The 116,123-nt window shown below is 34.3% G+C and overlaps 4 protein-coding genes, 1 long non-coding RNA gene and 1 other non-coding gene across 9 annotated transcripts; 3 read left to right on the top strand and 3 right to left on the bottom strand.

Moving 5' to 3' along the window:
- Window positions 1–14,987: 14,987 nt before the first annotated feature.
- Window positions 14,988–23,450, bottom strand: LOC132068663 (uncharacterized). Of its 2 annotated transcripts, XM_059462327.1 has the most exons (6): window positions 23,011–23,444; window positions 19,403–19,595; window positions 19,192–19,264; window positions 18,190–18,239; window positions 16,513–16,626; window positions 14,988–15,566 (listed from the first exon to the last, which is right to left on the bottom strand). In XM_059462327.1, exons 1-6 carry the CDS (start codon window positions 23,312–23,314, stop codon window positions 15,440–15,442), a joined length of 861 nt encoding a protein of 286 aa, XP_059318310.1. In that variant the 5' UTR covers window positions 23,315–23,444; the 3' UTR covers window positions 14,988–15,439. The 2 variants fall into 2 exon arrangements, with proteins under 2 accessions (XP_059318310.1, XP_059318311.1); XM_059462328.1 differs by lacking the exon at window positions 16,513–16,626 and having other exon boundaries at window positions 23,011–23,450.
- A 25,354-nt stretch (window positions 23,451–48,804) lies between these two features.
- On the top strand, window positions 48,805–56,448 carry LOC132068664 (E3 ubiquitin-protein ligase RGLG4). 3 transcript variants are annotated; one of them, XM_059462329.1, is made up of 11 exons: window positions 48,824–49,366; window positions 51,502–51,586; window positions 52,070–52,210; window positions 52,352–52,465; window positions 52,580–52,677; window positions 52,810–52,889; window positions 54,527–54,632; window positions 54,719–54,846; window positions 55,570–55,693; window positions 55,882–55,938; window positions 56,038–56,448. In XM_059462329.1, exons 1-11 carry the CDS (start codon window positions 49,076–49,078, stop codon window positions 56,119–56,121), a joined length of 1,308 nt encoding a protein of 435 aa, XP_059318312.1. In that variant the 5' UTR covers window positions 48,824–49,075; the 3' UTR covers window positions 56,122–56,448. The 3 variants fall into 3 exon arrangements, with proteins under 3 accessions (XP_059318314.1, XP_059318313.1, XP_059318312.1); XM_059462330.1 differs by lacking the exon at window positions 52,070–52,210 and having other exon boundaries at window positions 48,822–49,366; XM_059462331.1 differs by lacking the exons at window positions 54,527–54,632; window positions 54,719–54,846; window positions 55,570–55,693; window positions 55,882–55,938; window positions 56,038–56,448 and adding an exon at window positions 52,967–54,486 and having other exon boundaries at window positions 48,805–49,366.
- A 6,162-nt stretch (window positions 56,449–62,610) lies between these two features.
- Window positions 62,611–64,728, top strand: LOC132066433 (uncharacterized). Its single transcript, XM_059459746.1, has one exon. It carries the CDS (start codon window positions 62,611–62,613, stop codon window positions 64,726–64,728), a length of 2,118 nt encoding a protein of 705 aa, XP_059315729.1.
- A 1,431-nt stretch (window positions 64,729–66,159) lies between these two features.
- Window positions 66,160–66,231, bottom strand: TRNAK-UUU (transfer RNA lysine (anticodon UUU)). The gene has a single exon. It is a non-coding gene; the product is annotated as a tRNA-Lys (tRNA).
- A 591-nt stretch (window positions 66,232–66,822) lies between these two features.
- Window positions 66,823–69,062, bottom strand: LOC132068665 (organic cation/carnitine transporter 3-like). The gene is made up of 2 exons (XM_059462332.1): window positions 68,201–69,062; window positions 66,823–67,534 (listed from the first exon to the last, which is right to left on the bottom strand). Exons 1-2 carry the CDS (start codon window positions 68,981–68,983, stop codon window positions 66,884–66,886), a joined length of 1,434 nt encoding a protein of 477 aa, XP_059318315.1. The 5' UTR covers window positions 68,984–69,062; the 3' UTR covers window positions 66,823–66,883.
- Window positions 69,063–78,520: 9,458 nt separating this feature from the next.
- LOC132067018 (uncharacterized) lies at window positions 78,521–91,650 on the top strand. Its single transcript, XR_009416986.1, has 2 exons — window positions 78,521–79,368; window positions 91,443–91,650. It is a non-coding gene; the product is annotated as an uncharacterized LOC132067018 (long non-coding RNA).
- The last annotated feature ends 24,473 nt before the right edge of the window (window positions 91,651–116,123 follow it).

Below are 116,123 nucleotides of genomic sequence, written 5' to 3' on the forward strand. Positions count from 1 at the left end.
AATGGGTTGGGTTTTTCAATTTTTTTTTTAATTATTTAAATAGATTTTAAAATAGAGTTTTTGTTAAAATTAATTTTTAATGATTAAAAATTTTAAAAGAAAGCGGCGAGGAGACAATGCAAGAATGCAGCGGCAGCGGCGAGGTGGGCTATCGGAGAGGATGGGTTGGGTTTTTCAATTTTTTTTAATTATTTAAATAGATTTTTTGTTAAAATTAATTATTTTTGTTGACATGGCTTATGTTTTAAAAAAAAAAAAAAAAAAAAAAAAACAGGTAACATGACATGGCTCCATGTCATTCGTCTATTTTTTCATGTCACACGAATCAAAGATCTATGGGGCCCACCTGATCACATTCTTTGAATAAGGAAGTGTAGTACTTCGAGTCCGCGACTTAAGTAGTACAAAAAATAAAAAGTTGAACCAAACTAGTGCAAAAAAAAAAAAAATACATTAGTAGTATTCACGCACGAAATTCGTGCGTGAAAGGACCAAATCGCAAAAATACAGCTTGATTTCCTTTCACGCATCGAATTTCGTGCGTGAATGTTCGAATCGCTTTTTTTTTTTTTTTTTGGGTTACCTTTCCAAAAACGTTTTTTTCCATAATTTGGGCAAAGATTAGTCATATTTAAAAATTACAAAAAATAAATATTTTATATAAAACTTAAAATCTTTTTTTGCGTACAACAATGTCGGCTCATTACATCAAGTCCACCTAAACGTTTGATCGTCGTTTTAGGGGTTCTAAAGTGCCCAAGCAAGTTTTGAAACTTGTAATATTTATAGGGTTTTGATTTAAGTGTTTTAATAATAATTCATCCAATACGAGAGGTTTATACTAATTAAAAAATAATTCATTCCATTTAATTACAATACTAATTCAAAGCAATACAATAATAAATTACAATAACAATACAATCTTCAAGTTCTAGAGGCTCTATTACCGAGACGTGCTTGTACTACCACGACCTTGTTGCCCACACGAACGCTTGTCGTGGCCATATTGCTTACATATAGAGCACTTGCGAGAGTAAGTTCTTTCACTAACATCCATTTGATTGGGTCTACGACTCCGTGAGTTAATGCCCAATTTTCTAATGTAATCCTTGTTAGCAACCATCGAAAACGGCTCGTTTGGCCAATAAGCTTCATTACCGGGGTGGAATTGGCCTAATATGCTCTAAGGTAACTTTGGACCTTGTATTCCCCCCGCCACATAATTTGTTACCGTTTTTTCTCATTCTCTCGAAGCACTTGACAAAGATGAGAACACGGTACGTGGTACGTTTGCCACTTACCACAAGTGCATATTCTTGTTGCCCCATAAACTTCGTACGCACGTTTCCACCCTTACCGTTATAATAACCCGTCCTAACTTCATACACATGTTGAATTGGGTCATACTCTGGTCATTTGGTGACGCTCACATTTTTGTCTATAATGCTCCATAGTTTTGAAGGGCTTTGGCATCCATGTCCCGCCGTCGGCTAATATCGCCCGGCTCGCTTTGTCCTAACAACAAATCGCTCCACCACTCGTTTGAAAGTCATTCTCACCATTGCGGTGTGTAGTCCTCGAGCAGATTTCAAAGCAAGCCATTGAAAGACTCCGAGTCGTTTGTTGTAAGCATGCCCCATCTTTTTCCTCCATCGCACGAAGCGTCCATTTTTCAACATCGAGCTTCATCAACCAAACGTATGCGGGTTCACTCACCGACCCGATCGATCCATTTTTGCGACCTCATTTTCGTTGTTGATGCTCCATCGCAGCCCCCCACATCAATTTTTTTAGAGTGCCATTGTGAAACGTTGATTGCAAATTCGCCTTCAAGTGCCTTAAACAATATCGATGGTAAACAAAGGGAGGTCGCCCCCCGTAAATTATCCATATTGTGTAATATGCCTTTATGACGATCGACAAAGACGCATGCCGGTACGATCCTTAATAACATGAGTTTTCAAATGGGTCAAAAAATCCTGTGTGTCATTGCTCTCGTTAGCGGCAATTGCGAAAGCAAGAGGAAATATTGACCCATTGGCATCCATTCCTATTGCAATTAGAGCTTGATGTCGTAGGCACCATATACACGCGTATCATCTATGGATATCACCGGGCCGGTTTCAGCAAAACCATCAATGCATGGTTTGAATGTCCAAAATACGAAGTTGAAGATTTTACCTCTATAAGTCGCCACTCTACAACTATCGTGATTAAAATGTTGTAGAGCCGCCATATACCTTGCGTCGATCGAAAAAGTATGTCAATTTCCAAAGACCATCTCAAAAGCGCGTCTACGCCCGAGAAATCCCTTTTTGTTGCTTATAGTTTTACTATATACGGCTTGAACGTTTCGAATACAATATTTAATGGGGAACCTGCACAAGTTTAAACAAACAACTTTTAGTAATAATCTTTCAATTGATATAAGACATATAATGTACTAGGTAGGATAAGTTACCTTGGCGTTTCGGCAATGTCTTTAAGTAACACTTGAGCAATCATGTTTGTATCTAAATTATAATGATCTCGCTCGATTTTCTTCCATATCACAAGTGTGTCTTTCGCAAATTTTGGATAGCCCACATACCATCGTGCTTAACAATTCCCGAAGCAACCACTCAGCCTTGATACCGTCGTCTACAAACTAGCCTCCATATCTTTGAGGTTGGACCGATCAACCTTAAACTCTCTCATGTCCTTAAAACAATAAATTTTGACGGCTCGTTGCAAAGCTTTTTTGATGCGAACAACATTCCCTTTGCAAGGTAGCATCGATCTTTGTTGAGATCCTTAGGTTCAATCCGTGTTTTTAAGCGACTATCATAATCTTCTCTTGTGAAGACAAATGCATCATCACGACCCGTTGTTTATCAAGATAAGGGATATTGTTAGAATGCCACCGAATTGGCTTTCGGTGTTCGGGTTTTCAACCATCGTGGTGGTACGTGGTGGTGCATTGGTTGTTGTTGGTTTTGGCTTTGAGGAATATTGTTGGTCATACCAACTTGAACATCATCATCGTCTTCATCATCGGTTACCTCCCGCATTATTAGTTATTTCATCGTCATCATGATGATGACTCATAATAATTAGGAAAATCTTCATTATTAAGTGCATTCATCCTCCTACATGAAAAGTAACATATTTTAAATACCAACATCATACATATATATAGATAATTTAATATCAAGGTGATGAACATCGTTGTTCATAAGCACTTCGTCATGGTGTGGAGAATGATCAACTCCACCGAACCGAGAAGATTGACCAACATCCATATTTGGTACCCTTTGGTGAGTTTTGAGAATAGTTCCTATAAAGATTTGAAAAGCGGTTATTTACCAATTCATACAACAAACACATGCTACTACATATAATAATAATATAACAAAACCATATTTACCAATTTTCATTGCGAGCTTGATTAAATTGTTTAGATTTTCCAAACAAGACTGACCACTCAAAATGTCTCCATAAGAACTAAAGTCCCCAAGTTGTTACCATGAATAGGCTGGACTTCGAGGGGACTTGTTCCCGAGGTATCTTTTCAACATACATCTCAAGAACATTAATGAATACTAAATCACGATATTCTTCCGGCGATCCCAAATAATCACTCAAAGATTCATCATCGTTGATATTGTGCATGCCATAACGCACTACACCGTTTGATATTGTTTGTGGATATCCGCGCTATCGAGATTCCAAACTCGGTGGGTGTAGTTTTCATTCTTTCGTGCAAGTAATCGACTAGTGTTTCATAACTTAAAGTTGTTGGAAATTTAACATGGGCTTTTGGTTTGATACTATAACGAATGGAGTAATTATCCTCGACGATATCTCCATCCCAAAATAGTGAAACCTTAACACGCGAAGCATTTCGAGACATTTTTTGAATGAAGTTTGATTTTTTTTTATGACTTGTAAGACTTAGGCCTATGCAATTGATGAGTTTTTCACTCGTCAAGCCTTCAAGTTAAATAAATTCCCGAAATTGTCATGGGTTGTCAACTCAATGCTTATAGTGCGCATTAAAATGGTGCGCAATACAAAACGCGCAAATAATGCAGCAACGTATTGTCAAATCAAGCCTTTATGTGTCATAGATTCCTAAAATTGTCATGCGTGGTGTGTTATCAAATCATTACTTATAGTGCGCATTAAATTGGTGCGCAATACAAAACGGTCAAAAAATACAGCAACGTATTGTCAAATCAAGCATTTATGTGTCATAGATTCCTGAAATTGTCATGGGTAATGTATTGTCAAATCAATACTTATAGTGCGCATTAAATTGGTGCGCAATACAAAACGCGCAACTAATGTACCTCGAAGGGTTGAGATTGCCGCACTTCCACGCACAGATTTTGTGCGTGAAAGTGCAAAAATAGTATTGTACACTTTCACGCACAAAATCTGTGCGTGAAAGTGGAACAACTTCAACCTAAACCCTAAAATCTGTACGTGAAAGTGAAAAAAAAAAATTATACTTTCACGCACGGAATTTGTGCGTGAAAGGGTAAAACAATACACTTTCACGCACAAATTTCCGTGCGTGAAAGGTTAGATATGTTTTTCCACCTCACGCACAAATTTCGTGCGTGAAAGTTCAAAAAACTTACACCCAAACCCCGAAACCGCGCGAAAGCCCTACCACCTCAAAAACTCATCACCGCGCCACCCCTACCACCTCGCGACGGCCACCGGCTCCTACACCACGGCCACCGTCGCCCTGTGTGCGGGGCACCGGAACACGCTCACGGAGACGCTCAAAGTCATGTGCCCGTTCTATACCGGGGCCTTCGGCAAGCTCAATCATCCGTGCCGCATACTCCGCCGTTCCCGGGACTCCGCACGGCGTTGCTCTCATAGCGCATCGTCCGAACGGTCCGTACCTGCATATGTTTGCAAATATTAACAATTTAATAAATTTGTAAAGTAGTACATAAGACGATGGTTTAAGTTTAGGACTAATAAAACTTACTGGGCCGCCTCGTACGCTCCGCGAGAGCTACATATCCCAAGCCATCCGGACGACGCCAGAGGGGTTGCCAATAATGATTCGAGTGATCCGTATGTACCACTCCATGTACACACATGGATGGGAGTGTCATGTCCGACCACCGCTAGGCTCGCCATCCTCACATCCCAACCATGGACCCGTCGTCGCATATGGAGTCGCCACGCATCATCGATGCCCGCGCGCTCGTCCCTCGTATAGCGCTGGTCATGCTCCCAAACCGTAGCCGCGGCATATTCCCGTACATACCCAATTGCCGTAACACGCGGTCGGGCGCGTGATACTCAACGATATCCATATGTATCAATGGACACCGCGACATCCATACGTGCCGACCGATCGCCCCTACAAAACGCCGGCACTCATCCAAAATATGATCATACTATGTCCATATAAAAGCCTCGTAAAAAGAATTGAACTAGTTAACAACATAAGACTAAAATAGTAGTTATGTGGTCTAGCGTGTGAATCCAAAATATGAACATACCGTCTGCGCCGTCATGCGGTCTAGCTGATCCCTAAATGGGAGAAGGCTGTGGTGCGTCTCCACACGTCGGCGTACGCCTCGCGACCATCTCCGCGCGTATGGCATCGGGACAGTAAGATAGTCAGCGGGAGGGTCAGCTGGTATGGGCTGAAAAGGTCTCAACCTAGTCCACACCCATATCTGATATAGTCAATTAAAAAAAAATTATCAGTCGTCGTTTTAAAAAAATATATTTTGTGTATAATTACACACACTTAAATATATAACCGAAGGAGCGAGCAAAATGCGGGGGACCTCTACCCTCGTGCCCATAGAACATCGGCGAGTATCCTTGATACATGTAGCCCAAAGCACGGCGCCCAACTATAACATCCTATCTCGGCGAGATCGTCGATATACCGAAGATACCTCAAGCTCATATGCGAACCCGAAGTGTTCGGGAATAGGATGGCCCCGAATATGATGAGTAGGTATAGACGCGCACGTCGATCAACATCGCCCCCGAGGCGTGTCCTCTCCAATCGGATGATGATGTCCGCGAGGCGAAGCGAGCGTAAAGGGCCGACAACAAAAGCCGACTACGGCCGAAAATATGACCATCCGAGCGCAAACCGGTGAGCCTAATCAACTCATCCGGTAAGGCGGCAAACATACGAGGCTCCTCAATATACAATGGGCGTCCATCAACCCTTTGTCAGCCCATAAATGACCTCCACATCCCGAAGTGGTAATGGTAGCCTCGCGGTGCGGAGATGAAATGTGTGCGTCTCCGGTCGCCACCTCTTAATCAAGGCCGTCACTAGCGACCTATCGTGCTGTATCCGACCAACTTCGACGCACCGGTAGATACCGCTCCGACGTAGTATATCCAGGATACGAGGATGTGGGGGCGGCGACTAAGATCTCCCATGTTGAGTCCCCCAACCGGGTACGGACCGAGACTCGGGGCCTGTGTCGGATGTCCATATATGTTGCGACCATGCTCGGGTGAAGATACGTAATCTCGGTCGAAGGGCCGGATCAAGAGGGTGGTGATCCATCTATTTTACGCATTTTAAATAAATCATTAACAAGTAGTATTAGTATTAGTTATGTAATCTTTTATTGAAAATTTTATTAAAGATTGTGGTGACCCATCTGTTTTACGTATTTTAAATAAATCATTAACAAGTAATATTAGTTACGTAATCTTTTATAGAAAATTATATTAAGGGTTTTCAATCCTAAGCTACGGGTTATGAATCCTAAACTAAGGGTTTTCATTCCTAAAATATAAAGATGAGTCAAATAATTAACAATTAGTTAGGATACAATTAGTATAAATAATTAATAAATAAACAAATAACTAACAAATCAAATAATTAACAAGTTATTATCATATATTTAATAAATAAACAATTAAGTAACTAATCAAAAAATTAATAAATTATTATCGTATATTTAACAAATAAACAATTAATTAACTAATGAAACAATTAAGAAACTATTAACAAATAAACAATTGGCTTAACAAAAACAAAATAAATAATTAGCCAGTCTAACAATTGAAATAGCTAGTCTAACAATTAATAAATACTTAAGTCGCTAATCCAATAATTAACAAATACTAAATAAACAAGCAATAAATAATTAACTAATTAACAATAGATAAACAAATAAAAAAAAATGGGCAGTCCCAACAGTGCACGGACTGCCCAAAAACGCAAAAAAAAAAAAAAAAAAAAAAAAAAAAGCAAAACGAGTAATCCACCACAGTTATACAATGACCATGCTTAGGGTAATAATATATTTAACAATGTAATATAAAATTCAAGTGAAATACCTAGATTGAAGCTTTTTTTGAGTTTTTGAAATGTGTTATACGCCGCTCTATTCGAAATCCAACCTTAGAAACTTGTTCCTACACTTCAATATACCAAGAATATTGAGTTTTGGATTGAAAAATAACACGAAATTATAGTTTTAAGGGGGTGGGACCACCGAAAAAATGGGGTTAATGGCGGGTGGGGAGGGAGACGTCGCGATCTGGTGGGGAAGAGGGGTGATTTATGGTTCCTCATTCACGCACGAAATTCGTGCGTGAATACTACTAATGTATTTTTTTTTTTGCACTAGTTTGATTCAACTTTTTATTTTTTGTGCTACTTAAGTCGCGGATTCATAGTACTTCTCTATGTATTTTGTCTCACGTGTTGTTTCAGATAACATGGTCACATAAGTTTACATGGATTTTTTTCAATAGGACAAAGTCATCAAAGGAGAAATCCTTATTAACATTGTGCATGGGAACGTAAATCCTCCGCAACAAAATAATGATATTATATTTTTCATGATACTTCAAGTCTAATCATGAGAATTTAATAATTTCATTTCATGATAAGTCTTGAAGTAAGGGGCATTTGTAGACATTTAAATCTTATTGGATATAAATCCATAAATTAATTTGGATTATATTAAATTCAAGAAAATAGTTCAAATAATGTAGCTAATATGATTGGGTTATTCATCTAATCCTAAATACATTGGGTTAGTCTATTTAGTTGGGCTCCAAATAATGAGCTCACTTTGATAGCCCAAGGTCCAAGCCCATCTTAAAATTCAGGCTCATGCCACATGTCAAGTGAGGTGGCAATCCAAGTCAAATTAATGGGCCAATGAAATCATGCCAAGTGTACGGATGACATGTTTTGGCCAATCAAATCACAAAACTACACCTTCCCTTAAATAGGGGCCCTCATAACTCACAAAGGAGGAGGAATTAAGAATAAGAAGCAAGAAGAGAGCTCGTGGATCAAAGTCTACATATTTCTCTACAAGCTACAAGTTCAAGCATCCAAGCGATCAAGTTCAAGTTCAAGCTCAAGTTCAAGTTCAAGTTCAAGTTCAAGATTAAGAACGAAGACAAATATTAAGGCGTTCAAGATCAAGTTACTTGTTCGTGGCAAATAATCTAAGTCCAAATTCAAATACGAAGATTCAAGATTAAGCTGCTGAAGCCCTTGAATCTAAATCAAATTCAAGTTTCAACATAGTTTACATTATTGTTGGAGAATCAGAGGATTATATAGAGATTGTAACACTCAACATTCATGAAATCAAAATACTACATTTTGTTACTCAATTTTCCTGTCTTGATTATTTTTTTTCTAAGACCCGGAAATTTGTTGGTTACATCCCCTTTTAGTTCAGGACATAATATTCCGGGAAAAAAAAGCCTCTTAAGCATGAGGAGTCAACCAGAACTTTTTATTCAAAAAATTGCACGGATTGTCCTTAATATGGACTGGTCTTTAATTTTTGTCCCTCGGTCTTTACTTTCTGTTCCTAGTTCTCATTGAATGAAATTTATGTGCCAAAGTATCCTTATTTGCTGGTCTATGAAACCATAAATTCTGCCATTCTGGGTTAGAACCCCCTCAGAGTAAAAAAATAATAATTTTGCAAGTCAAGATTTTCATTGAAACTATGCCTATTCGGGACAAAGTTATGCCTTAAGACATAGTTCTGTAGGATAATTTAATTTCTAAAAATTATGCCGGACAAGGCATAGTTTGTATGAACTTAATTTCTACAAAACTATGCCGGACAAGGCATAGTTTCTATGAAAATCTTGCCTTGGGAACTTTTTTTTTTTTTTTAACTCTGTTAGTGTTCGAACCCAGAATGTCTGGGATATTCTCGGCCACTTTTTTCTTACTTAAAGTGCCGAAGGGTAAAAATTGAAGACCAACAATTCGAGGGACAAAAATTAAATATCACTCCCGAAATAGGGCATTTGTGCGAATGACCCCTTTTCATTTTGTTTTTCGATTTTTTTTTTTTTTTTTTTTTTTTTTTTTTTGCATAGATACGCACTGCTATTAAAGGGGAGAAATGGACAAACAACCACTTCTTGGACCGCATGAAAAATTCGTAGAGGTTGAATTGTCTCTTTCTCGAACTCCATCCTCTGGAGTGGACCACTTGCAACATGCTATTTAATGGCAGTGTACTGATAGCATCTACCACATATGACTTGAAAAACAAAATCGGATAGCCTTTTTCAGGGGAAACAGAAATATGCTAGTATTGTTTTAATCAAGTTGATTATTAGAGTACGATCTGCCTACACTCTACCCTCCTCAGACTCACCTGATTGGACTATACTGGATATGTTATTGTTGTTGTATCTAAACTTGTCAACCGGACCGATTGTAACCGGTGAACGGAACCGGCTAAACCGCCCCCGTAATTGGACCCGAATTTCCGGTTACCAGTTGACTGTCACCCATTATAGACGGGCTAGTTACGGTTTGAAAATTTTGGGACCGGTTAACCGGCCTGACCTGTTGGCCAACCGGTTAACCGGTCAAAAAAAAAATTAATTTCTACCCAAACTAGCCGTTAGCAATTTGCAGAATTGGCCGTTGGCAACGGCCAAAAATCAGATTTTTGGCCCCCCACCACCTCCTAACCCCCAAACTTTTATTTTTAACACTTTAACCCCTCTCCCACTCCTATATAAACCCCTCTCCGTTTTATTTTCATCCACACCAATTCTCTTTACACTTTCTCTCAATTTATAGCTATTTTGCAACAACTAGCCACTTTAAAATTACAATTTTTCTCAATTATACACTATAAAGTTTTCTTCAAGTTTCAATTTTATATTTTGCAATTATATAAATAAAGTGTTGGTGGAGTTGGAGATTTTGCAACAATCCGAAATAGCTTCAAAGCTTTGGTGGATTTGCAATTCTAGCCGCCTTCAATTCAACGTTTGTATTGTCGGAATTTATTCCGGCAATTTGGTACCTTCGTTCCAACTCTATCTTTAATTTCCGCAATTTAATTTTCGCAATTTAATTCTTGCAATTTAATTTTCACAATTTAATTTCTTGCAATTTAATTTCTTGCGATTTATTTGCTTGCGATTTAATTATGAAGAAGAGACGGGGCTTCTTTGGTGGTAGTAGTAGTAGTGGTAGGGGGAGGGAAAATATGGATGAAACATTTGTGGGTGGAACACCTAATATAGGTTATGACATTAGTGAAAATAATTCAATTTTAGATAGCGAAGTAATGGAACACGGATTTGGCCCAACCTTTCATCAAGTTGATGATGATAAAACACAATCACCGGAACATCTGATAGGAGATACACAAGCACAACAATCACAAACACAAGATGCACTGCCAAAACCCGCTCGTAAGCCAACCTCTAAAGTTTGGAATTATATGACTAAAGATAGGGAGAAAGAAATAGTCACATGTAATATATGCGAAAAAACATTTGTGTTCAAGTGTAGGATTAATAAGGATGGCAGAACGGGTTCACTATCGAGTCATTTAGCGTTCAAAACATAAGGATGTTTGGGAAGAGGGAACGGGTTCCAGGGGTATTCAAAAAATAATAAACCCACATACCGAAAAAACTTTTAGCTACAACAAAGAAAGTCCGTGTAGAGATAGCTAAAATGGTAGCTTATCATTTTCCTTCCCTTCGAGGCCGGGCTTTGTTACTTATATTCAACGTAGTTATAATCTAATGTTTGAGGGTATTCCTAGAAGTACTTGTAGAGCGGATCTTATTAATTTATATAAAAGGTATAGATTTTATTTGCGTCATGTACTTAATTGTTTAAATTGTAATGTTTCCCTTACTGCCGATCTTGGTCTTAGTGTTAATAAGTTAGATTTTTTTGCTATTACATGTCTTTGGATAGATGATAGTTGGGTGATGCAAAAAAGAATTATAGCTTATATATATGATGAAGGAAAGGGTCGTCATGACGGCAAATTTTTAGCGAAGGGAATAACAACTACTATGAACTTTTTTAACATTTACCAAAAAACACTTTGTATTGCTTTAGATAATGCTTCTAACAATACATCGGCGGTTGGCCTTATAAAAAAGGAATTAAACCCTCCACTCGAAAATATTTTCCATGTGAGATGTAGCTGTCACAGTTTAAACTTGTAGTTTAGGAATTTGGAGTAAAATAACTACTCCTTCTAGTAATAGTGCAAACTTTGATGAACTTCACTTTTATTTGACGCAGCCAATGGTGGAAATGAGTGATGAAGTGGACGTCTTAGCATGGTGGAAGAAATACAAGGCGAGTTATCCGGTACTTGCAAGAATGGCTCGGGATATCTTTAATGTTCAAATATCAATCGTGGCCTCGAAAAGTGCATTTAGCCAAGGAAGACAACAAATTGGAGACCATAGACACTCCTTATCCGGATTTAGCTTGCAAGTGCTAGTTTGCATTCGCCATTGAATTAGATCGGAGCGGCGCAACAAAGGTTAGCGGAGGTGGAAAGCGAAGAGGAAGAGATTGAAGTTTTAATAGCAAGTGAAGAAGACCAAATTGAAGACATGGAAGATATCCCAATGGATGAATATGATATGGCCGATGTTACCGAAATGTTTGCAACAATGTGATTTTATTCTTGTACTACTTAGTTGGAACTCATGTATTATTTGCAAGTTAAAAAAAATTACAACTTGCAAATAAAAGTTATCCATTAATGAATAAAATATATGGCTCATTGAGCTTTCTTCTATTTATTTGTGTTCATATTCTTACAAGTATTCAAGTTAATATTACTCATATTAAGTTAGGAATATACCTACAATATACTTAGAATATACATCTACTTAAATTCTAAAATAAAAAATTAGAACTAAACTATATATATTTATAAATATATAATCTTGAATTTTATAATACTCATGAGTTATTAGTAAATATAAAATTTAAGTTACAATACATATAACTTAAACATATAGACCTACAATATATTTAGAATATACTTATAATATACATATACTTAAGTTATAAAATAGAAAGTTATATACTTAGAAAAAAAAAAATCTTGAATTTTATAATACTCATAAGTTGTTAGTAAATATATAAACTTAAGTTATAATACATATAACTTAAACATGTATATATATATATATATATATATATATATATATATATATATATATATATATGGGAAAAGTACGTATATATACATGTTAAGGAGAAATATTTATGAAACGTGACGATAGGTTTCCTTATTTACAAAACATAACGATATATTACGAAATATGACGGATTTTCATAGATTTTTCTTTTTTTTTTATTTTTTTTTCAGAATATATATATTTTTTAAAAAATTAAAAAAAAATTATATATTTTAAAAAAAATTAATTTTATACTTTTTAAAAAATAAAAATTAATTATTTTTTTTTTTTTTTGCTCAAAGGCTTAAAAAATTACCTCAAATTTTTGTGTATGAAATGTGTATGTATGAGTAAAATTTTTAGTATAATTTTCATACACAAAATTATGAGCAAAAACTTTAAGCCTTGAATATTGTATGAAAGTTGTTACAATGTTTTTGTAGTTGTATTAATTTTTTAGAAACCTAATAAGAACTTTATATACGAAAAATGTGAATGAAATTATAAGTCTTGAGTGAGATATACACATTTCATACCATTCTCATGCATAAAATTTTGAGCGTAATGTTTAAGCCTTGATCGAGATATACACATTTCATACATTCTTCATACATAATATTTGAGCGAACTTTTTAAGCCTTGAGCAAGATATACACATTTTATATCCAAAAATTTAAGTGATTATTTTAAGTCTTGAATGTTGTATCAAAGTTGTATACAATGTTGTAGTTGTATTAATTTTACAGAAATCTAACATGACCTTTATATACGAAAAAGTGAGCGAAATTTTAAGACTGAGAGAGATACAAATTTCATATTGTTTTCATACACACAATTTTGAGCGGATTTTTTAAGCCTTGAACGAGATATACACATTTTATACATTTTTCATACCGTTTTCATACACTAAATTTTGAGCGAACTTTTTAAGACTTGAGCGAGATATACACATTTCATACAACTTTCATACATAAATTTTTTAGCGAAAAAAAAATTAAAAGCAAATAAAAATATATTTTTAAAAAATTAAAAAAATTTAAAACTACTTTTTTTTAAAAATAAAAAAATAATTTTTTATACAAAAATAATTTTGTATATGGTTTGTAATGTTATGTTTTGTAAATATAAAACTATCGTCACGTTTCGTAAATATTTCTCCTTAAAATGTATATATCCGTAGTTGTCCCTGTATATAAAGTATACAATCTATGTTACATATACTACACTTATAATATACAATCTTGAGTTTCTTAATATTTATAACCATATATATATATATACTTAAGTTAAAAAGATACTTGAAAATAAAAAGTATACAATCTATATTACATATACTACACTTAATAATATACAATCTTGAGTTTCTTAATACTTATAACCATTGATATATATAAAACTTATATATAATATAGATTGTATACTTTTTATTTTCAAGTATATTTTTAACTTATATATATATATATATATATATACAAATTAATAAACTATAGCGTTAATTTATGTGTAAAATCCAGATTTAAGCAAAAAATTTAAAAAATATATATATATTTACACTGTGGAGCACCGTGCTCCACAGTTTAATGATTTAATAAAATAAAATAAAATATAGCCGTTGAACCGGCTAACCGGTTTTTTGAAAAAAAACCCGAGCCAGTTACGGGTTTAAAAAACCCAAAACCGGCTAACCGGCCCCGGTTAACCCATAACCGTTGGCCATTGCTGGTTTTTTACCCGACAACCGGTCGGTTGGCCAAACCGGTGCCAGTTCCAGGCCGGTTTGAACCGGTTGACAGGCTTAGTTGTATCCAAGACATTTCCAACAAAGGCAGAATGAAGGTCAAGATAAGAAGATGCTTACAAAGTTTGGACTTTTATCCTTAGCTAAGACAGTTTAGAATACATGTTGATTAGCTTGTTTATTGAGGTACTGTGGTGAGGTGATAACTGATGTTGGGACTTGTTGTCCAACTTTCAGCTGTGATATGATGTACAGATTTCAGGCTTGATAATAAAATTTTCAATTTCCAAAAGAAAATATAAGTCATTTTGGCAAATTAAATTTGTCTTGAAATATTTGACGTGTTAGAAAAATAACAAGTAACTTTTTTTAGACCTACTCTCTAATTAGCAAAGTGCTGATTAAGTGAGGCTAAGATAGATAAACAATAGTTTAGACAAATATTTTTATGATTAAAATTATTAAATGTAGTTTTAAAAGAAGTACAAAACCCTCAAAAGAAAGATAAGATGGATCAAATTGAATACTCATCTTTGAAAACATAACTGAGAATTGAAGTTCCGGAGTACATTATTTAGTTGGAAAAAGTTCCCCCATCTGAGTCAAAGTCTTAACTTACCTCAAAATGAAGCCTTTCAACCATCTCGAACGGCTGATGTAACTACTGAGAATTATGGTAATTGATAAAGCAGATATCAAACAAGAAAAGATGTATAAGCAACTGATGCTTAAAGTCGACGCCAAAGACAATTATCTTGGAGGAGAGGATACCACTTTAAAAAAGATGTATAAACAAGAGGTATAATGGAGGTAGATACCTTTTCTAAAAGTGTGAAAGTAAAATATCAATCTTGTACCGCTATAGATGCATTAAGAGATACTTCGGGGCAAAAACCTATACTACTAAGCACTCTGTAACTTGGCAACAGAACAAAGTTTAGGCATTGATTTTCAACTCACAATCACATTCCATGAAAATTGACTAACTTAATTGAGTACACTTGTTTCCTTCTACAGAAATATCTCACCAAAAAAATGAACTTCCGTCATAGATCTCTCGAAAAGACATCCACTTGAACGCAGAATTCCTTTTTTACCTGATAGGCTTACCTAGCTAAACAACCACATCCTACAGAGGTTCCTAAATAGTTGCTGCTTATGTATATCCTCTACCACAAAATTGTGATACATTTTGATGTCAAAACTGGCTGGATGACGACGATAGTACAGAATCCTCATATAGTCCTGAAGAGCCTACTCATCTTTGTCACTCTTCTTTCTCTTAATATTAGCTGGTATTTCGTCATAAAGGCATATTTGCAATGCACCTTCCATTATCCGCTGGTGAAAGTAGTTCTTATACAAGTCCCAGAACTCATCTCTGCAAAATGGCATGTATAGCACGAGATCTCATAAATTGGTGACATGAAATTTAGATACATAGGTTAAGCGAGATAGACTGCTGATTCTGCTATTTATTTATAGAAATAATTTAACATTTGGTCCTTAAATTATTGACAAACTTTTAGTCCTTCTGATATATGACTCAGCATATTTAACCTTCCATTAATTAAAATGTCTGTTTGTAGTCCTTTCATATAGAAAATATGTCGTATTAGACTATTTATAGAACAATATTACATCAAATATGGAGTAATGGTACTAACTTAACATAACAAATAACACAAGTCATTAATCGAGTGATGGAACAGTTAATATTATGGTATATCTGTAAGTAAATACCCACTAGCAAAGGGATTAAAAGTGCACAATTTTATTAATTGAAGGTTTAATATACTTAGTCAGATATCATAGAAAGTAAAATCAGAACTTATCAATAAATGAGGGACCAAAAGTGCTACTTCTCCGTACCAATTTATGTGGTACTTTTCACTTTTCGAGAGTCAACTTGACTAAACTTTGAAGCTAATTGGATTAGAATAACTTCATATTTTAATATTAAAATTTATATATTTGAAAACTACAAGAAAAGTACTACTATAAGTTGCAACTTCTCTCATATGAATTTGGTGAAAAAATGCATCTTAAAATGTTGTCAAAGTTCATGCAGCTTGAACCTCGGGAAGCGAAAAGTACCACATAAATTGAGAGAGAGTGAGTATTAACAATTTATATTATCAGGACTATAAAGTGCATAAACACATTCTATGGCAATTGGCAAACAATGGGAAATGAGCTAGTGACGGATGAAGAGAAACAGTCAGGTTGATCCAACACTTTGAGACGCCATATATGCGTTTTAGTATTACTAGTAACTTTAGATCGGGACAAATGTGTAACGAATTCATAGGTAAACAGAATCTAACCTGACTTGAGCCAGTGTCAACAGCGAATAGCCCTTCGCGTCAGTTTTCATATCCAGCACAATCACAGCTAATCGAGATAGGCCAAGTGCCTCCATGTCTATCAACTTCTTAATCCTGTCACCAGTATGAAGGAATCAGCAAACCAAATTTTTAATGGTAAATGAAATGAGCAAAAAGTGCAATCAGATTCTGGTTTGTTTTGCAGGAATTTGATTTGCTTTCAACTATAATTTGACCATTTTATACGTGTACAAAATCAATCAATCAATTATGCCTTGATCCAAAACTAATTGAGTTCGCCTATATCAATTCAACTTTTACGGGTCAATTTCATTCCGATACGAAATAATTTTTATTTTATTTTTGATAAGTAATACGAAATAATTTTATTTTTTACAGCAAATTAGTTTTACTAGAGGATATCTATTACTCATACTTAATTCACTTATCTACAAGTTTCTATTCAACCTAGAAAGATTCCTACTGATCACCATTGTTGATTTGTTGATGTAAATAACAATAACAATAACAATAAAATTTTAATCCAACAAGTTGGTATCGCTGATATAGATCATTTACTACCATCCAATAGCATTCTTAGCCAGGTATACATGATTCTGAGAAATTGCAGGGTTGAGAAAATTTTCCTCCATGTATTTTTAGGTTTACCTAGGGGTGTCAAATAGGCGAGCTTGGCTGAATTTAGGCAGATCAAAATGGGATAAATCAATAAACGGGCGGGTTAATAGTTAATTGGGCTGAAATGAGCTGGGTTAAATATATGGTTCATCGCCCAATCTGCTCAATTCTAACCAAGTTTTAAATCTTTTGTTTGCTTTCTTATAAATAATTAATTGCCAAACAAAACTAACCAAAAAAAAAATATATTCTTTATTATGATTATATCTAACATATCAAACCAAAAAAAGTATTTCTTTTTTTTTTTGATCAAGTATAAGTATTTTCATTCATAATCATGGTCAAAAAGAAAACGGCCATATATAACTGATATACCAAAAGATAAAGAATCTACAAAATATGATTCTCTACAAACTCCACCCAATCCTCTATACAACTAGGAACTTTCTGATTACACCAAAAGAAAATAAGGGAGCGGAGACTACTCCTTGGGTCAAGTAGTCCCCAAACCACAATAGTATCAAATCTAAAATTGGTGCATTTGGAGATCCACCTAGGACATTGCCAAGTCATTTCAAGTGACATCTAATTATATCTTCTGTATATGTTGCTTGCACCCTCTCATTAATGTGATCATTTTCAATATTATCTACTCTTGTTTACATCCATATGAACATCTTCACTTTTGTAATACACGTCATGCGGCTACTAAACAAGTTACTAAATACCTTGAATGGAATAAAAACAATTTTGAAGCACCATTGTGCATGAAATAATTATTCCAAAGTTCATGAGGCTTCAACACTTTCAGGTAATGTCTTCACTGGAGTTTACAGAAAAAGACACTTATCCGTCAACTGAGTTTGCGTGTGAATGGTCATTTGTGTTTCATCTAAATGTCTCATTGCATTGTAGTTTCAAAAACAAACATAACAAATGCCAATAGAAAAATATTTCAAAACCACTGTTCATAAATAGTACTCCATTTCTTGAAGTTAGACAAAATGGGTTAAACTAACAAGGAAATACTACACATACCTGCTTGGTGTCCCACTTGCAATATTAATGCGATTCTTGAGAGAAGAAGCCTGTGAGGAAAATAAGAAAATCATCCCCATCATTTGACATCAAAAGTAAACAAAAGAGATTAACCAGAGGAGGGGAGAAGAGAGAAAAATAGAATTGTTTCCACGCAAACTCTGGTAGTGTTTGCATGTTTGTCTTATGTATGTATAGCTTGACTACTACCCTTTTACTGCAATGCTAGCAATATGTGCTTTTAAATAAATTCTCTTTAGCTTTTGATGTGTTAGCATGTTGAATTTATTGAATGGAATGGAAATATGAGCTGCACTGTAGTAAGAATCTTTTTTCTCTGTTACACGTTAGCATGATTAATTAATTGAATGAGAAAGAAAAGTGTGCAATAATAGAGAGCTAAGTTGCGTGGACTCTCCGATTTTTGGTGCCGATCCCGTCTCGACATGGGTCGGGAGCGGGAGCTGGAGCGGGATACGTCCGGGATACGGTCAACCAAGTTTGGATACTTTGACCCGAGTCCATCGACAAATTTGGGGGAAAATTGAGATTTTGATTCTCAATATTAAAGATAAAACAGATTTAAGATGAGGGAGATGACATACCTTCAATATTATAGTACTACTGTCTCATTTTTGCTGCTTCGTGTTTCAAAGAAACCAAGAATTCAACATTTATATATCTACTTTTTATAATTTTGAATTTTCTTAGCCTAATCCCTACACCCGTAACCATACCCAGATCCGGGGCCCCGAATCTTAAAATTTAGATTTTGCCGAATCCGACACTCGAATCAGTACCCTATCGGATACCAGCACTTGAGTCCGAGCAACTTAGCTAGAGAGACATATATTTAATAATTAATTTTGTTTATGATGTGTTAAGAAGATGAACTTTATTGAACATGAATGAAAGGATGCACGAAGAGAGCTTTTCTGTCAATGATTCAAAATTGTACTACTATCTAAAGTTGCTCAATCTTGCAAGTCGTATATGGGATACCTGCTCCTCAATCTTCATATGCTTTGAGAAAAGCTTTGCAGCACGGCATTCACTTGTCAAAGGCCGCAATTCTCTGCCAAAGAAAAATTTATTTATAGGAAGAGAAGAACTATGTAACTCTAAATCAGAATTTTTGGTGGAGGATAAAGTTATACATGCAGAACTACTCAAAAAAAAAAAATAAGCTCCCACCCTAACAAAAGAGACCAACCTGAGAAGGTCCAACGAACGCAAGGCGGATAAGCTAATAACCAGAAGTGCAGGTTGCCCTGGATCAATTTTCCCATCAAGCTCTTTTTCACACAGAATTTCTTTCCATGATGATCCAAAAGCAACCTTCATATGGTCAGCCAATGCACTATTACTTTGAGCTTGTTCAGGATTTAGCTCAAGCATGCATGTCTCTGCATCATTAAGATACAAAGTAATATTCATACCATAGTCAGAAAGCTATTCATGCGTAGAAAAAGAATGAACGTATGAGATAAAATGCATCAAGTACTTGTCCTCCAAATTGTACTTCTCTGTCCGGTCAGTAAAAATTCTCTCTTCTTTTTTTGATTTTCGTTGTCTTTACCTGTTCTAACAAACTGCTGAAAACCAGCAGCAGCAAAATCCTTCTCAAAAAAAAAAAACAATCCTTCTCAAAAAAAAAAAAAAAAAAAAAAAAAAACTGCTGAAAACCTTTTTTTAGCCGAGAAGACAAATAGTAAACCAACTACTACTATTCTCAATCTCAAGCAAGTTGGGTTGGCTGTATGAATCCTGAATATCATAAATGTTATGTTTGGGTCCATAATAATTCAATACTCCGAGCTTAGGGATTATCTAACTCTAGGGATTCTCTAATATACTCTACTGCTTATTTCTAAAATACTAAGAGTCTTCTGGTAAGTACCAGTTTTCTAGTTGGATCACTTATACGGATTTTCAACTTCCATTATTTTCTATCTTTTGCTAGATCTGCCTTGATTCCGAGATGCTCTAAATCTTTTGAGATGACTTCTTTCCATTGGGATTTGAAACTTGATGCCTCATGGGTCTCAATCCACTTCATTGACCTCTAAGCCACGTCCTTGGGTGCTTGAGAATTGTTTGTTATTGTGTTATATTATGCTATATAAGAAATTGTATATATGCCCTAATCGACTTAATCCGCTCGATGTTCAATTTTTTGTATTTTCATGTCCATCCCCTACTAGAGTTGATGTCAATGCTACTCGGTATTACAAATGGACAAACTTAACTAATCTTCTCATCATTATGAAAATTATCACTTATCAGCAACCTCTCAAGCTGTTCTGTAAACCAAAGAGAAGCTTTCTCCCACCTTTGAGGTTCATATAGTCTTCTGATGGAAGCCAATGGTCATCAAAACCCCTTAAATAAGATAGTATACTGATTACTTACCCGAACCAGAGACTAGAGCAATTCCACTCTATCTGTTTTATAGCATACAAACTTATAGCATCAAGACAGCCTCCCTGAATATTAGGTACTATAGCATTGAGGTGCAACAATTGCTTAATCCTATCTAGATCTTTTCTATTAGATTTGAAAATACTAACTTTTAGATTTAGGTGAGCCAGCTTTCTCCATTTTTCTTTCTCAGAGCCTTGAGTTGAGACCTAGGAAAGCTCCAGTCTTAACATAATAAACCACTAAACCTGCACTCACCTTTACCTGTTGAGAGGATATGTCAATGCTGGTGCTCAGCAAGAGACGTTTCGGGATGTTCACTAAGCTTTTATGTCGTTTGACCACTCAGAATAGTCATAAGAGAGCAAAGTCAGGGTTCAATATCTTTACCCTCGGTAGTCTAGGAATCAGACATTTTTTTGAAATTGGTAACATAGTCTAGGAATCAGACATCTAGACCTTTAATCAAGATGTTAGAGCAAACTTCACCACAGGCAAGCTTGCTTCTAGTTCTTCTACACCAAGCAAAAGAAGGCAAGCATTCCACTATCAAAGCATAGATGATGAGATAAAACAAAGCCAATTCAACTGGCTTGTTAGACTAAAAGAAACTTGTTAGTAATAGTTTAGGTCCTCAATAATTAACCATCATACCATCCCTACTAGAGCCTTCCTATTTCTATTATTCGTCTTTATTTTAATAACCGTTGTGTCTGAGTAACCTTTTCTAAGCGTAAACTATTTTACAGGTACTTATAATTTCATACAGTACAGGTACCAGCTAACGTTACAACCTATTGGGGCAAATGGGACGAAATCACCCAGAGTTTTTTGCCTCTGCTATCACTACTTGAGATTTCCTATTATTCGCGAAAGACCAAGTTACCCAAAACCCCACTCTATGACCAACTACTTCAGTAGTTACAGCCTATGTTGCTCGGACTCGGATGCGGTTGTCGGATACGGGTACGGATCTAGGGATCGTATTCGTCATGATCTAAATTTAAGATTCGTGGGTACGGATCCAGGCACCGATACGGGTGTGGGGATTCAGCAAAAAATATATCAAAGTTCTAAAAATAGAGTTATAAAACCTAAATTATGAGACATTTTGTGGAAAACTTGAGGAGAAAATATTGATCAGGAGGAAAATCTTGGAAGGAGATAAAAGGAAAAGGAGTGACATAGAAATTTTTATATACAAGCTATTCCATTTTCTTCAATTTCACCATAGCTTTTGTTTTGATTACATAAATCATTGAATCTGTCGGGAATTTCTCCCTCGATCTTGGTCAAAGTACCCAAAATTGATTGACCAGATCAGGTACAGATCCCAAACCCACACCCACATCGTGTTGACATGGGTGCGGCACCGAAAGTGAAGAGTCCGAGCAACATAGGTTACAGCAAGCCATTACTACCCTCCAATGTGATAGAAACATAACTAAGCTCCAAACAGGTACCACCAACTTTTACTCTTCCACTTAAAATTCAAACTTCCAGAAACTTTTTGTATCACCAACTCAAACTCGGAGATTTCATCAATATCCTACACAAAAATTCTAACTTGTGAAACATATACACATAATTTCCTCCTGTAACCTAGTAGCTATTGAAATAATCATAATAAAGAAAAACCAACAGCATATACTTAGTGAGTAGTGCGGAGCCATCATTTTAGCTACTTCCATACCCAGTAGCTTTGGCTCAAACTTTATAATTATGTTACAAAATTCATTTGATATGTATAAATAATCTATCTAGAACCAAATAAACAAAAGAGATTGTGGTTCAGAACCCTTGAACTAAAAATTCTGGCTTAGCCTCTGGTACTAAGAGAACGGGGGTCGTGTGGTAGGAGGTATTAGAGAATATAATACATGTATTAGCTTTGGTATTATTTGATCCCTTATTTGGTAGTGTTTTCAACTTAAGTATAACTAATACAGTTATACACCCTATTCAGTACTATTCTTACAAATAGTAACAATACCAATATAATTCTTATTCTAATACACCCTATTTAGTACTATCTCTATTCTAATACACCATATTTAGTACTCCCTCCACTTCAATTTGTTTGTCTTACTTTCCTTTTTAATCCGTTTAAAAACTTTTAGCAACTCTTTAATTCCAACTTTTCACATGGCATGTTTAAGACCACAAGAATAAAAGACATTTTGGTACATTCTACGTATTTTTCAAAAATCTTCTTTACTTCCTTAAAGTTCATGCTAAGTCAAAACCAGACAAACAAATTGAAACAGAGGGACTAAACCCTGCATAACTAATCCCCTCATAAAATACTATATACATTCACTCATAACTAATTTATGTATTACTAAAAGCTGCATAACTTTAACCAGCTACTTAGGGTATATGAGGGTTTAAGGAAAAAACCTGTAAAGGATTCGAGCTCGAGGGAAGAAAGCTGAACCCTATTGGCGGATTCATACTCTTCATGGAAATACTTCAACTGTTGTGCTGCTGTGGGGAAACGAATGACATCGTTTAACTCCTTATCTTTTACTACTTTGCTTTTGCTTTTGGCTTTGGCATTTTCAGTAGATTTGACATTGCTTTGCTTCACTTTTTCCTTCTTCTTCTTCTTCTTCTTCTTCCTCTTTGTGTTGTTTACTTTTTTGGGTCCTAAAGATGGCAATGGTTTATTCTTGTGCTTCTTCCTCTCCATACTGCTACCCATTTTTTGGTGTTTATGTTAGTGCCGCAACTCTTCTCTTCTGTCCGTTGGTGGCCTTTGTTAGGACTTTAGGTTTTTTTCTGCGTTTGATTCGATTTGATAATTTTTTGTGTTTACACTACTCATAATTAAACTTGTTATCTTTCCTTTCCATGGGAATTAGTGAATTTTAGAAATATTCCTTTTTGTTAATTCAGTAGCCCTAATAGAAATAATAAAATTATCATGTCTATGCATACAAAATCTGATTTAATTTATATTTTGATGAAATCACAAAATATATATATTAAAAAAATCTCTGACTTTGAGCTAAGATGAATTGCATTCTTTTTTATCATATATTTTTTTAAATGAAAAAAGAAAAAAAAACTGACGAAAAGTTTAAGAAAAAGATCTCGAGGGACATTCACTTTTCTATTATATATAAGTGTGGAAGAGGGACCAACACAGCATTGACTGTTTGTACTAAAAGTTTTATAAATTATACACGCAATGAATGCTTGTACCAAAAGCTATATAACTTGTACACTTTAACCAACTACTTTTTTATCCCACGTGGACATATGTCATAATACTTAATATTTATTCTCTTCTCATGTATAGACATATGCACTTCAATTTTAATTCTCTGACACATTTATTTCCTCCGTACACTTTTACTTGCTCACTTTTGACTTTTCACGCTCTTACTGAATATTTATTCTCTTCTCATGTATAGATGTATGCAGTTCAATTTAATTCTCCTATACAAATTTATTTTTTCCGTGCACTTTCACTTGTTCACTTTTGACTTTTCACTTTCTTTAAGAATAATCCACATGGACATATGTCATAGACGAATATTTATTCTCTTCTCACGTATACACGTATGCACTTCAATTTTAATTCTTCGACACATATTTATTTCCCTATATATGCACTTTTACTTGTTCACTATTGACTTTTCACGTTCTCGCCGAATATTTATTCTCTTTCATGTATAGATGTACGCACTTCAATTTTAATTCTCCAACACATATTTATTCCTCCGACTTGTTCACTTTTGATTTTTCACGTTTTTTAAGAATTAATAAATGAAGTACTCCCTCCGTCCCATATTACTTGGCCACATTACTTGACTTTTCACGTTCTTTAAGAATTAATAAATGAAGTACTCCTTTCGTCCCATATTACTTGGCCACATTACTATACTTGACTTTTCACGTTCTTTAAGAATTAATAAATGAAGTACTCCTTTCGTCCCATATTATTTGGCCACATTACTAAAAATATGTGTCTATTTTTCTATTCTATATTTTTCTTATTGTATATAAACGCCCAAGGTGGACAAACACAACAACAATAAGTTGTACAAAAAATAATTGAAATTGTACTCTAAGCAGGGACTAACATATGTATATTTCACCTCTTGTGTGTTTACTTTTAAGTCCCCACAGGTCAGCAGTACCTTAATTGTCCTTTCATTCGGCATATGCTCCCTCTGTCTCAATTCAAGTGTCTTCGTTTGATTAGACATGAAGTTTAAGAAATAAAGATAGACTTTCAAATCTTGTGGTTCTAAATTAAAAATGTGTATAATATAATAAAATATCATTTGAATCTTGTGATTATAAACTTGACATGTAGGATATTTGAATTGTCAACTTACTAAATATAAAAAAATGCGGACATGACCAAAATAAGACAAATATTTTTTATTTAACAACAAATGCCCAAGGGTGGACGAACACAACAACAATAAGTTGTATAAAAAGCAACTGAAATTGTACTCTAAGCCGAGACTAACATATGTACATTCCAGAAATTTAACATTAATACTACCTCTTGTGTGTTTACTTTTTAAGTCCCCACGTGTCCGCAGTGTCTCAATTTCCTTTCATTTGGCATATACTCCCTCTGTCTCAATTTAAGTGTCTACGTTTGACTAGACACGGAGTTTAAGAAATAAAGATAGACTTTTGAATCTTGTGGTTCTAAATTAAAATTGTGTATAATTTAATAAAATATCCTTTGAATCTTGTGATTATAAACTTGACATGTAGGATATTTGAATTGTCAACTTACTAAATATAAAAAGAGGCGAAAATAACCAAAATAAGATAAATTTTAACAACAATTGACAAATTAAGGGAAAAAATAAGAGGAAAAGAAAAAAATATGAAGACTCACTAAGGAGAATCGCAATATCCTTCCGTAAAATATACAAACCATAAAGACTAACTAAATTGAGTAACCAAATTAATCATGCTGGGCCCCATGCATCGCACAGGCATAGTTTGCTAGTCTCAATATATGTGTCTAAGGTTTTAAAATATAGTAAATATATGTAATCACTTTGATTTCAAACACTATGGCCACTCAACGGTAAGACTTCCTTCCAACCCAGATTTCGAGAGCCAAACAATTAAATTTTAAACATAAATTTGGGCATGAAATTTATAAGTTTTTACAATAAAATTTACATATTTGGAAACTATAGAATAAGTATTATAAGTCACAATAATTGATAATTCAAAGTATTTAAAAGATATATGAAAAAAATAAGATCAAAGAAAAACTTATTTGAATCTCAAAATTCGAAAAATGCATGTTGAACTAAAGAACTGACGACCTAAATATCTTTATGAAAAATGACGAAGAAAGCTAAAGATTTGTGCGGGTAGACTGCGCACTAACCGCGCTGGTCAATAATTTCCAATACCTCGCAGGCCATGCATATTTGAGTTTTGACCACACTATGATATGCTTCCATAAGGTACAAAATCATGTGAATCAAAATAAATGAAACAACAAACAATATGTAAGGGTCAACCAGTCATTAGAACAATATGGCATAAAGATTGATGCTAAATATAGGTAGATAGTTTTATTGAAATAGATGGTCACAAATAAGGCATACATAATCAACTAAATACTTGAGTGTAATAATAACAAAAAGCATACTCCGATATGTATTTGAGATACATCATATGTATGATGCATTTAGAAAGAAAGAGTAGCCCAAAAGACCCAGCTATTAAATATAGCTATATGACCGTAAATATATTTGAACACAATATATTGAAACGAAATATATATATTAACAGAGGCGGGCCCGGGATTTCAAGCTTATGGGTTCGAGACTCTAATTTTTTTGAATTATTGGTTTTATATTAATAATTCGCACATGTTTAAAGAATTTTCTTAAGACAAATATAGGTTTGATGAGTTACTGGGTTCGGCCGAACCCATAACCAATACACTAGCTCCGCCCCTGCTTAATATATATATATATATATATATATATATGTAATGCGAGATTGAGTTAGAAAATATATATTCAAACTCAAATATATGTAAGATTGAGTTGTAGCTATATGATCAATAGTATAATCTTTAGCAATTGTTTAAAACTCGTTAGTGCCCATCCCCTGTTAAAAGAGAAAAATTACATGCAAAAAAGAATACAAATAGTATCAAGTGCGAGAATTATAAAAACAAAGGTTGCTGCCTGCAAACAAAGTATAAAGGTACTCAATAGTCTCATTCCCGAGGAACGAAAATTTCTCTGCAAACTTTGAGTCAAATAGATGGGCCTTTCATCTCTAGGCTTGTGTAACAACTCAAAATTCATAATGTCCCAGTGAATATGTTCGCGCTTCGCGCAGTAAAAAAAGACACGATGATAATTGAATTTTCATTAGTCTTTTCCTAATATTGAATATTAAAAATAATAAAAAAGTAGATTCATGTAAATAGATATTAAGAATATTTCAATGTGAATTAAACAATAGGACCGTGACACCAAATGGTGAGAAATTAGGGTAAGATGAAAATTTATTTCCATTTAAAAGTGAAACTAATAGGATGTAATATATAAATTTATGTTTTGAGTTATAAAATTTGGCATTATCAATCATTATTTTAGATAATAATATAAGCTTTACATAATAATATAGATTATAATGCGAAATTACATATATAGAACACCTAATTTACAGGAAAAGATTTGTACCGCTTATAAATTTCAAGGTTCATTAATTAAAGAATTCCTGTTTAATAGATATATTTGAGGTGTAACCTTGAAAATTACCTCATTCGGCACAACTCAACTTTTAATGGATTACTGAATTGTTTCTTTTCCAATACTGTCTGTGGAGGTTAATTCATAGCAGCATGTAATCATATAACTTAGAAAGCAATCACTATTACATAGAGAGCAGGCATACTCATAAAATGTTTTCTCCTGTTGTGACGCAAAAAAAAAAAGTGTAATTTAATTGGGTGTTGTCAAAGGGCAATATCACTTCTGCAAAGAGGTGGTACAGTTGAGCATAAAAGTTGCAAAGCAGAAAGAAGATAATACCACACCCCACATACCTTGTGTGTTTATTTGAAGTCTCTGTAGACTAACCTCCCTTTCCACAACTTCCTCTCGTTTTTCAATAACATATATTGCTAAAAATAAACGAATAGTAAATTAGAGCATACGAACACAAATTAGAGTATGCACAAGATTCATTCCAATCCTATATAGTGCATAAGAAATATTAAGAGGCATATATAAGAATTAATAATCAGCTTAATTGTGAGGAATGAATGCACATTAAATACAATTGTAAGTAGAGGTTACAAAAATGAAAAAACTGCTACACGATTCATTAGAAAAAAATGTTACGGAATATGAAATATCTTATTGCAAATGCTATTAAATATGGTGAGTGAGTCATTATTGTGGGTAGAGGGATGGAATCTTTAACAATTTATTTAGTAAAATAGAGAAATGAGAGGAAAATGTCAAAAAATTGAGAAAAAAAGATAAATAAAATCTTAATATGTAGATATCACATCACCTGCGTCTATGCCTTTTTATATTATATATAGATTATAAAGAGATTTTCGTTTCCTCATTATACATTGTAGTTATATTACTACTATTTATTTATGAAGATGTTTAATTCTCAGGTATTATTATTTACAGACGTGATTAGTTGTTACTAACTTTTGGCATTCTTCAATTAAATAAACGGTGGATATTGTTTTTCTTTTAAGTTAATGTAGAGTAATAACTTTGCAGTTTTTTACATAGCACATTTAATATAATTAAGAGGCTTAAATGAGTGACTTTTAAAATAGCTCCACATCAATTATCATCTTTAATTTTACCACTGCTCTCATTTCAACCTATTAAATCCAATAATTAAGATATAATTAGAGTTTTTTCATTTTAAAATTAGACAAACAGCCAAAAAAAAAAAAAAAAAGATAAATAAGAATGGTGGTCATAGAGATGTGCCACATCACCTTGTCTAGCCTAGCTTTCTATTATACTAGGTAATTTACCTGCGCTTCGCGCGGTCATGATTATGAATAATTCTATCCTAATATCCGAATATTAAAACTAACAAAAAGATAATTTATTTTATACGATTTAGAAACATTAAGGACATTGCAACAAAACTTAGAAGATTGGACACTATCTGTATCTCAAGAACCTATTGATAGCAAAAGTCTTTCCACTTTGGATCAATTTTGTATACAACATTTTTTTTCCATTGTAACCGAGATAATAGTCAAAATACTCCCCAACGTTTGACCAAAATGCCAACTAAACACCGAACCTTGCTTTGGTCCTATTACCCCCTTGGACAATTTTTTTCAATATTGGTGATGTAAGCGATTCAATATGACAACCTCAAATTATTTACATATGCTTGTCACACACACGCCGGCCCACGTGCCACATCTTTAATTTCCCTCATTTTTTATTAATTTTCCCCCTTCCTCCATCCATTTACTCTTCTTCAAAAAAAAAAAAAAATCTCTCAATTTTCCACACTCCATTTTCAGTATGAGGATCCAAAAACCCATACCCAATTCTCCTTCATCTTCATCAACATCATCATCATCATCATCTTCATTAGGAGTTGAAAAAAAAAAAAATCACACCAACTTCCTCAAATTTGATCCAAAAAAACCCAAATGTGAAAGAAAGCTTCCTAATACCAAGTAGAACAAAGTTCATCCATTAATTTGATCAAACAATTAAGAATTTAAAGAAACCCACTTGTGTTCTTCATAGTTTTCTCCAAATTCCTAACAATGGAGTTTAATTTTCTCCCCCAAATCAACCTAAAGAATTAGTGCTTAGCTTAAACAACTCCAACCAAGCAACAAGTAGTAACTCCAAACAAGCAACTTTCAATCATTTTCTTTAATAAGATTAGATTTTCAACCTTTTTTTTTTTTCATCATTTTTGCTTTTTTTTCAGATTTTTTTTTTTTGAATTTGATTTGGGAAAAAAATTCAAATGTGAAAGGAAGCTTCCTAACACCAAGTAGAACAAATTTCATCCATTAATTTGATCAAACAATCAAGAATACATAAAGTTTAAGTTCGAACCCCGCTCGCATAAAATAAAAAAAATTTTGGCAGGCAGATCGGGGAGAGTATTGATCCGGCATACAATCTTTAAGGAAAAACTAAAGTTAGCATAATTCAAAATTAAGAGAATTTTTAGTTTTTGCCCCATAAGGCAAGAACTTTTCAATATAGACTTTGCCTTTATTAAAAAATTAGCATACTTTTAGTTATGTCTTTGGGCATACTTTTTAGTTAAGGCATAACTAAAAGTTTACCTTGAAAAGTAAATATATATATATATATATATATATATATATATATATATATATATATATATATATATATATAAGGCAAAGTAACTAAAGTACGCCCTCCGGCGTACTTTTAGTTGAACACAACTAAAACGAGGGGGTGAACTTTTCCTTGAAGCATATATATATTTTTTTTTAACTTTTCAAGGGAAACTTTTAGTAATGCCTTAATTAAAAGTGTGTCCCATAAAACATAACTAAAAGATGCCCCATAAGGCGTAAGCTTTTCCTTAAGGTATAACAAAAGTTTGCCTTATAAGGCAAAATTTAATGAGGAAATACTAGGTAACTTTGTGAAGGAATTATCAAAGTTATCTCGGACCCGCATACTTATGCCAAGTCCGTCATAAGGCATAAGTATGCCGGGTCCGGCATAACTTAAGTGTTGCCTCGGGGGTATAGCGACCCTAATCCGCCTTGCGAATTTTTTTTTCAAAGTTCGTGTGGGTTCGAAACGGAACCTATGGGTTTTAGCCGAAGGGCAAAATTTAAAGATTTCAAACGAGGGCAAAAATTTAAAGACCACCCCAAAAATTCGCGAATTGCCCTTTAAAGAAACCCACTTGGTGTTCTTCATAGCTTTTTAACAATGGATTTAGTTTTCTCCTAAATCAAAGAATTAGTGCTTAAACAACTCCAACCAAGCAACAAGTAGCAACTCCAAACAAGCAACTTTCAATCAGATTTTCTTTAACAAGATTAGATTTTCAACCTTTTTTTTTTTTCCCAGATTTTTTTTTTTTTTGTGAATTTGATTTGGGAAAACAAATAGATTATAAGAATAATCACTATCCTAGCTCTAAATTTATAATGGGTATTATTTTGACCAAAAAAATGGAGATGGGTGTTAAATAGGGTGAAGAAGAAGATGAAAGCCTAAAAATGGAGGGAATTTAAATTTATCTATGTGGGTGTGGCGTCATTGGCATTTTAAAACACAGTATGTTTTTTTAAAGGCTATAACGCGCCACCGAGCGGTGTAGTCACGCTCTTGTCCACATCAGCAAAAAAGGGCATTTTCAAAAAAAAATTATCCGGGGGTAATAGGTCCAACCAGTGTTAGGTGTGTAGTTGGCATTTTGGTCAAACGTTGGGGGTATTTTGACTATTATCTCATTGTAACCTTTGTTCCCTGATATATTGCTTCTCAATTTTGAGTGATCTTAAAATCAAACCTTAATTAACATGAAAAGTATAAAATATTCAATACCATGACTCGCTTGTGTACTCTCTTTCTCAAGATCTTCATGTTGTAAGGTTTCCAAAAATCATCAACATAAACATCAAGGGTTATAATTTAAATAAGTTGGACTTGTTCATAAGCAGCACAAAAAATTTATGAACTAAAATTAAGTCAACAATCATCTTACTTGGAAATTGCCGAGCACTATGTTCTTCCAATAGAGTTGACCCTTCACTTCATCTTTGGAATCTTAGTATTAGTTCTCGCTAACGAATAATTCACTGAACAACCGTGATGTATTCGTTCAATTAATTTTTAAATCTCATCAATATATTCAACAAAGAAAAATACAGTTGAACATGTAAAGTACTTAAAACAGGTTAAATACATAATGAAAAATAGAAAACAAAAGAATAATATTTTTAATTAAAAGGACATAAGATTCGGCAAAAATTCCATTTACTGTCATCTTTCAAAATGATAAGACTTAAGTGACTTGATGTACAAAAGTTCTTCACATCATTTTTTGTATCCACTCGACAGATGATCTGGTAAACCAAAGAGATTCCACTCACCTTTAATATTGCAACTTCCCTTTTCCTTTGCATCTAGTATTTTCTTGCAAGAGTGGGTTGCGTCATTGTTCAAAAGTCCTCTTTATTTGGACCTTTCTATACACTATCAAACGTATGACTTCACGAACATAACTAAAACAGTATCACATTAAAAACATATGCATTCATGAGAATAAATTATGGTGGAAAAAAGTCATTCTAAGCTAAGATCTAGCATCAAAAGAAATAATTGACTTGCTAAATCACCAAACCGAGGAGGGTAAAAAGATCCAGTGGAGAATATAGCCGAAGAGAGTAGCTCCTTAAGAGGACAATAAGATACAAAATATTATATGCCCTATCACCACTCAAATGTTGCTTGCAATATAAAATAGTAAGTAGTTGATCTCTTTATACATATTAGAAAGAGCTGACTCTACATTAATCTGCTTAGCATCATACGGTCCATATACTTTGCTGACACAAGTGCACTTGTAGCGGTTGTCACTTTGCCGTAAATGACAACAACGAAAAGACATCAAAAGTTAGCAAACTAACTGATTTATGTGTCAGATTCCATTCTCCTCCTGTCGTTACATCAGGTTATGACTTGCAAACTTTATTATGATCTTCCCTCATTATATTGGTTGTCCCTGGATTCCATTGTCAAGAAGTTATCCACGGCCTCTTACACTAATTTCTCTGATAACCATTGCACGAACCTTTCACATTCTTAACGACATTGTTGACTCTTCTTTCCCATTCATCACGGTAAATATACGGCTTTTATTTCAACCTTTTGGCAAGAAAGAGAAATAGAAATTTTCGAACAATATCATCATATAAACAGGGAATAGGTAAAGTGGAAAAGGCAGAAGGAGGATGAATGACGTAAAAGACCAAAAATATTTGCAGAGCATTGCATCATATGCGCCTAAATTAATTAGAGTCACTAACATAACAATTGGACCATAGAAGATAAGGCCTGACCATCGGGGCTGATAATTGGATAGAATCTCCAACAATAAAGAAAGGGGGCGTATAAATTGGGTTTTTGGCTCGCAATAAAGCGTCAGTCCTGATCGAGCAACTAGTAGTCCTATCTATCCACCTCTCCAGACACAATATCTTGAGTACCTATGATGGTGACCACATCTGCTGGCATGTGATGTTTGGACACCTTCATAGTGAAAACTTGCAACGAAATCCCAAAGATGCTAAGAATACCTGTAATTATCCGTTAAATCTGTACAAATTCATGTTCCAGTAATGGAAGGTTTAAAAATCCTATACTGCAAAATTAAGATAATTTCATAAACGGATTTTCCAACAATGAAAGTCTTAAAATTTAACGCTATATTCAAGATATGGCTCGCTGTCGACAACGAACTTACTTAAGAGGTGGACTCCTTTAAGAAAGCTATAGTCAAGGATGAATAAAGAATTAGCGTTTTAACCGACAAAATAGAAGAAAAAGAAGTATAATATAGTTTATACCTTGATTTTAGTAGAGTGCAAAAATATGATACCGTCAGAATTTAATGGTGAAACAGTGAAAGGCAGATTGAGGAAGACGCATTGGAGTGGAAGCATTATTTATTAGATTCAGTGGAGGGGCTAATCATTTATATTCCTAATTTCACACTAAAGCCTCGGCCATTTGGGTCAGTTTATTGGATCAAGGCGCTTTAAATCAGTTATTCTGATTCTAGTTTAGTGAAGTGGAGGAAGAATACTGAGAGAGGAGTTATTTGAGCAGGGAAACTGAAAATAAATGGAAGAATACGTGAGAGAGAGGAATGGATTGGATTAGAAAGAGGGTGAAAAGGTTTGGGTTGCCGAAGCGGCACTTCTGTGTGCATAGGTTTTTTTTTTTTTTTAATCAGAAAATGTCAAAAAATTCTATACAATCCTTGTATTTTTGTGGCGCCACGTTAGCGGGCCTTTGCCTGCTTTTATATATCTATGCCTAACTTTATATTATATATAGATTAAATCACCCTTAACCTTAATTTTAGGGTTATAATATCCTGCTTGTGCCTATCACGATCCCAATAGCCCTTAAGTTAATTTTGGGTTAAAATCAGGGATATTTTCAAGAATATACAGCTTTTGGAAATATTTATGTCACATAACCTAATATACAATATTAATACAACATTATATCTGGGGGAGAAAGCGTTATACACAATGTATCATATAAAGTGTATAAGTGTATAATAGTGTATAAAAGATGTAATAGTGTATAAAAGGTGTTTATACACAAATATGTTGAAAATCTGGTGTTTACACACAAAGTATGGCTATGCGGCATAAATATTTTCAAAAAGAAATAGAGCGTAATTTTTTCTATCTCTTCTGTTAACAAAGTTATGAGATAGACATGTGGGATTCATTGGTCCAACTATAAATCACACGACCTGTCTAAGTTAACCCAAAACGACTAGAAATTCTTTGTCCGTACACGGTTTCTTCAGTGCTTCACAGTTTGCGAATTCATTGGATTAAAAAAAATAGTTTCTTCTACGTCTGAAGCTGCGATTTTTTGTTGTAAAACAGTGCAAACAAGTTCCAACATATTGTAGATTTATGTTCAACTAAACTTCTTCATTCTTTGACAACGATGGACTCTTAGAAATTATGTCCCAATAAATCCTAATAAATAAATTTGAATGGGTTGGATTATTTATAAGTTTGATCTAATATCTTCGTGGATAAAAACTATTATACCCTGTACTTCTGCACGGTGTTGTATCGCGATATAGACCTCCCAATATGAGTAAAGGTAAGCCCTCCCAATGATCCATGAGGTGTAAAGTGGCTAAAGGAAGAATTTAGCCTGACTCGGCAAGTTTGGAAGTTGTTCGGGCTATCGGAAAAGAAGTTCGTCAAGGTTTGTACGCCACTACTTTAAGTTGTGTTCGGAATAGAAGACCTTAGACCCGAAGCATAAGACCTTTTTTAAGTATATTTAGTAGTTAAGGGCATGTATGAGAAGTATCGGAAGGATTGGAGGTCGAACAGATGAAAAACAAGCATTTCGGTGCAACTGGCCAAAATGGCCTTTGCCTTCGCGACTGAGCCCTCGTGTTCGCGAAGGCCAGAGTCTGGCAAGCCTTTGCGTTCGTGAGCCAAGCCCTCACGTTCGCGAAGGCCAAATGGTAAGTCGGTGGACAACCAACCTTCCACCCTATAAATACCAACCACTCATTTTACCTCACTCTTACACCCAAAAAGGTCCAGAAACTTCAGGGGTCACCTCTCCCAATTTTTATTATCATTAAAACCAAGAAATCATAAGGAGGTTATGTAATCTAGACTCGGGAAGCTCGTGGCAACACCGTATTATCTTGATTATTGTGAAACAAGGTGAAAGATGGCGGGATCTTGGGTTTGCAGCCATTGAGTATCAATTGTAAGTTAATAAGGTAAGATCCTCTCTTTATATCCATGGAATTATATTGATTCGAAATTATATTCATTAGATTATAACGTATTTAGTGAATTGAGCGAAAGACGATAAACCTTGTCTTGAATTATGGTTGATTGGATGAATTAGTGGTTGAAATTGAATTTGATGTAGTTGATATTGGGTTGGTTGTTGTTGTTGTAAACTTGGGATGTAGTAGAAATAGAGGAAATGCTGCCCGAATTTTCATAACCCAAATCATCCTTCGATATACAACTTATGTAAGTTGATGTATGAACATGATGAAATATTGTTGCTCCCAAACGCACACGCAAGTATATGCGGTCGTACATATAATATAGGAATAAAGTCCAGATATCATTTCCACAGGAACTTATGATTAACTATTTACTAAATTAGACTAATGCTAATTATCTAAACAAGAAATAAAATCCAAATTTATATTTATGAACTAAATAAAAATAAAAGAAAACAAATAAGGAACTTCAACCAAGAAAGAGCGGATTTTTATTGGAGAAGAGATAGATCTAGGGCTATGACAACTAACAATCCAGTTGAGTCTTCAAATCGCTCTAACTATGGGTTACTAGTTGACGGGTTAATTGTAACTTTATGATATTCTCTCAAACTACTCACAAGCCTGTAGATGCTACTATAACGCCTATATCTCTATGGTCATCAGAGGTAATAAGAATGCATTTATTTTTCGTTCAACTAAGTAGGGCTAAAGGGTATATCTCTATCCTCAGTATCGAAATGATTAAATCGAACAAACTCTATTTATTCTTATTACGTACGTGAATTCCGTCTTTCAAGTCCAATTCATGCACCACAGATAGTGTTCAATTAGTGATCAAGTAATTAAACAATTAAGCACAAGAATAAATAAGCAACCCAAAAATATGGAAATTTACTAGATAGAAACGATAATCAAACGTCAACTTTTATATTTGAGCCAATGCCTTAGAACTAAAGAGTTTAGCTTCACATAGACATGGAAGAAAAACAACAAATCATCCAAATAAAAAGGTCAAAATAAGTATTACAGAGAAGATAAAACCTTGTAACTATGACCTCCACGAAGGCTCCAAGCTCTCCTTAGGTTCCAAGTTCTGAACTAAAGGTTTTCAGCTATTCAAAATTATGTAAAACTCTGTCTTATGGACTATTTATAAGTGTAGAAAAAGCCCAAACGAAATATCCTAGTCCACAACGAAAAGGGAAATATTTTGATTCCGAAATACGACTCTGTGCGTCGCACGAGGCATATTTTCCAGTGACTAATTTTACTTGGACAATGTAATGTCTTCACTTGCCACCACGGATGTAACTCTTCCATTTTGATTCAACTTTGACTGCCAAAAAAATCTCTTATGCTTTCCACGTATACAAATTCCTTGCTCACTCCCTTCAGATGGCCAATTCGTTCCAACTTCCAGGTAGTACGTTTTTCCTTTATTTTCTTCTTTTGCAATTTTGCTAAACGAGTTTTTTTTTTTTTTTTTTTTTTTTTGCTTTCTTTTAATTCAACCAACTTTTCATCCAATTTTGGTCCAAATTTCTTTATCTTCACATGGCTTTGTTCCTACACAATAAAATATAACATTAAGCACAAATCAATATAATAACACTTAAAAGACAATTAAAAGTACTAAAATGTGAGGCAACAATGACTAAATATATGCATTTTTGGCCGAACATCAAATATGATTAAGGATATATCTTTCAATATAGGTTCGGGTGAAGGGCAAGCATCGGTGGGATTCTTTCGAGTGGCGGCTTGACAAATAAGGCATGTAAAGTGTTGCTATCTTCATTTCCTTAGGATGTAAGATGTTGCTATCTTCATTTCCTTAGGATGTAAGGTGTTGCTATCTTCATTTCCTTAGGCACGAATCCTAGAAGTCCACTAGCGTGCATAGCGTAATGACTCCACTCTATTCTTGTTCCAATGCATACTTGGATATGCTTCATAAATGATTCTCATAATATCACTATGATTATTCTTACTTAGTTATTTCTTGGCTTCGATATGAGTTCCATAATATATCAGAGGTTACGACCTTACGTCACTCCGAAAGGCCGATGTTATTTCATTGGCTCCTCATGCATTGTGTGTGTGTGTGTGTGTGTGTGTGTATATATATATATATATATATATATATATATATATATGCACTATTTTACTACACCGAGCCGCACTATAGTCGGTCGGGTACGACACCTATTGTGCAACCACTGATCAGTTGGGAATTTCACACCGAGTCCCATTAAGGCTGGGTACGTTTCACACCGAGTCCCTTAAGGGCCGGGACCGAGTCCCTTAAGGGCTGGGTACGTTACACACCGAGTCCTAAAAATGCCGGGTACGTTATGTTGATGATACTATATATATATATATAAATACTTGCATATGATTTTCAAACTCATGCATTGCATATTGTACGTCCTCAGATGGCTCAGGTTACTTCTATCCTTCTATATTTATGTCTTCCTTATGATGTTGTTTCCTGCCTTACATACTCAGTACTTTTATCCGTACTGACGTCCCATTGCACGGGACGCTGCATTTCGTCTTTGCAGGTCTTGACAGACAGAGCGGAGGACCTTTTCAGTAGGGTTGACAGCTCGACAGCTTCAGCAAGTACTTTTCCTCCGGACTTGTTTATTATGGTATATGTTATGTTCACATGTTATGCATATGTATCTTTGGATACAACAGGTCCATGTCCAGTCTAGTATGTCATGTATACGTACTCTTAGAGGCTTATAGACACAGTGGGGTATATAGATGTTATGTCTAGCCTGGTTGGACATGTTTTGGGTTTTGATATTCTCTTGATAGCCTTGCCGGCTTTAGGACACTCATGATGATGTAGCAGCTGATACGCTCAAATTACACCTATTAATGGTATAACGCGGACGTTGTCAAATATAGTAACCCAACAAGGTTGGGGTCGAATCCCACAGAGAACAATATGTAGGCAATTTAATACATTAGGAATTATCACTAACAATAGCTAGACCGAACGCATCAATGGTGGTTTTTGATAAGGTTTTGATAAAATACGGAAATATAAATTCTAATCTAAAAAGTAAGTAAATTGATCAATGGCCACAAGAATGGAATAAAGGAAAATACTTCTCAAGTAACGATCCAATATATTTCACGAATTATAAATAATATCAAGTTTATTTTATTTAGCCTCGGATAATGACTCTAAATTAACTTCTCCCGAAGATTAACTAGACTACCCAATTGAAGATCCCTCAAGCAATTAGGAGCATTAAGAACACCCGAATATGGCTACAAGTGGCATTGCCTATTCCTAGGTCAATTTTCATTAGATGAGGGTTAACGCCCCAAATTCATGTTAATTATTCTATCCCAACCCCGTTCTTCCTCTTTCAAGTTTCAAACAAAGTAAATGGGCAAGTCTAGGGTTAGCTACTCCTTGAGAAACATTGAAGAACAAGAATAATTAAAATAACAATAACTTACTTGATTAAAAATAATGTCGATCAATAAATAAGCACAACAAGAGTATCAATCTTAATTGTCACCAAGAAATTCCCATAAACAAGGATTAAATAAAAGAAAGAATATTTACGTAGGAACCCTAACCTCCAAACTTGTGTTTTATGCCAAAGATGTCTAAAAATTGTGGCTTATGAAATATTTATAGGTATAGAAAAAAGCTCAAACAAAATAACTGAGTCCAAAATAAAATAGGAAGAAGTGAGATCCGGAAATTGCACTGTGCGTCGCCGAACTGTTGCACACGTCACTGAAGCCGCATCTTTTCATTCTCAAATTTGTTTCAATTCTACCGTATCTCTTTGCTTTCCATATATTACTTTTTTTTTTTTCAACATTAGGCAATCATTATGTCTCCCACTTGTCTCCTTTTCTTTTTTCCTTTCTTTTTCTTTCACGTTTTATTCAATTTTGCTCCAAATCTTTTCATCTTCACACCGCTTTATTCCTACATTATAAAAATATAATATTAGTACAAATCATTATAATTAATACTCAAAAGATAATTAAAAGTACTAAAATGTGAGACAACAATGGCTAAATATAAGCAATTTTGGCCGAACATTAATTGATAAATCTGAAGAAAAAGGATGGTCAAGTGAAAAAATTGTGACCAATGATAGCTGCAAAGTGATGGAAAGGCCCTCTTAGAAAGAAGGTGAAAAAAAAATTGGAGAAAAAGTGATTGATTTTTTTTTTTTTGAAGCGTTCTTGATATGATGAGAATTACTAGTGAAAATAATTGATGAAGAGAGGGCTGAAAAATAAAATAAGGTGGAGAAAATAGTGGGTGATGAAGTCTAAAATTGCAAAGTGCTTAGGGAAGTGTAAGTCACTATTATATAGTTTTCCTACCCGTCCCCAGCTAACATTACAACCCGTTAAAGTCTATTTGATTCTATTCGAACACACTTAATTAGTGGAGATGTACATAATGGGCAAGCCTATGGTTCTTTGTGCATACACATGAATTTCTTTGTGAGTGTGAGAGTGTGCTTTGATGCTAAGTCCTTAATGTACATTCGATTCTTTGATTTGAGTGTGTGGCTATTTCTTCTTGTGAGGGCACTTGTTTCATGACAGATAGGTAATGTTATTAGCTTCTTTGACAGAATAGGGGAGCGAGCTTAAATTTGATGAGTTAGAGTCTATCTTTGAGATTAGGAGGTTAGAAGTTTGTTATTTATTTGTTAACTTGTATATCTTGCATGATGATCAAGAAGTGTATATTTGATGAGTTGGTTACAATAGGCCCTAATTGTTAGTATCAACCAAAATGGTGGTGTTCCTAAGCTTGATTTATTGAGAGTGGATTTAGTGCTTACTCGAGGACGAGCAAGAGTTTAAGTGTGGGGTGTTGATGTTCGCAAAATTGCTTATATTTAGCCATTATTGTCTCACATTTTAGTACTTTTAATTATCTTTTGAGTATTAATTATAGTGATTTGTACTAATATTATATTTTTATAATGTAGGAATAAAGCGGTGTGAAGATGAAAAGATTTGGAGCAAAATTAAATAAAACGTGAAGAAAAAGAAAGGAAAAAAGAAAAGGAGACAAGTGGGAGACATAATGATTGCCTAATGTTGAAAAAAAAAAAAAGTAATATATGGAAAGCAAAGAGATACGGTAGAATTGAAACAAATTTGAGAATGAAAAGATGGGGCTTCAGTGACGTGTGCAACAGTTCGGCGACGCACAGTGCAATTTCCGGATCTCACTTCTTCCTATTTTATTTTGGACTCAGTTATTTTATTTGGGCTTTTTTTTATACCTATAAATATTTCATAAGCCACAATTTTTAGACATCTTTGGCATAAAACATAAGTTTGGAGGTTAGGGTTCCTACGTAAATATTCTTTCTTTTATTTAATCCTTGTTTATGGGAATTTCTTGGTGACAATTAAGATTGATACTCTTGTTGTGCTTATTTATTGATCGACATTATTTTTAATCAAGTAAGTTATTGTTATTTTAATTATTCTTGTTCTTCAACGTTTCTCAAGGGAGTAGCTAACCCTAGGACTTGCCCATTTACTTTGTTTGAAACTTAGAAGAGGAAGAACGGGGTTGAGATAGAATAATTAACATGAATTTGGGGCGTTAACCCTCATCTAATGGAAATTGACCTAGGAATAGGCAATGCCACTTGTAGCCATATTCGGGTGTTCTTAATGCTCCTAATTGCTTGAGGGATCTTCAATTGGGTAGTCTAGTTAATCTTCGGGAGAAGTTAATTTAGAGTCATCATCCGAGGCTAAATAAAATAAACTTGCTATTATTTATAATTCGTGAAATATATTGGATCGTTACTTGAGAAGTATTTTCCTTTATTCCATTCTTGTGGCCATTGATCAATTTACTTGCTTTTTAGATTAGAATTTATATTTCCTTATTTTATCAAAACCTTATCAAAAACCACCATTGATGCGTTCGGTCTAGCTATTGTTAGTGATAATTCCTAATCTCGCTTAAATTACCTACATATTGTTCTGTGGGATTCGACCCCAACCTTGTTGGGTTACTATATTTGACAACGTCCGCGTTATACCATTAATAGGTGTAATTTGAGCGTATCAAATTTTGGCCGAACATCAGCGGCCTTGTCGGCTCGCTTATGTATATATATATGTTGGATTACTGTATATTTCTGTATTTGGGCCTTTTCTGCATGCAGGTGTCCTTCGAGTCATGCTTGAGTCCTATTATATGATAATCATGGTAACAGTTACGCCAGCTGGTATCCGGCCTATAGGTCGGTGCCCGTTATGCCCCTCGTCGGGGTGTGACAAAAAAAATCAGTATTACCTATTTGATTAAAGCCCCACATATATCATCTCATAACTCTATTAGAAGAAGGAAAATTTTTAATTGTAAAGTTAAATGATGTCCAAAATGTGGAAGGAGGGTCATTTTCAACCTGAAAATTACTATTAAGAGCAATTGAAACCAATAATTAAAAAGAGGACAAATTTAATCCAAATTTTAATACATTAAGGATATTGTTGACCCTCTCTCATTTTCACTTAGGAAATTAGGAGAAAGGATTAGCATTTTTCTTAATAGTTAAAAAAAAAAAAAGGATTTTGGGATTTTCGCGCATGAATTTCTTGGGAAAATTACACCTAAACTAGCACATGTTTTTCCCACAACTTGAAGGATTTTGGATTGTCCGGCATGAATTTCTTGGTTGTGCATAATTTAGGAAATATCAAATGACCAAATTGAAATTAAAATTTTTTGTATGTGGTGCTCAGTATTTTGGTGTTGGTATTTGGTTTAAGTTTATGAAAATTTGATTTTTGATATGGTATTTGGTATTTTTTTTTTAAACGAAATATTGATATCACACCGAAATACATAATCAATCCAAGGGGGGAGGGAACTTAAATTCATACATGAAAAAAAAAAAATTAATCCAAGATTATCCAAGAGAAGTGCTGAGTTAAGAGATAAAGGAATCCACCACTAATGACCAAGTATTAACCTAAGCTTCATAAGGGAGAAACCACACTCATTAGAGTTTCATCAATCTCAAAACTAACTAAGGCAAGTATATATAGTTCTGCCTTTACATGCTTAGCCACAATTATTTAACAACTAGCACATTTGGCATTTAGCTACCAAGCTTGCAATTGTAGCCACATATCAAACGTTTGAGCTTCTTTAAGAGGCAAGCTTTGGGCCTTGGGCTCTTGCGATCTTCCTCCATGCTATCTTTCATAGCTTGAAGGCCCTCAATGGTGAGGAAATTATGTATATATTAAGTCTTCTTTGGTAATGCAAGGTTAAAGTTTTTTGTGGGTTCTTTTTCCCTCACTTGTCTTTTGTCTCATGAATGGAAAATGTCCTTCATATGTGGTGAAAAGTCTTTCTTTTCACTTTATCATGAGAAGTCCTTTATAGGGTTGATAAATGGGCTACAATGAGAGAGTCACTTCGCGCACATGAGAATTGAGCTTCGTAGGCAAAACGGGTCATTCAAGTCCAATTTCTGTTGGCTATGCATAAGCATAGTAGAGCATCTTTCCTTTGCATTTTTTGTACAATATACCAACTGTAACGATCAATGAAAAAGTTGTTAATCAAGTTTGTTCTTATTCTTACTTAGCTCAAATTCCTCACACGAATAATTAGTTTCATATAAGTAATTAATTCAATTATGATCAGGTAATAGTTGTCTCCCTTTTTTGTTTACTGCCGCAAGTCTACTTTCCAAGTTCTTGCACTAATACATACGATACCGTATGCTTGTTTTTCTTCCCGACTTGATTTTTTGTTTACTTTTACAGTAGTCTACAGTCGTCAGTACAATTGTGATAGAATGATTGTTTAGTTTTTTTAATTTTATTAGCTCTTTAGTCTTATGATAGGTTTTTGTTATCTTTGTATGAGCTGATATTTCCTTTTTTTTTTTGTAATTATGCATTTCTTTGATACCGTTGTGGTTATAAAACAACTTACTTCATAAAAAAATATAATTAATTATATTTTATTCGTCAAGTTGATGACACTATAAAATTTTATATCTTATTTAAAGTAAAGATGAACTTATCCTCTTAAAATCCTGGATTCGTCTTTGCCACTCATCTTTATGACTCTAACTTAAGGTCTCATCATTGGTTGTTATCCTTTAATGACCATCACACTGTTATGCAAAACCCTTTAGTTACTTGGACTCTCTTCTTTCCCTTTGCTTTGTGGCACATTTGGAAAAATAGATATCATAATATTTTTCACAATTCTACCAACCAGGTTAATAGCCAGGAGGTGACAAGCAGAGTTTTGGAGTTCACCTACATCATTAACGCTATCCCCAAAAAGAAAATAATGCACAACATTTTTGTTAAGTGGGACCCTCCGGAAATGGGTTATTACAAACTTAATATTGATGGAGCTTTTTTGGATTAAAATCAATTCGGTGGTTTTGGTGGTGTTATTCGTGATTCCAACAGTACGTGGAAAATGGGATTTATGTGCATCACATCGGAGGAGAACCACATGGAAATGGATATCCAAGTTCCACTACTTGGTCTAAAAATGGCTTAGAACCATCACATGATTCCTTTGGAAGTCCACAGTGACTCCACCGAGGTAAGAAACCTCCTTCACACCCCTTCCTCCCCTTTTAATGACTTGATTTTTCATTGCAGGTTATGGCTGAGGCAATTGCAGAATCCAATGGTCCGCCACAACTTTAAGGAAGGAAATCAAGTGGCACATGTCCCGGCGCAACAAGTGAAGTTGGGACCCCAAGTTTCTTTTCAGTCTATGTTAATGTCTACTCCTCCTGTATTTGTAATGCAAGAACTAAATAATGATGTGTTAAGTACTTAAGGGGTCGTTTGGTTGCTGGTTAGGATTATGCGGGTATTAGCAATGTAAGTATCAGTAATATAGGTATTAGTTATGCATATATTAGTAATGCAGGTACTAGTTATGCAGGGTTTAGTTATGCATAAATTATTTCTTTGAATGTTGATTTGTTATATTAAAAGTTAATAAATATAATATACTTTTCAAAATAAAGATATTTGTTTACAATTAAAATTAAAATATTTTTTTACGAAATATTAAAATATTATACTAAAATATATAAAGAATTTAAGTTGCGGGAGGGGGGGGGGTGATAAGGGTAATATTGTCATTTCAACCTTTTATTTATGTATTAGTTATTCCATCTTCTACCTCGCATAAAATAATACATAGATTCCCTCATAACTTATACATGTATTAGTTATGCGGGTTTCTAAATTGCAAACCAAACGTCGGACTAATTTTATACATGAATAACTTACTTCCTAACTAGCTATCAAACGATGTATAAGTATGCAGAAATTAATACATGAATAAGGTGTCTCTTTATTAGCTACCAAATATGATATAAGTTAATGCAGAAACTAATACATGAATAACTTGACTCTTATCCAGCTACCAAACGACCCCTTATGTTACTAGGAAAGTATCTACTACTACTTGTCGTCATCTAGCTAAGTTAGGAAATCGTAGTGCTATAAACTCCGATGTAATGGTGAATACGGCAGTTATGCCGTAATTATAAATAATTAAAGTCTTCATTATCAAAAAAAAAAAAAAAAAACTTTTAACTTTTAAAACTTAATTTTTCAAAATTTAACGTAATCTATATCCAAACGCCTACTAAAAGTTTAATGTAGGACAAAAGTAAGCGATTTGAATAAGTAGTATTTTCCTCTCCAAAATAAGGGAAAGAACAAGAAAGCTTTTTCCCAATTTAAAGACCAGTAGGACCTAATGAGGCAGCAGCCTTTATCACACTTTTAGGCAGAGTAGTTTCTAGGCAATTGTCTTGGAGTGATTGGGGAATCACTTTCTCTGATTGGGACCTTATTAACATTAACAATGCCTATGAGAAAGGACGTCATGTATTTTAAGTGATTAATTCGTCTAAATAATGGATGCTTAAAAATATGCGTAAAACTTTGCTAAAATTTGAGTTGACGTGTCTAATAAGAACATTTTAAATGTGTTCGGGAGGAAAATATTATTTGGAAACAATTTTTGGTCAAAATATTTAAAAAATAATTTTTCTAGAAAGAAAACAAATTTCTTAAAAATGAGAAAAATAATTTTTCTAGTGGAAGTAGAAAAAAAGTTAGTTCCACAAAGTGATACTCCATATTGATTGTGTCCTGTCATCCTCCAACAATATAAAATTATTCTCATGTCATTGCTCGACGAATTTTGGATGAGAAATTATTGTGATGAAAAATTAAATTCTCTACAAGTTAAAACCATATATTCAAGCATTTCTATAAAAGTTCAAGCATTTCAAGATCAAGAATAAACAGATTTACTGACTGGCAAGGATCTAATGGATCTAAGTGCTGAATCCATGTCAAAAATAAATCGTAATATTCTAAGTGGCAAGGATGTGATGGATCTAAGTGCAATATAACCATCAAGGATATGATGATTGTATACTTGTAATACAAATGCTTGATCAAATGCTACTCTTCAAAAATACTTTTTCAAAAATCATTTCTGCAATTTTTTTTTTAAAAAAATAAGCAAATTTTTAAAGTTTGACCAAACGAGCTACACGTGAAGTTCCCAATTGTAAGTTGAAGCTCCTTTAATGACAAGAGAAAATATAAAGGATATTACTATCACTACTATATATAAGGGAGTATACCCATTTTGTATAGTCCTCGCATGAATTTTTAGGTCTCATTTTACTCCTACTTAAAGTTTTTATTACTTTTTAAATCCTCAAATATTTTTGTAAATTTTGAGAACTTTAAGGGCTTTTTTCATGCCGCTAAAATGATGATGTCATGGAAAAGATTATAGAGGCTCCACAAATCATACTCATACATATTTGAGTCATTATGTTGAAATATTATTAATTTTTTCCTTAAAATTTATTATAGACATGTAAAGAATTATACTGTCATTCAAAATTCTATCTTAATATAGGCTTAATTATTGAAATTCTTATAATATTATTATTGATGTTAATTATCATTTATCATTTGCTATTTTAAAATTTTAGTCGTCCGATTAAACGTAGTGTATTTATTTTCTCCGATAATTTTGTGTCGTATATGCTGACAAACATACTTAACTAACAAAGATCTCACTTCAAGAAGGATTAAGCTTTAAACTAAAAGAATAAACACAAATAATTTATATCATTGTTATATACTTTAAAATTTTATCAAAAATGTAAATTATTATTCTTCCGTCTTAATCAAAAAATGAATTTCAAAGTACGGTAGTTATTTAATCAAATTTTACATGCGCACACTTTAACATAAAATTTATCTAATAAATTACTATATTAAAAGAGGAACTATAAATATTATAATTAAATATATTCTGAAAATATTTGAAGATATACTGTAGTTAAAGAAAATATAATTCAATCTCCAAACAGTAATAATACTAGACAAATGCAAGAAGTATATTTTTTACTTTTTTTTTTAATATTAAAGTATTTTACAAAATATTAGATAATCAATATTTTTAATTTAAGACAAAATAGTTAAGTTTAATATGAAAAAGTTATTACAATGTAGATTTCATAAATTAGTTCATTAAATTAAGAAAAAGGAAATATTGTTATTTTTTTAACATGTATCTTTTGGAAGGAAAATGAAAGCTTAAAGTAAGAACAACTTGATTTTATTACAATTCAGTTTTTTTTTTTGTGGTTTAATTTGAAAGGAACATCTACAAATGTATCTTGCAGTATTAAGGTTTTTTAATTATTTAGATTCATTTATAAGTTAACTTTATTGATATCATCATACAACTATATTTTCGCATTAATTACTTTTTGACATTAATTGGATACTATAATATCTTTTAGTAAAAAATAAGTTAGCCAATATGGGTTCCATTCGAAAAAAAAAAGAGATTAATTTAACATATAAAAAGCTCGATTTAGATCATTAGAGATTTTACTCTTAAAAAAATTCAGTAAAATAGAAATTAGAAAGAGCTTTAAATTGTTTGATTTATTTTAAAAAAAAGAAGTTATATGCAAATTAAGAAAATATTTTCTTTTAACTTTCAGGAACGTTTTTGTACTTTAATAATTGAGAAGTCTTTCAAAGTGTCAAACTGGTGTTACAAAAAACAAAGAAGCAAGAGCAGAAAAAATAAAAAAAGTAACAATTTAATTTAACGTCAGCATGGGCCAAATGACACTAGTACTAATTATAAGGATATGAATATACCTAGCCGTGTTATGAAATAGAAATCATTTTGTTTTTGTCAAAATATTTTTTGGTTATACTGGAATGATTGTTTGATTAATTTTTGAAGATAGACTTTTTCAAATTTGAAAAATTAACTTTACAAATTTTCAAGTCATTTTTTTCTCACCCGCAATTATTATTTTTTCCAAATGAAATAGGAGTATTGGTTCAAACAAAACTTCAACTTCAACTTTAAAAACTTATTTTTTCAAAATTTAATTAAATCTATATCCAAACGCCTACTAAAAGTTTAATGAGAGGACAAAAGCAAGCGATTTGAATAAGTAGTGTTTTCCTCTCCAAAATAGGGAAAGAACAGGAAAGCTTTTTCCCAATTTAAAAACCAGTGGGACACTTATGATATGAGACAGGAGCCTTTATCACACTTTAAAGTAGAGTAGTTTCGAGGAAAATGTCTTGGAGTGATTGGGAATCACTTTCTCTGATTGGACTTTATTAATTAAGATTAATGCCTGTACGAAAGAGCGTCATATATTTAAGTTATCTCATTATATAATGTACGCTTGAAAATATACGTAAAAATTTATTCAAAATTTGAGTTTAATGCGTCTAATAGGAATAGTTTCGGTGTGATGGAGATTTTTTAAATTTGTCATGTTTGATTGGTCAAATTTTTTGAAATATATTCTTTCTAGAAAAGCAAGTTTCTTAAACACAAGGAAAATAATTTCTTTAGTGAAAGTAGGAAAAATAAATTCCTCAAAATGACAATTCTGTATTGATTGTGTCTTCTCATCCTCCAACAAATCTCATCTTCACGCCCTAGCCTCGTAAACCCCACCACCCCACACCCCTAAGGAGAAAATGTATTAAGTGGGGACTGTCCGTATTACTCTATGTAAATAACTCAACCTTTAACCAATGCACCATTTAGCCTTTTGGAGCATGGTTTCCAGCAAATAATATTATACCAATATTAGAAAATATATACATAAAATATCAAGTTTTATGGAGAGATCATGAGTTCACGTGCCCAAAAATTAGGACACAAATTAGCCCCTGCTACCCGCCCCCACGCCAATATTATTTCTTTAGATTATATACAAATGTTTTTAGGATAATATATTTTTGCTTACATACCGAACACATGAAAATAAGTAAGAAACTCACTTATTTTTTCATAAAAAATATTTTCCATCATTAACAAACACACCCTTTATCATGTATTCAGGGGCTCTAATGAAATATATCATAATTTGAATGTCTAAATGAAATTTATTAATAATAATTTTAAGGGGCAGGGCCTATTATAAATGATAAAATTGAACATTTTAGAATATTATACGACAAATTTGTATAACTTCCCCCCTCCCAAAACAAAGAGTCTTTTTCAGCAATATAAATACCACTAGAAAAGTATGTGACGACAGGAGCATTTATGACACTTTAAAGCAGAGCTGTTTCCTGGAAAATATGGTGGGGGTGTTTGGAATCACTTTTCCTGACGACAATTCTTAAAGCATTTTATGGTTGTACCAACCCAATCCAATGGCTTTCACTTTGTGGTATCCAAAGAATCAGATACCTTCCTTTCTTTCCTCATCTCCTTTAACCACTTAGAAGACCAAGACTTGTGAGTGGTAGTAACATTTTAAATGGCCTCCAAAATTCACTAAAATGAAGAAAAATTTAACATAAAATGGGTAGCATATTCAGTTTTCCATTTCGTAAACAGAGTAGTCGTAATGATAACTGCACTTCTACTTCTTCCAGGAGAACAAGAAATCGATCACTATCTTCTTTGTCCTCCTATGAGTCCTCTATAATTAATGATAATTTTAGTTCTAGAACGGTGAGAGACTCGCCGGATTCGGGCTCTGTTAATGCGAAGAGAGCTTCAAGTAACAGCAAAATGGAAGTGGACAAGATGAAGCAGGATAAGAAGAGCAAGTATTACTATATTCCTGATAATTTCTCATCCCTTGATCAGGTTTGTTCTGCCTTTTACATTTTCTGCTACGCATGGTTGTTTGGTTCGCGGACTAAGTTATCCCGGAGACTATAATTCTTGGATTAATTTATGTTACTTGGGAGGTGAGATAAAATAATAGTACCAAGTTTGATGGGCTAAGGTGAAATATGCAGGACACATCTGGGGTTAAATTTGTACGGTTGAAGGTATAAATTTATATCTAAGCAAATAGATTATAAATTTAATCTCAAATTTAATTCTGGGAATCTCACCTTATCCCACGTACCAAACGACCTCTTAGTTTGTTATCTATCAGTGCATTGGAGGCCCTTAAGTTACTACTGACTCCATTTATTTGGTAGGTAACGGAATTTAAGGAAGAAAGACCGGCTTGTAACACGTAGCAGAGATGCCCTTCGAAAGTTGTGGTAATAAAAGCTAGGCATCATACATAAACAAGCCCTTAAACTAATTGGCCTCAGCTGCCAAGTAAACAAGCCCTTAAACTAATTGGTCTCAGCTGCCAAGTATGCCCTCCAACTTTGGGTGTGCACAAGTAGGCACCTCAACTTGTATAAAGTTGAACACGTAAACACAAATGCTGACGTGGCACATAAATTTTGGAGGTGTCTAGATGATCATTTTGTAAGTTGGAGTGTTCAACTGACAAAGTGGAGACAAGTTGAGGTGCCTACTTGTGCACACCCAAAGTTGGAGGGCATACTTGCCAGCTGAGGGCTTGTTTATGTATTATGCCTTTAATTAATTATGTCTTCTATATGCCCTTCATGTGCGGGCAAAGCACGTGGAAATTCTTTTGGATAACAAAGAGCGGTGAGACTCAAACTAAGGACCTTTGCCTGCTCTTGTACTATGTTAAAGTGTTTCATCATCTCATTTAAAAGGTTATGTATGTTAGAGGGTAAATTTTATTTAGTTAATTATGTTTTCAACTCTCTAAACTCATATTTTTCAGCAGTAGAAGAATCACATGCTGTGAATGTTAAAAAGTTTGCATAAATAGAATTTTTTTATACATATAATTTTTTTGAATCCCCTTAACACGAGAAATACGTGTTCAGATTTCAGGTGTGGTAATTATGTATTTTTTTGAATCACCTGGTCATAATTCTCTTTATAGGTTTCTTACTACCAGGAAAATCACCAGTCTACATCTTAAATGCCTCTCAGCCATATTTCCGTTGGAGGTTTTGCATTTACCTTACGTCACACAAGTTGATGAGAAGTTTGATTTGGTTATCGTCGTGATGAATTTAGTAACCTAAGGTCTGTTGTTGAAAGATGTTCAAGTTCTCTTATTAGTACACCTGCAATACTTTTCGCTGGAAGAGTAGATCGTTCTGGAATAACCCTGTTGGAGGAGTATGTCTGTTGAGACATCGTTAATAACACACCTGAAACTGTTATATAATTGCTTCCTAGCTCGATTGCATGATGGAATATAGTTCTTATCCCCAGATAGAAATAAATTACACCTCTTTTGTTGTCGTGATAAGTACAATTCTACGTTTACTTAAGAAAAAATTCAGAGATAGCTCTACACCTCTGAAGCAAAATTATCTGCATACTAGGAAGAGGATATGACAAAGGCTATAGAGTAATTAGGAGGACAAAAATCACATTATAGACAAATTTTGGATCAAGTGCCCACTTTTGTTCTACAAGGACGTGTATCGTTTATTGATCCATGTGCTTCTAATAAGGGAGACTATAATAAGGTAAATGAAGCCTCTGAGTCTCAATTGATCACTGGTCAAACTGAAAAGTTATGTATGAAGATAACGTATTCATTTGCATAGGAGATATTCCAAATGCTGTACATACTACTATTCTTTTTTGGTATGTGTGTTGGGAGGGGGGTGATGGCACAAAAAGAACATTCTAAGGAGTCAAATAATCCAATTCTCTATTAAACAGGCAGCTGTTTACTTTGGTAACTGGTAGGTATAAGTGTCCATTCATTAATATGCTGTTGCTTGTCGTAAATCTAACTTTTCATTTATTATAGAAACAACTTTCTAATAACGTCCTACAGGTGAGGATGATCCATAATCTGCCCTAAAACCAGAAGGTAGCATGTCTTTGAAGCTTTTTTTTCCTTACATGTATCTGAATGACCACTTCATTTTCAGGTTACTGTAGCCCTGAGAGAATCAGGACTGGAGTCATCAAATTTAATTATTGGGATAGATTTCACGAAAAGTAACGAATGGACAGGTTAGTAGAGCAGTTGTATTACCTTGTCTGTTGAGTATAAATCCTCATGTCGTAACATATGATGCTCTGTACAAGTTAGAAGTGGAACTCTGGAGCATTTGCAATATCAATACATGTCTGAAAATTACTATCTATGACATCTACTCTCAAACGTGGCCTCTCCATCACTAAGTATTTTCTTTAGGTTTGAGCATGTTCCATTTAGTTTATTTTAATTGACATGATATTGGTATAAGGTAGTTTGTGAATTTATTGGGACCATTGCATTTTAGCTTTTCCTGATGCTTATTTTAATGGAAAACAGCCAACAGCTTGTGCCACAAGTTTAATACCCGTGTATAAATACAATGAAAATTGACACTTCTCCAGCTTTCATCATAGTTTTGCTAGTTTTCTACTTTACCGTTTTCAACTTTTCTTGTGATTAGATGTTCTTCAGATTTTTTTACTCTGAAGGTAAAAGTATCTGTTTTCTTTCTGAAGGTAAAGTTTCCTTCAACAATAGGAGCTTGCATGCAATAGGCGATTCACAAAATCCATACGAGAAAGCCATATCTATCATTGGAAAGACGTTGTCTCCATTTGATGAAGATAATTTAATTCCTTGTTTTGGGTTTGGTGATGGTAGGTTCCATTCCCCAAAATTTCTGCTTGTAAACAATCCTTCTCTGCTGTTTTGGCATTCACTATCATGTTGGTCTTTTTAATCTTCTGTTGGCTTTGCATTTTGCCATTGAACTCAATTTTTTTATTTTTTGGTTCTAGTGACCACGCATGATCAAGACGTGTTTAGCTTTCACAGTGATCACTCTCCTTGCCATGGCTTTGAAGAAGTCCTAGCTTGCTACAGGAAAATAGTTCCAAATCTGCAATTATCTGGTATCTTTCTGTTTTATGCTTGCTTTATTTCTCCTTTTCTTACTAATCTAGCAACCTTCGTTTAAAAGAATTTTCTAAACCATATCGTCCTGATTATGTCCTTTTGTGTTCAAGGACCAACATCGTATGGGCCAGTAGTAGATGCTGCAGTAGATATAGTGGAGAGAACTGGTGGACAATACCATGTGTTGGTTATCATCGCTGATGGACAGGTTCTTAAATGCTACCACCCCCCCTCACACCAAATCAATCCGCATGCATAAGCACATATATATGGGGAACCTCGTTAATTATAGTCTTGCACTTCCTGCTGTAAATTGTTGACACTTTCTCTTGTCCTGTAGGTTACCCGGAGTGTCGATACGAGTGACATGGAACTCAGCCCACAAGAAGAAAAGACAATTAATTCTTTTGTTACTGCAAGGTATAATGACATAGATGCATTTTTTAATTGGAATAGAACCCTATCTGTCGCTGTAATTCATTAACCACTCAATGCAGATCAGTCCGGTTGCCTTGGCTGTCAAAATATTCAGCTTTATATAATATAAGGTCTTATAAAAAAAAAAAATACAATATAAGGTTATCATGGACGTGGATAAATAGTTGGCGTTGCATGTTCTGGAGCAAAGTAGTATATTTGATCTTGGCAAAGAGACATCGTATAAGCACTGGTGGCAAATTGTTTTGTGGACACTATCCACAAATGTTTTCTGATAACTCAGATTCTAACTTCAGCTTGTCACTAGTTTCATCTCTATGTTACCTCTGGTGCTCCATTTCACCCAATTGGCCATGGCTGTGTATTGGTCATGGAGGTTAATGCAACTTAAAAATGTGCAAAAACAGGTTTTCTGTAGAGTAGAAAGGGTCACTGCCTTCTCGACTACGTGGTTCTACTTTTTCTCTTTGTGATGTCGTAACAAAATCTGTCCTGATAGATGAGTTAGTATTAAGATATCTTCTACATCTCTTATTAACAGAATTTCTTATATATAAAATTAAAATGATACAATTTTATTATATAATTTTTCCCTTTAACACAAAAGTCAAAGTATGATCTCACATGTTTATCAATGTATATTAGAGAACTCATTTTTAAAATTTTCTGTTAAAAATGCTACCAAATGAAGAATTGTTCATTCTTTCCCTTGAGTACTTGAATGAATTCAATTCTCTCTCTACTGCTTTGATCAGTTCTTTGTGAACAATGTGGATATCATTTGAAAATGAGTAGTTCAGATAGAATTGGATCTTTGTTTGTAAGGCCTAATGCATGAAAGGACCCGTTTGGCCATGAGAATTATTCACTTTTTTTTCGCTTTTTTCACTTTATGGTGTTTAGCCATAAAATTTCCAAATACAACTTGAAGTTGTATTTGGAATTTGGAAAACAACCAAAACCTTGTTTTTCACTTTTTCCATTTTCTGTTTTGGACCTTTAACTTTGTTTTTCTGTTTTTAATTTTTACCCCAAAAGTTTGTATGTTGCTCAATTTTTACCCTAAAAGTTCATACAACTTTTTTCACTAGTTAGAGGCAACTTATGTTGCTCAGTTGCTCTCCAGTCCGACAAACATTGAACATCATGAACTAAAAAGCCTTTAAAAGAAAAGAAGCAGGTGGAAATTTTGCAACAAAGCTATATTTAGAGATGCTATATTTTCTGTGTATACTATATATTTTCTGTGTACACTAGTAAGCTTCCCAGTTGCATCCTTTTGATGGAAAGAAACCATCAGTCTTGAGTACTTCATAAGCTAATATCGAGTATAGTTGCTATATTTCTCGCACTGGTTATGTTTATTAATTGCTTTGGGTGGTTTTGCTAGTTTTTAGAAATTGGGGGATACAAATCATATTTCATGTTTTTAGAAAAAGTACATTTCAACAACCAAATATTATTTGCAAAAACTATGGCCAAACACAACTCCAACTCCAACTTCAAAAATTCCATTTTGGTTTCTAAGGCCAAACGCCGTGTTGAGTAAGATATCTTCGATCTTTTATTAGAAGAATTATTACATAAAAAATTCTCAATCATTGAGAATTTGTTCTCAGCATGTATCCTCTCTCTATTGTTCTTGTTGGAGTTGGCGATGGACCTTGGGAAGACATGCAAAAATTTGATGACCGGATACCTGCTCGTGAATTTGATAATTTTCAGGTATAATTCTTGTAGAATTTTTTAAGTTACAGATGGAATCTACAATAGAAGCATATATTAGTTTTTACAATTTTTTCCATGTGCAGTTTGTGAATTTTACTGCTATCATGAAAAACAATACAACTGATTCTGCAAAAGAAGCTGCATTTGCTCTTGCTGCACTCATGGAGATCCCTATCCAATATAAAGCAGCTAGAGAACTTGGTCTACTTGGGTATGTGGCACATTACTAGCTTTACTATTGGCACCCCGCATCAATTTATACATGTTATTGAACAAAATGCCTTATATGATAAATTATTCTACTTTATTCCTTGGGCTAAGTCCTAACAATGAGATCTTAAACCACAGAACAACAACTCATAACCAAGTAAAAATGAAAAAGCATACGCTGGACCCTTTTTATGATTGTTCGACTACAATTAAGATGATAAGAGAAGTTAAATTATGTAAAGATGATAAGAGAAGTTAAATTATGTAATAGCAAAATTTCGAGAGCATCTGTGAATATGTGAAGAATGAAACTTTGCTGCAATAACACTGACGCTCTCGAAATTTCAATCCTTACACTGAAAGAAATATATTTTGGAATTTTTATTGACTCTGGAAAAAAATTAAAGAAAACTAAATAAGAAAAGAGAAATAGGAGCAACAAAAACTTAGTAGAGTGATTTCTCGGAAAGATAGTGTTACTCCCACACATCAACCACTAGAGTGTTACTCCCACACATCAACCACTAGACTATTCTTTTGGGGACTTAATTGTATCAATTTAACCTTCTTCCCTCTTCTCTCGTTTTTCCTATTTTCTATCTTGCACTCGACCACGAGGTTGGGAAGGGTTGGATGCGGGATGCACTTGAACCAAGTTAAGCCAAGTTCACAAAAGATTTTCATTGGTTGTACTTATTACTTCTGTTGGAATTTTCTTGTATAGGAGAAGAACAGGTAAGGCGAAGAAGGTAGTTCCAAGGCCGCCACCAATTCCTTACCGTCGCCCCATGGCATTCCCAACTCAAGATCAAAGTCTTTCAGGATCCCCACAAAATGAACGTAATCAAGTAAGGCCTTTAATATTTCTTGGTTTAGAAACTGTGCGTGGAACTTAGATTCTACATGGTTCTGCTTATACTGGTTTTGGTGCTTCCCATATTGTGAATATGACATTTCTACTTTTGTGAGATAATTGACCGATAGAGAACCACAACTTTCATACTGATCTCCTCCTTTTTGCATGTTCAAAATGAAGGTTTGCCCAGTTTGTCTAACTGGTACTAAAGATCTGGCTTTTGGTTGTGGACACATGGTGAGTTTTTTTGTCCACTATTCAGTTTGTAGGATGAATTTCCTTCCTCTCTTCCATTTTTATTATGGTTTTAATGATTTGGGAATCAATTGAATGCAGACCTGCAGAGAATGTGGTCCAAAATTGTCAGATTGTCCCATTTGTCGTCGACGGATTACTAGTCGTATCCGGTTATACACTTAAAATGCCGGTTACACTTAAAATATCAACTGCAGTGACAGACTGATGTAAATATGTGTATATTTTCTCGAGTTTAACTTATATACATCGATAAATGTAAATATTTTCTACACTATCATGTCACTTTTACCTGTTTCTTTTTAAGATGAAAGGGTTATCTGATAGTGTAAAGTTTTCTTTTATGTGTTGGTATTCTGGAAGTTGAACCTTGTTGTCTTGTATGTAATCCAGTGTTGGACTGAAAAATATGTTACTTTTTGTATTTGTTTGTAATATGGAATGTCATTTGTAAGGAGTTAAATGCTTATATAATCACTCAACTTTGGGTAATTAGCCACCATAGTTACTCAACTTTGGCTAATTGACCATCATAGTTACTCAACTTTGTTTTATCTTTCAAAAGTCACTCAACTTTAGATAAGTGGCCTTTATAATTACTCAATTTTGTTGTCTACCAAAAGTCACTCAACTTTGGGTAATTAGCCTCCATAGTCATTCCAGTGGGAAATATAATTTCCGGTACATATTTAATGACGTGTTAGTTATAATTTTTTAAAAAATATCTTAAACAATTAAAATCAATAATTAAATTTATTTATTTAGGATTCAATTCATCATAATTAGTGCATATAATACTAAAGTTTAGGATATTATTCATCATTAAGACATAAAAATAATAAACTTAGACAATATATCTTAAGTAATATTGCGAGGCTCTTTTTTTTCTTTTTCTTTTTTGAAGGCTATAAAACTCTCGTTCAAGTTCTTATTAAGAACCTTTTCTTTTAATATTTTAGAGTTTATGATTTATTTTGTGTTTATTGGCTCACTTGTTTGATTTGATAGAATTTTAAATACTTAGAATATTTTTTTTATTTATGCCTTGCAATATTACTTGGGATATATTGTCTAAGTTTATTATTTTTATGTATTAATGATGAATAATATCCTAAACTTTAGTAGTATATGCACTATTATGATGAATTGAATCCTAAATAAATAAATTTAATTATTGATTTTAATTTTAAAAAAAAGATATAACTGTCACGTCATTAAATATGTATCGAAAATTATATTTCCGGCTAGATTGACTACGGAGGCCAATTACCCAAAGTTGAGTGACTATGGTGGCCACTTACCCAAAGTTGAGTGACTATGGAGGGTATTTACCAAAAGTTGAGTGACTTTTGAAACACAAAACAAAGTTGAGTGATTATAGAGGTCACTTACCCTAAATCGAGTGACTTTTGAAATACAAAACATAGTTGAGTGGCTCTGATGACCAATTGCCCAAAGTTGAGTATTGCTTTTAACTCCATTTGTAAGGTACCTCACTTGACTATAACAAGGATCGATTGGTTTGTGGTCCATTTCACTTTTTTAGTTTTACGACAAATTTCTCGAGAGATATTTATTTTTGCATGTAAAAAATCTGAAAATAAAATATAAGCGAGTTTACAGGTTATGTTTTTCTATTCAAATTGTACTGGGTTATGTTAACCATTTCCGCACATAATAAGAAAGAAAATTATATTTTGATGTTCAATTAACAAGGTAGGGGTCAATGCCAAACCCCCCAATGGCCACAAACAAATGTAGTTTGTGAAATTGGCTTATTATAAATAATTTTTTTTAAAAAAAAAAAAAAAAAAAAAAAAACCTAGCTTACAAAAGCTAGTATGTTAGATTCCAAATACCTCATGTTGAAAATGCAAAAGAAAAGATCAGCCTTTGAAAAATTTTCCACCCAGATCAGTACCTGGATTTGGGGCTAGCCACTGGTACGACTTGTAAAATCAAAAGACTCCATACTTAAATGGAAAATAATTTTTGTGAATTTCTTAGACAGTTAGGACACCTGTAAAGTACCTATTTGACTTCAAAATTAGTTACTGTACATTTTTCTTTTCTCATTTTAAAGTCAAATTAGCTAAATTTGAAGTAATGTGGAACGTTAATTAGAATCATTAGTGAATTTATGGATTTAGAGGCTACGTAAATCAAAGGTTTCTAAAAGTAGAAAATACCGCTCTTACAGTTCCATGGAAAATTTAAAGTGAACGTTTTATAATTTTATTTGGGGTAGCCGTCGATAGCTTTTATTTTACGGAAAATGACCAAAATTACCCCTGAACTTTGAGAAATAGTTTATTTATACCCTTCGTTATCTATTGGACTAATTACGCCTACCGTTATACTATGGTCCAAATTTACCCCTAATCTAAACGGTCTGCCACGTGTCCTAATCCTATACGTTTTGCCCATCCACCCCCCAAAAAAAAATAATTCTTCATGCTTTTCATTTGCTAATTTTTCTTGTGTGAATCTGTTGATACTAACATACATGAAAAGAGTCAGCTTGATGTTATTCTTTTATTTTTATTTCTCCTTATGTGAGTTTGTGTGATACTAATGTTATTAATGCACAGGAAAAGAGTGTTCCAATCAGATTTTTATGTAAAACACTACACATTTGATTTTCTTTGTTTTATTTTTGTTTTCATTTTGTGTCTGTGATTCTGATGTTATTAGTGCATAGGAAAATAGTTTTCCACAGAACTTCAAGTAAAACACAGACTAATTTTTTTTTTTTTTTTGTAGTATTTTTGTTTTCAATTTGTCTGATTTTGATGTTATTGATGCAGAAGAAAAGAGTGTTTCCACCTAATGGGCTATTTCATTCTCTTCTGTTGTGTTCTAGATGTAGTAGGGCGAGATTCAATGGGTTTTAAAGTGAAATCTTAATGTTTTAAGAGAGTAAATTGAAGGAGAACGGGTCGGGTTGGGTTTATTTAGATGGATAAAAAATTATTTTGTGTGTGTGTGGGTGGGAGGGGGGGGGGGGGGGAATGGGCAAAACATCTAGGATTAGGACACGTGGCAGACCGATTAGATAAGGGGTAAATTTGGATCATAGTATAACGGTAAGGGCATAATTGGCCCCATAGTATAACGGTAAGGGCATAATTGGCCCAATAGTATAACGAAGGGTATAAATAAACCATTTCTCAAAGTTCAGGGGTAATTTTGGCCCTTTTTCGTTTATTTTATCTAAAGGAAACTTCAGATTATTGAATAAACCTCGTCTAGCAAGACTTATTTGGCGGAATAATATACAATCCACCATAAAATATTACATCCATGTAATCATATTTTTAATTTACATCCACATAGCTAACTTTTTTTTGGAACAGTATTTATACACATGATATACAACATTATACATTTACTGTTTCAACTTTGTATAAAAGTGTATAATAATGTATAAAAGGGCCGTTTCGTATAATATTAAAAATATGAACCATTTTGGATAAATATTTTCTCCAAATAGACATAGATTGTTATTTTCCCTTATTAGGCAGGTCTAGTGAGTAACTTCAATTAAGAAAAAGCAAAATAAAAGAAAAATATATATATATTTGCTATTTCAATATATGTAAATATATATATATATATATATATATATATATATGACATATGTCTATATATATATATATATATATATATATATATAATTATTTAATGATGATTAATTAATATACATGCTCATCTTAATTTATCACTTAATCATGATAAATTAGTTTGATTTGATGCAAACACCCGATATGGGTTAGCTTTACCCATCTAAAGAAGTTGTTTTCACTTCCTCACTATCCATTTTCCGTTAAATTTGACCATTGTTGTGGCATATATGTCGATTCATTGAAGATTTATTTAGTACTGACTCTGTTTTAATTTATATAGTGGTGTTTGACTGAGCACGAAATTTAAAAAATAAAAAGAAATCGAAATCAGTGATCGAGAAACCGACTTTGTCGATTTTGATTTGATTTCTAGATTTAAAAACCCGATATAATTAGTTTGATGTGGTAAATAAAAAAGTCGAATCAGACCGACCTATGTACACCCCTATAAACAACCACGAGATTTTTACCTAGAAACCACGAGATTTTTACCTAGACTTTTCTTTCATATTTATGATAAACATTACTCACCTGATTCTTGAGCCGAGGATCTATCGAAAACTAGGGGCGGATTTATAGGCAGCCCAGCGTGTTCACCCGAACACCCTGGGCGAAAAATTTCACTGTAGATATAGGGTAAATTTTCTGAATTTACGTAAATATATATGTTTCGAACACCCTCAACAACAAGGAAAAGGATAGCTCAGTGGTTTCAGGGTGTTCAAAATAGACCTCTAAGTCCCGGGTTCAAACCTGAGGGATAGCTTTTTTTTTAGGGAAAAGGGTTCAAAACACACTCAAACTATGGCCATTTTTGCCATTTAATTTGCGGAGGTCCTATTATTTTCGTACTTATTTTTGTGTATTTTGTACGCTTTTATATGGTGACGTGTACAAGCGATTGTATCTACTCTTTTGAGCGCGTAAGATTTCATATAAAAGTGTAAATAATACATAAAAAATAAGTCCGGGGTCAAGGACCCCCGCAAATCGTGTTATGGAAACTTTGCCAAAACCTGTCAACAAATTTGTCATCTTCTTCATAGAGAACGGACTGAAATTTGATCCTAATGCACTTTAAATCTCAACCAAACATCACCAAATTTGATTCGAATTCCTCTCGACGTTTCTTCTTTTGATATATCACCCACTCGAAATGAAGCTCATTTTTCCGCAACCCGAAAATTCGAGTTCGAAGCTTCAAGCTTTGTTCATGTGAATCATGGAGTCGTTATATCTTCACGTTGTACGTCTTCTCCATGAGTTCCATCTTCAAACAATCAATAAAGAATTTTATTCATCAAATATATATATATATATATATATATATATATATACTCGACGTCCCTAATGGAGTTTTTGTTTTCCGGTTCTACTATCTTAATCCACTATGATTAATCATGTTTTCAATATCGACAATGTCACAAATCCTATATAATATCGAAAAAGACCCATTTGATTTGGTCGTTAAAATGGAGTTTTTTTTGGGTTTGAAATTTTGGAAAAAATACCAAATTGAAGAATAATTAAATCTTTTAAACTCAACACAAAGGAAAGCAAAAAGGCACAAATTTTTAATGAAAAACTCAACACAAAAGGCACAAAGCAAAAGGCACGATAATTGAAAGAAAAATTAGCTCTAATAGGGAAAAAAATTTGGTCACTATAAGTGCCTTATAACGACCGGATTATCTCCTTCGTTAAGAAGTGGTATGATAAATATCAAATTTCCGTAGTAGAGCGCGTGCATACACTCAAATGAATTTGGGTGACTTTGTCCATTTGAAAGCATAGATAATACACAAAAAAAATTGGGGGGTCATAGGACGCCCGCAAAGTTTAGGTGTGTTATGGCAACTTTGGCCATAGTTTAAGTGTGTTTTGAACACTTTTCCCTATTTTTTAAAGTTTAGGCTCTTATTATTTTTTCTATTTAATTTCAGGCTCTTATTATTTTTTTCCATTTAATTTCTGAAAAGCAGACGACACCGTTTAGGGACTTCAATTTTTTTTTGTTTTTTAAAATGTGGTGGAATAGGGATTTTTAATCCCAAAGGTCAAAATCAGTTCGCATTTCCCAAAACTTTGTTTCCACGAGTCCACCAACACTTGGGAATAATATTACAATCATAGATATTTCAAAGGCGGCGTATAAAATTGTCCATAAATTTTTTATTAGGCTAATAGCTTTCTACATTCTTGGTAAGCAACACATGCTTGCAAGATTTTGAATCATTGTGAATCATGTGAATGTTATATTGATGTACCTTTTCCATGATTCCATCCAAGTGATTATAAACTATTTTCTTCTCCTTATATATATATATACACAGTTCACAATTATTAAATGTTAAGTGTCTAATGTTGGGTTTGCAAATTGCAAGTCCAACTGTCCGAGTCTTCTGGTTCTTGTCACTATTTTATCCTATTATTTTGTTCAACATCAATTGTCCCACTGTTAGATTTCACCATTATTTGTAATGTTGAGGTTTCGAATTCTAAAAAAAAAAAAAATCTAACAAATTTATGATTTTTTTGGTATCTGCTAGATATTTATCTTTAATATCAACTCATCAAGAATTAGAAGTATAGGGATGCATTGGTGATATTATATTTTTAGTGAATTAGCATTTTAGGTAGGATCCTTCAGTTATATGGTCATTGGAAGTATTGAGATATTTATTTAATGAATCAACTATATTTAGCATTGAGATTGAGATATTTATGTAATGAATCAACTATCTTATACAGATTCAAGAGTCAATGAAGAAGTATTTCACCAAGGTATCAAATTCAAGTTCGGGCTATCATAGTCAACCAAATCGGGAAGAAAATGTGAATCATTTAGTAGCACCTGCAATTTTCTCAAGAGTTCGATTTTAGTTCTTTATAGGCCAATCCAGGTGAAAGAACGTAAATCTTGGACTTTCATCCAAATCATCGTGATGCTATTAGAAGAGATTATCTTCAGAAACGTCCTTGTCAACCTCAATTGAAAGTTTTTCCACAAACATTGATTTTTGGAGATATGCGTCGTTTAAATCGTGATTGGTATGTTGAATTTCCTGATTGGTTAGAATATAGTGTAAGTAAAGATGTGGCCTATTGTTTGTACTGTTATTTATTTAAGGGCAATAGCAATCGTCAAGGTGGAGGTGATGTATGGTCTGGTTTGGGGTTTAGGAATTGGAACAAAAAGGATAGTTTGACAAAACATATTGGTGGGCCGAATAGCATCCATAGTCAATTAAAAAGGAAAAATGAAGATCTAATGCGGCAACAACAATCTATTCATGCTGCATTTGATAAGCAACTTAATCAAGATAAGCATGGATATGAGATCCGCTTAGCAGCTTCAATTCGTGTAGTGAGACTTCTTGTGAGACAAGGATTGGCATTTCGGGGTCATGATGAATCTAAAGCATCACTTAACAGAGGTAATTTTCTTGAAATTCTTTCATTTTATGCTCAAGAGTGTGATAAAATTCGTAGCTTTGTATTGGAAAAGGCTCCTCAAAATGATCAAATGACTTGTCCAATGATTCAAAAAGAAATTGTGCTTGCTTGCAAGATTGAAACAATTAAGGGTATCATAAGGGAATTAAATGGTGACTATTTTTCCTTATTGGTTGATGAATCTTTTGATGTATCACGCAAGGAGCAAATGGCAGTTGTTTTACGATATGTTGATAGAAGGGGATTTGTGATGGAGCGACTTCTTGACATTGTTCATGTTAAAAATACTAGTGCTTTAGCTCTAAAAGGTGCAATTGTCAATTTACTTTCTCAACATTCCTTGAGTCTATCTTGTGTGCGTGGACAATGCTATGATGGAGCAAGTAATATGCAAGGTGATATCAATGGCCTTAAAATGTTGATTAAGAAAGAAAGTAGATCGGCTCATTCCATTCATTGTTTTGCTCATCAACTTCAATTAACTCTTGTTGGTGTTTCGAAAAAATGTCTTCAAGTGGGAGAACTTGTACACTTGGTTTCGGATATTTTGAATGTGTTGGCGGCTTCTTATAAACGTATGGATGAATATCGAGAATCTCAAAGGAAAAGAATTCAAGAGGCTTTAGAAAAGGGCGAGCTTAAAACTGGTAGGGGCTTGCATCAAGAACTTGGTATTTCTAGAGCTTGTGATACTCGTTGGGGATCTCACTTCAAATCTTTTAATTGTTTTATTCTTCAATTTGGTACAATAATGGATGTACTTGATACTATTGTTGAAACTGCACATAGTTTGGATGAAAGTGCCAGGGCGACGGGATATATCAGAGTTGCTCAAACGTACGAGGTTGCATTTATATTACATTTGATGAAAGAAATTTTAGGAATTACAAATGACCTTAGTACATGCTTACAAAAAAAAGAGCAAGATATTGCGAATGCCATGCGACTTGTTAATGTGGCAAAGATAAGGTTGCAAGAGTTAAGGGAAGATAAAAAATGGGATTTGTTTGTTGCTGAGGTATCTACGTTTTGTTTCAAGTATAACATTGTGGTACCTAATTTTGATGAGTCGTATGTTAACTCAGGGAGATTTCGGCGTAAACCTGCTGATTATACTTTCTTGCATCATTATCATGTTGATGTATTTTGTCAAATAATTGATTGGCTACTGCAAGAACTTAATGATCGTTTTGATGAGGAGATAGCTGAGTTACTTTATGGAGTTGCTTGTTTGAATCCACTAGACTCATTTTCAAGTTTTGACATCCAGAAAATAATGAGAATGGCTAAATTATACCCTGATGACTTTGATGAATTTAGTATGTGTTCTCTTGAGAATCAGCTTGCGAATTACATTATTGATGTTCGTGATATTGATAAAAGGTTCTCCGATTTAAATGGGCTTTGTGATCTTTCAAAAAGACTGGTTCGGACAAAAAAGCATTCATGTTATCCTCTTGTATTTCGTTTAGTGAAATTTGCTTTGCTTCTCCCAGTTGCCACTGCATCCGTTGAAAGAGCTTTTTCGGCAATGAAGTTTATTAAGAATGAGTTGCGGAGTCGAATGAATGATGAATTCTTGAGTGGTTGCATGGTTCCTTTTGTGGAAAAAGATGTGTTTAATGATGTTTCAACTGATGATATTATTTTGACTTTTCAAGCAATGAAACCTCGTCGAGTAGTGCTATAAATGTACTCGAGAAGTATTAGTAGAGATCCTGTTTTGTAGTTTGTACTTAGCATCCTAATTCTAGATTGATACATTGTAAAGGGCTAACTTTCTGCACTATTGTAGTTACTACCTTCCTATTCCTGTTAGTTTGAGATCCTTTGTAATGGAATTAACTCTTTGTACCTATGTTTTTTTGGGCTTGTTCGCATGTTTACGTTTTATTTTCCGAACCTCTTGGATGAAAATCCTGGATCCGCCACTGTCGAAAACAATTTTCCTATCTCCATGAGGTAGTGGTAAGATCTACGTATACTCTACCCTTTTCAGATCCCACTCGTTGAATTATATTGGATATGTTGTTGTTGTTCACAAGATTAAAACTTATAAATCTCGAGACACTTTATTCATAATTCAAAAAAATTATAGATGCCATAATAAAAGGATAATAAAGGATATATTTGGTTTAGTCTCATCTGAATATTTGGAAAATTATCTAAATTGATTTGGTTTTTGACTTTTATAGAAAAACCTATTCACGAATGCCTTAAGCTATATGAGTTTCTTGAGAAAAGGCCTAAATAATTCATTATCTTTGAATTTGGACTCCAAATAATCCACGTTCTATACTTGGTGCAGTATTAGTACACAATGTTTGCTAAACTGGTGCACTTTTGGTCACTCTCCAAATATTGCGTTAAATTTTAATAGAGATGAAGCCGGAGTCACGCACCGATTACGTGAGATGTTTTCTCAACCAAGTCCATCATCCATCTTCACAAAAAACTGATCAACAGTCCTAATTTACCAAATAAAAAGAAAGAAAAAAACGAGTTCTTGAGAAGAGTTGCTGATTTCAACCTTTGTTGTTATAAGTTAATTACGCAATACAACTAAAAAGGTTTTAATTGCTTGAGAGTCCAAAACTAAAGAAAAGACTTTATAAAAATAGAATCTTAACACATCTTTAGTTAGAGGTTATCTTTTGAAAATAGAAACACGCATGCGTAAGTATGCGGCTTAGAATTAGGATATAGAAGAAGCCTACTTTCATGGCTCCCCCAGAGCTCAACACGAACGACTCGGGAATGAATATTACTAGTCCGTCGCATTCGAGGTGGAGCATGGTGCGAGTAGTTGAAAATCTTGACAAAACATCTCGATCACATAATCAAAGGAAGAGATTGTTGTGTCACTGCTAGATAGCAAGGAAAGGAATATACATGTCATGTAGCTGCAATATTGTCACGAGGAATGAGTTTCATCCCTCTGCTTAAGTGAACTGAATTGTTATAGAGTGATAAAAAATGCACCATTTTAGTAAACATTGTATGCTATTAGTGCTCCAAGTGAAAGAAAATTGCAAGCATTTGAGTCCAAACCAAAGATAATGGACTATTTAGGCCTTTTCTACGAGTTTTTCTTCATTTAAAATAGAATAATAAGAAAAACCGCCGTCTGTGGGGATCGAACCCACGACCACGTGGTTAAAAGCCACGCGCTCTACCACTGAGCTAAGACGGCTTTGTTATTTGTAAAGACTCTAGCTCCTATATAACTGTAACGGCGTTCAGGTTGTCTCAGTCATCTAAAACTTATGCATACTCGAGGTTTGATCGCAAATTCCATTTATTCTTAAAAAAATTAATTTGCGTCATTTTTCCTGGAATTAAGATAACAAGAATTATATTTTCCTGGAAAAAACTATTTCTAATAGTTTGTCGTCCTCATGATGGTGACGATAAGGAGAAGGAGGAGAAGAGGCGGATAACTACGTAATTTATTAAGAATAAGAAACAGATTATTTCTTAATATAAGAAATTCTCTCATTTCATTTTATGTGATTGTATTAGACTAGATATAGAGTTTAAGAAAAAGTTAAGACCTCTGATATATACTAAGAATATACTTAAAAATTGTGATATTAAATCTTTCATTAGAAGTAAAACTAAATGAGAATTTTAAAATTAATAACTTTTCAAATTTAAAATGTAAAATTTTTTCCGGAACAAAAAAAGACTGACGCGTATTGCTTTATTAATTCTAATTATAGTACAACAGTAGTCCACCTTCCAAAACCGGCAAATCTCTAAACAACGCAACAATCTTGTCATGTTCTGATCATGCTATAATCTTTTATTATTAAGAAGAAAATGTCATACTTTACAATAATTGGTTAGCAGACAAATACACCTTCCTTGTACTCCTCTTCATCCATAGTATCACTTAATGTCCTGCCTTTAGTTTCTGGTAAACACAACACAAACAATCCACAACTTGCTATACAAATCCCAAAAACTCCATAAGAAAGCCATCTATTTTTTCTCCCAAATGCCACTAACATTGGACTAAATGCACCACCAAGAACCAATGCTTGTCTCACCATTGACACTGCAGAATTTCTAACACATGTTGGGAATAATTCCACAGTGTAAATTAACAAAACATTAAAAGAAGTACATGCACTAAAAAAGGAAACAAGTTCAAGCCCCATTTGTAACTCCTTCAAATAATCATCTTTCACTATAACACAACCTATGCTACAAATTCCACTTAGCATAGCAAATCCTAGGAGTGATTTTTTCCTAGTTAACTTGCCAATTAGGAAGAATGTTACCACAGAAGCTGGCAATTCTGAAAGTGCATTAAGTGTGACACTTAAGTATAGATTGAAAGGTAAATTTCCAACCCCTAATGGCATACCATAATATACCGTTCCTATACCAAAACCAACCAACATAACCGATATTAGTCGTCTGAAAGCCCATTTTTTTTCTACCAACATCTTGATAGTTGAGTACAGACTGGTTGTCGACTCCTCCGAGTTCTGTATTAGAAATTTCAAAATGATATTTACATCAATGAGTCATGCTTTGTGAATAAAGTAACATGTAATAGTAAAAGAAATGCGGAATAATTAAGATGTGAACCTAAGGCCATTTACGTTTGAACTTGTTTTCTCTGTGTATTAGGTACTTTTTACTTGGGCAACTCAATTTAGATGGTCTAATTATGAAATTGCTTAATATTGGAACCTACCACAACTTCTTTAAATAAGCCTATACCAACATACAATTTTTCTCCATTGAAATAAGAAGCTAATACATTGGAACCTCCTAAGTTAATTTTCGTTAATTTACGATGTATAATTGTTAGTTTGTTTCTCCTATAAAGACAATGTAACTTCATGTTTTTAAGTAAGTTCATGTCTTTCCATTATTAATGGAGAAGAAAAAAGAGTTTAAGTTATATACACCACCAATATAAGAAATTTCTATCATGTCACCTAAAGGATATCTACAGGTAAGTTTCCTCAAATGTGAAACTTCTATCTTGAAAATAAGATAATTACCTATTGCAACAGTTAAAAATTCCTTACAAAAAAGGTGTATATAACTTAAACTCAGATATAGTTTTAAGCGTAAAAAGGAAAAAAGAACACACAAAAATAGAGAGCAGTTTTGAACATATTAAAGAAGAAGTAATAGCTTACATTATGTTCTTGATCTTCGAATTCGATGAAGGAGCCAAAGAAGCTCAAAGTCAAGCTACTCCTTGTTGTAATACTTTTCAAAGTTAACACAAATTCTTCTTTGTTCCCTCTCACATACAACCATCTTGGTGATTCACGAACAAAGAAATGTACCAAAATTGAGTACAACATTGTAGGAATACAAGTCCACAAATACAACAATCTCCATGAAGACCCTCTATTCACAAAGGCAATAAGTGGTAAAGAAAGAAATCCAATAGTGAAACAAACAAAACCAATTATACCAACTTGTCCACGCCATTGACTTCCCACTAACTCCGTTGACAAGACAAGTGCACAAGTCCCTATAGTAGCCCTTCCAAATCCAGTCAAAAACCTCAAAAAAGAATAAATCCAAATATTTGTGGAAATTGATGTAATGGCTCCGGTAATTGACATGACAACACATGATATAACCAACATGTTTTTTCGACCTAGTTTTGTGTCAGCCAAAGTTGATAGAGCTAAACCTCCGATAAGACAACCTATGAAGAATGAAGATGCTGGGAGGCCAATGAGAATTGAACTCGCATCTTGTAACGACCATTCATTAACGGCAGGAGTGTCGGTGAAGACACTTATGAACGCTTGTTGAGCATCGAAAAACCATGATAGGGATACGAGGACGGCTTGTAACAATTGTGCCCATCCAAATTCACTAATGCACCTTTCTATTGTTTCATCAAGCGTTGATGCAGTTTTTCGCTTTAATAATAATAATGGTTCTGATGATTGGTCACTCATTTTTTTTTCCGCAATCTGAGTATACAAAAGTGTGTGGATTTTGAACTCCTTGAGAGAGTTTTTATATATGTAAAAACTATAGGACAGGACAAGAACCTAGCTATTTGCATTTTAGTTTTTATTAATTTATTAAGTGGACTCTGTTGTCAAGCGATAACAAATGGATTCCCGTAAATATTCAAGTATTTTTTTTCAATTTTTTTAAATCAAATTTCAACTTGTTGCACTAGAAGCTGGAGTTTGGTTTTTATATACGTTATATAGCCAATAATCATTGGTTTTTATTTTCGTATAAGAGGTTTTTTCTTTTTCTTCAAGTACAAGTACTTGGTATTAGAAATTACTGATCCGATTAATCCTAATTCACACGATAGAATGACGACTTTATTGCTCCTTACCAGAGAGGACTTTGTTTCTAGAGCTCAAATCTGAAACCTCAGATTAAGAAATGAATAACCTTACTATTCCACCACATTTTTTGGCAGTGAAACCTAAGAGGTTTAATTGCCTTACTATTAAGAGGAAAAGACTTTATTTATGGATTAAGCGAGATGGACAGAGTCGAAGTCCATGGATCACTAGCGGCTGAACTCGAAAGGGATTTACTATGAAGTTTGCTTTAGGAAATAAAAAGTTAAAGGTCATGTAAGGGCATGTTTAAAATCCAATTGCTGAGGTACATTTTGAGTTAACCCAGAAGAGGACAAAACCTTGTGGTCTCAAAAACTGGACCAAAACAGATAATATCTTGACAGTTGTATTTGACCGTTACAAGGAAAGAAGGATAACATTAATGTTGAATTTCTTTCGCTGAAAAATTATGTTGTATATAAAAATTCTTTTATTGTATATATGTAACTTGTATTTAAATATAATTTTTTAGCGTAATTTTTTTTTAATCAACATATTAGAATTTTTAGCTCCATCGCTAAGATTTTGATGTTTTTGCTTTCATCTCAAATTATACTCAACTAATTATCTTGTACTATTTTCTCTAAATTTGGTTAGACTAAGATGCTAAAATGCAAAATTGGTTAGAGCAAAACTGAGAAAGAAGAAATTAAAATGTGCAGCCATAGGGATTTCGTCAGGACCACGGTATATTGTGATTAGCTGGTATTCCACATTTGATATTTCATATGTAATATTCCTGAAGGATCACACCATATCATACGTGTGAGTGACAAGGATCTGAAGGATCATACCATATCATACGTGTGAGTGACAAGGATCTGACCCCATTATATGAATTGCATTCTTTGAGTAGCATTATTATATTCTCTATATATCTATATATGTAATTAATAATTATGTATTCATTGTTCGTATTTGCTGTTTCTGTGGGGACAAGTTGCATATTCTAAATTTTTAGTTATTCCATTCCTAGTTACAGGACCATAGTAATTATAATGCAATCACGTATGGGGGCGTGAACCATGAAGTCTAAGATGATTGTGAAAGATTGTGATAGAGTGATAAGTACTTCTTTATTCTTAATTATATGTCTCAGAGTTGAGTCCTGAATATGGAATAAACCATTATTAAAAAGCACTTTACCTCAATACCAATATCGAATACTGAGTAAAAAAAGAAAGATGGTTGTGAAAAGAAAAAAAAAAAATTCATAGAAACCAGCTAGTTAAGAAAAATTGGTCATTGAGCACTCGCATGTGTTGAAAAAACTAACATAAGAAAGAGATGTGTGGTGGGATTGATTGAATTCCTTTTTTTACTCTTAATCTGATATTTTTGGTGTGAGTCATGGAAATGGAAATCATTACTTTTTGCCTAAAAACTATATCTTTAATTTTTCGCCTAAAATATATTGATCGAACATGCAATATTAGAAAGTAATTCTAGATTAAAGGCAATTGAGCACCCACAGGCCACAATTTAAAAATCAGGATCTGCCACTAGGATCAACTTTTTACCACAACATAAATATTTTTACTACGTCAAGAGAACTCAATAATTTTCATCTATAAAAGCAAATATTCATGTTGGCCCTAGTCGTGTACTATAATTTTGGCGAAGGAAATTTAGATAAACCTTATTGCTCGAAAAAAAATTGAACCCCTCTTGTGTCCATCTACCTCAAACAACTCAGCAAATTACAAAAAATATCAGTGGTATGACATTAATTCCAAATAATAGAAGAATCTGGTTTTGTGTCATAACAAATTAACATGCATTAACAGATAGAATTTAATTTGTTGTGGTGGACAGAGACCTTGTTAGGCATTTCGAAACTGGACGATCATCTGGTATCGTGATTGATATATATTTTTGCAATTATTCTATATATTTATTGCAGATCCGTTGATTCTAAATCCTAAATGTTCATTGCTGAAGGATTTTTATATGATCTCTCATGATGTCAAATAATCAAGGAGTAATATGTCGATAATTCCTTAAATTTGTCAGTAAAATTTACTTAGACACTCGTACTACAGTATGTTTCAATTGAGCTGTACTTGAACAAATGATAAAGTATTTCGACGACACATATGGCTCAAATTTTGAGAAAGTGTTTGCTTGTGTTCTCACGCATCTATTACATAGTTAAGTTAATCATATAAAATACAACATTTCCTTTAATTATAAATAGCTTTAATTGGAACATTCCTGAGATTTTACGACTTATTGAGACTAACGTGTAACGGGCGTTTGACAACAAAAACATAAACTTTTCCAAAAATTGAGCCGGAAGTATCTAATAGGAACTCTTTATCACGTGTTTAAGTGTTCAATTGGAACGAACCGTAATATCGAGCGTCTAAATGAAATTTACTCAAAGTTTAAGAATTTATCAATATATCGTCAATGATTAAAGAATCTTTGGCTAATGATTGACTGCACAAATAATATCATCCATAACATACCCTTTTACTTTTGATATGCCACTTTTTCTCCCATACATCCTGTGATTTAAGGAAAAAAAAAAAAACTAACAAATAATTAAAGAGATAAGTTGGTCGACACGAGGATTGAGTTGGCATATTTGGCGTTTTTATTTTGTTATTGCTGAGATTCTTGTGCTTGATTTGGGATAAAATGTCAAAATTGGACTGCAATTGCACCTCCGTTTCGTACCTAACCCAATCCACTTGTTTCAAGACTCCCTTTTAATTTGCAGCTTGCATGTTTGATTTCATTGGTCCACTTAATTGCCTGTGATTTTGAGAACAATGGTTATTAGCTTATGGTTTTATTTTGCTCATAGGAATTCTTCGAGTTGCTATTCGTATATTCAGATTGGCCTATTCTTTATTATACTTCTATGAGAATAGACAAGAATGCATTATAGTTTATTGCATATTTCTGTTTTAAACGTGATTCACCCTCCTAATGCCTAGGCCTTATAAATGTCCATAAATTTTAATATTATGATTGATGTTCATAACTCTCAGTCTCTCACGCCTTCATAACCTCCTCCATGATGGCATGGTCTCAATATTTAATGTCATGTTTAAGATCATCTTGTTGTAACTTTTTATGTAACAGTGTAAATAGAGGCATGATGAGTGATATGTGAGATACTTGATGAAATAGAAAAACCCTCTCTTTCTCTCTACACATCCTTGTCCATTCTCTTTGTGTTATTGCTTCTTATCTTTTATTTTACAACAGTAAATTCTCTTTTTCTAGTTCGATTTAGAATTTAAGATTGTAAAATTGGTGATCAAGCAGTTAAAATTATTAGGTGCAAGATTGAATATACAGTTAGTAAAGCTAAAATCAGCTCACAATTAACAAAACGAGAGGAAGCACAACATTCATTCAAATTCCCATAACTCTAGAACAAGCTGAGGTGTACTCGAGATTTGAAGACAGCGGGGACACCATTTAACATAGACACTAGTATACTAGTCATGAACATTGAGGCATAATGTTGTGTCAGACTGATCATTAGTAGCGTGAGCAGTAGAGAAAATATAAGTATATAGGTTAAACATGGGTTCTAAGCTAAACACCTAAACTTTTAACACCGTTGAAGCATTTGAGCGTGATAGCTCAGTGGTGATCAAGGGCTTGCAAAATATACAAACTATTGCAGGTTCGATTCCCGTATATATCATTTGTGCTTGGTATTTTTCTAACCAAAATAGACAATTATCATGCCTTTGGAAAGGGACATCTGGGATTCAATCCGTCATCATGACGGAACAAGTGGCTTCAACCAATTCTCTAAGTCCCCTTTTGTTATTAGGATGTTATATTTTATTTCTATAATAGCATTTTACTTATAACGACATTCATTATTTAGGTACACTCTTTGTAAAATTACCTCTTTATAACAGTCATACATAATAGTTTGTAAGAAATATATTATGTATACAAAATATTAAAATATTTATGGTAATCATCATTAGTTTCATGCACACAGTAAATTTCAAGTACGAATAACTAAAAGAAAAAATATTATAGCTCAAATTCCATCTCATAACACCAATCAAGCAAAGGATGCTACCACTTATATATGGAGTTTGACGTAACACTTCTAATCCTTGAAACTTACACTGATGAAGAGATTATTGCACAAGTCATTGGAGTAGAGAACAAGAAACAGTGGATGCTGAAGGTGATAATGAAAGTGTTGATGAAGAGCCTCAACCTATTGCTACTTGGGGTGAGATAGAAGAGTCAACTGTTAATTAGCTCTTAGACATGAGTCGACGCTATCCATTTCTGCCCTCAGAAAAATCTCAATTTGGCTCTTTATAGGGCTACTTGAATCTGATTTGGAGATATTTTAATTATATTAGTGTACAATGAAATTTTATCGAATTTAAATTCATAAGAAATTGGGATTACATTTAAGATATATTAGTCCAAATAAATAAATTATGGACTAATATAATTGGGTTAGTTATTTATGTCCAATAAATACGGATTTAATGAAAAAGTCCAAATACGTTGGGCTAGCCCATTTAATTGGGCTACAAATGATGAGCCCACTTTTTCAAGCCCAAGATAACATCTTATTATATAGGCCCACTTTGGTGCCACATGTCAAATGACGTGGCACGCCAAGACAAACGAAGGAGCCAATAGGATCACGCCACATGTCAGAATGATGCAGCATGCTAGTCAAACCAAAGGCCAATGAAGATGTGCCGCATGTACAAGTGGCATGTTCTGACCAATCAAATATCGCCATGTCAGCTTAAATCTGATTGGCCGAAAGGAGTCCTTCCTTATCACAACTCCTCCATCCTACAACTATAAATAGGAGCCTCATAATTCAGAAAAGTGATTAGAATTCAGAACAAGAAGCCAGAGGGAGCTCGTGGATCAAACGCTATAAGTTTTCTACAAGCTGCAAGCAGTCAAGCACTCCTCTACAAGTTTCAATTATCCGAAGATCAAGAACGAAGGCAAATCAAATAGCAAGGCGTTCAAGATCAAAGTCAACGAAGGCAAATTAAATACCAAGGCGTTCAAGATCAAATTCACCTGTTCGTTAGAGAATTATTGTTCGTGGCGGTCATCAAATCAATTCAAGTCAAATCAAGATTACCAAATTCAAGATCAAGCTCAAAGGCCCTTGAATTCAAGTACAAGTCAAAATCAAATCCATTAAATTCAAGATCAAGCTCAAAAGCCCTTCAATTTATATTTGTAAAGAAGAATAAGAGGAATCATAGATATTGTAACACTCATATTTGAAATCAAATAATACGATTGTTGCGATAATTTTCTGTCTTGATTATTATTTTCTTGACGCGAATTTTATTGTCTACAAATTCTGGCACGCCCATTGGGACAATCTCTACCTCTCATCTCTTCCATTAGACGTTGAAGAACATCAAAATGACTCAAATGAAGAACAACCCAAATCTGATGCTATTCCGACTGCTCAACTTAAAAGTGGATTGGAAGTTGCCATAGAGATAATTGGACAAATCAAAAGGAGTAAAACTGGAATGCGAGGACAACAAGTGCTTCAAGTACCGTTCAAGCCAACTCATGTTTCTGGTTCATCTTCTCCAAAAGGAATGATATCCTTATCCTGCATGCTAGAAGAAGGGAATAATATTGCTGAGGTGCTTGAAAGAACTTTGGCTTAACTTAATCTACCGCAAGAACACCATTGCAAGTCGAACAACCCCTTTCTGCAAGAAGATGGTGATGCCCTAAACAATGGATATGCTCTAACTTCCTATCAAGTCACTCCCCAGTTCAAGCTCTATTCGAGTAGTGATCAATATCATTTTTCATCCTTCATGATGATAGTGCAGGCAATGATGATTGACGCATTCACTATAGAAGAACAACTTGCAAGTTTGACTAAGGCAGTTGAAGGCTTGACAAAGCACGTGCAACTTTCCAAGCTAACAAATAAGATGGAAAGTATGGTTGAGAGTGAATCAAGTCAAACAACTATAAAGCTTCCTGAATCAAGAGAAAGAAGAGTCTTCCGTAAAGCAAACAATAACGATCAAAGAGATCCAAGTTTCTACTGAAGGTTTGATTCTTGTTGACCAATTGAAGAACTTCATCATGGGGGCCATCAAAGATAAATCTGAGTCCTCATCCAAATCACCTCTCATATATGTAAAGCCCTATACACGAAGGATTGATAACTTGAAGATGCATGCTGGCTATCAACCTCGTAAGCTGCAACAATTTGATGGTAAAGGAAATCCCAAACAATATATAGCGCACTTCGTTGAGACTTGAAATAATGCTGGGACTTATGGTGATTATCTTGTTAAGCAGTTCGTTCGATCTCTCAAAGAAAATGCTTTTGATTTGTACACTGATCTTGAACCTGGTTCTATAGATAGTTGGAAGTAGCTAGAGCAAGAATTCCTCAATCATTTTTATAGCACAAGACGTATCGTTAGTATGATTGAACTTACAAGAGCCTGCCAACAAGAAGGTGAGCCAGTTATTAACTTCATCAATCGCTGGATGAGCTTGAGCCTCAACTGCAAAGATCGCCTTAGTGAAACTTCTAGCATTGAAATGTGCATTCAAGGCATGAATTGAGGTCTTCGCTACATCTTGCAAGGAATAAAGCCCAATACATTTGAAGAGCTGGCGACCCATGCACACGATATGGAATTGAGCATGGCTACAAGTGGAGATCAATGGTTGCCAGTCTTTGAGCCTCGCAAAGATGAAGATATAGAACAACTCCATAGTGGGGGTAAGTATGAATTTGAAGATGAAACTGAAAAGCCTTTGTATGTTACCATGCTCCTTGTTGCACGAGCCTAAACTGCAAGTTAAAATGCTCCTCATCGCACGAGCCTAAACTGCAAGTTGCAATGCTCCTCATCATACGAGTCTAAAATGCAAAGTACAATGCTCCTCGACGCACAAGCCTAAACTGCAAATTATAATGCTCCTTGATACACGAGCTCCTTGTCACGAAGCTCTTCAAATTTGAGCTATATCTTCAAGTCACAAAGCTCATCAAATTATGAGCTAAATCTTGAAATCGCGAAGCTCCTCAAGTTCAAGCTAAATCTCAAGTGGCAAAGCTCTTTAAATTTGAGCTAAATCTCACGTCGCAAAGCTCTTCAAGTTCGAGTTAAATCTTTAAGACACGAAGCTCATCAAATTAGGAGCCAAATGTAAAACACTCCTTGACGTACGAGTATAAACTTCATGTTACTCATGGCTTGAAAGGGTATAAACTATGCACATCAAATTCGAATCACCAAGCTCATCAAATTCGAGCTAAATCTTGAAATTGCGAAGCTCCTCAAATTTGAGCTAAATCTTCAAGTTGCAAAGCTTTTCAAGTCGAGCTAAACTTTCAAGTTAAAACACTCCTTGACGTACGAGTATAAACTTCATGTTACTCATGGCTTGCAAGGGTATAAACTATGCACAGCTCAAAACAAAATAATATATACTGGGTTGAAAATCCCGCAAGAGGCGGTCTTCACCGAGGCACATGCAGATCATATTTACAAGCGTTCTTTCATTGAAATTTGAACCTTCACCAAATATTGACGGTTCGATGGGGGAAAAACTCCATGGCTAATGGGTTTCTCCGATGGGATGACTGTAATCTCTTAGCAAGTTGCCAAATCAGCAAGTTAAAGTCCTCAAATCAGCAAGTTCGAGTCCTCAATCTGCCGGTTTTCAAGTTGAAGTCCTCAAATCCGCCAACTCTTCAAGATAAAGTCCAAAGCCACAACATCTGCGAATTGTTGTCTTCTTTTCTACTCGACGTACTCTAAGTTGAAGTCTTTCAAATTGTAATATTCAAAGTCCTTCAAGTTGTCAAATCCTCCAAGTCTGCAAATTGTAGTCTTTCTATCCGCTCAACTTCTGTCGATATGAATATTTGGCACTGTAGATTTTTCCTTTGATACTCCGTCGATATGGACATTTGGTGTCGCAGATTTGTCTTTTGATAATCCGTCGATAAAGGCATTCCTTCGCTAAGGGCACTCCGTCGATATGGACATTTGGTGTCGCGGATTTGTCTTTTGATATTCCGTCAATAAAGGCATTCCTTCGCCAAGGGCACTCCATCGATAAGGGCATTCCGTCGATAAGGACACTCTGTTGATAAGAGCATTCTGTCGATATGAACATTCTGTCGATAAGGGCATTCCATCATTAAGCATTCTGTCGATATGGAATTCCGTCGATAAGGGCACTTTGTGGCATTCCATCGATAAGGGCATTCCGTCGATTTGGGCAAACCATTGATTGATAAGGATATTCTTTCCATATGGGCATTCCATCTATATGGATATCACGTCATTATGATTCAAGAACAGATCCACTGCCTACAAAAAAAAAAAAAAAAAAGGCAACATAAATTGCAAAAAAAAAAAAAAAAAAAAGGGAAAAAAAAAGAGAAAAGGAGAAAATCACCTTCGTGTTTGTGCTTCCTGAACGACAAAGCTCGAACTGGAACGGAGTTGAAGATGCCACTGGTTGATGCTGTTGGAAATATTAACAATATTAATCAGTAAAACAAGCACAAAGATAGAATTAACTTATCGGATTAACGCTGCGTCGTGGCAAGCCACTGCCTTGAAAGCGATTTCGGACCGACTACGGTACAAATCGTTTAGCCCGGTCGTCCCCAAGGTTCCACAACACTTCCAAACACTTGCACTAGTGGCTGAAAGTTTGGAGTTTGCATAAATACAATTGCCTAGAAATTGAAAGGAAAATAAGAGAACTTTTAAGAAAAAGAAAAGATGATTTTTCTATGTGTCTTATGTTGACTACTGACACAACTTATAATAGGATATGCCAAAAGCTGTTACAAAGAGAAGACTTAGAGGAGATTAATGAACATTAATAGAATTAATGGAATTAAAGGATCATTATTCCATATGTTACAAAATTCATTTGGTAGAATTAATGGATCATTATTCCATATGTTACAGAATTCACTTGGAAGGAATGAATATGTACATATTCTTGTAACGTATCTATATTCTTTGCATTAAACAAAAGCACAAAAGGTAGGATTAGTTTCATCAATCTCCCACTAATGCAAAGATAAATAGTAAGAACAAATTTTGGGCAAAAGGAAGGAACATGTACTTTAGTGTCCGTGAACACCTAATTTTTGACCAAACCTAAGACGTTACACTATATGTATATATATGCGTGCGTGTTTTCTTTTAATTCAGGTCTTAATAAATAAACTAGTAATTTTAGTACTCTTCTTAGTTATATTTTATTTAAATTTTTTAAATTTTTATTAAAGTCTAAAATTGTAGCTAATATTTTTCGTCATTATATTTTATTAATTAAAAAAAAACGAAAAAAAAAGATAAAATCAAAAAGACAAGAAAAAGTGTAGTAGTCAAAAAACAAATCCATGCATTTATTACCCTATCTTCCCTTTGAAAAATACTACCCAACCAATCCCTTATTTCCCTCCCTACAGATTTTAGACTCCTCTATTTTCCTATTTTCACACTACACATTCCACATGCTTCACTCTTTTCCCTTACTATAAATAGACACACAAAACACAAACAAGAGCACACAGACAGAGAGCAAGAGAATACACAGAGCTATTGTCCAAAACGCCATTTCTCATTTTTAAACCACCATAAACAGACTCATCTTTTACATTTTTTTTCCACCATTTTCCTCCATTAATGTTCCATCACTGACACATCATAACAACCACCATCATTCAAGCCTGAAAGTAGCGGTAAAGCCAGCTGCCAATACCATATAAACCTCACTGAATCACCCATTAAAACCCAACAAAAAATCTGAATCCGTTTCATCACTTTGGTCGAGTTCACAGAGGTGCCGTCGTCGGATTTCGAGGTCGAGTTCGCTGTTGAGATTCTTGCGGTCCGATTCTTGATTGTTTACATCGTTCAAATCTTGTATTTTGCGGGGATTTCTCCATTTAATAGTGAAAAGCATCTTGAAAGGTTCACTCCATCACCTATCTAATTACTAGTAGAATTTTTCTTTTATTTAAGTTTCTTTCTTATTGTTTAGATATGCTCTTATTTGTTTATTTAGTTTCATGATCGTGGATAATGTTTGGTGATATTTGCTGCTTTCTTTTTATTATTTTTACATTTACTGGCTTAACATTTGACTAATAATAGCTCATAGTTATTGTAGGATAAAAGATATAGTTGTCTCTACTGATATGCATGTGTATATGCATGTGTTTGATTTCCATGAAGGTCAATTTTCTTAACTTTTTCTTTGATATCATTTAGTATAATTTTCTTTAGTTAGTTTAATAAGTAGACTATCAAATTAATTCTTCCGTGTTGAAATGCCTTTTATGCTTTATCTTTGATAGTTATTAGTTAGTTTAGAGCAACATGTTTGTCCGTTTCTGCTATTTTTTTTTTAATTAGTTTCTTTAATAAATTTAGAAGGAAATGGGTCCAACACTTCGCTAAAATTTAATCACCACTGTTTAAGTTAAAATTTGAATTCAGATTGGTGCAAATATATAACCTTTTAGATCTATTTCACTAAATTTTCCTACGTTTTATTTTAAGAAGTGAACATCATAGTTAAAAGTTGTTTCATAGTATTAAATGTTGAATAATGGTTATTGGCTACATTTTTAAATCTTTTCTATAATATTTGTTAGTTGGTAATTTTTGAGTTAAAAGAAACAGATGCTTGTGTAGATAAAAGTTATTTTTGGGGTTAAGTTTACTTGAGAAATAAACATGTAGTAGGACATACCATGCTTACAAGTCAGCATTTTCTTTATGACGATCTTTGCTATTGGATTTGATCATGTTCTGCTTCAGGTGATAATATTGAGTCGTTTTGCTGTAAAGCTTCCACTTATTTTTGAATAATTTGGACATGTTCAATTAGACTTTGAGCCAAAACAAAGGTTTATGGCCCCATTAATTATTTGTGAGATGAGCGATAGGGGGCGCGGATTTATTTCAAACCCCGTTGACGGAAGAAAGAGATCGTTAGCATTTCAAGGCTCGTAAGTACATTTTATCCAAGAGTAACCTAAGCCAAATATTAGTCAATAAAAGCGACCGTGCTAGAACCGCGGGACTTGGGGGTGCCTCATACCTTCCTCCCGGTCAATAGAATTCCTTACCCATTCTTTTGTTTTTGTGGACCAATAAAAATAGAGTCATTTCCTTTTGATTGGGGATTCATAAGGTGACTTGGAACACTAAACTCAATTCCAAGTGGCGACTCTGAATAAATAAATAATCCCTTTTCAAAACCGTCACTTCAATTGGAAAAACCCTTAAAATCATAAGATCCTTATCGGAGGTGAAAAAGGGGTGTGACAGGGTCAATATATTTCAATTTGAATTGACACGTAGTGAAGTAAGGCAACAACTAGTATCCACAAAGTGAAGTACTCTTGAACTGAATGGATATAAGTTGAGACCCCCACAACACATACGATATCCTTCATTTTATGCTAACTCCGCGATACTAACAAAGTGCGTTTATGGTCATGCACACACCTTGCGTCTTATGAGTGCTCTAGAAAGATGGCCCAAGTCTTTCATAAAAGGCGACCACACTTTTACACTCACGTAAGTGATTCCATCAAGTCTATCTCAAATAGACCACCTTAAGGTTATGGAATCATTAAGAGCAGAATAAGCTCAACCTTCTCATATCTCAATAGCACCACCACAATGGGTTATGGAAACATTAAGAGCAAAACTCAAGTAAATCCATCAAGTGCGTCTCCAACGCACCCCACAACGGGCTATGGATTAAGAGTAAAACTCAACCTTACAAAATACTACCACACGCAATAGGGATAAGATATGTAGTGTATATTGACGGCCTATATGGCCTCATTTGACCACAAACGGGTATCCACCATATTACCTCAATCCACGGGCTTTAGCCCTATCCCTTTCGACGTTTCAAGAATTATTCTCTTTGCAATTTTTTTTTTATTAAAGGATCCGCCAAATTTCTCTCGGACAAATTCCAAGCTTCAACAATTTCTTGACAACATCATGTCTAACGCAAATGTATCTTTTTCGTTTCCAATCACACACTACTCTTAGCAATTTCAATTGCCTCCTTTGAGTCATAATATAAAGAATTTGGGTTAGCTTTTCCCCACAATGGCACATCTGTCAATATTGGAGCTAAAACTCATCATATACAAATAATAACATGTGAGTTTTTCCAAGACTAATATATGCACTTGTAACACTTTTTTGTTATTATTTTAAAAGCAATTCTGAAAAATACAAATTACAATTTTCATGATGAATATTTTTTTTTTCATTTCATTAATCCCCACTATTTTGAGAATTTAATAAAATATCATGCTTATGAAAATGTATCACATATTAATAAAGAAGTTTTAGGTAAAAGACAATTTTACCTTTTCATCTCTTAAGTTTGATAGGTAGAAAAATAATATATACCTTTTCAACTCACAACAGGGCTAGAGAAATTCTATCTTGATATTCGCCGATTCTTCAGCTCTTTATCACCTTGACATCCACAAAGAGATGTAATATATATTACCACCTCAACTAACAGTTTTCTTGAAATCAGTCAAGTCCGAATGCCTTTGGTTCAACCCATTCTGTTTTTCTATAGTGACAGTTTTTAAAGGCCTTTTGTTATGTTTTGCTTCCACACAAACTGAACACTTAGAAAACTCATCAATATATATTCATCAAATGAATTAAATTTATTTTCTAAATCTTTTAATAGAAGCAATATTAACAATAACCTAACCTGCCACAAATCAGTAGGCTCAGTAATATACGCAGAATTGAGAGTTATTTCATTATTAATGATCTCTTAAAGTCTATAGAAATTCACAATTTTTAGCTATCAAAAATAAGGTCACCAACCTTAAGATAATATTTAAATGTAAATATCATTTATTTACACGGTCAAAAAATTGTATAACAACTTTCAAGTGTATATATGATCCTCACAATTTAAATAATTCATATCATTTCACTACTTGAAATTAAACTGCACATGATCTTACAGGCAACATATATATTTACGTTAAAAAAAAAATATGATGAGATCGCAAATCATCACAAGCATATGATATATGTTAGTCCAACACTTAGAATACATTTTAAGATCATCAAAAAAATGATATCTACCTTAATCACTTGTGTCACTAGTTTTTACAAGAATCACAAGGGTAGATTCATAAATAAATAAGAGTGGAGTTGTAAGAAAATAGAACCCGATTTTTGCCACTTTCTTTTCTTGCACTTTGAAATTGTCTTTGTCTTTCCATTGAAATATGACAATTTCCATTCCCAACGAAGATTATTATTGTCTCGGGTTCGTGACCGTTCAAATCGCAAATAGCTAACCTCGCTGCCCGTCATTTCTGTTAATATTATAATGAGCATGCCTCCAAAAGTTATTTGACGAAGATAACTGCACAACTTATCATACTCAAATAAAACCTTCACTCCTCTTTTTTTTGTTCTTTTCCCAATACGAGTTTAAGAAGAACTTTCTCTTTTCAAGAACTTGAGTAGTTCTTGAATCATCAACATTAATAAATCATTCTTCTTCTTCAACTTGGGTGACACAAAATAAACTTTGTTAGCACAAATTTGCTTAGCAACACAAGAGCCTAACACTCAATCTCTTACATTAGCCACAAGATTTACTTAATAAATGACCATAATAATTATGTATATTATCCGCTTTGTCAAAATTATTTTACTTATCTGGATTATCATTTCTTCGAATCTTTTTCTACATTAAAGGATACGGTGACTTCTTTTGCCCCAGACAAAATAATCACATTGAAATTTTAGCTATTAGCAGTGGAGATGCACTCTTGACATACAAACAAAAATAAAAACAAAATTCTAACGAAGTGTGAAAATTAATTACTGAAAGTAATTTATACTTTTTAGATATCCTCACGTATCTAATGTCATAATGAAAAGTCATTTATCGTCTCAGTCACCAATCCATCAGACTCATGTATCAACTCTATTTTTTCACATGTAAACTATACCATGACCCATCCACATTAGAGCCAACTCAAAATCTAGCACGGAGCTTGTGAACTAGGAGCAACTTTTGTTATTAGTTTTTCCACAAAAGAATCACAATTTACTATAACAAAGAAAGTGAAAACTTAGTATTTGGCATCTATCCTTGCATCCCTGCGTTAATACATACATACATACATATATAAATATATATATATATATATATATATATAAATATATATATATATATATATATATATATATGTATGTATCTTTTTTTTCCCCCAATCTCCACTATTTCTAAAATTGAATAAAGTTTTATTAACTTATGGGGAAGTTAAAATACAATAGACTCATAAATAAGTTATAAGGAAACACCAAAAATCACCCAACCAAGAGACGAAAATAATTTCAAATGAACATGAATAATTTCTCTTTCCGTTGGGATCCAATTCTTCAAATTAAGACACTATCACAAGGAATTCAATCCAATACGTTTTTTTTTTCATGACTAAATTCTTAGACAAGAAATAAAAGTATTTTATCTTTCATTACCGAAATATGTATAAAATTATTTTACCTCTGCATATGATACTGATTCATATTGTATAAAATAAATCGCTTTCAAATTGTTGGAAATATTAACAATATTAATCAGTAAAACAAGCACAAGGATAGAATCAACTTATAGGATTAACGCTGCGTCCTGGCAAGTGACGAAGTTAATTTGTATAAGGTTTTATGCTCGTACTTTGCCAAATTCTAGTAGAGTTTATGATATCATCCCACAGAGATTGGAACCACCTATGCTACAGATTTGTAATATCTTTACTACTATCTGAGAGAATCAAACTGATGAAGGGTGAGTTTTTTTTTTTTTTTAAATGAAAGTTACTTGGATTAAAAACAAAATACTTCCGGTGCAAATGTATTTAGTAAGTCTTTGGGAATCATTGAATTCACTTGATCTATTATTATTATAAAATCTCAGTTTCTACATGCATTTCTCTAAAGAATAATTTCTTATTGCTAATACAATTATATTTTCACACTAAGAAACAAATAATTAATTAAAACTCCGTGAGGTTATGTTAATTAATTGGTTTAAAACTAGTGATGATTAAACGAAAATATTCGCTTGCCTGAATTGTGCTAAAAATAGTAAAAACTTCCTGAGAATATTTTTACTTTGAACCAATAATTTTTTCTACAACAATTCCTCCGTGAGAATTAAAATCGAGGCAAGCAAGATTATGAGCTTGGAATAATATGTTAATAAAAATTACTATCACTCTACCATTTTATTCATCTGTTATATATATTAATTTTGCTCCGTGAGAATTACAAAATTAATATAATTATAACTTAGAAATTGTTATAAATATTATTATAATATTGTGATGTCTATCTTTAGGAGGAATTTTAGGGTTTGTTAGGGTTTTGTGACTTTGGCACCAAGTCAATTTTCTCCTATAAATAGAGAGGTTCTCTTCATTGTACTTGATTCCTCATAAGAAATAAGAACTCACTTCTCTCTTGTTATTGTTTCATAACACGTTATCAGCATGAGTCTCTGCCTTGAACACTCACTTTGAAAAGATCTGAGGTAAGGAAAATTAACGTTTCTTTTCGAAAGATGTATATATTACTTAGCCAGAGGAGTGGTATCCCTTTGGCGATATGGTTTTCTTTCAATTAGCAAAATAAGAAAGAAGTGCATATGATTCCATTATGATAAAAGGTTAGTATTTTCTTGATATTTATGTCTTTGTTAATAACGGTATCGATTTAGTTTATGGATCTGAGGAACGACTTAACTGACTCATTTGGCAGTTCATGCCTCATATTTGTTCCAGAAGAACAATATTACGAAAATGGATGATGATTAATTCCATATCCCATTAATGGCTGAGAATGAGAATTTGTAAGAAATATATGATCTCTAGAAGTGATAATATTTTTGAAGTTTCATTTTGACTAAATCCATTGATGTCTATAATCACCAGAAGTGATTATATTTCACGTGCTTCAACATAACTAAGTTAATCAACCACCAGAAGTGGTAATATTATTACAATTGAAGATATGTTAGAGAAAAAATTCTCTACGTTATATGAATACCTCGATTTGCTCCTGTAGTAGCAATATCTTAAAAGAGGTTCTAAGCCAAATACAGATCCATTCCCTGAAGTGAATGTGAAGATATTTAGTAAGTAAATATTATAAATACATATGTACTTATGGTTGTGAAAATATCACGCCTCACCTCTAGAAGAGGTAGAATACTTTAATCTTGAAGTAGTGAACATTAAAATTTACTCCCGAAGAGGTAAACTTTAAAATTACTCCTGAAGAAGTAAACTTTGAATTTTACTCCTGAAATGATAAGAGTATGAGATTTACTCCCGAAGTAGGAGTGTTCTTTATTAAATAAAGTTCTGATCTATTCCTATTTTTATTAAATTCATTAAATTTATTTAACATCCCAATGATGTCAAAACTACGTTTACCCCAGATGTTAATGTCACAATTAATAGCGTGAAAATTTATGCTAGAGACACTGCCTATATGCATATGCCTTTTCTTTTTGACTTGCACCAATTACTCTAAGGTAGTAGACATTTACAGATAATTAAAGCATGAACCCATGATTTCCCATTACACATCAATTTATACGGATTTCTTCATATCATTTTGTTGCGTCACATACATGAAAATAAATTGGCGATCCTGTTTCACTTATGGACGAGCCATTCTCATATTTTTAATTGTTACGTATTTTTGAATGCTATCAATAATTGCAGCAAAATTTTCAATGATGTCATAAGCTTCTATTAGGGGTATAGATTATATTCGTGTGTTGTGTTACAATAAATGTAAGAAGATATTGTAGCAACCATCATATAAGCAGCATCTATAGCCACTTGTATTGCAATCCATTCGGGTTTTACTCTATTTTTATTTTCAATTGATAGTAGTAATATTTATTATTTCTTTTATTTTTGCATGTAATTGCATTTGAAGGCTAAGCTATGGATAACTCTCAAAGTAAGTTTGGATTAAAATCCAATTATGAAGACATATGTTTGATTGATTCTGCTACCACACACACGATCTTCAAAGACAAGAAATATTTTTCTCATTTACTTATGGGTAAGGCAAATGTTAATACCATTTCTGGTAGTACTAATTTGATTGAAGGCTCCGGAAGAGCCGCCATAATTTTGCCTAAGGGAACAAAACTCATTATAAAGGATGCCATGTTCTCTCCTAAGACCAGAAGGAACTTATTAAGTTTTAAAGATATCCGTCAAAATGGATACCATATTAAAACAATGGATGAGATGAATCTTGAATATATTGGTATCACCAAGGATGTCTCTGGCCAGAAAGTTGTTATAGAAAAGTTTCCTGCTTTGTCTTCTGGCTTATATTGGACAAAAATTGGTGTAATTGAGGCACACTCTGTCGTAAACCAGAAGTTTACTGACTCCAATACGTTTGTACTTTGGCATGATCGATTGGGACACCCTGGATCTATAATGATGAGACGAATTATAGAAAATTCAAATGGGCATCCATTAAAGAACCTGAATATTCTTTTAAACAATGAATTTTCTTGCCCTTCTTGTTATCAAGGCAAGTTAATTATTAGGCCATCACCTACAAAGGTTGAGTTTGAATCCCCGAATTTTTGGAACGTATACATGGGGATATTTGTGGACCAATTCACCCCCTAGTGGGTCGTTTAGATATTTTATGGTCCTAATAGATGCTTCTTCTAGATGGTCTCATGTGTGCCTACTGTCATCTCGCAACCTGGCGTTTGCGAAATTATTGGCACAAATAATTCGATTACGGGCACAATTTTCTGATAATCCGATAAAGTCTATTCGCCTTGATAATGCTGTAGAGTTTTCATCCCAAACATTTAATGATTATTGTTTATCAATTGGGATAAGAGTTTGAACATCCTGTAGCTCATGTTCACACTCAAAATGGCCTTGCAGAGTCATTAATTAAACGTTTGCTGATTGATTGCAAGACCATTACTCATGAAAACGAGGTTGCCCACGTACTGTTTGGGGTCACGCTATTTTGCATGCACGCAACACTTGTTCGTCTCGGGCATCGACAAACTATCATAAATTTTCTCCGTTGCAATTGGTTTTGGGTCAAAAACCTAATATATTCCATCTAAGAATTTTTGGATGTGCCGTATATGTGACTGTAGCACCACCATATCGCACCAAGATGGGTCCCCAAAGAAGATTAGGAATATATGTTGGGTTTGAATCGCCCTCCATTATTCGCTACCTTGAACCATTAGCCGGAGATTTGTTCACTGCTCGATTTGTAGATTGTCAATTTGATGAGACAATTTTCCCAAAATTAGGGGGAGAGAATAATGAAATGAAAAGGGAAATTTTGTGGAATAATTCATCATTGTCTCATCTTGATCCACGTGCTTCTATTTGTGAGCAAGAGGTTCAAAAGATTATTCACTTGCAGAAAATAGCAAATCAAATGCCAGACGCATTTACAGATTTGAAAAGGATTACCAAATCACATATCCCTGCAGAGAATGTCCCAATTCGGATTGATGTCCCTGTAGGACCATCTACTAGTGTCATAGCAAACGAGTCCAAGGCACGCCAGAAGCGTGGTAGACCATTGGGTTCTAAGGATCGAAATCCTAGAAAAAGAAAAATAAATGGTCAAGATGACACTACAAAAGAACCTCATAAAGAAATTCAAGATTTGAACAATACTGATATTCTTGAAGAAATCAATGAGCCTGAGACTCAAGAAAATGAGGAAATATCAATTAATCCAATTAATGTTGGGACTAATTTGAATCGATTGGAAATAAATGTGGATTATGTCTTTGCCTATAATGTTGCAACAAGAATTATGCAAGATAGTGAGGATCTTGAACCCCAATCTGTTAAAGAATGTCGAGAAAGATGTGATTGGCCAAAGTGAAAAGAGACAATTCAATCAGAGTTAAACTCACTTACCAAAAGGGAAGTTTTTGGAGTTGTAGTCCAAACACCTAATGGAATTAAACCTATTGGTTATAAATGGGTATTTGTGCGAAAAAGAAATGAGAAAAATGAGATACAAAGATATAAGGCACGCCTTGTTGCACAAGGATTTTCACAAAGGCCTGGTGTTGATTATGAAGAGACATACTCCCCTGTTATGGATGCAATAACGTTACGTTATCTCATTAGTTTCGCTGTCCATGAGAGACTTGAGATGCATTTGATGAATGTGGTTACAGCCTATCTATATGGATTACTTGAAAATGAAATATACATGAAAATCCCTGAAGGATTTAAGATGCCTGAAGCATGTAGTTCAAAGTCTCGGGAAATGTATTCAATCAGATTACAAAGATCATTGTATGGTTTGAAGCAATCCGGGCGCATGTGGTATAACCGCCTTAGTGAATATTTGTTGAAGGAAGGCTATACAAATGATGCAATTTGCCCATGTGTTTTTATAAAGAAAGTAATATCGGAGTTTAAGTAATATCGGAGTTTGTTGTACTTCTTTGTATATGTTGACGACATAAACCTTATTGGAACTCCTGCAGAGCTTAAAAAGGCAATTGATTATTTAAAGAAGGAATTTGAGATGAAAGATCTTGGAAAGACAAAATTATGCCTTGGTTTGCAAATTGAACATTTGACAAATGACATTTTTGTCTATCAATCTGCCTATACAGAGAAAGTGTTGAAATGATTTTATATGGATGAAACACATCCATTAAGTACTCCGATGGTTGTTCGATCACTTGATGTGAATAAAGATCCGTTCCGACCTCAAGAAAAGAATGAGGCAATTCTTGGTCCTGAAGTACCATATCTTAGTGAAATTGGTGCACTAATGTATGTTGCCAATACCACAAGGCCTGACATAGCATTTTCAGTTAATGTGTTAGCAAGATATAGTTGTGCTCTTACAAGGAGACACTGGAACGGAATTAAACACATATTGAGGTATCTAAAGGGGACTATCGATTTGGGCTTATTTTATTCTAGCAATTACAGTCCCGATCTTGTTGGTTATGCCGATGCAGGGTATTTATCTGACCCACACAAAGCTAGATCTCAAACCGGCTATGTATTTATTTTTGGGGGTCTTTGCCATATCTTGGCGATCTACAAACGATCTATTGTGGCTACCTCATCAAATCATCTTTGAGATAATAGCTATTCATGAAGCGAGCCGTGAAGTTGTGTGGCGAGGTCAATGATACATCTCATTCGAGAAAAGTGTGGTTTGAAATGTGATAAAATACCCACAATCTTATATGAAGATAATGCGGCATGCATTGCCCAATTGAAGGGAGGATTCATGAAAGGAGATAGGACAAAGCACATTTCACCAAAGTTGTTCTTCACACACGAGCTCCAAAAGAATGGTGATATCAACGTGCAACAGATTCGTTCAAGTGATAATATGGCTGATTTGTTCACCAAGTCTCTACCAACCGCAACTTTCGAGAAGATGGTGCACAAGATTGGAATGCGAAGACTCAAATATTTGGACTGAAGTTCTCATCAGGGGGAGTTAATATATGTTGTACTCTTTTTTCCATACAAGGTTTTGTCCCACTGGGTTTTTCTTGTAAAGTTTTTAATGAGGCAACCAAAATGTATATTATTAGAAATATGTACTCTTTTTCCTTCACTAGAATTTTTTTCCACTGGGTTTTTTCTAGTAAGGTTTTAATGAGGCATATTATCTATTGAAATAGACATCAAGGGGGAGTGTTATAAATATTATTATAATATTGTGATGTCTATCTTTAGGAGGAATTTTAGGGTTTGTTAGGGTTTTGTGACTTTGGCACCAAGTCGATTCTCTCCTATAAATAGAGAGGTTCTCTTCATTGTACTTGATCCCTCATAAGAAATAAGAACTCTCTTCTCTCTTGTTCTACAGATATTCTTGCTTTAGTTTATTGTTTCATAACAAAAATAAAATATACAGATGTGATAGCAATGAATATAAAACCATCATTCCAACACATTATGAAATGTAGATGAAAGGTGCAGGCCAAGAATGTAAACAACCGAAATCTATATATATAATAAAGCTGGGCAATAAGAGAGTGATGTGGTACCTCTCTTAGGCCAGGATTAATATTTATCTTTTTTCTCAATTTTTTGAGATTTCCCCCCTTCTTTTGGTCTTAAAATTCTGCAAAAAACTATTAAAAATACCTTATTCATCTCTCCCCTCATTATTACTACAATTAATCACTTTTCCTTAAGTTCTTCCTTCCTTCTATACACAGCCGTTTTCTTCTTCCTATTATAGAGTGATTTTCTTCTCAATTAGTCTGATTTAATTTCTTCCCAAAAATCACATCCCACAATCTCTTAATTACACCTCTACCCAATACTTCACGTCCCCCAAATTCTGTTTTCTCTCATTTTTTTCCTTTTTTATTGTTTTCATACATTTACTATATTTAACATCCACATATTTTTATTGCATTAATAAGGTCCAATCTACCATTTTCCCCTAATTAAGTCATATCAGCCGTTTGTTTTCTTTTGCTTTCTCTAATAAAGTGATCATTTGTAACGTTTTTTTAATTTTTAATGAATAGAGCATAAGGATTTGTCTACTATTTAAGTTGGAAAGAAGAAGATTGCAGCAATCTTTCAGTTCCAGTTTGTTCATCCTATTAAATTATTGCATGATGGAGTAGTATTATGTTCTTTTGTTCTTCCAACGATTTGAGGGAGTACTATCAAGTATTTATTTTCTCTGCTAGATTTTTTTACATTATTGTTTTGTTTTTAATATTAGTTTGATTTGTTTTATTATTGATCTATCAGTTAAATTTTTGTGCTTTTGCGAATTTTACATTGTTGTATTTTTTTTCGTTTCACTACTCTAGCAAAAGTCTATGAATTACGATTTAATTAAATATGTTTCGATTTCTTCTACCATTTATCGAAAATAATCTCATGTACCAATTCTTTTTTTTCTTATTTTTTGTTCGTTTTTAGGATGAAGACCTCAAGGAGCTTCGTTGTCTTGCGGAGAATCAACTGCAAGAGTAAAAAAAATTTGAAAGACAGAAGAGACAAGGCAGTTCTTGATGTAATGTTGTAATCACAAAAAAGTTACAAAAGAAATTCCTAATCTATTGTATTCTTTGTAATTTATGTACAAAAGCTGAAGAATAATTTTATCTTTAAGATATCCGATTCCCTATCTTTGCTTTTCTTAATTATTTTCTAAATATCCAAAGATAGGAGTCAACAGAGAAAATAACGAAGAAGGAAGACAAAATGTGGAGTTGTAGAAATGAAAGGCGGTAAAATCTGCTTATTTCTACCCCTTAAATTGTAGTAGTTATTCTTTTTTCGAAAAACTTCATCACTCTTTAAACAACTACAATCATTTTATTTACACTTACGCCTTTTAATTTGATAGTACGTACATTTTGCTGAAATAAGCTATTCTATTGTATGCATATGCGTAAGAAATTTATTCTATTCTATCTCGAGTAAATTTATAACAGTAGCACTTGCACATAAAAGAATTTGATATTTTTCTGAAAAATGAGCATGTGCGGAATTAAGAAGGAAAAATGAAACACTCTTAGAAAAAAAGAAAAGGAAAGGACATAATAAATATAGAAGAGATTCTTACGATTTAATTCAGTGAATTTGGGTAATATTTATTCGATTTTGATTTTTATTTTTCCTTTTGATTCTTCTTTTATTGTTTTATTAGTTTAGAATGAAAAATAGAGAAAAATATAAAAGTAAGTGTCAGAAATGAATTACACCAAAATGTTAAAGTTGATCAGTCTTAGATCATGAGTCTTAGATCTGAAGTCTAAAATAGTTTTTAAGTAAGCAAATGTTTATAAAATTACTTATGCGTAATACTTTTTCATTTATCTATTCTTAAAAGATCTGCTAATGAAAACCCAGTTCATCTAAGTCTACTTCTAATAAAAGATATCATAACTTTTATTTGATATGATATTAATTATTGTATGCATATACATAAAAAATTTAATCTATTCTATCTTGAGTAAATTTATAATGATATCAATTATATCCCTTATATATTAATGTTGTGGTTGTACCGCGCGAAGCGTGAGCTACTACACTAGTAGTATTAAAAAATATATCAAGTTTCATGACTATCCCAACAAAAGGAAAAATTACTCCATGCTAGAGTTAATACTGATAATGGAAATATTCATGTCCATTAAATAAGAAAATAGAAAGAAATACTCAAGAAGAATAATTTCCCCTACTTAATTAAGATCAGGAACTAGAGTAATTCCAGTTTTAAAAAATTATTTTGAACTAAAAGGAAAATTACTCTCTAGAATGATTCAAAAGCCAAGTCCTTCACTTTTCCTCCAGAATTTGACAACATTCTATAGCCATAAGGTGACTTCGTCATAACCGTTTTGCTTGTTGGTAACGGTTTTGGTATGACAACATGTTATGACTTCTCGTAACCGTTTTGCTTGTTGGTAATGGTTTTGGCATGAAAACATGTTATGAATTTTTGGTTTTGTTGTAGAATGTCTTCCGTAGTCTTTCTATGACACTCTTGCTCTTTTTTTTTTTCCCGCTTTGTTGTGTTTTTTTGTGATATCTTACTTGAACCTGTACTAATTCTTTCGTGCAATATTTTTTTAAAAATATGGAAAAATAATGATAATTTTTATTGTTTTTGTAAGAATAATTATATATTTATAATCCAACAAAATATACTTATCAAATTCTCCCACACTTAAACCTTCGGTCGTCCCGAGGAAAGAAAAAAAGAGATAATAAATTATATATATATATATATATATATATATATATATATATATATATATAGAGAGAGAGAGAGAGAGAGAGAGAGAGAGAGAGAGAGAGAGAGAGAGAGAGAGAGAGATTGCACATTCATAAACAAACAAAGTTCGAAGACTACACCTGATACTCTAAATTCTTCAGATCTTTTAAGAATTTGCTTTGTTTATACCTTCACTTTACTCTGTAAACGTCACTGTTAAAAAATCCTTGATTTTAGAAAAATATCTAGAACATTGCTTGTTTCAAGAGAAGTTCTATAAACTATAGGCTTGCCTTTCTTGTCAATCTCCACTAATGTAGATCAATGCTGACTTTAGAATCTTTTAAGACTTTTATTGGCTTGTAATGTTAGGTCGAAATTTTGGTATGATATAAGGATATTTTAAAGTGACTTTTCTTTTTCCTGTCTTTTATAAATGCAAAGGATGACTTTATACAAGACTCGGTATTGCTCATAAGAGATGATCATGAGGGTTTTAATTAATAACCCTCTTTTTATTGCAAATACTAGGAATATATATCTCCCCTTATTTTTTTTATTTTTGTTTTTGTTTTCTTTCATGCAGTACTCTCTAAGAGATAGACATGTATTTCATCAACAAATATGACTTGTCGTCCTTTTAAGCACATAGCCAGGAAAAAGGATAATGGGCATAAATATGTGTGTTTTTTTTTTTTTTTTGGGTAAGAAAAGAAAAGGTAAGGAGGCTCAAAATTTGGACACTGGGGATAATTTTCATTTGGTGGGATTAATAGAAAGGCTCAATCACTCCAAAGGTGGCCTAATTACTTTTCTAAAATCAGCATTTTTCTAGGATTTCACCTTGACGACAATAGAGGCCAGTTCTAGTTATTGACTATCCTAATTTACAAGTCTCGATTATTTTCAGAAATCAAAGTTTCATTGTAGTAGACTATTTACATTTGCAAAAATGGTGGCATAAAGTTAGAAGTTCTCAAAGCTCTTATGGACTTTAAATAATCAAGGAATGCAGTCAAAAAATTATTGAATGCCATATATATATATATATATTAATTTGGATAAAGATAAAGAAAGAAGAAAGAGAAAAAAAACAAAAACAAAAACAAAGTGCAAATGATTGTTAGTTTATGCATAAACTTTCATGATAAAGATAAACTTTTAGTAAAATTAAAATCATATGAAATATGAGCATTATACGAAACAACTTTGTATAGCTTAAAGATCTGTCCATTATGAACTATTTACAAATCACCAGATCTTACCTACAAGAGCGCCACAAGTTCTTCCTTCTACAAAACACCACAACAACCATTAGTTCTTAACTACAAGAGTTCCAAAAGTGCTTCCTTCAACAAAACACCACCATTAGTTCTACCCTTTTTGGGCTCTGAACGCTATTTATCAATACAGGGTCACCAAGGAAACCTTTGCACATTTCTAGTTCTTGTATGCTCGAAATGGCACGAGCCTGGGGAAAATTTGTAAGTTCTCGTCTACTTCGTTTTCTGAACACCTCAAATTATAATCGGAAAAGGGTGATGTCGATATATGCTTTTGAGAAACATCGACCAATCAATGTTGGAAGAATAATTTATGAATCAATGATCAAGTGTCGTTTCTATCATAAAGAATGTTTGTATTTCCTGTCTACAATCACTCACTTAGCGAGATTGTTTGGTGTACCAATGAATAATTTGGAGAGAACAGAAAATACTTACATTGTTGGAAAAAAGTATTTAAAAAGCTTGCAACCACCCTGTGGTCTGGATTTGAGTTTGTATGAACATGATGTTTCAGCAAGTCCGGCATTGAGCGTGGCAGAGAAAGCATAAAGCTTAAATGTGGGTACATTCTCTTTTCCTATTTTGACCGATATTCTAGTTTGCATCCAGCAGGTGTTACAAGAACAAGTTGCAATGAGAAAAAAATGGGATTTCTTTGAAAATGAGCAAGCAAATAGAGAGGCAGTGATGAGCTCGAATATAGTACATATTATGTCAGAGTTGGCGGAAGCTAAACTTGATCGAAATATCATACGTCAAACTCTGCAAAATCCTGTTCTTTGTCACATCTCCAACCATTTATTCAATGGAGAAGTTCTTGGGGAATTTTATAATGCTGCCTAGTATTTTAACAATCAGAATTTTTAGCCATATGCGTTCATAAGTCCGGCCAACAACAATCTTTCTAATGCAGATACTAATTGGTGTCACGCTCCAGAACTTTCAATGACATTGCCAGCACCTATGATGCCGGATTTGATGCCATTTAGCAACCGATCTTTCCTTCCCGATGTAACTACAACCTTTGGAATTGCTACTTCTGACAGTTCTATGGATTTCCTCTCTGAAGGACCATCGGTTAATGTTCCACACTTGGCAAAAAACATAATTTTGATGCAGATCTTAATTTTTTTCAGGATGATGGCACACGTACTAGTGGACAGTGATGTTGGATCATTCATTCAGGAGAACGAATGATTCAAAGTGTGGAGATGATACAATTCTACCTTTTATTCTCCATGGTTTGAAACTATAGTTTGCTTCTGATATGATGGTCACCATATTTTTGTGAAAGTAAGTAAGAAAGGTTTGGTTGTATTGATTGGCATCTAACTAGAAATTCTTTTTGTTCTAAATAGCCCATAAAGGGTAGAACTAATGGTGGTGTTTTGTTGAAGGAAGAACTTTTGGAACTCTTGTATGTAACGACCCGTTTCGTCGTTACTGTAAAAATTCTGAAATATCCGTAAACGTGTCCTCCGGGACATTTCCTTTCGCTAAAGTATTTTCAACGGGCATCTAGCCTAGTGGTAACCATTGAACGGAAAAGAATCAACATGGAAATCTGGGTCAAGGACCTAGCTAAACCGTCCCAACGCTCAGCTAAGCGCTACAACTATGGCACTTCAGCGGCCTTGACCCCGCTGAAGAGGTGATGCTATAGTGCCGCAGGTCACTGCAGCGGCTATTCTAGCGCTACAATGCTACTGCTGAAGCGGCAGACCAACCACTGAAGCGGTGACACACAGTCAAATTCACTATTTAAGAAATCATTTCGGGAATTGGTCCCATTTTTCACAACCCTAAGATTCCAGCTGCCCAGGTCCTTGGAGAAACCTAAAAATCAGATTGTTGGTCTTGAAAATCCTTCTAACACTTTTACATTCTTCTTCCATCTAGTAAATTACTCCTAAAGGTCTTCACCTAGAAAACCATTTTTTGGGCATTACAAGTACCTAGAGTTGGAAAAATGTTGGGTTAGCATTATATTTCTCATGATTCCCATTAGGTAATCTTCATGTTCTTCCTCTAAATGGGTTAATAACCTAGATTCCTACATTCCTTCCTTTTAAAAATGAGTTCTTTCATAGATCTTGGAAATGGGTCTTTCCCAATATAAGCTTAAAAATTGATAAATCACCTAGTGTTGTTGTAGATGAAATCTAGAAGTGGGTTAAGATCCCAAACCTTCCTTAATTAACCGAAATCTCTTATAAGGGTTCTAATGGAAATTCTATTCTTGGGCTTCATGTTATCTCCAAGCTTTTTCGTGCGAATTACGATGTGGTGATCAATTGGAAGAATCAATGGATGTTTGTGGCACCTGCTAGGCCATGAGATAGGTTATGGATTCCCTTTTGATAGACTCCGATTAGTTTCACATATTCGTGTATTAGAAGGAACGTAGAATGCATGCGTAGAAATTGGAGATTCGGGATGGAATTCTAGGATGGTGTTGTGTGTGATTTGTGTGTTCGGGCTTGTGGCCTGTAGATTCCTTAGGATACTTGATTGGATTGTTTGAATATCGGTGGATTTATGTGACTTGGTAGTAGTGGGTGATACCTAATTTTTCTATGCCTCACGACGAGAATTTTCGTAACTTATGATTAATTGTGTTATGCCATTAATAGTGAATCTAGTTGAATAATGGAAGGATAAAATGTAATAACGATTGTGATTGCGCTCTAGACTGAGTTGTGACGAATGATTGTGAGTAGGTGGTGAATTTACTTGTACTAAGCTAATAGGCTAATAAAAGAAGAGCGGTAATAGTGTGTTGCGACTGATTTGATCTATGGTGTTGGCTGAATGCCACGAGTGAGTAGTTGGTATTGAGAATTGTTGTTACATTTTACTTGTGTTATAGTGGTACCTTGATTGATGTTGATTCGTGGATAGAGTTCTGTATGACTTACGTGGATATCGATGATAGTGTTAGCATACACATGTTGGTATTGGTGACCTGATATTTAGTTGGCGTACCCATGTTGGTACTTGTGATTCTGACATTTGTTTGTACTTAAGACATTAAGCACGATTATTGATATGAATACATGCATTGCACGCACTCTCATTTTCATGATACACTGTTGAGATACTGATGATATTTGATGAAACACCTTGATGAGTTGGGCTCGGTTTTACTTGAGTGATGTGAGATGGCCGATATCCGATGATAGTTTCGGAATCATTGATTGAGGGAGTGCATGAACTCTCCCCAAAGTGCTGCCGGTGAGAACCCCTCTGTAGGCAAAGATCCGGGGTCTTGTCTGTCTTTTGTGTTACCGAGATGTCAATATTTCCATCCAGAGCACATGTGTACACAACATATAGATGGCATTACATCGCATTCATACATTATTGCATTGTATTGCATTCGTGTCTTATTTTGTGATGACTTCGTAGTTTGCTTGTAATGTCGGTTTCAGATTGGGCATATGGAGACTTGGTACAATTGGGTTTAGCGGTTCTACTTAGGCAATGACGTGTGCTTGGTTCCTAATTTGTTGTTTGTACCTGTTGAATTATCCGTAGATAGTGATACGCCCAAATTACACCTTTAATATCAGGAGTAAGCCGTCGTTGTCAAATATAAAGCCCAATTGTCAAATATAAAGCCCAACGAGGTTGGGGTCGAATCCCACAGAGAATACAATGAAGAAATATACTTGTTAAGTGTAACGCTTGACTATTAGTCTATATTTCAAGGGAGATGGGAATATAATAGTAATTGGTTTGATGTTTGTTCATTAATGATTAAGAGTTGTTATACGATGTAAACTATTGGTAAAAGGGACTAAGATTGTGGTTACAATGGAAAGTAATGCACTTGGGTATCACTTCAATTCATTCAGATGCCTAGGTGTATTAAACCAAGGGTCACATGATTCTTGCTAAAAGTTTTCCAACCAAATTAGCAAATTTCATCCTAGGCTTTTTCAAGCCCTAGAATGTTTTATATGAGAATACCCATTTAGCCTCAGCTAGCTTTCCTATTCCTAGCTCAAGCTATTAGACGGATTTAATGACCCAAATTGTTGCTATTAACTCTTTTCCTAACCTCTACATTCTTTTCCAAGCAAAAGTAATAGTATTAAGGCCACAGTAATGTTGTACACCATCACAAGACATTAATGCTTGAAGAGTTAATAGAAAACACCATTAGCATATAAATCAAGTATGAATATGAAACCCAATCACATAACTAATACATTTGGTCCCACAACTTATCTAATGAGATTAGCTACTAATATTCATTAAAAGTAAAGCAATAATATAAAGTGTATTCATAAAGCTTACTAAAGTATTGAATGGAGAAGATGACAAAAGCAAAGGAATCTCTTAAAAGCTTCACCAACAAATAATAAATGAGCTCCACAAAAAGACAACTTTAAAATCTGTAGAATAATGAGTTCACAACCCTAGAAATCTATTTATAGACTTTTCAAAATGGGAACAAATTCCAGACAAAAATACCCCTGCGCATCTGGTGCGAATCGCACTTGGTGTCGTATGTGCAACCTGCGAGTCGCAGGTTGCACCAAAATCTCGCGATCTTGCGTCTTCAACAGTGTGGTGGCATCTCTGCTGCATCGAGTGCGACTCGCATGCACCACATGCAATGTCTTGCCTCTATCTTCGATTATGAGTATCTCTGTCGTCGAATCTTTGCGGCTTTTTTGTGACTCGCGTACGTACATGCGACTCGCAGGTGGTGTTTTGGCTCACTTTAGCTTGTTTTTGTTTCATTGTGCCTCATGTTGCTTCCAACACTTGTTATTCTACAAATCAACACAAAAACACGACAAACAACATTAAAAGTACTTGAGGATTTACAAAAGACTAGGCAATTGGCATCGAATGTGCCGTAATTTCACGGCACATCAGATAGCCCGTAAGATCAACTATATGTTTGGCCTCTAAGTGACATAGGATAAAAGGTGTCATAATGATGAGTTGACCCCTAGACTAAAACGAAGGATGTATTGGTATATGACATGTGAATTGTTGTGAAATTGACTTGTGATTATTAGAGTGCAGTTATGATATGAGGATGTTGATGTTATAATGCGCGGTAGATAGACGTATGACTTGATTCAATTATTATCATGGTTGTTCGTGAATTCTTTTACTGATATGCTTTACTAACCATTGTCGGCCTATAATACTTACTTAGTGCGCGTGGATCGTACTGATATTGCACTTGCTACACCCTTTTCGGGGTGAATTATTTCAGGTGGTTGGTTGTGGTATGAAGCAAAAATGCGCGGTGTCTATCTGGACGCCCTCCTCCCACTTCATTCCGGGACGGAGGTTGAGTCTTAGAATGTAGTGGTAATATGGAATTATTTAGTCGCTCTTGTACTAGTCTAGACCGGGTCATGAAAAGTTGGATCGTGTTTGTAATTATTACAGTTGTTGTAATCATATTAAATCTTGAGTTATTGATTATATTATGATGTTCCACTGTCATTTCTAAATATCTATTGGTTTAAACAGATCGTTTTATTTAATTGATATGTTATTCAATGAGAGGGTTCGCCTACCGAGGTGGGAAAGGTAGGTGCCTGCGCGGTCCTAAAATGGGTCGTGACATTGTAGGTAAGAACTAGTGGTGGTGTATTGTTGAAGGAAGCACTTTTGGAACTCTTGTAGGTAAGAATTAATGGTTGTTATGGTGTTTTGTTGAAGGAAGAACTTGTGGCGCTCTTATAGGTAAGATTTGGTGATTTGTAAATAGTTCATAATGGATAGATCTTTAAGCTATACAAAGTTGTTTCGTATAATCCTTATCTTTCATGTGATTTTAATTTTACTAAATGTTTATCTTTATCATGAAAGTTTATGCACAAACTAACAATCATTTGCACTTTGTTTTTGTTTTTTTTTTCTCTTTCTTCTTTCTTTATCTTTATCCACAAAAAATAAAAAAATAAAGATCCGCATCAAAATTATTTTTTTGCCAAGTGTGGAACATTAACCGATGGTCCTTCAGAGAGGAAATCCATAGAATTGTCGGAAGTAGCAATTCCAAAAGTTGTAGTTACATCGGGAAAGAAAGATCGGTTACTAAATGGCATCAAATCCAACATCGTTGGTGTTGGCAATGTCGTTGAAAGTTCTGGAGTGTGACACCAATTAGTATCTGCATTAGTAAGATTGTTGCTGCCCAGATTTATGAACGCATGTGGCTGAAAATTCTGATTGTTAAAACACTGGGAAACATTATAAAAATTTCCCAAGAATTTCTCCATTGTATAGATGGTTGAAGATGTGACAGCAACATGATTTTGTAAAGTTTGACGTATAATATTTCGATCAAGTTTAGCTTCCGCCAACTCTAACATAATATGTGTTATATTCGAGCTCATCACTGCTTCTCTATTTGCTTGCTCATTTGCAAAGAAATCCCATTTTTTTCTCATTGCAACTTGTTCTTGTAACACCTGTTGGATGCAAACTAGAATATCGGTCGAAATTGGAAAAGAGGACGTACCCACATTTAATCTTTCTGCTTTCTCTGCCATGCTCAATGCCGAACTTGCTGAAACATCATGTTTATACAAACTCAAATCCGGACCACGGGGCGGTTGCAAGCTATTTAAATATTTTTTGCCAGCAATGTAAGTATTTCTCGTTCTCTCCAAATTATTCATTGGTACACTAAACAATCTCGCTAAGCGAGTGATTGTAGACGGGAAATACAAACATTCTTTAAGATAGAAATGACACTTGATCATTGATTCATAAATTATTCTTCCAACATTGATTGGTCGATGTTTCTGAATAGCATATATCGACATCACCCTTTTCCGATTATAATTTGAGGTGTTCAGATAAGGGAGTAGGCGAGAACTTACAAGTTTTCCCCAGGCTCGTGCCGTTTCGAGCATACAAGAACTAGAAATGTGCAAAGGTTTCCTTGGTGACCCTGTATTGATCCTTACACTATTTGGCCAAATAGCTTTCAGAGCTTCCTTAAAGAAATTTTCATCTTTTTGTTTAATCTTAATTTTAACATCTTCATCATCAATATCCTTCAAAGAAAATTTCTCATTCAGAACTTTAGGATTGAAAGGAATTATCTTACCTTGCACCATCGAGATTTTCCCGTCTTTGTTGATGTAAGCATAGAATTCATTGACGATATCTCTATCATACTCCCCTGGATGTTCCACAAAATGTTTCCAACCATGAAATTTAATATTGTGCAAAATTTCACAGGCCCTTTAATTTCTCCATCGGTTGGTGAGAGTTTTATTTCATACTATCTAATTGCTTTCCGCTCAGAGTTCATCCACATTACTTGTTCAACTTCTTGTTTCTTAGAAACCCTAGAACTATCTCCTGAATAGGGTCTTTTGAGGAAGCCATCTATTTTTTTTTTTCGTAAGGGTTTGATAAAGAGAAAACAAAAGATGATGGTGGCTATTTACATGAAATAGGAAAGGAAGTAAGAAAGTTAAAGAAAAAGAGAAAAAGAAAAGTACTTCTTACATGGTGATAAGTAGAGATGGGGAAATCACAGAAAATGGGGAAGAAATTACTACTCAATATTTCCCTTGACTAACCTTTTTAGTGTAGACGTGTGATTCTTTGGTGGCTCCAAGATGTGAAGAAGATGAAGTTGAAACCGGGGAATTTCAATTGGTTGGTGTGGATAGAAAAAAAAAAAAAAGCACCGTACTTGGCTTCTTTTAAAGGGGTATTTTCCTTTCTTTTTTTAACAAAAATAAAATAAAATTGTAGACTAAACACATGTCCAATACGTACATATCTTGAAATCTCAAAACATGCCATGACATCTTTTTTTTTCCTTTGAATCTACAAATATCTTCTCTTTTTTTTTCTTTTTCTTTTAAATATCTACAAATTTTAATAGTTATATATAAGTAATAAAATCTTACTAACCTTACTAGTAGTGCAACAGATTTAAGACGTAAGGAAAAAAAATACTAGAATCAAATAGTAATATATATATGTTGGGTTTTAGTTAAGTTGAATGGGAAATATTTCTGAAAAGATGCAGCTAAACTGAAAAGTTGCAACTTTTGAGTTGCACCTTTTCACTAAACCAGACCAATGGCTATATAAATCTATTCAGTCCTTCAGATATTCCTTACGAATTTTCTGATTTCTCCTCTCTTCTTCTTCTTGCACATCATTAAAATTCTTGTGTGATATACTGTCGTCGAGTGAATTCGCCGTTCGAGGGTTTGAGTCTGTTCTGTTGGTGAGTTAATTAGTTCTATCACAAAAGGATATATTCTATAACCTCGGGTACTTGAGGGGAATAATTTCCTTAAGGAAACACTGTGAATTCAGTGGGCTCGAATTTATTTTCCTCTCTTTTCAGATTCTGTTTTAGATTATTTTTTGAATACAGAGTGACAACAATCTTAAGGAAATTATTATTACTTTAATAGTCTCTGTATTCAGAAAATGATCCACGAGTAATCACAACAGAAAGGAGGAAAAAAAAAACATGAGATGCTCTTTGGCGACATCTGCGTTAAGAATTGTTTTTTTTTTAAATACGCTGAAATGGATGTTTTGGCGAAGCCATGTATTGGGTTCTTTGGATGATATATAGATGGCATGACATGGTGGGCATTAGTATATCTATCACATTTGAGATACATGATTCATGAGACAAATTGTAGATGCCTTCCTAACTAAAAAATACGATTCTTGAATGGAAGGAGGAAAGGAAAAAAAAAAAAAAAACTGCTGCAAGATTTGGGAGAAGATGATTTAGCATGGGATTTGAATTCATGGTAGGAACCGCAGAATTCAAAGTTGGCTATTTTCCCTCTCACATAAACATTAAATTGAGAACACAAAGCCAATCTTTTCTCGAGTTAAAAGTGTCTCTGTACCAAGTAACGAGAAAGACGTCAATATCAAGTCTATCTACATGGATGTGTTATTATGTGTATACAATGTTGGGATCTAAAGCTTGCATTCTTCAAATTTGCACCATAGTATGAGTTTCATACAAAAGGGCAAGGACATTAAAGGACACTAATACGATAAAAGTGATCAATCAAAGTGGTGAACCAAGAAGAAAGTGACAAATATCGGGTTCTGCTTTCTTAACTTCACTTAGGGTAGATGATTCATTTTATGATGATCTAAAAATGCATGTTAAATTTAGGAATAACATATTTGACATGTTTTGTTATGTGTTATTTCATGCCAAATAAAAACGATCATGAGTTGGCATAATTATGTTGCATAAAGATCAAGTAGATTTATTTTCAAATAATGAGATGATATATATGAAATACTTAGATAGATCATATATATACTTGCAAGTTGTTATAGTAATCTTAAAGAGATATTATATTACAAAGGATGTACTGATTGTTGTGGAGAATTCAGAGCACAGATGCAAAACTGAAATAGATCAGGCATGTCCTAACTCAATCGACGTGGTAAACAAAGTTTGATTTTTCTGTTAATTGAAAGATTCATCATGTTCTGGCACTCAAAATCCAAGTTGTATGAATTGCGGACCAGAAGAACGCTTCAAAAGTCGAGATAATTGTATTCTTAATTGAATACACTTCTTGGATGAATAAATTAATTAAAAACCGTGACTCAAGAGTCAAGACAAAGCATGAATGCCATAAATGGCCTTGAATGGGTAACTCCATTCTCACGTGTATTTGCTGCACAAATAGGAAAGGCCAATATTCTCATGGAACATGTTCTAGTGGTCTTTTATTGTCTTGTTGGAAAATTCATTCCTATATATTCACATTCGTAAGATGTTGGTGGCAAGACTGGTTGGGGCAGGGAAAAGTGATTAGTACCCCAGGCCTTCCAAAATGACAACCAGTAGCCTCAATGGAGATGACACTCTGGTACGGTTCTTGGCTGTACAATGCCATATAAAGGACTTAAGTTCTCCTTGAGAATTGGAGTCTGGTGCTTGCCCAGAAACAATGTGGTAAATGGTGTTGAACATTGAAAAGTGAGTATTTTCTTTTCAAAGAAAATAATGTGAGAACCATGAACGAAATGTTTGGATTTTTTTTTTCCCTTCTTTATTGAGATTAAAGTCTTCATAACTTTCTACTCATTTTGTACTCGGTTTGAAGACATAAAAACTTCACCGAGTAAATTGTCCGATTGGTAATTCGGTTTGAAGATATAAAAACTTCACCGATTCATTAAATCTGTTTGTTTTGTATTCGGTTTGAAGATATAAAAACTTGATTTATTAAATTTGGTTAAGGAAAAAAAGAAAGAAATGAAGGCGAAGCAGAACACCCCATTACGCCTTCTCGTCGATCTTAGTCTTGCTCCGAAGAGTAATTGATATTGTTCTCTCAATTGAAGAGAGCGATGATGTAATAATATGTTGTTGGCATTCGGTAATTTTATTGTTGATGGTACCTTTCATTGCGACTACAAAATGGTTAAGGAAGTTAACAACTGGTGGGGCGAGAGAGGTCACTAGATGCCGTGGCGAGCAAGTTTTAGTTTGGGCCTTTGCGGAACGGCACTAAATTGATGGGCAGACTCCAAGAATTTAATAACATTAGTCACATTACCAACCTACTGCTCCGAACAACAAATAATCTTTAAAAGTTTTTTTCTTTTCATGGACGAATGTTTTGACCAGTAATATCCATGCACATTTTATGAAATACTATTCAATATGTAGAAGTTGCAAAATGGACAATGTAGCAAAGTCTTGTGATGAGCCACTGAATTTTTAACTGTGGTCATTTCTGAAAAGATGGTTTGTATAGAGTTGTACACTTTTTCGTTTTGAGAAACTGAAGACAAAATAAGAATCCTTATTATCAAGGGTGCATGAATAAATGAGAAAAGTGCATCATATTAAAACCACTTCATTGCTTTTAGAAATTGGGAAGTGCATCGAGAATCGCATTTGAATTCTTTTATTTGAGTAGCATGTGAGCAATATCTCCTTTTATTTTGATGGGTAATCAAATCAAAGTTGCGGAGAGAAGTGTTGTTCGACGGGAGCAAATGCAGATAAGAATTTGGAAATGTCCGAAATATGGCTCGTCCAAAATGGGACTTTCGATCTAGCTTGTTGCCCGTTTCAAACAGTTATAATATCTTGGTTGATACAAAATTGATAATTGATCATATACTTGTTCAAAAAAGTTACGTCCTTTCATAAAGAGTGTTACTTGAAATGTCGTGACTCTCGTGAAGAAAATGAAAAAATGTCTATTAAAATACGACTAACTGTATAGACATGGATGTTGGTGGAACGCTACTCCCTTTTGTTGGTCTATAAATATGACGATCAACTAATCAGTAATAATGATAAATATCTTGTTGATAAGTTCTTGCTTACCCTTAGAACTTGTGGGGGGGGGGGGGGGGAGCTATCCTTGTGATTAGCCAAAGACTCAATCGAGTGCCCCGTAGGAAAACATTATCTATTCGATACGAAAAATGTAAAGGAAGAAAGTCTAATTTGAAATACTTCAAACTGTGAGGGTGTTTAGCAAGTATGCAAGTTCCTAAAATCAAAAGGGTAAAGATAGGACCGAAAATAATTGATCGTGTTTTCGTTGGATATGCTACCAATACCTATTTCTGTTGTACAAATCAGAAAATTCTGATATTAATACAGTGATAGAATCAGACAATGTTGATTTATCAATATTATTGTATTATGTCGCCCCAACGATATGTGTCCTCGGTGGATATTAATATGGTAGTTAGTGAAGTATTCACTTAACTCGTGATGGTTTGGTGAGGACTAGTTGATCGAACTACTCATGTGATGGTTGATCATATATGTCTTTCATTGAAGGTCGTGTTCTTTAATTTCGTAAATGAATATCACTACAGATATAATGATATGTTCTTTCATGGTCGGATTTCACTTGAAAGGTTGTGACTTTTCATGATAAGATGTGTTTGTTGAAAGACAGAAGATAGCCCTTTGAAAAGACAAGGCAGTTTATTAAACATATGAGTTTATTGAACCAATTAATGTTAAAGATAAAGATCGACAATAGCTTGAGTTTTCGCATCAGTGAATATGCTATTAGTTGGATATTTGAAGAAGTAGACTTACAAGAAATGGAATGGTTGAGAAATATATATACTGTTAAAAGGTTGTGGCCACAACTGACGTCAACCATCCACGGGTATCATAATGTCACTTTAAGTGGAGTCAACAGTCTACTATATATCCTATTTTATAAATTTTGTTTTGCATTATAATAAATATCCCGCGGTTATTGAGGGGTATAATGATGCGAATTGGATTATCGGATCAACTGAAATAAAATCCACAAGTGGATATGTTGTTACCATTGGTGGAGGAGCAGTGTCTTGAAAATCGTCCAAACAAACTTGTATCGCCCGCTCAATAATGGAGTCTAAGTTCATAGATTTAGACATGATCAGTGAAGAAGCTGAATGGCTTCGGAATTTCTTGAAAGATATTCCATTCTGGCTCAAATTGTTGGCACCAATATGCATACATTGCGATAGTCAAGCAGCAATAGGAAGGGCGGGGAGCATTATGTATAACGGAAAATCTCATCACATACGACAGAGACACAATACCGTTCGAAAACTACTCTCTAGTGGAGTTATCACTATTGACTATGTAAAGTCTAGAGATAATGTTGCGGATCCGCTTACAAAAGGCTTAACTAGAGAGGTAGTTGAAAGATCATCGAAGGGAATGGGTTTAAGGCTTAGGACAAGTCATCATGGCGGTAACTCTACCTAGCAGACTGGAGATCCCAAGATCTAGGTTCAAAGAGATCAAACAAAGTTATGAATGACGGTTCAACATTGTCAAATAACTCAATCCATTCTCGTGATGAAGACAATATTTAGGAACAAGGATACAACATTAAGACCTTTTAACGAGTTAATAAAGCTTAAGTTGTTTAATGATTTCTAAGTTTGGCAGGTATGACCAAATAGTGTATATACGTGATGACACATTTTAGGAATCACCTATGTGAGTGTGAAGTGTAAGCCGCTTCAAAGAAAATGATAGAAAAAGCCCATTCTCTATACACTCATGAAACCAGGCGGTGTTCATGGCTGAAACGAACACAACCGTGAGAACCATAGGCGGTAAAGGGTTGATTGTGTGACATGTGGTTGTCTAGGTATACACTAAAGCTCGACGGTTCAAAGATATCAAATCTACCGATTGACCGAGTATATCCGACATATGTTCACTACGGAAAGTTCAAAGGGAAACCTACTTATCCAGATGCAATTAATCCTTGCTTGTAAATTACACACTCGTCCGTGCATTTCTTCTTCTTATAGTCATTCCCCATTCATGTGGGGGATTGTTGGGTTTTAGGTAAGTTGAATGGGAAATATTTCTGAAAAGATGCAGCTAAACTGAAAAGTTGCAACTTTTGAGTTGCACCTTTTCACTAAACCAGACCAATGGCTATATAAATCCATTCGTCCTTGGATATTCCTTACGAATTTTCTGATTTCTCCTCTCTTCTTCTTCTTGCACATCATTAAAATTCTTGTGTGATATACTGTCGTCGAGTGAATTCGCCGTTCACCGGGGTTTGAGGTACCGCTACCCTGGTGAGTTAATTCGTTCTATCCTGAAAGGATATATTCTATAACCTCGGGTACTTGAGGGGAATAATTTCCTTAAGGAAACACTGTGAATTCAGTGGGCTCGAATTTATTTTCCTCTCTTTTCAGATTCTGTTTTAGATTATTTTTTGAATATAGAGTGACAACAATATATATATATATACTAGTAACATTCAGTTATTTTTTTTTTTTTTGGCTTTCAAATTTACGATCACAGAAGAAAGCTTGAAAGAAACTGTGACCCCACATATTCTAAGTGTAATAGACTGAACTAATTTAAAACATTAACAGTCATGGGGCCCTGGTTATACATATAAACTAGAAAATTTACCTATGCCAACATATGATTTGTATCATTAAAAAGTTAGTCAACCAGTTACTTAGGCATACTAATTACCATGGAGTTGCTCATTTGTAGGTGACTCTATTTTTGTAGAGGCCTTCATGGGATGTTCTGGTTGTACAATAATCTGGATATTGGCCAGGTCAATTGATTAAGCATTTAATTTTTCAAATCTATGTTGGGCTTATAAGGCTCCATTGCTTCTCCCGTAATGGCTACGGGTAAGAAACCATAGATCTGAGTTTAACGTCGTCTGCTCGACTCAGAAATTCTAAACTTCATCAATCTATTAAAGTGACAGATGGTTGTTGCTCAAAATTTCCTCCGAAGTACAATTTTAACCTGTGACCATTAACCTTAAACTTGTTTCCTCCATTGGTCTGCTGAATTTCAATTGCTCCATATGGAATAACATCTGTAACATTGTAAGGACCTGTCCACCTGAATTTCAATTTTCCTGGAAATAGCTTCAGTCTACTATTGTGGAGAAGTACTTGATCTTCAATTTTGAAACTTTTTGTCGGATTAAATTGTCATGCCATTTTGTGATTTTTTCTTAGAAAATTTTAGCATTTTCATAGGCTTCCAATCTCAACTCTTCCAACTCATTAACCTGAAAAAATCTATTTTTACCAGCAGAGTTCACTTCAAAATTTAGTGCTTTTAGTGCCCAATAAGCTTTGTGTTCTAACTCAACAGGAAGATGACAAGCCTTTTGTTACACCTCGTACTTTCGGAGGAGCATTTATCAAATTCTAATGTAAGTATGTCAGGCTAGGGCTAAGTAAAACAACTTTGGAATATAAGGAGCGAAGCATTATTAAGTATATTTCGTGAGTAAGGAATGAACCTAAGGAACTCCGTAAGGTTCTATAAGGAAATGAGTTGAAGAGGTTGAGTTAGTATGACTTTGGAGGAAGATGAGTGTTACTGTGAACGGTAAAATATGAGCTAACTTGGGGAAAGAATATCTTTTAGTATATGAGAAGTTTTGAGGTAAAGTAAAAGCCTAAGATGAAGTTCATGAAGTTTAGTTTCCAACGCAACAAACCGCGCGTCAATCCGACACCGGAATCACACGTTGTGAGTATTTTAAGATAGACTGCCAGAGCAGGGATTAATTCTGTGGGAACGCGCCTGGAGGTGGCGCGAACGCGCAGAGGACCCAGGGGCTAACCCAGCATGAACGTGCCCCAAGGTGGCGCGAACGCGCTGAGCAAATCCTAGGTCGGTGCAAACCAACTCTAGAATGTTATATAAGGGGGCTTACCCCTTCATTTTTCATCCAAACACCCCTCTAAACTCCCCAAACTTTCTGGAATATTCCCCCAACTTCCGGTTATATAATTTTAGCGCAAATTAAGTTGAAATCTCCAGATTTAGGTTTGGGCAGCGTATAGTTGCGATTATAATATCGTATTGCGGTGAATCTGGGCTTGGATTCAAGGTGAAAAGTGAAGATATTGCGGTTCCAGCAGAAGTAAGGTATGAATATTCTCTTCACTTTGATAGAGTTGTAGCTTTTAATTGGGTTCTCATGCATGCTTATTTTTATGTATGATTACACTGGGCCTAGTTGGCCGGGTAGACACCAATTCGATGGGCGGCTTATGGATATGATAATAGCACCGTGCCTATATGGATGGGCAGACACCACTAGTGGGTAGCGTGAGATGATTCCCCGGACGCGAGAGGCTCGGACGGGGGCTAAACATGATAACACCGTGCCTACATAGTCGGGCAGTTTACTTGTATATATTTATGATGCTATTTTAAAAGATAAAGTTAACATGCATGGTATTCACCTTATGAGGCAATCAGATGTACCGGTTATCTTTATTTCATGTTATGTTTCATATTTCTTATTATGTTGTTATTCATGTCTTACATACTCAGTACATTATTCGTACTGACGTCCTTTCTTGTGGACGCGCGTTCATGCCCGCAGTTCGGTAGTCGGCCGATGATCCGCCCCGTGGGTCTTCCCCTCGCCGCGATCGGCGCTCTATTTGATCCGGAGCTGCGAACCTTCTTGGTATGCTATTTTGATATGTGCTTATATGGGCATGGCGGGGCTTTGTCCTATCTTTTCTACAGTTCATAATCCATAGAGGTTTGTAGACATTAGTATATAGTAGGATGTTGTGTAACTTTGTCAGCTCTTATTTTGTTGTACGGCATATGTAGTGGCAGAGTCTAGCCTTAGCACATATGTTTATATATATATGTATATATATATATATATATATATATATATGTATATATATATATATATATATATACATGGATTATGAGTTTTCGGTCCTAAGTTTACTGTAATAATTTTACAGAAGACAGTATAGCTCAGTTATAAGTTATACATGGGCCACCAGGATACTCAGTAAGATACAAGTACGAGTCTAGGGGTGCTTGGTCAGTAGTGGTCGGGCACTCGTCGCAGCTCATCGGCTTGGGTCGTGAAAAAAGTTATATCAGAGCAGTTTTGTCCTAGGGTTATCTACAGACCGTATCCAGTAGAGTCTTGTTTATGGGTCTGAAGCACGCCACACTTATACACAAGAGGCTGCGGGGCATTTAGGAATCATTGACTTTTCTTCCTATCTTAGATCGTGCGATAGAGCCAGACTCTAGGAAAGATTGTTTCTGCCCCTCTTTTCCTGTAGGTAAGCGCAGATTGATAAAGATAAAGTGGTCAGCTTCTGATAGTGAGGGTGTAAGGAAGGCCCCCAAGGTGGACTTCGGACCACAGGTACCGGGACAGATTAGGAGGAGTCTAAGTTACTTCATTAAGACAGATCCTTTTGAGGATATTGAGTCGATTACCCCAGAGCCTGTGACTTATGTGGAGGAAGATCCATCAGAGGATAGTTATGAGACGGACCCGTCTGAGGGTTCGTATGAGACACCAGTGGAGCAGGAGACTCCTGAGGTTGCACCAGATTTGGCCCCTCCAGTTTCTCCTATGATTGAGCACTACGTCCGAGCAGCCACGAGTGTAAGTGTTACAGAGTATTCTAGCCCTCTGTCTTGGCCTTCAGTTAATCAGGAGCTGCCAGAGTATTCATATCCTTCGGACTATGACGGGGAAGACGAGGATGGGTAGACCAGTAGATGGTGGGAGGATGGTGAAAGAGATACTTCACTTTACAGTCCCCCAGACCAGGATCAGGACAGGCCAACTACAGGTATATTGGTCTTTTATCAAAATTCCTTATGTTGTGTGTGACTATTATAGGATATCATTTAATAGTTGACGAGTGGGATTCTAAAGGAACCGATAATTGAAGTATTTATGGGTAATTATGACTAAGACATTTTTGCTGTCGTGAGGAGCCTCGAGACTAAAACTGAAAAGCAGTCGCGTGTGTTGACTTGTGGTTATGGAGAATTTTCTAGATATTGGGAATTCCAAAGGTTACGATAGTATTTATCCAACTAGGAGAGTAAAGGATTTTGCTAGCCTGGAGGAAATGCATTACGGGGTTTTATTTGGGTTTCCAATTAGAACTTTAAATCGTTTTTTAAAAAAAAGACATGTGACGAAAAGACCATGTAGCAGTAAAAAGGACGAGTGTGACCCTTATAAAAAGGTTTGCCTTGACTTTTTAGACAGATGCGGTGAAGGTCACTTGACAGTAGAAAAATAAGAGCGATGTCGGCCTATGAATAGAAATGAAAGAAGAGTAGGTGTTTGAGAGGAGATCATTCGTTAAGACGATATTGCCAGAGGCTCATAATTAGGACTTGGGAAATATGTTAAGGAGACCTATAGATTCAGATGTACGGAAATATGAGAAACCAGAATAGCCGAGGGAAATTAGGATCATATGGGCCTTACGGTTGAAACTTTAAATGTTCATGAAATATGAGACGGGTTAGCTAGGCACAAAGAGAGAAGATGTATTAAAGCTACAAATTCAGGATAATTTTAAATAGCACTGGGGGTACTTCATAAGTGAAGTATTAGCAAATGACATAAACGATAACTCATGCGTGGTTATATTAACCAGTATGTGTGCCCTTATAATTGATATCACGATATGCTAAAGGCATTGATGGAGATGGGCATTGAAGTTAATGTAGCAAGTGATACAAGGCAAATTGATATTTTTTTCTCCGAACATTAGGGTTGGATAATCCTGATATAATAATACCACGGAAAGGAAGGAAGTGTGTGTACAAGAGTAAGATATTATGAGAAGGGTAAGCAAGAGAAGTTTGTTTCTAGTAAGGGTTAAGTAAAGCTTCTGGAAAAAAAGAGTTTAGGACGACAATAGAGGCGAAGAGCCATTCGGATGAATCTCTAAAGTAAGTACGCGAAAGGATAGGGTATGGTAATATGGAATAGAAGACGAATATAGAGGTTCAAGAAACAGATCTTGACAAACGGGATTGCAGTATAACAACGATGAACATGGATGTAACCTGAGAGGGAATAATTAGATTTGATGAAAGGTGTCAAGGGATTTCTGGCTTTTAAGGTATACTCGAGAGGATAACTATGAAGCCATATTGACACGTTCAGGTAGAAAGTGGGAAAAAGCCCCCCTTAAGGGATGATCTTAGGAATAGAAAGGATTTGTATTCCTAATGGAATGTTCTACGAAATTCTAGGGCCAACGTTATAGAATGGCAAGTGGAAAATAGCACTGTATGAGCAAGGGAAGTTAGGAAAGACCCTAAGGGCGACGGTAAGAAAAGTGGACTGATGAATTGGTTAAAGGAAGTTGTGTAACCACTAAAGACAAGAGGAAGTTTAATAGGCTAAAAAGTCTGGTCAAGAGACAAAACATCGATAACAGGGGATAAGAGACTAGATAAGGAGTACAAAACTCGATCGTAAAGGGAATAGGATGAATATATGAGGGGTACGTATAAATAGAAACCAGTTATGGTATCGAAAGGGGAGATAAGAAAGGGATGAAAGGAGGAAGAAAAAGAGATATTTTATGAGTAATTATGAGTAGGAGAAGAATTGACAAGATATTGGAAGAATTATGACGCCTGACTATGATACAACTACTTAGTAAAGGGAGATTACAAAACAGTGTGAGCTAGATAAGTGGAAGAGTAGGCCGTGGAAAGTAGATGCAATAGTACATTGACTACGATAGTATTAGAAGAAGAAATCAGATTTGATGGGTTAAGAGATAAGGTCCGCATAGGAAAGGGAACAAACCTTCAATCGCAAAAAAGGTAAATAGAGGAAATGAGCACTTAAGGACTCTAATTATGGTGCGAGTGATAAACTCAAAGAACAGGTAAGGTATGCCAGATTATAGAAAATACTTGTCAAGTAAAAATCAAGTGAAGACCAAAGGTCCCATCAGAATTTTAAAGGATGTAATAAGAGGATGACGTACCTAATTGGAACGAAGCTGGCGGCAATGAAACCTTATGGAACAAGCAAAATAATAGTTCTGCTAGATATCTATGATTGAAAACTATAGACAAAGGAAGGAATAAGATGATTTGAAATCACAGCTCGATAAAGAGCCTGATCTACGTTTCTGCAAATTTTCAAATTTGTTCCTAGTTCATTAGCCAGACTGAGGATTAACAAGTTTGAGGATAAACTAAGAGAAGAATATCATTGAAGAAGAGATTCGGGACATTCTTGGAGTAAGTACAAGGATTACCAATAGCCAGACCAAGCATAAGAAACCTTGAAGAGGAAAATTGAGTAAAGTGTGCGGGTAAAAGGAAATGTCGGTGTTATACTGGCTGGAAGATAAAATACCGCAAGAATCGACCCAGTTGCTACAGGAAAACAAGGGATACTATATTACCAGTTTCTGAGGTTATCCTTAAAGGGAAAAGAATCAGTTAAACTCTAAGAAAATGAAGGTATGGAAGTTCGGTGATGCGTAAAAAGGATACATAAAAGTCAAAGGAGTAAGAACTTCTGACATACAAAAGTGGACAAAGGTATGTGGTAGGTACCCGGTAAACGAGCATATAAAGGTGTAAATGACACAGGTCAAAGAGACAAGGAGAATGATAGAGTATGAAGAACTAGCGGACAAACAGGTGATAAGCCGTGAGTACGAGCGTAAAATCTAAGTTACAAGCGAAAGAGAATAATATTCAAGAATTGATTGGGCAGAAATGCAGTGAACTCGAGAATACATCCATTGGTGGTAAAACAACAATAATCAAGAGATGCCAAAGGAGTTGTAAAGCTATGAATATAGAGTCTACATGTGCGTAGCACGAGAACGGACTGTATATGCTAAGAAGAAACCATTTTGTTGCTCATATAAAGAAACCAAGGAATCCAAAGAAGACTAATTATGGAGTGAGGGATTATCAAAGGCTATTGCAGTAAGACTGGACATGCCAGAGATTCAGCGTAGGGAAAATCCAAAAGGGCTAAGGAAAATATTAACTAGTTGAGCGGAATCAATCAGAACCGGCACGACCGAATGGTTTGCAGACAAGAGATGGAGTGACGTTTCAGCAGAAAAGCTCTCGATGCAACTGTTAATTAACTAAGATATAATGGGTAAAGCTCATAGGGGTAAGAAGAAAGGAAGAGCTAAAGATCAAGTTGATTACCATCCATATGAATGATGAGGTTAATGGAGAGGTTCGCAAAAATCGCCAGCGGAATATGAGGAAAGATTGAATGGGCCATACGTATAGAGGTTTAAACCCCAAAACGAACATGAGAGAATTGCCGTTCCGACAATTGATATAGAATCATAAGTCTGTAAATTGTAGTTACAGGATTGTTAACTTAAGATTCCTCGACTCCAAGAAACCACGTAGAGGATCATAAGTTGCATAGTCCAAATGAGTTCGGTTCCGAATACATGAGTAGGACTGCAAGCAAGCAAAATAAATACCAGCAGATACAGGTAAGAGTATTGATACCAACAACAACATGAGTTCTACTCCAACATTCGAGGATGAATGTTCCGGGGGGGGGGAGGGAGGATGTTACACCCCGTACTTCGAGGAGCATTTATCAAATTTTAATATAAGTATGGCAGGCTAAGTGTCACACCCCTACCAGGAGTATGACGGGCTCTGACCCATAGGCTGAGAACCACCTGACTCATCCGTGACTTTGAACATTATAAACCATAACTCGAAAAAGAATATCCGCACGCGTAAAAGGCACAACATAGGAATATCCGCTCATTCGAAGACATATGTACATATACAGACCGACAAGGTCGCCACAACATAATGTATTTCATAAAGCCGGCAAGGATAACAGTAAAGTATCAAGAGCTCAAAATAAGGCCGACAAAGCCACCAATATATTATACAACAATATGAACCGGTGGAGCTATAAAACATCTAACTATACACACACGTCTACGAGCCTCTACATAGAATACAAATGATCATAAGGACAATACCAAATAGACTAACGACTCCGAAGTAAGTGGAATGCTCTTGAGAATCCGTCGATAGAATACCTACGGTCCCATCCGTCTTCCTACTTACTCGCGGGCATGAGCGCAAAGATCCACAAGAAGGGACGTCAGTACGAATAATGTACTGAGTATGTAAGGCATGAATAACAACATAATATAGACATGAAGGGTAACATGGAATAAAATAGATAACCTGTACATCTGGATGCTTCATAAGGCGGATGCCATGCATGCTTAGCCTTTAAAAATATTTTTATACATATA

The sequence above is a fragment of the Lycium ferocissimum genome, chromosome 8 (genome assembly GCF_029784015.1).
Source record: "Lycium ferocissimum isolate CSIRO_LF1 chromosome 8, AGI_CSIRO_Lferr_CH_V1, whole genome shotgun sequence".
Taxonomy (NCBI): domain Eukaryota; kingdom Viridiplantae; phylum Streptophyta; class Magnoliopsida; order Solanales; family Solanaceae; genus Lycium; species Lycium ferocissimum.

What these genes read in the sequence shown, in the direction of transcription:
- LOC132068665 (XM_059462332.1), bottom strand. Translation starts at nt 68,983, where the DNA reads ATGAGTGACCAATCATCAGAACCATTATTATTATTAAAGCGAAAAACT. An exon ending in TCGAAGATCAAGAACATAAT is followed by an intron (nt 67,535 to 68,200) that starts GTAAGCTATTAC and finishes TTTCTAATACAG; the next exon opens with AACTCGGAGGAGTCGACAAC.
- LOC132068664 (XM_059462329.1), top strand. Translation starts at nt 49,076, where the DNA reads ATGGGTAGCATATTCAGTTTTCCATTTCGTAAACAGAGTAGTCGTAAT. An exon ending in GAAAAGTAACGAATGGACAG is followed by an intron (nt 51,587 to 52,069) that starts GTTAGTAGAGCA and finishes TTCTTTCTGAAG; the next exon opens with GTAAAGTTTCCTTCAACAAT. An exon ending in GTGAATTTGATAATTTTCAG is followed by an intron (nt 54,633 to 54,718) that starts GTATAATTCTTG and finishes TTCCATGTGCAG; the next exon opens with TTTGTGAATTTTACTGCTAT.
- LOC132066433 (XM_059459746.1), top strand. Translation starts at nt 62,611, where the DNA reads ATGCGTCGTTTAAATCGTGATTGGTATGTTGAATTTCCTGATTGGTTA.
- LOC132068663 (XM_059462327.1), bottom strand. Translation starts at nt 23,314, where the DNA reads ATGGGTAGCAGTATGGAGAGGAAGAAGCACAAGAATAAACCATTGCCA. An exon ending in CGTTCGTTGGACCTTCTCAG is followed by an intron (nt 19,265 to 19,402) that starts GTTGGTCTCTTT and finishes TTTCTTTGGCAG; the next exon opens with AGAATTGCGGCCTTTGACAA. An exon ending in ATATGAAGATTGAGGAGCAG is followed by an intron (nt 18,240 to 19,191) that starts GTATCCCATATA and finishes TTTTCCTCACAG; the next exon opens with GCTTCTTCTCTCAAGAATCG.